This window comes from Notechis scutatus, chromosome 1 (assembly GCF_049901735.1).
Source record: "Notechis scutatus isolate UNSWTSFEM ecotype Mainland chromosome 1, rNotScu1.2, whole genome shotgun sequence".
Taxonomy (NCBI): domain Eukaryota; kingdom Metazoa; phylum Chordata; class Lepidosauria; order Squamata; family Elapidae; genus Notechis; species Notechis scutatus.
This window is the reverse complement of record NC_142009.1, coordinates 332,195,551-332,337,972: the sequence shown is the minus strand read 5'-3', so window position 1 is coordinate 332,337,972 and position 142,422 is coordinate 332,195,551. Positions and strand designations below refer to the sequence as shown.

The 142,422-nt window shown below is 44.8% G+C and overlaps 6 protein-coding genes and 2 long non-coding RNA genes across 9 annotated transcripts in view; 4 read left to right on the top strand and 4 right to left on the bottom strand.

The window, feature by feature from the left end:
- The window catches only part of CIMAP1D (CIMAP1 family member D), a 23,666-nt gene extending 12,655 nt beyond the window's left edge, over positions 1 to 11,011 (bottom strand). Inside the window, exon 1 of the mRNA XM_087952770.1 lies at positions 10,922 to 11,011. The gene's annotated coding sequence lies outside the window, so the exon portion shown is untranslated. The remainder of the gene's footprint in view (positions 1 to 10,921) is intronic.
- Positions 11,012 to 29,111: 18,100 nt separating this feature from the next.
- Positions 29,112 to 36,606, top strand: MADCAM1 (mucosal vascular addressin cell adhesion molecule 1). Its single transcript, XM_087952760.1, has 6 exons — positions 29,112 to 29,393; positions 31,033 to 31,299; positions 32,327 to 32,653; positions 34,278 to 34,553; positions 34,677 to 35,255; positions 36,493 to 36,606. Exons 1-6 carry the CDS (start codon positions 29,342 to 29,344, stop codon positions 36,600 to 36,602), a joined length of 1,611 nt encoding a protein of 536 aa, XP_087808886.1. The 5' UTR covers positions 29,112 to 29,341; the 3' UTR covers positions 36,603 to 36,606.
- Positions 31,249 to 36,116, bottom strand: LOC148133550 (uncharacterized). Its single transcript, XR_015746980.1, has 4 exons — positions 36,056 to 36,116; positions 32,307 to 32,735; positions 31,973 to 32,149; positions 31,249 to 31,339 (listed from the first exon to the last, which is right to left on the bottom strand). It is a non-coding gene; the product is annotated as an uncharacterized LOC148133550 (long non-coding RNA).
- Positions 36,607 to 41,994: 5,388 nt separating the features above from the next.
- Positions 41,995 to 56,666, bottom strand: LOC113425098 (uncharacterized). The gene is made up of 2 exons (XR_015746981.1): positions 56,555 to 56,666; positions 41,995 to 42,613 (listed from the first exon to the last, which is right to left on the bottom strand). It is a non-coding gene; the product is annotated as an uncharacterized LOC113425098 (long non-coding RNA).
- On the bottom strand, positions 45,632 to 46,341 carry LOC148133549 (uncharacterized). Its single transcript, XM_087952764.1, is given in 2 exon segments — positions 45,632 to 45,691; positions 45,693 to 46,341. Coding segments are annotated over 2 exon segments (684 nt in total). The 5' UTR covers positions 46,317 to 46,341.
- Positions 56,667 to 57,191: 525 nt separating the features above from the next.
- TPGS1 (tubulin polyglutamylase complex subunit 1) lies at positions 57,192 to 62,754 on the top strand. Its single transcript, XM_087952762.1, has 2 exons — positions 57,192 to 57,530; positions 61,607 to 62,754. Exons 1-2 carry the CDS (start codon positions 57,193 to 57,195, stop codon positions 62,136 to 62,138), a joined length of 870 nt encoding a protein of 289 aa, XP_087808888.1. The 5' UTR covers position 57,192; the 3' UTR covers positions 62,139 to 62,754.
- A 6,321-nt stretch (positions 62,755 to 69,075) lies between these two features.
- On the top strand, positions 69,076 to 97,259 carry CDC34 (cell division cycle 34, ubiquitin conjugating enzyme). Its single transcript, XM_087952763.1, has 5 exons — positions 69,076 to 69,485; positions 88,392 to 88,478; positions 90,892 to 90,989; positions 93,593 to 93,727; positions 96,726 to 97,259. Exons 1-5 carry the CDS (start codon positions 69,309 to 69,311, stop codon positions 96,934 to 96,936), a joined length of 708 nt encoding a protein of 235 aa, XP_087808889.1. The 5' UTR covers positions 69,076 to 69,308; the 3' UTR covers positions 96,937 to 97,259.
- An 8,878-nt stretch (positions 97,260 to 106,137) lies between these two features.
- On the top strand, positions 106,138 to 141,851 carry BSG (basigin (Ok blood group)). 2 transcript variants are annotated; one of them, XM_087952738.1, is made up of 9 exons: positions 106,466 to 106,638; positions 122,510 to 122,857; positions 125,888 to 126,047; positions 128,965 to 129,053; positions 130,548 to 130,684; positions 133,810 to 134,086; positions 138,577 to 138,604; positions 139,741 to 139,810; positions 141,747 to 141,851. In XM_087952738.1, the coding sequence occupies exons 1-8, from the start codon at positions 106,569 to 106,571 to the stop codon at positions 139,796 to 139,798; spliced, it is 1,167 nt and encodes a 388-aa protein (XP_087808864.1). In that variant the 5' UTR covers positions 106,466 to 106,568; the 3' UTR covers positions 139,799 to 139,810; positions 141,747 to 141,851. The 2 variants fall into 2 exon arrangements, with proteins under 2 accessions (XP_087808865.1, XP_087808864.1); XM_087952739.1 differs by lacking the exon at positions 122,510 to 122,857 and having other exon boundaries at positions 106,138 to 106,638.
- The last annotated feature ends 571 nt before the right edge of the window (positions 141,852 to 142,422 follow it).

Sequence of the window (142,422 nt, the reverse complement as noted above, 5' to 3'; positions counted from 1 at the left end):
GCCGCACTCATTAGGTGAATCACTGCGGGCTGTTAAGATAGTAACATGGTTGTTAGGTAAATCTGGCTTCTCCACTGAATTTGCTGGTCATGAGGTTGATCACGTAACCCTGGGACTCTGCAATTGTCATAAATATGAACCTGTTGTCAGGCATCTGAATTTTGATCACGTAACCTTGGGGAAATGCCACAATGGTCTTAAGTGTGAAAAATGGTCATAAGTCCCTTTTTTCAGTGCCACTTCGAATGGCCATTAAACAAATAGGTATAAGTCAAGGACTACCTCTTCCTTAACCACTACACCAAACTGGCTCTTAACAGTGATTTACAATGTTTAAATGGTTAGTCATGAAAGCAAACTTCTTTGTGGAATTGTTTTCCAAAATTATAATATTCCTTTATTGGTCCCACGTAGTTTGTTCTTCTATTGCATGTCCTCTGTAGCACTTTCTAAACAGAGGAACTCTTGGTGGGTTTTTAAATCTCCAAGACAAGTTGGCAAATACATCTGGAAGAGTCACTGCTTAGCTCTTTGCGCATACAAGAACTAAAGTACCCTGGCAGTGTGTGAAAAGCCCCCAAACCACAGAGGACAGATAGCTTGAACGGATTTCTTTCCACCAAAGTGAACAACTCTTTACTTTTCCAATCATACTGAGCTTGTTATTCGGGGTGGCGTCTGTGATGAATCAAATGCGGTGGATAAATTGAAAGTTATCTCCAGGCTTCCTTTTAAAGCAAAGCTTTCCCCAGGTGATGCACAAAAGACAATTTGCTTTGTGAACAGAGTGGAATAATTTAGCTTGAGATACATCAAGTAATCCATGGGCTGCCGGCTGCCCCCAAAGGATCCTGTGGCTTGAACTGATGAAATTTGGCAGTGCAGCTTTAATTTCCTTTGCTCCTGAGTCAATTAAGAGAGATCCATATAGTGGGCTGTTGACTATTTCTGAATTTTCCCGAGGTCTCGGGAAGGAATAGATCGTCTTCTGTCGGAGGCGTTTATATAAAATCAAGCTGTAATCTTCAGAGCTTCTGCGGTCAAGCACTGTCTCCAGTGGTCAGTCAGGTAAAGCAGTTTACCAAATCTTGGCTGCGTCTGAGATGGTTGCTACGAAAGAACTGACGGTGTTTGCTCTTGAATTGGTGTATGCATATGTTTTATTGAGAGATTCACTGTTTGCTCCTCTGCCACTATTGAGGCCCAAGGAATATCTCCTCCGGACATATTGAATCGCTAACTAGGGCATACAAAACCTTTGCTAGACCAATACTCGAATACAGCTCATCAGTCTGGAATCCACACTGAATATCGGACATGAATACAATTGAGCAAGTCCAGAAGTATTTCACGAGAAGAGTACTCCACTCCTCTGCTCGCAACAGAATGCCCTATATCACCAGGCTTGAAATTTTGGGCTTAGACAACCTTGAACTAGACCACCTATGGTTGGACTTAAGCATAGTACACAAAATTATCTGCTACAATGTCCTACCAGTTAATGACTACTTCAGCTTCAACTGCAACAATACAAGAGCACACAACAGATACAAACTCAATGTAAACCGCTTCAAACTCGATGGCAGAAAGTACGACTTCAGCCACAGAGTGGTCAATGCCTGGAATGCACTACCTGACTCTGTTATTAAATCCTCTAACCCCCCACTCCTTTAATCTTAAAACTATCCACTATGGATCTCACCCCATTCCTAAGAGGTCTGTAAGGGGCGTGCATAAGTGCCCAATCGTGCCTACCGTCCCTGTCCTATTGTCCCCGTTTATTCATACCTATTTCCTGTATTCTTACTCATATACCTATTATCTTGTAAGTGATGGACAACTCAAATAAATAAAATAAATAAATAAAGGCCTTCATTCGTAAGGTTGATGGGTTTGCCCAAAGATGATTTTTCAAGAGCCAACTGGACTTTCTTGGCTTTTCTTTGAAGACATTTCTCTTCAAAGCTGAAGAAGTTTTTTGGATAAGAAGTGAAATGTCTTCAAAGAAAAGCCAAGAAAGTCCAGTTGCCTCTTGAGAAAGCACCTTTGGGACAACCATGACCTGGCTGACTGAGAATCTCCATAGACATGTAGGTGGGTTGGTTTAATCTAGTTTGAGGGGTCCTTGGTACCCTGTTTCTCCAACAATACGGCCTCCCCCAATAGGAAGTCCCAGCATGTTTTATAGGCATGAAATGAAATTAAGCCCCTCCCCCCAAATTAAGGCCTATATTAAAACATGCGAAAGTACTTTAGGAAGTACTTTTGCTGCACACCCAGATATGGTGCTGCCTGCGTTGACCCCGATACAAAGTGCCCCACCAACGCCGAGGTCAACATCCAAGCCATCGCCGCCCGCTCTAAGATGCAAAGGGGGGGAATTAAGTCACCCCTGAAAAGACGGCCTAGCCGTTTTTTCGGGGCTCAAAAAAAAATAAGACCCGGCCTTATTATATGAGAAACACGGTACTTTCTGAACTTGATCGTTTTCTTGCAGACGTTTCATTACCCAACTAGGTTAAGATCATCATCAAACCAATTCAGAGAACACTGACTCACTCCCCTTTCCAACAAATCAAACACAATCCAAAAGGAACAGAAACCTTGTAATGCTTTTGCAAAATAATTAGCTGTGATAAGCACAAGCCTTGCCAAACTGTGCAAGACTTTCCAAAAGATAACAGACTAGAAATCATTTGCAATACCAGAATCTTCAAATACAAACTCAGGATACTAGAATGTCCAAGAGGCTGGAGTTTCAAAATGTCTTTGCCTTCTGCAAAGTACGTTCGTTTCACAGCTGGCTTTTATCTTCTGGAAGGAGGGGCCATGACCTTGCAGCCTTACTCCCGAGTCGCCCATGCTGTTGTAGCTGCTCTTTCCTACGAGCAATCCTGCGTGCACATGCACTTGGCACAGGCTCCTCGGGAACCTCCTCATCACTGCTGCCAGCCCCCACAATCTCTGAAGGGAGCAGTCCACTCCCTGATGGTCCTGGCCCCTCATCTGAGTCCTTACTCTCCTCAGCTGTCCGCACCTGCTGCCAGCTAACCACAACAGGTTCTCATAAAATACTCTCAACTCTTTCAGGAAGAACAGTAGCATAGAAATTACTTTTTGTTATGTTTTTGTTTTTTTACTTTTTGGCTCCTCTGGGAAAGTCCCCTTATTTCTGCTTCAATGCAGCTAGTGATACAGGTAGTCCTCGACTTACAACAGTGACTGAAGTTTTAATGGCACAGAAAAAAATATGATCTTTTTTCACACTTACGACACTTGCAGCATCTCCATGGTCACATGATCAAAATTTAGGCACTTGGCAATTGTCTCATATTTATGACAGTTGTGGTGTCTGGTGTCACGTGATCCCCTTTTGTGACCTTCTGATAAGCAGTCAATGGGGAAGCCAGATTTCACTTAACCATATTAATAACTGAACAACTGCAGTGATTCACTTAACAACCTTTGGTAACCTGTGGCAAGAAAAAAAATCATTTAACAAATGTCTCACTTAGCAACAGAAATGTTGGGCCCAGTCGTGGTCGTAAGTTGAGGATTACCTGTATCATGGAGGACAAGTGAATGAGGAAAAAACTCCAAACCCTGAATTTTAACATTAATGCCAGACCATGCAAGAAATAAATGGAAAACTAAAAGAAACAATAAAAGGATAACAGAAGGAATTTTAAATTAAGATGAATAGATTTTAAAATTTAAAAGTATTAAGAAAGAGAGGGGACACATTGCAAACGTTTTAAGAAATGGGGGAAAAAAGCCTTTAACCCGAACCATTAAATCTCAAAAAAGTAACTTGGTTTCCAGCATTCAAAGAGCTGGCTCATCTATATAGAAAGAGGTTTGAGAGACCAGCTTCCAACTCAATGCAGAAACCACAAAAAAAGTCAAGTAAAAGCTCTCATTTTTGCCATGGAGGGAAATATTCTTTATATGTACTTTTTTATCTATAAATGCAGAAGCCAAAAATATGTGTGTGGGGGGGATGCTTTTAATAACCACTTTAGAAACTGTAAAATATTGTGAAAAGCAACATCCAAGCTGAGAAAATGGACAATTGATTCCACTGATTTTTGAAAATGTTCTTTTTAATTTTACATAACCTCCAGCTGGATTAGTAACAGCAGGAGTTGATTTTGGAAGTGAAAGAGCGGTCACAGCTGGACTGAGCCATTGTGTGACCCTTCCTAGAGTGGCGGTCACAGCTGGACTGAGCCATTGTGTGACCCGTCCTAGAGTGGTCTTATATGTCTGCACTGCCTCAGGAATGGCATTCTGTGCAGCTCAGCCTCCTCTTGTTGCCTGCATATGTATAGGGAATGCTTGACTTGTGACTGTTGGCTTTGTGATGGTTTGAAGTTACCACCTATCTGAAAAAGGGATGCAAAGTTCTAACAGTCGTCTCCTCCATGTGGTTGCATGAACACACTTCAGGTGCTTGGCAACATGGCTCTATTTATGTCCGTTTGCAGCATATATGGCTCTATTTATTTCCATTTGCAGGCACATTTCCAGTTTTTGGCAAAACCACACCCTGGCAATGGATTTGCACTACCCACCCCCCAAGAAAAAACCCCTTATAACATCAGGTTGGTCATATGACTGGCTCGTTTTATGACTGTTATGACCTTAATGGGCAGACCCCAGTACGTCATAACTCAAGGATTACTTGTACAATGGGGGAAGCCGGATTCAATGAATGACTGTGTGATTCAGTTATCAACTGCTGTGGTTAACTCAACAACTGTGGCAAAGAAGGTCTGTGATGACCCGGAGTGTGGCACAAAAGCAACAAAGTCACAAAAATAGGTAGTCCCTTTAATTCCTCCAACATGGCCCCCAATCTCCAGTTATCATCAGCTGGAGAAAAAAACTCTCCCAAGAACAGTTTTTAAAAGGAAGAGATTCAGTCCGAACCCCAAGTACATATAAATTATAAATAAAAACCAACACAAATCACAGATGCAGCAATTAATGAGACAAGGCAGGATAAAGAACTGCAGACTTCAAAAGATAACGAAACACACACGGTTGGGAGGACACCAGAACCCAGATAAGACTTGACAAACAAAGATAATTCACACTTTGCTTCCAGCAAGGTGCTGTGCGCAAACACCCTTTTTAGAAGGGTTTTTTCATTAGCTCCCAGCTACACCTAATGAAGGGAATCAGGGCCCTTTTCTCCCCTGCAACTCAAGTTGCTCCCTTCTCCATTCCTCCCTGCGTGCCCTAGGATGAAGAGGGGGTGGGCCTGGGTCTTCCTCTGAATGCCCAGCCAGACAGTGCCCTTCCACAGCCTCTTCCACAGCCACCTGAGCCACACTCCCACTTCCCATCAGCTGCTCAACCTCCTCCCTTGGAATCAGATTCCAACAGGGGCATGGCAAGGTCTATACAGGTAGTCTTTGATTTACGACCACAACTGAGCCCAAAATTTCCATTGCTAAGCATGGCAGTTGTTAAGTGAGCTGCAACTCATTTTACGACCTTTTTTGCCACTATAAATACATGCAAGTTGCTAGGAGTTCCATCCTAACAGGCTCAAGGTTGACTCAGCCTTCCATCCTTCCGAGGTCAGTAAAATGAGGACCCAGATTGTTGGAGGAAAAAGGCTGACTCTGTAAACCGCTTAGAGAGGGCTGTAAGGCACTGTAAAGTGGTATATAAATCTAAGTGCTATGGCTATTGATAAGGAAGAATTGCAGGTAGTCCTCCACTTACAACCACTTACAGCCTGCCCAACACATTCATAAGTCATTAGCCACAAAAACAAGATGCTCGGTTGGTTCACTCAATTTACTGTGAGAAAAATCACACAGGTAGTCTGACATACCACCACAATCGAGCCCAAAATTTCTGTTGCGAAGCAAGACAGTTGTTAAATGAGCCATGCTCCATTTTATGACCTTTTGCTACAGACGTTAAGCGAATTGCTGTAGTTGTTAAGTGAACCGCATGGTCAGTAAGCAAATCCAACTTCCCTCCCTCCCACCCTTCGACTTTGCTTGTTAGAAGCCAGCTAGAAAGGTCACAAATTTATTACCTTTATTGTCAGAGTACAACACTGTGTACAATGAGATTGGCTGAGCCTCCCTTCATGCACACACACCCAGGAGTGGGATTCTACCAGTTTGCACCTATTCGCTAGAACCAGTTGTTAACATTGTAAACAGTTCAGAGAACCGGTTGTTAGAAGAAATTACTGGCCTAATCCTGTAAGGAAGGCAGGAAGGAAACATTCTGGTGTTGCTTACAGAAACTGCCTCTCCATTAACCCTTATTACATTCTTGGCAGGACTAGACTTCTGGTCTCTGGAACGTCTCTGGAGTTTTTTTCCACTCCTTTGCAGGTACTTTGCTTGTGTGGAGTGACCATTCAAAGTTACAATGGCACTGAAAAAAGTGACTTATGACCCTTTTTCACACTTACGACTGTTGCAGCAACCCCACAGTCATGAGAGGCCAGGCGAGGAGATGCGTGCCTCGATGTGAGTGATATTGAGTTGGCCACACCCAGCCAATAACATGACCACCAAGCCATGTCCACCCAGTCACATGACCACCAAGTCATGCCTACCACCTAAGCCACACCCACAGAACCGGTTGTTAAAAAATTGGAATCCCACCCCTGCACACACCCCAACACAACTCATAATGAAGACAGAAGTCCCTAACCCAGACCCAATCTTATTATCCTATGTGACCTTGTTGTACAACGCACCGGCCCAGCAAGTTTGTCATACTATACTATATGTTGACATGAAGTTATTTTCCATTCAGAAGTCTGACAGCCCAAGGGGAAAAATCTGTTCTTCAGCCTGTTGGTGTGGCTGGCTATGCTTCTACTTCTGATCACTTGACCGTGGGGATGCTGCAGCAGTCATAAGTGTGAGGACTGGTCCTAAGTCACTTTTTTCAGTGGCATCAAACTATCACCAAATTAATATTTGTAAGTCAAGGACTACCTGTATGTGGGAAAATGCATTTAGGATGCTACCTAAGCATTTGAGTATTTGATGGTTTCTGTGCTATCTGCAAGCCAAACGACATGATTCCCCTCCGACTTTTTCTCATCTCTCACCCTCCTATTTTTACATCTGTTTCTTTCCCTGAGGTTCTTCAGAAGCAGTTGTTCTTGTTTTAAATCTCTCCAGACTAGTAACCTTTCCTCTGTTGACTTTTTTCCGCCCTCCCTGTTTTATAATTTGGCATTTTCACTGTTTAAAGGTTCCTACTTCTGGTGTCTGAATCATCCTTCATCTGATTAAGATCTTCCATCAGTACTGGAAGTTGGGAAATATGAATTAAAATCCAGCTCCTAGAAAACTCCAGCCTAAGCAAATCAATTCTAGATTTGTGTTAATCAACAATTTTCTATTTGGGGAATGGAAAATTAAATTAAGGTTAAAAGATTATACTTTAAAAATCCAACGTTATTTAATTAACTTCTGCGGTTTCTGCATTCCAACGATTGCTGATTTCTAAATCTTTATTTATACAGCCTTGATTCCAAGGAAATGTTAATTTTTAGTTTAACATTTTTTATTCATATGGAGGGTTGGATAGGGTGTGCTGAGTTATTAAATATAATTGCATGCTGAACATCATGTTATTACTAACGTAATTTGATTCTTTTGCATATATATATATAAACTCTTGTCTTTAACTGGGCAAAACAGAGCAACAAGGTACTTCAAGTGGGCTTATAGACTGTATCCAAAATCGGGGACCATAACTGTTGGAGGATTGAAATTTGGAAAAATTGCGCTGCTTCAGTGCTACTGGCTACTGTTGGGCTGCTCTTGCTGTGGTCACATAACCCCTATTTTCAACAGTCTGTGATGATTTCCCAGGAATTTCCCTTCCAACCCTATGAATTTTTGAGAAGGCTTGAAAAGTACAACTTAAGTATGAGCCAACAGTGTGCTGTAGCTTCTAGAAAAGCCAGTACAGTCTTGGACTGCATCAACAGAGGGACAGCATCGAGATAATACCGCTTATTACTGTACTGGTGAGACCGCATTCAAAATATTGCATCCCATTTTAGTCATCACAATACAAAAAGGATGGCAAGACCAGGGGTGGGATTCTACTGGTTCAGGTGATCATTTGGCCCCACCCACTGGCCCCTGCCCTAGTTTGTCCTTTATTTCTGTGTTTTGCAGCTCAGCTGATATAGCGCGGCACAATGGATTGCCGCGCCTCAGCTGTTTTACTCACCGGGGCTGAAGTAGAAGGTAAGTGTTACAGCTGAAAATGGGCGGTTTTCAAACGTGCGCGCTCATCACACCATTTGTTACACCAGTTGAATCCCACCCCTGGGAAAGAAGACCCTAGAAAAAGTGCAGAGAAGAGCAACAAAGAAGATCAGGAACCTGGAGGCTACACTGTACAATGAGTGATTGAGGAATTAGGTATGTCTAGCGGCTAGACCCGTGATGGCGAACCTATGGCACATGTGCCACAGGTGGCACGCAGAGCCATTTGTGCCGGCACGCGAGCTGCAGGCAAACTTACCTCACTGTGCATGTGCGCGCCTCACAGCTGGTTTTCTGCCAGTTTGAGGCCTTTTTCGGCCTCCCAAAGGCTTGAGGAAGGCTTTTGCAGGCTTCTACAAGCTTTGTAGGCCGAAATCGTGCCCCGTTTCATCACTTCCAGTATTTTCGGAAAAACAGGAAGTGATGAAACTGGGCTAGATTTCAGCTTACAAAGCTTGTAGCCTTTACACAAGAGGATGGCCCAGCACAGGAGAAGCAATATCACAGGTTACCTTCATTTAAAACAAAACAAAAAACAGCTCCCTTTAAGGACAAAATGTTCACATTTTGGACAGGGAAGATGGATGGTTTGAGAGAAGAATGAAGGAATCCAGTTATGCCAAAGTGGAAAGTCCTTCTCTTGATAGTGGTGTAGAGACCTCAGACTAATCCTGTACCTATTTGTTGTATTGCATCAATCCCATGGAACATCTCAGGTCCACCAGGGAGACCACACTTAATGACCCGGCTAAGGATTTAGGAATATTTACATCCCATCGACTCTCTTGCCTACGAGCCTATCCAGAAATGAAACCTCCCTCAAGGACGTACATGGGGTCCACCCCAACCAACCTGCTCAGACTGAAGCAGCGAAAACTTTTCGAACCAACAAGAAAATAACCATAACTCAACTTCTAGATTCCAATCCAATTATTCTGTGTTCTGCAGAATTGCACTGAGTGGACGATCCGACAAAGATAACCATTTGGAGGAAGACGTGTATTATGTTCGTTTTTTCCTCAGCCGTCACTGCTTCGGCAAACTATCCCAATTAAAATGGGATCGGGCAGCAAGGGATGTCTCCTTTGGCCGTTATGCGCCTCCTCCTGATAATTGCCATGCTTTGGTGTTCACAGACCAGCCAGAAAATCTGTGGTGCTGTATACTTTCTGAGCCTCCTATTGAGGTGAAGGCTTTCCTCCCACATCACCCCTGGCTTGTCCCTTTTTTTAGCTTGGCAATGAAACATGGTACTGGCTTTGCACCTTATGTATGCTGCCCTTTATTGACTGAAGGCTGGGGATCTCTTCACAAGCACGTCCAGGCTGTGGGGGGGGGGGGAACGGGGGAAGCAAAATGATAGTGTGACAACCACTGTCCCTTTCCCCAAATGCTCCACGGCTCTGTGACTCAACTATCTCCCAATTAGTATTTGTGCTAATGGAGGATCTGGAAGAAGCATTCAGTGGTGTTCTTGTCAACCTTTTTCTCTTCCTCCTCCTCCCTCCTCCTCCTCCTCCTAAGCCATTCATTAAAAGTTATAAAATACCTTGCTGGCGTGAAATGTTTTTCCCTGCTCTTCTTGATTTTGGCTTGAGCCTGGAACTGCTGCCAGTTTGGCTAATTGGGAGTCTCAAAGCTTGACAGGCATCTAAGGCTTCCTAGTGGTGTTTTTTTTTTTTTTTTGAAACAGCAGGCCTGATGTAGCACCCTAATGCCGTAACTCACTCCTTGTGCTACCGCTGCAAATTTTGCTTCTCTTCCCCTGTCTAGATAGATAAATAGATCTCCTTCTAAAAAAAAGATGGCGTACATATCACTGATTTTTTAAATCAGATACGAGACCAGATCTGCAAGAGTTTACTCTGCAGTCAAAGATAGTTATCTGTAAAAAGGAATATTGAGTGTCTAAATCATCTGATACATTTCCATCCTCAAAATCTATATACTTTACTATTAAAACTTCTCATTTCTGAAACCTTTAACTGGGCAAAATAATGCACCATAAGGCGATTATTTTTGGACCAAGGTGACTCAAACAGGATAACTTACAGAAGGGCTCCAAAGCCCAGGACCTGTGACTCCCAAGGGAATGAAATTTGGGGAAATTGTAGTTGCTTTGATACTGCCAGGTGCTGCTGTAATCACGGGATGCTCAGTTTCAACATTCCATGACAGTTTCCCAGTCACTCTCACAATTCCTCACTTCATTCTTCATCCAGCAGCAGCCATTTCCTTGCTTACTGGGAAGGGAAGGGAAAGGAGAAATAGGAAAGGAGGAAGGGATGGAGGGACAGGGAGGAGGGAATTCCCACGCACCTTTCTGGGTCCATATTGCCCCACCCGCATTTTCCCTGAACCACAGACCACCTCTTGTACACACATGCCCTTCCCAACCCACACTACTCAGTGCACTTCCCTAATCTGTGTGGCATTTCTTGTACCATCCTCATGCACCATCCCTGGCCTCCATGGCTATTCTCACATATTGCAAGCACCCCATTATACCCTTCCTGAAACATGCTGCCCATCTGTGCATTCCCTCACCCATGTGCCATTGCCATCTCTCATTCACCCTTTCATACCCTTCCCACACTCACCCCCATGGACTCTCTCATTCACTCTCCTAACCAGCAGCAGCCACTTACCTGCCTGCTGACCTTGGATTTCCAAATTCCTGCTGGCTTCCTCACTGACTTTCTCCCAGCAACCTTCCTACAATCAAATGGGAGGGAAGGGAAGGGAAGGGAAGGGAAGGGAAGGCAAGGAAGGAAGGAAGGAAGGAAGGAAGGAAGGAAGGAAGGAAGGAAGGAAGGAAGGAAGGAAGGAAGGAGTGATTCACTTAATAATTGTGGCAAGAAAGATCGTAAAATGGGGCAAAACTCACAACTGTCTCACTTAGCAATGAAATTTTGGTCAATTGTGGTCATAAGTCGAGTACTACCTGTATTTCCTTACCCCTCTTCCAATCAATCAAAGGTGGAATAAACACAGCTTTAAATGACAATAATTGCTATATCTTCACTCCAACACATGTTTGCTGGCTTCTACGCATTTCAGGACCGTACTCCATTATGACTTCACTGTCATCAAAGTTTGGAAATGTAGCGGTTGAACCGTGAGCAAATATTGGGAATTGATTCATTTCTTGGAAGAAAAAAAAACCCCTTCTCCTGAAAAGGGAACGTTTTCTGTTGTAGATGCCAAATAATACGGGAAATCAAATCTCAAATTCACCTTCTTAACCTAATAGATTAGCAATGAGACCGGAATGGTGTAGTTTTTATGTCGGCTAAGACACTTAAGGAACAGGAAAGTTAAAATATCCTAAAGAAAAAAAGAAAAATTCCCTGGAGCCTTCTAAGAATTCAAATTGTTTTGGCCCACCTCTACCCTCCCTGTGAACGGCCCAAGGCCAATTTGTTTACACAGGGCTTCCGTTCCCATTAGGGAAAGATTCCATAGCTGAATGATCCATAAATCAACTTGGCATCCCAAAGGAAAAAAATAAGGCCACTGTTTCCTCCTCAGTGGGAAATTTTATTCTACCCTGTTCCTCTGAAGAGGAAGTGAGGAAACCCGCGTTGTCTTTCGCTTTAGGCAAACGCTTGAATGGGGAAAACATCCTTTTTGCTGCATTCTGATGAAATTGGAGAATAGAGCTTTTTTTTATAGCCCCCACGGAAAGCACCAAAAATAAAGATACGCGCTGAGTAACGGCTTTATCGATGTACAGTGTTTGTCCATTCCTGCAGATGATACATAGCTGGATTTAGAACGTAGAATAACAGGGTTGGAAGAGATCTTCTAGCCCAGGTAAGAGACCCTAAAACCAGGGGTGTCCAAGCTTGGCAACTTTTAAGATCTGCGGACTTCAACTCCCAGAATTCTCCAGCCAGCCATACAGGGAATTGAAGTCCACAGACTTCATAATAATAATCAGAATACAGCTGGACAACAGAATAACAGAGTTGAAGGGGAGACCCTCTACCATTTCAGATAGTCCAGTCTTTTCTTAGAAACCTCCAGTGATGGAGCACCCACAATGTCTGAAGGCAAGTCGTTCCACTGCTTAATTGTCTTCAGTACCAGGAAATGTTTCTTTAAGTCCAGGTTGCTTTTCTCCTTGATTAGTTTCCCACCACTTGCTTCTTGTCCTGCCTTCTGGTGCTTTGGAGAATAAATTGACCCCCTTCTTATTTGTGGCAGCCCCTCAAATACTGCAATACTGTTATCATGACACCCCGAGTCCTTTTTTTCTCTAGACTGGCCAGGCCCAATTCCTGCAACTGACTTCAAGTTCTTAAAGTTGCCAAGGTTGAAATTATAGACCTAGAAAACCTAGAACTACTCCGCCTTCGGTCCGATCTTAGTATATAAAATCATACATTGCAATGTCCTACCAGTCAATGAATACTTCAGCTTCAACCATAACAACACAAGAGCACACAATAGATACAAACTCAAGGTTAGCCGCACCAAACTCGATTGCAGGAAATACGACTTCAGCAACAGAGCGGTCAATGTCTGGAATACTCTACCTGACTCTGTAGTTTCTTCCCCAAACCCCAAAAACTTTAACCTCAGACTGTCTACTATTGACCTCACCCCTTTCCTAAGAGGTCTGTAGGGGGCGTGCATAAGCGCACCAATGTGCCTACCGTCCCTGTCCTATTGTTTCTCTTATTCTTCTTTTATTTTTCTCGTATGTATCCATTTCATATATTCAGAGCTATGTTTATACTTATACCTATTATCTTGTAAGCGATTGACAAATCAAATCAAATCAATAAATAAATAAATACCAGCCCTGTACCATTCCACACAAATGGCTGTCCGGTCTCTTCTTGAAAAACCTCTAATGATGGAGCAGCCACAATTTTGGAGGAAATCTATTCCACTTAGTAGCTAGTCCAGTTGGTGAATCACGCAGAACAGCATCTCCTGAAATATTTCCGTGTTTAGATTACAATTCGGTAAGCTTTTTTTGTCTCTTCTTTCCAAAAGTGGAAAAACACACTTGCCATCTTGGCTGTGGGTTACAGTACACCTTTTATTAGAAACATATTCCTTTTATTAGACATTTTCCAACTTTCTCCTTCAGAGCAATATTTGGAAATGAAACATATATTTCAGTGGGTCTCAAGCAGCATTGCTATATTGGGGAAATGGGCAGTTTATACACTTAAAAAAATTAAATCCATAAAACTTAGCAACTTTAAGATGGCTGGCTCAGGAATTCTGGGAGTTGAAGGCCAGGCATCTTAAAAGTTTCCCAGGTTAATAAAAAACTTATTAAAATGAAATTTAGAAAAACAGTTTCCCAGGTTGAGAAGTCCTTGACTTACAACCATTTGTTTAGTGATTAGTCGAAGTTACAATGGCAATTTGGAACAAATGACTTACTTAACAACTGTCACAGCATCTCCATGGTCACATGATCAGAATTCAGGCACTTGGCAACTGGCATGTGCTGACAACAGTTGTGGCATCCTAGGGTCAATGGGAGAAGTCAGTTTTGCTTTGTTGTTTTGATTGTCCCAAAGGTACTTTTTTTCAGGAGGCAACTGGACTTTCTTGTTTTTTCATTTGAAGACATTTCGCTTCTCATCCTAGAAGCTTCTTCAGCTCTGATAGGATGGTGGGGAATGGAAGGATTTATATTCCTTGCAGACAGCTGGTCATTCGCATCCTCTTAGAGAGTTGTTGAAACACACCCTGAGGACACAGATAAACCTAGGGCAAATGACCAGCTGTCTGCAAGGAATATAAATCTTTCCATTCCCCACCATCCTGTCAGAGCTGAAGAAGCTTCTTGGATGAGAAGCAAAACGTCTTCAAAAGACAAAACAAGAAAGTCCAGTTGCCTCCTGAAAAAGCACCTTTGGGAGAAGCGTGACCTGGATGACTGAGAATCTCTACAGACTTTTGTTTGGATTGTTATAAAACTCCTGTCCATCAACTTCATTGAAAAACCTCTGGCTTATTATTTGGAGGAAGGCAGACGGTCTGTCTATTTTTGATGTCCTGTGTGATTTTAGACAGCTTGATCAGGTGGTTCTACCCTGGATCAAAAGTTGAAAGTTGTTGTGTGAAAACTATTCCTTTTAGTTTTATAATCTCCGATCTTAACATCTGTAAGCTGGGCTGATCAAAGCACCTAAACTTCCAAAGACAAACCTTGTGCATCACGTACAATGAAATCTGTCGTGGGTGCATTGTTACCTAATTCTTCCCCGGTCCCATGTCTGAATACCGCAGTGTGTGTAATAGCTAACAAAGTCTCTTTGAACCTCAAGCCTTGGCCCCTTAGAGAAATATCTGCTTGAACTGATAATGAAGAGCTTGAGTTACCGTATTGGTTGCATCTTGTCTTTCTTTTAAAACATTCAAACCCTTCTGTGTGCTTCTTCGGAGGTTGACACATTCCAACCACAACTAGTGTGAAGAGAGCACCAAAGAATGTTGCACCTGGAGCATTTTCTAAAGAGGAACAGTTCAGGACTATTAAAACACAATAACATAGAACACTGTCAAACTATTTACTAAGCCTGCAATACTATTACTATTAATCTTCTCATCGTTCCTATCACCCATCTCCTCCCACTTATGACTGTAACTTTGTTGTTTGTATACTTACGATTTATATTGATTGTCATCTAATATGATTTGATTGCTTATTTGTACCCTATGACTATTATTAAGTGTTGGACCTTATGATTCTTGACAAATGTATCTTTTCTTTTTATGTACACTGAGAGCAAATGCACCAAAGACAAATTCCTTGTATCATACTTGGCCAATAAACTATTCTATTCTATTCTATTCCATTCCATTCCATTCCATTCCATTCCATTCCATTCCATTCCATTTCCTTTCCTTTCCTTTCTTTTCTTTTCTTTTTTTTTCTTTTCCGTTCCGTTCCATTCCATTCCATTCCATTCCTTTCCTTTCCTTTCCTTTCCTTTCCTTTCTTTTCTTTTATTTTCCGTTCCGTTCCATTCCATTCCATTCCATTCCATTCTATTCTATTCTATTCTATTCTAATTCCTTCTTCTATTCTATTCTATTCTATTCTATTCTATTCTATTCTATTCTATTCTATTCTATTTTTTAAAACAAGTTTTATTGGTTTTTAAAGACAAACAAAAACAAACAAAACATAAAAACATCCAACTTTCTTTGATAAATGTACAAGCAGTGTGTCAGTTGGTTTACCAATTTTTTGTGCATCCATTTCATAGTCTCAATTACAGTTACATTGCATGATAGCTCATATTATCAATCAAAGATTGAATACCCTAGTATCACTATTAAACAATCATTTGACTATAATTTTATTCATTCATACTTTGCGAGATAACTATAATTTACTTAGTTTATTTTATAACAATTCATATAATCTTCCCAAATCTATCCTAAAAACATTTTATGGATATGATAACAAAAAAAGAAATACATCTTTATATATTCATTATTTTCTAAAATTCTAGATATTCTATTATTGTGTTTTGTTATTTAACCATTGATAGAAAAGGTCCCAAATTTTATAAAATTGTTTATCCTCCTGTTCTCTAATTTCAAATGTCAATCTACTCATTTCAGCACATTCCAATATTTTCTTAATGATTTCCTCCTGCGATGGTATTTTCTCATTTTTCCAGTTTTTAACAAATACAATCCTAGCCACTGTTAATACATTTACAATCAGGTATTTCAAATCTTTACTATATGTATCAGGTAAAATTCCCAATAAAAATCTCTGGTTTCAAGTCTATATTCTATTCTATTCTATTCTATTCTATTCTATTCTATTCTATTCTATTCTATTCTACTCTACTCTACTCTCTACTCTATTCCATTCCATTCCATTCCATTCTAATTCCTTATTCTATTCTATTCTATTCTATTCTATTCTATTCTATTCTATTCTATTCTATTCTATTCTATTCCATTCCATTCCATTCTATTCTATTCTATTCCTTTCTTTTTCTATTCCATTCCATTCCATTCCATTCCATTCCATTCTATTCTATTCTATTCTATTCTATTCTATTCTATTCTATTCTAACAGGGCTGGAAAGGACCTTGGAGGTCTTCTAGTCCAACCTCTGCTCAAGCAAGAGACCTTATACCATTCTAGACAAATAGCTACCCAATCTCTTCTTAAAGGCCTCTAGTGATGGAGCACCCAACAACGTCAGAGGCAAGCCATTCCACTGTGTAATTATTCCCTCTGTCAGGAAATTCCTCCTTAGTTCTAGGTTGCTTCTCTCCTTGATTAGTTTCCACCGGTTGCCTCTTGTCCTGCCTTCAGGGGCCTTGGAAAATAGCTTGACCCCTTCCTCCTCTCTGTGGCAGCCCCTCAAATATTGGAAGACTGCTACTCTGTCTCCCCTGGTCCTTCTCTTCTCTAGACCAGCCAGGCCCAGTTCCTGCAACCGTTCTTTGTATGTTTTAGCCTCCAGTCCCCTAATCACCTTTGTTGCTCTTCTCTGCACTCTTTCTAAGAGTCTTCTTAACATTTATTTTTTTTTTTTGTATCATGGTGACCAAAAGATGATGCAGTATTTCAAGTGTGGGATTTACCAGTGTGTGGCTTCTCATGGTCATGATTCTATATCTCTGTTGATGCAGTCTAGAATTGTGTTGGGTTTGGGGCAGCTGCAGCACACAGCTGGCTCACATTTAAATGATCATCCACTAGGACAGGGGTCTCCAACCTTGGGCACTTTAAGCCTGGAGGACTTCAACTCCCAGAATTCCCCAGCCAGCTTTGCTGGCTGGGGAATTCTGGGAGTTGAAGTCCTCCAGGCTTAAAGTGCCCAAGGTTGGAGACCCCTGCATTAGGACACCTAGATCCCTCTTCCAGTTACTGCTCTTGAGCCAGGTACCCCCTATTCTACACCTAGGCACTTGCTTTTTCTTGCCTACATGTCAAACCTGACTTTTCTCACCCCCTGGTACTACATTCTTCCACCGCAGTGGCTCATCTCTTGGCTAAAAAGCCAGCTGTTCCAGGCAATCTCTTCCTCTGACCTATTAAGACCAATCCTCCATCAGCCCTACATAGAAGTTTCCATCGAAGGATGTGACTCATAATTAGTTTTTTTTGTTCTTTGTTTATTTAGCGTGCCCTCGATGGTGGCTCTTTTCTGATTCTGAAGAAGTCGGGGTCACGGTTTTCTTTTCCTTTCCAGGGGACGGCAACCCGCTGGAGCCAAATGCCGGAGATCCTCTTCATGGTGCTGTTTTTGGCATTCTGCAGGCTTCATCTCCGGCCTTGATATAGTTCATCCCTTGCCAGATGGCTATTGTTTGCACAAGTGGGCCCGAGGTCCCTCTTCTTTGGGACAGAGGTTGCCTTTCCCTTCCTGTGGTGTGAAGAGAAGATGCCACATAAGCATTCTCTCAAAAAGGAGCTAAATCCAGACATATAGGCAGCCCTCGACTTAATGACCACAACTGAGCCTAGTTAACCCTAAGCGAGACAGTTGTTAAGTGAGTTTTGCCCCATTTTTACGACCTTGCTTGCCCCAGCTGTTAAGTGAATCAGTGGAGTTGTTAAATTAGTAACATGGTTGTGTTAAGGGACTCTGGCTTCTTCATTGACTTTTGCTTGTCATAAGGTTGTAAAAGATAACCACACAACGCCTGTGTCAGAGCTCCAACAAATCCACCCTCATTCATTCCAAAAGTCTCTAGCTGCATTTCAGAAAAAGTAAATTGGTTTATTAGGAATTGCCATGTTGGCGCGTGGCTGGGTGCAGCCGATACTAAATCACATCGTACATTTTCCCCATGACCCTGCTCTTTCCCCTGGATGTGACTTCTCCAGTGGGACACATCCGTCTCCAAGAGTCATCCATCATGGTCTCCAATAACTTCTTTTTTTAAAAAAATAAATTTTTTATTCATTTCCAAATTTTAAAAAACATAAAACAAAACTTTACACATTGTTATCAACATCAAGACATCTTTTGCATTTCCTCACATTTTTCAGTATCTGTATTTACTTATTCCTTTACCATTACATCTTACTCTTACTATAAATCAATATCTTTTATCCTTACATCTCAATCTTCTCCATGGTATATTTACATATTTACATATTCCCTCATTCTTTTCCTAGTTGCCATTTTATTTTCTTTTAATTTCTAAACCACTCATACCAGGCATCCCAGGCCCTATAATAAATTGAATCTTCTCTCCAATAACTTCTTATGCTCCGAAAACTTTGGGCTGACGTGGTGATTATCTAGGCATTTCAAGAATGCCTTGTTTTCCCCCACTCCCTTTTTCTGGCAGCTAAAAAAAACCAAAGGAGTATCTTTTTAGTTGACAACCAGGACACTGCAGCCGTCATAAATATGAGTCAGTTATCAAGCGTCTGAATTTTGATCGCATGACCATGGAACGGCTGCAGTGGTCATATGTGTGAAAAACAGCCATAAGTCCCCTTTTTCAGTGCATGTAGGGACTCTGCATGCTCACTAAATGAACTGTTGTAAGTCAAGGACTACCTGTATTCTGCTTTTAACTTTTCTAAGTCTTAACTAGTCTTGGACTAGTGATGGTGAACCTATGCCAAGCATGTGACAAGTGACACGCCTTATAGTTTTTGGTGATATGCCTAGAAGGAACACAAGAATGTGGTTCTCAGGTAGTCCTCAACGTAGGACCACAATTGAACCCAACATTTCTGTTGCTAAGCAAGGGCAATTAAGTGAGCTTTGTCTCATTTTACCACCTTTTATTACCACAGTTGCTAAGTGAATCACTACAATTGTTAAGTGAATCACGCAGTCATTAACAGCCGTGCTTTGTTTTCAACTGGGATGCCCAAAACTGGAAACAGCACCCAAATAGGATCCAACCAGAACGGAGCAGAAATGGCACAAGGACTTCCCATGATCTGGATTCTGTGCACCAATTAATGCCTGCCATAAGTTGCTTGTTCAAATAAAACAAAGATGTGGCTTTTTATTTAGATGGGAAAGGGGCACTTCAAGAAGTTCTAATTGCTTCGTTATTAATTTCCTCTCCGCTGCCAGGACGGGAGGTCACACGGCATCCCCTCTCTCTGAATGTCAATTCCATGATCCAGCCATTCTTCCTCTTCCATTTAGGAATTGTTTTCCGAATATTCAACAGGAATCCGTGTTCCTGTAACTTAGCCCTATTCTTCTGCATCCTGAAATCTGGAACAAGTGAAACGGGGTCACCTCTTCTCTAATCATTGAGAAGAGAGCCGTTATCTCCACCCTCGTCCTAACCTTCTCAACTCAAGCTTCCTTCACAGGGTTTAGTTTACAGGACCTTGTACATCCACATTGTTCTTCACTGCACATATTCTGAGGTTTTTTTTCTTTAATGTAATGTGTGATTTCAAGTCTTTTTTTTTTTTTTTAAATTCCTGATGGCTACCTGGAAAAGTCCCCGAAGTTTTCGTGGAAACATTTCAGAAGTCATTTGCCATTTCCTTCTTCCCAGGGCTGAGAAAAAGTGACTGGCAAAAGTCATTCATCTGGCTTCATGCCCATGACATCACTCTCCTGGTGATTGGCCCAAAGTCACTCAGCTGGCTTTCATGCCTAAGGCGGGACTAGAACTCACTGTCTCCTGCTGATTGGCCCAAAGTCACTTAGCTGGCTTTCATGCCTAAGGCGGGACTAGAATTCATTGTCTCCTGGTGATTGGCCCAAAGTCACTCAGCTGGCTTTCATGCCTAAGGCGGGACTAGAACGCACTGTCTCCTGCTGATTGGCCCAAAGTCACTCAGCTGGCTTTCATGCCTAAAGCGGGACTAGAATTCACTGTCTCCTGGTGATTGGCCCAAAGTCACTCAGCTGGCTTTATGCCTAAGGCGGGACTAGAACTCACTGTCTCCTGGTGATTGGCCCAAAGTCACTCAGCTGGCTTTTATGCCTAAGGCGGGACTAGAACTCACTGTCTCCTGGTGATTGGCCCAAAGTCACTCAGCTGGCTTTCATGCCTAAGGCGGGACTAGAACTCACTGTCTCCTGGTGATTGGCCCAAAGTCACTCAGCTGGCTTTCATGCCTAAGGCGGGACTAGAACTCACTGTCTCCTGGTGATTGGCCCAAAGTCACTCAGCTGGCTTTATGCCTAAGGCGGGACTAGAACTCACTGTCTCCTGGTGATTGGCCCAAAGTCACTCAGCTGGCTTTCATGCCTAAGGCGGGACTAGAACTCACTGTCTCCTGGTGATTGGCCCAAAGTCACTCAGCTGGCTTTATGCCTAAGGCGGGACTAGAACTCACTGTCTCCTGGTGATTGGCCCAAAGTCACTCAGCTGGCTTTCATGCCTAAGGCGGGACTAGAACTTCACTGTCTCCTGGTGATTGGCCCAAAGTCACTCAGCTGGCTTTCATGCTTAAGGCGGGACTAGAACGCACTGTCTCCTGCTGATTGGCCCAAAGTCACTCATCTGGCTTTCTTGCGTAAGGCGGGACTAGAACCAGGGGTGGGATTCTACCGGTTCGGACCAATTCTATAGAACGCACTGTCTCCTGCGTGATTGGCGCAAAGTCACTCAGCTGGCTTTCATGCCCTAAGGTGGGACTAGAACTCACTTTCTCCTGGTGATTGGCCCAAAGTCACTCAGCTGGCTTTCGTGCCTAAGGTGGGACTAGAACTCGCTGTCTCCTGCTGATTGGCCCAAAGTCACTCAGCTGGCTTTTTCATGCCTAAGGTGGGACTAGAACTCACTTTCTCCTGGTGATTGGCCCAAAGTCACTCAGCTGGCTTTCGTGCCTAAGGTGGGACTAGAACGCGCTGTCTCCTGCTGATTGGCCCAAAGTCACTCCAGCTGGCTTTCATGCCTAAGGTGGGACTAGAACTCACTCTCCCTGGTGATTGGCCCAAAGTCAGCTGGCTTTCTGCCTAAGGTGGGCTAGAACGCGCTTGTCTCCTGGTGATTAGCCCAAAGTCACTCAGCTGGCTTCGTGCCTAAGGTGGGACTAGAACTCGCTGTCTCCTGGTGATTGGCCTCAGGGAAGTTTCCTGGGAGCAAAACGCCCCCTCCCGGGAGGCTTCCCTGAGGCCCAGGAGGCAAAAATATGGAGTGTGGGGGGCTGCAAAAAGAAGAAGAAGGAGGAGGAGGAGGGAGGAGGAGGAGGAGGAGGAGGAGGAGGAGGAGGAGGAGGAGGAGGAGGAGGAGGAGGAGGAGGAGGAGGAGGAAGAAGAAGAGGAGGAGGAGGAGAAGGAAGGAGGAGGAGGAGGAGGAGGAGGAGGAGGAGGAGGAGGAGGAGGAGGAGGAGGAGGAGGAGAGGAAGAAGAAGAAGAAGAAGAGGAGGAGGAGGAGGAGGAGGAGGAGGAGGAAGAGGAAGAAGAAGAAGAGGAAGAGGGAAGAATGGAGAAGAAGAAGGGGAAGGGGAAGGAGAGGGAGGAGGAGGGAGGGAGGAGGAGGAGGAGGAGGAGGAGGAGGAGGAGGAGGAGGAGGAGAAGAAGAAGAAGAGGAGGAGGGAGGAGGAGGAGGAGGAGGAGGAGGAGAGGAGGGAGGAGGAGGAGGAGGAGGAGGAGGAGGAGGAGGAGAGGAAGAAGAAGAAGAAGAAGAGGAGGAGGAGGAGGAGGAGGAGGAGGAAGAAGAGGAAGAAGAGGAAGAGGAAGAAGGAGAAGGAGAAGGAGAAGGGGAAGGGGAAGGAGAGGAGGAGGAGGAAGGAGGAGGAGGAGAACACTGCCTGGTGATTGGCCCAAAGCAGCTGGCCATGCCCAAGGTGGGACTAGAACCCGAAGAGGCCCAAAGACCAGCAGGCCAAGCCTAAGAAGAACAAGAAGAAGGATGAAGAACAAAAGTCACCAGCAGGCTTAGGAGGAGCAGGACGAGGAGGACTGTCTCAGGATGATTGGACCCAGAAGTCACCCAGCTGGCTTTCATCTAAGCGGTCCAGGCACTGTCTCCTATTGCCCAAAGCCCACTTAGCTTTCATGCCCACCTAAGCTATGTCTCCTGCCCAAGAGCTGGCTTAGCCTAATAAACACTTCCCGTGATTGCCCAATCCCAGCCTTTCTGACTAGGCGAACTCACTGTCTCCTGGTGATTGGCCCAAAGTCACTCAGCTGGCTTTCATGCCTGGTTTTGTCCCTAAGGTGGGACTTGAAACAATCTTTTGGCTTCTCAGTTAGCACCTTAATCATTGCACCAAACCAGCTCTCTTTTCACCTTAAGGGGCCAGAGACAAAAGTGAGAATGACATTTGCAGCAGCAACCAGTGAGGACAGAGTCAAAGAGAGAGGCAAAAGCAGCGGCGGAGCTGGACTTCTGTAAAAGGGCAACATTTTGACACGCTGGCTTTCCCCCTGGCAACACCGTGATTCAAAGTGCACGGCCGAGCGCATTGATTAGCAAATCAACTTGAATATAGGTAATCCTCAATCTACAACCATTCATTTAGCGACCGGGCAAAAGTTACAATGACATTGAAAAAAGTGACTGAATATGCAAGCGTGCAGGCGCTTAGTTCCATTTGCACAAACGGCAGGTACAGAATAGAGTAGAGTAGAGTAGAGTAGAGTAGAGTAGAGTAGAGTAGAGTAGAGTAGAGTAGAGTAGAGTAGAGTAGAATAGAATAGAATAGAATAGAATAGAATACCTTTATTGTCATTACATTCCACAAATACAATGAAATTTGAAAGCTACTCCAGCACAGTGCCCCAAACACCACATCACAATCCCACTACAGACATCCTGCCTTTTTAATTTATCCTAAACTATTTCATTTTTCTAGGAGAGGGGTAGGTTTTAACTTCCAACACCTGTTATACGAAAATAGTATTTGTAACCTGTCATAACCTTCCAGACCGAGCCAATTTAGTGTAACATTCTTGGAACATGTTGCTGCTTGAGGAAATCAATTATCCTAATTGTACTATTATCAAAACATGGATGAAATAGATCCTCCTTATTAGCATAATCTTTTTTTTTTAACTCTTCTAATGTGCTGCCTGCTTTAAATAGCAAACAAATCAATAAAATCCATTTTTAAGCATTCCGACCAGAAGTCAGCATATTGCAATTCCGGCTTCGGATGGCTAAGGAAGGCTAAAGGTCTGGGTGTAAAACCTTTCTGCCAGCAAATCAGGGCTGCCCGCCAAGTTAGGGGATTTTCCCCCTGCACTATTGAAAAATGTATCAATGCTGGAAACCTAGATAATAGCGGGGAATTTTGTGACGTGCCTCTGAAATTCTTCAGAATTTGTGCTAGGCTATTCAATCTCTTCGCTTGAAATGGGGATGGAATCTTTTTGGAATCCAAATGGAGCGTCCGGGAATCTGAAGTAATGAAGACTTTGAAATAATGCTTCTAAGGAAACCCACCCCCCAAAAAAAGGAAATTCAAATATTTAACCTGGGTAATTTTCATAGCCAATATCTGTGAATTGGTGTGTCCTCTGCTGGTGAGCGTTGGTCACTACATTTGAGATTTCAATTTTAGCCAGCGTCTTCTCAGTCATCCAGGACAGGTCATAATTATCTCAAAGGTGTATTTTCAAAAGTCAGCTGGGCTGTGTTTTTCCTTGAAGAAGAAAATAAGTTTTTTTTTTTTTTCCTGAAGGGGAAAAAAAAAAAAACAGTCCAGTTGCTTTTCGAAAAAGCATCTTTGAGAATTTTAAGCCAGTGTTTCCCATCCTTGGCAGCTTGGACATCAGCCAGGATGGGGAATTCTGGGAATGGACGTCCACCCATTTTCAAGCTGAGAAATGGCTGAGTTATTTGTTTTATGCTCCCGTTGTGTTTGCGCAGAGGATTCCGGCCTCTTAAGGAAATTGAAGGTGCTATAAGGCAAGATTCATATTAAAGGTCCATATCCTTGAATAAAACGGATAAAGAGACTTCTAGAATTCCAAAAATGGTTCCATTTTGTGCCTGCCACTTTTGCCAAGGGGCAGAAGGCAATGCAGACTGAAAAAGACATTTCCTTCATCTCCCCTTTCCTCCCCCATCTCATTTTTATCTCCACATCAACCCTGGGAGGGAGCTTGGGGATAGTGATGCGGTCAGATCAAGGAAGAGAAGGAATTGAAATGTCTGCCTAGTCCTCATTTTAGATATTACACCTATTAATGGAAAACCATTTTATTTTCAGCCTGTTATTCCCATCAAGTTAGACCAATTCTCCCGTGTCCCCAAACCAGGCTAAAACGGGGTTGGGTAGCTTGGGATTTAGCATGGCATGGGAATTTGGCTAGGTATTAAGCTGTACACGTAGTCCTCGATTTACGACGGGTCGCATAGCTTAGAAAGCGTGCAGAGAAAGAGCAAACAAAGATGATAAAAAGGTCTGGAGGGCAAAATCGCATCATGAAAGGTTTAAGGAGCGAGGTCAGTGGTGGGATTCAACCGGTTTGCACCACTTCGGCCAAACAGGTTGTTAAATGGCTGGCTGGCCCCTCCCCTCCCCACCCCACCCCTTCCAGGAGTCCCCAAATGCCCCATTTTTGCTCCCAGGGGGGTGCAGGAGGCCAAGTGCTGCCTGTCACACTCCCTGGCCACACCCACCACAGCCACGGCCACCCAGCCAGTCATTAGGGCAGAGAACCGGTTGTGAAATTATTTGAATCCCACCACTAAGCTAGGGACCTCTGGCCTTTCAAAGAAAAAGATTAGGTGTGACACAATGACTGTCTTCCAATACTTGAGGGGCTGTCACAGGGAAGAGGGGATTTGTTCTCCAAAGCAGTGGTCCCCAACCTTTTTTGTACCAAGGACCAGTTTCACGATTATTCATTCTTTGCGGCCCGGTACAAAATGATCCACGGACCACTACCAGCATCAGCACACACGACCAAGGCAAGGCGGGCCGAGCGACCAGCCAGCCAGCCATCCCCCGCTTCTCCCCGCCACCTTCAACTCCTCCTTTGTACCTTCTCGCGGTCGATGGGCTTTTCGGGCTCTTTCTTAATCTCCTCCTGAGTAACGTGAGACTCCACCGCCATCGGGACGGCTCTTAGTTCGAAGCCGCCCCCCCCCTTCGACGAAACTAAGGCGCGAGGATTCCTTCAGCACCCAAACGCCGCTTTCCAACCGACGACCAACAAGCTCACCCAGAAGCACTTTCTCAAGCGCCATCGAAACAAGATGGCGGCACCCAAGTAAAGTAGGCTGTACTTTCATTCTTTGCGGACCGGTACAAAATGATCCACGGACCGGTACCGGTCCAGGGCCCGGTGGTTGGGGACCCCTGCTCCAAAGCACCAAAGGCAGGACTAGAAGGGATGGGTGAAAGCTTGTGAAGGAGAGATCCAATCGAGAACTAAGGAGAAATTTCGTGACAGTGAGAACAATTAATCAATGGAACTGCTCGCCTCTCGGAGTTGTGGGTACTCCGTCACTGGAGGTTTTCAACAGTAGACTGGATAGCCAGTGAAACTTTTGTGAACAAAATAAATGAAATAAATGAGAGAACTTGAATTAGGAAGGAATGGGAACATTTTAACTACTCAATGTTTTATAAAATATAAGTGAAGTGGGGGGGGGGAAGTAACTATGGAAAGTTTATAAGTGTTCCCATAGAAGTATGATATCTATTTGAAAAGTAATGTGTAAAATGTTTAAGATTTAAATGAATATTAATATTAATGATAGAATTGAATTGGTATGGATTGTTGTTTTAATTATATTATATATTCATAATTTTTTCTTTTTTAAAAAAATACAGTGTGTAGTTTTAAAATGTACCAAGCAGAATCCGAACGGAAGTTTTGTATTATATTGTTATATTTTAGGGGAAAGATATAAAGGCGTCATACTCCAATCAGTGATTACAGGAGAAATGTTGTTTAATGAGAAAAGATAATAGACAGCTGAAACAGGACAGACAAAGAATATAAGTATAATGATCTGAATTGAGATGAAATAAATAAAATAAAATTAAGAAAGTTAAAAGAGGGGAGAAGCTATATAGAAAACGTAGAATGGTAATAAGATATGGAATGGTATATAAAAATGAGCATGAAGTTGAATTTGTGTCTGTACGAAGAGATGTAACCCGGGATCAAGCTGCTTTCAAAAAAGATGTTTTATGTTTTTATGTTTTATGTTTTGTTTGTTTATGTTTGTTTTTAAAAATCAAAAATTTTTTCAAAAAAACCCAAACCAATAGACTGGACAGCCATTTGCCCAGGATGGTGTAAGGTCTCCTGTCCTGAGTAAAGAGTTGGACTAAAAGACCTTTGAGCTTGCTATGGTTTTGTTTCTGAAAGCCAAAAGAAAACACCAGTATTTGGCAAACCTAGCATAAACCATGGTTTTGTGTGACCACAGGATGCTGAAAACGGCCACAAATGCAGGATGGTTGCTGAGCTCCTCATATGACCTGGCTGGTTGGTTGGGCTTGGCTGTCAGAACTTTGAGTTCAGGCCAGAGGTGGGTATTCAGCAGGTTCTGACCAGTTCTGGAGAACCAGTAGTGGAAATTTTGAGTAGTCTGGAGAACCGGCAAATCCCACCTCTGACTGGAGATTTTACAATATCCTTCCCCTGCCACGCCCACCAAGGCACGCCCACAGAACCGGTAGCAAAAAAAACCTTGAATCCCACTACTGGTTCAGGCCATAAGTAGCCCCCAGATAGGTAGGTCCATCATAACTTCTAATGATCACTAAGGGACTGGTCCATGGTTGGGCTTCAAAAATTTTAGCAACCAGTTCTCCAGGGGTGGGATTCAATTTTTTTAACAACCAGTTCTGTGGGCGTGGCTTAGTCAGTGGGTGTGGCTTGGTGATCATGTTATTGGCTGGGCATGGTCAACTCAATATCACTCACATTGAGGCACCATCTCCTCGCCGGCCTCTCATGACTGTGGGGATGCTGCAACAGTCATAAGTGTGAAAAATGGTCATAAGTCACTTTTTTCAGTGCTGTTGTAACTTTGAATGGTCACTCCACACAAGCAAAGTACCAGCAAAGGAGGGGGAAAAAACTCCAGAGAAGTTCCAGAGACAGGAAGTCTAGTCCTGTCACGAATGTAATAAGGGTTAACGGAGAGGCAGTTTCTGTAAGCAACACCAGAATGTTTCCTTCCTGCCTTCCTGACAGGATTAGGCCAGTAATTTCTTCTAACAATTGGTTCTCCGAACTGCTTAGAATGTTAACAACCGGTTCTAGCAAATAGGTGCGAACCTGTAGAATCCCACCCCTGCAGTTCTCTGCCCAGTTTCTGTGTGGGTGTGGCCATGGTGGGCATGGCCTAGTCAGCCTCCTGCACCATGACGGAGGGGGACGTTTTCTCCCTCCTCAGGCTCTGGAGGCTTTCCTTGAGTCTTCGGGAGGGCGAAAATAGCCTCCCCAGGCTCCAGAGGCTCTCTGGAGGTCGGAAACGGGCCTGTTTTTGCCCTCCCTGTGTCTCCACGCAGGCCCTGTACTTACCTGGGATCCAAAACAGGCCACGTGGGGATGGAGGGGAGGGGAGGGGTGGGCCAGGGGTGGGATTTGCCAGTTCACCGAACCAGCCATAAAATTAGCTACCAGTTCGGTTCCGGTTCTCCTGAACCGGGGCGAACCAGTATCAGCCCACCCCCGGACTGGTCGCAAGTCGCAGACCACCTGTCGATAGTCTCCCCCCACCCGGAGGAAGTGATACGTTTCTCATTCTCTCTTATTGTCCGGCTCACTTGTCACAATACCTAGCTAAATCTGTGATTAACATTTGCCTGTGGAGGAGCAGCTTTTGGCTGATGGAATGCTTTTTGTGTTGCTTTTTAGTGTGTGTGTGTGTGCGTGCCCGTGCGGGTGTACATGTATGTACTTATTTATTTAGTTATTGGCACTGCCAGCAATCTACAGGGCATGCTATCACTTTGACAGTATGTTTTTACATCAGGTTAATCGACAGAAGAAGAAGTGTCGGATGACAGAATGAGCAACAGAATGTAGCCGCAAAATTAATAATTATAGTAATTAGGAAGAAAAGTAATAAATGGAATAAAATAAAGGGGAAAAACATGGAAAGTGTTGTTAAACAGCTCCAAAAAAATGTGACCGTGTTGCCTATTTATTATATAAAGTATAACAATTACAACTAACAGCCGATCAAACGTTAGTAGAATTGAGATGCGAAGGTCATTTATCAGTTCTGTTTATTATTGTTATCCTTATTTTGTCAAAATAAAGGATAACTCTTCAACGGCTGACAACCAATACATATTGCCGCAGATCAAATGTAGATTTTTTTTTTCCTTCTTCCAGAATTGGATAATAATTAGTTTAACCTGCACTCATTCATTCGCCTTAAGGCTGAATTTGTGTTATTCCCACATTTGAAGCTGAAATGAGCAGCATTAGCAGTGCGATTTTGCAGTCTGTTCCTGCAGGGGAATGATGCATACGTTCTTGGCTACATCCCTCATACAGATAGTCCTTGACTTATAACAGTTCATTTAGTGACCCATTACAACAGCACTGAAAAAAGTGACTTACGACCGTTTTTCACGCTTACGGCCCTTGCAGCATCCTCAGGGTCACATGATCAAAATTCAGACCCTTGGCAACTGGCATGTACTTAGGATGGTTGCAGTGTCACGTGATCCCCTTTTGAGACCTTTTGATGAGCAAATTCTCAAAGGGGAAGCCAGATTCACTTAACGACGACGGAGATTCACTTGAGAACTGTGAGGAGGAAGGTCATCAAATGGGGCAGAATCCACTTAACAAATGTCTCGCTTAGCAATCGAAATTCTGGGCACAAATGTGATCGTAAGTCGAGGACTGACCTGTATCTAGCACAAAGTCATTAGAAATGACTTTTGGGGGCATGGGAGAGGCTTAACTTTAACACACTCTTCAGTTTGAAAATGAAACAAAATACCAAAAAAAAAAAATACTACTGTGTTGTTTAAGTTCTGTTATAAGGGAGGAGAGAAGGAAACCGCATTCCATAAGGTCAGGGTGGGCAGTGACGTCCCTTTTAGATTTAAGCATTGTTGGTGTGAGAGTTTTGGAACAGATGAAGAATTAGCAGCCCAGCTGGAAGGAAGGAAGGAAGAAAGAATTAACTCAGAGCAGGATTGGCTCCTATGCATAGAGATAAGATACCTAGGAGTGAAAGAAATGGCTATGATTTCTTTGGTATTCCTTTTCAGTTTGGTCTGCTACAGCTGCAGTAAGTCCGATTGCGTGTGTGTGTCTGTGTGCGTAGCCATATATAATATTTATAAAACTCTTCCCAAATTTCAATTCATAAAAAGCATCCGTGCATATATGCCTATAAGCTAATCTGAATTTAGTTGTAGGGAGACGCTGGGAGGAGACTCAAAAAAACAGAATTGCACAATTGTGAACTTGGGGAATTGATTGCCGTTGGATATGCAAAGTCGTTTTATCCCAGATTGCATTTTGAAAACTGGACCGAAAAAGCGATGAGGGGTCTACTTGCTGCATTGATTGAGTGCTGCTTTTATTTTGTTCAGCCTTTCTTGCTTCAAGTTCAGAAACGGAATCGGGGAAATTTTAGATTGGCTTTGCCCAATATACTTAACTTGATTATGTCTGTGGAGATTCTCAGCCGTCCAGGTTGTCCCAAAGGTGCTTTTCCAACAGGCAACTGGACTTTCTGGGTTTTTTTTTTCTTTGAAGCAAAACGTCTTCAAAGAAATACAGTCCAGTTGCCTCTTGAAAAAGCACCTTTGGGTCAGCTTGATTATAGAATAAATCCATCTTCTGGTCCAGTTGCCTCTTGAAAAAGCACCTTTGGGTCAGCTTGATTATAGAATAAATCCATCTTCTGGGTCTGCATAATAGTTCATTAAAGCATCAATTAATTCTTCCAAGGACCAATTTCGCTGTGACTTCATCCCCAGGTCTGGCCTTGGGAACAATGGAGAATCAGTCTATACTTTTGGCATAGCAGATAACAGAGTTGGAGGAGATTTTTTGGGGGAGTGGGATCTTCTAGTTTCTTCTTAAAAGCCTCCAGTGATGAAGCAAGCACCCACGACTTATGGAGGCAAGCTGTTCCACTGGTTAATTGTCCTCACTGTTAGTAAGTTTCTCCTTCGTTCTGGGTTGGATGTTTCTTTGATAAGTTTCCATCCGTTGTTTCTAGTCCTGCCTTCAGGTGTTTTGGAGAATAGCTTGACCCCCTCTTCTTTGTGGCTGCCCTTCAAATATTGGAACACTGTTAGTCCTTGTTTTAATTAGACTCAAGTACCCCAATTATTACAACAGTTCTTCATATATCTTGGTGGAACGACCTGCCTCCAGAAGCTGTGAATGCTCCAACACTGGAGTTTTTAAAGAAGAGATTGGGCAGCTGTTTGTCTGAAGTGGTATATAGAGTTTCCTGCCTGAGAACGGGGTTGGACTAGAAGATCTCCCGGGTCCCTTCCAACTCTGTTATTCTGTGCACATACTTCGAGACAGAATAGGCAATAGGAAGGATGAGAAGAAGAATAGTAATACACTTAGTAAATAGTTTGACAGTGTTGTGGGAATGCAGAGTGACAGCATGTGGGGGGAAAACTGTCCTTGTGTCTAGTTGTTCTGGTGTGCAGTGGTCTATAACGTCGTTTTGATGGCAGAAGTTGAAACAATATATGGCCAGGGTGTGAGGGGTCTGTAGATATTTTCACAGCTCTCTTTTTGACTGGTGCAGTACACAGGTTCTCAATGGAAGGCAGCTTGGTAGCAAAAATAAAAATAAAAAAAATTTCTGCAGTTGCGGTCAAGTTGCAGTCCAGCACAGCCAGGGAAAACATCTTGGTGCCGAGCGCTGAGGAAGTTGTTCATTTGCCCCAAAACAGGTGTTCCAATTTCTAAGCCTGCCATCCAGCCTTTGAAGCCACTGGTGGAACGTGGAGGCACCATTCAGCTGATCTGTTCCATGGACTGTCCGGAAGCTGAAGTGCAGTGGGAAGGCTTGGACACTGACTTGGGAAACATCGTTTCAAACCACACAGAGAGCATCCTAACGCTGAACAACGCAACCATTAACATGGAGGGGACAAAGATGTGCTCAGGATGGTGCCAAGAGACGTCCTATCTGGCCACAGTGGAGCTGAATGTATATTGTGAGTTCAAAAAGCATCTGCTTGGTTGGTTCTCTTGAATCTATTTCCAGGGGGAGGAAGGGAGAGAGGAAAGGGAAGGGAAGGGAAGGGAAGGCAGAAAAGAGAGTTAGAAGAATGGAAAGAGAGGTCTGGGAGAATTAATATGTTTGGATAGTTAACAGGAATAATAGATCATATATAATGTAAATATGAATGTTGTATAGAGAGAGAGAGAGAGAGAGAGAGAGAGAGAGAGAGAGAGAGAGATATGAATAATAGAAGATGAAAAAACTGTTGCCACAACATATTGCAAAAATTGTAAACATGATTTCTGTTTTCTTTTTAAACTGTAAAACTTTAATAAAAAAATTTTTTTTTAAAAAAAAGAAGTATGGAAAGAGAGAAAAAGAAAGAGGGGAAGGGGAGAGGAGGAGAGGAAAGGAAAGGGGAAAGAAAGAGGAAAACAGAAGGGAAGGGAAGGGAAGGGAAAAGAAAGGGAAGAGGAAAATGGAAGGGAAGGGAAAAGAAAGGAAAGGAAAGGAAAGGAAAGGAAAGGAAAGGAAAGGAAAGGAAAGGAAAGGAAAGGGAGGAGAAAGAGAAAGAATGGGAGGGGGAGGGGAGGGAGGAAAAGAAGACAGAAAGGAGGAAGGAAAAGAGAAAGAAGGAACAAAGGAAGGAAATCACTTTTGCATACTTGTGTTTGTAGTCACGGGAACTCAACCTTGTCTGAAGGACATCTCTAACGTTTTGGAGGGAGACAATGATCAAGTGAATCTCTTTTGGAGGTTGTTGCTATTGTTCTTCATAACGGGAACTATAATTATATGTCTAATCCAATAATGCCAGTCCTCTGGGTAGATTGCAATATTTCCTGAAACAATAAGAAAAACAAATGGCCCGAGAATATCATTAGTCAACACAACGCAGTGCAATTAATCAGTGGCCCAGAAAAGAGACGCAGCCCCACCCTCTCCAGGGTGAAGCTGGCACTTAACCACCGAAAGCAAAGCCACCCAGCAGGTCTTCACCTCTTCACCCTCTTTCTCAGCTTTTCCAGATACTTTGCAGTTGGACTCCCAGCCCAAGATGCTGACCATTGGGCAGCCAGCTCGCTTGTTGTGTTCCATGAGTCACGTCTACCCCCACGGTGCCCTTAGGCTGAGCTGGTTCCAGGGAGATGAACAAGTGGAGGCTTCCGAGGAGACGGAAGAGGAAGAAATGGAGGACTCAGAAGACCAGCTGTTTGTCTACCGCTCTGAACTGGAGCTCCCGAGGGTGGCAGGAGATGTAACTTACAAATGCAAAGCAACCTTGGAGATAGAAGGGAAGATCTTTGTCCGGGAGAGGGTTGCTGTCGCCATCACCAGCCCAAAACGTAAGTTTCGCAGGCAGTCAACTCTTTTCTCAGACTTTGAAATAGGGCCTGGGCTGTATTCAGGATTACAGGTGAATCTTTTCTTCAATAGTCGTTTTTGCAAATTTGTTGTGGGCCAAGGAATGGATAACACTAAGAAAGACTAGATTGTTGACATTAGAAGGTCATGATTTGTTGTTGGGCTGGCAGGGAACTAAAACGCAGGGCTATTTTAGAAGACATTATATACGGGAGTCTTTGTGGTTAAACTGGGAGAAGATCAAAAGACAATGTTATTTGAAAATTCCAGTTTGGTTATCGACCATTGAAGCATTTTCCTATCCTATAATTTATAAGAAGGAACAAACAGTTAGATATGGGGAAATACTGGATGAAAAGGGTGAACTTAAATCGATGCAAAACTTAGAGGAACAAGGTATAAAGATGAATTGGTTTTCATATGCGCAAATACATTCAAGGTATGATGAAGATTTTAAAACAGAGGGATTTTATGATAAATTGACTGATTTAGATAAGATTTTGACAGGTACTGATGAAAAGGTGATTAAAAAATTATACGGTTATTTACTGGAAATTAAATTAGAGGAAGAACAAGTCAAAGAAACTATGATTGCTTGGGGGAAGAATTTTGGATATGGGATTGATTTAGAGAAATGGCAAAAATTGTGGTCTCAAGATAGTCGTTTTTATTCATTTTCATTTTAAAATAAAAATACAGGGAAAAAAAACTAAGAAAAAGGCAAAGAGGGGAGGAAAAAGTTGATTTTTAAACTTTTTTTCCCCAGTGCAGTAAAATACAAAAAAGCACACACAACCTTAACCTTTGGCTTTAGATTTCCAACAAAACCATCCTAATCATCAAAGTTTCCATTTTTTTCAGTTTCGAGCAAAAAGCTGAAAAACCTTTTCTGAAGAAAGCCAAAACTAAATACTTCTCTGTAATTAAAACATTTTGACTATCTCCATAATTACAGGCAAATCTTGTACTTGGAGAACTTTTAAATATTTTCATTTTCATCCCCAATTTCATTAGTCAGTAACTTTCAAAGTAAAATATTATTCATGTACAATTTTTTCTTTGTTTTTTTTTTTAAAGAGCCTCAAAATTGAACTATATAAATCTAATTCAATTCTAGTTTTTAAGAGCTGGCAATTTCTTCAGCCCTGTTTTTGGGGGCCTTGGCTTGGGGGCGGAAAGTGAAATAGTGACGTTTTGACTTGGTTGTAATGGGTGAGGCCAATCTTTCAGGTCTGTTTTTGTGTCTAGGGCAGAGGTCTCCCAACTTGGCAACTTTAAGATTTGTGGACTTCAGCTCCCAGAATTTCTCAGACAGCCATGCTGGTTGGAGAGTTCTCAGAGCTGAAGTCCACAAGTCTTAAAGTTGCCAAGTTTGGAGACCTCTGTGCTAGGGGATAAGTTGGATTTTCCCAGGTGAGAAAAACAAAACTATCTCAGGTTTTGCTGGTTTGTGGATGCCTTAATTTTAGGGAGATCATTTTACCAATAAAAACTCATTCTGGAGATTTTTGGAGGCTGCCAATTGACCCCCGCCCGTCATCTAACAACGAAGACCTAAAGTCTTGAAAAGATTTCTCTTAAACATTCTAAATATTTGGTTTACAGCTACGCAGGAGCTTCTCGGTGCTACTGAGAGCATCGCCCTTACTCCCACATCTGGAAGGACAAGTCCAACATCTGCTGCAGAGCAATTCACCACAGCTGATTGGAAGTCCTCAGTTGGGACAACCACTAGCCTTCTCCGACTTGTTTCCATGGAGCATACCAGCTCTAGGACCACTGTGGTTACACCAACAGCTGCCCCCAAGCCGGAATCCCTAACTGAAGGTCACAGCTCCATCACAGTGGTCAACGACTCCACTGGATCTTCTTACCTAACAGGTAACCCCGTGGCAGAGCTAGGGACAACCTCTCCAAAATCTGAGACATGGTCCATCACCATCATGCACAATTCCATCTTTTCAGCCACACTCAGGATTGTTTTGCTTGTCCCTTTCTTAACAGACCAAGAATTAACCACCAAGCCTCTTTCCACGACAGAAGGGACCACGGAAAAACCAACTGCCAACCCTCTTTCCACGACAGAAGGGACCACGGAAAAACCAACTACCAACCCTCTTTCCACGACAGAAGGGACCACGGAAAAACCAACTACCAACCCTTTTTCCGTGACAGAAGGGACCACGGAAAAACCAACTACCAAACCTCTTTCTGTGACAGAAGGGACCACGGAAAAACCAACTACCAAGCCTCTTTCCATGACCGACGGTTTCTTGACAGAAGCGACCACAAAAGGAAAACCAAAGCAGGACACTTGCCATGCCACGATTGTACTTGTGCCTGCCGAAGGAATCGTGGGAGGTGCCCTTCGCATCACATGCCAGGCAGAGAACTGCAACAGAGATGTCAAAATCTGGTGGCTAGAAACCCCAGTGGCCGAATCGCGGTACCGTCTGGAGGAAGCCCAGGGCCGGTCGACCCTGACGGTTGAGAGTGTCCGCTTGGAGCACCAGGGGATCTATCGATGTGCTGCATCTGCCCGCTTACTCCAAGTAGCAAGCGTGCGTGTCGTGGTGTCTGCTGGTGAGTGAGATGAAGTCGCACGTTTAAAATAGTTATAGTCCTCAATGTACAACAACAATGTTGTTGAGTGGCTCATGATCGTTTTTCACACTTAGGACCGCCGCGGCATCTCCATGGTCCAGTGATCAAAATTCGGACGCTTGGCAACTGACTCGTATTGATGACAGTTGCGGTGTCCTGGGGGGTCACGTAATCCCCCTTTTGTGACCTTCTGACAAGCAAAGTTAATGGGGAAACCAGATCCAATTAATAACCATGTAACTTACGTAATAACTGCAAGGATTCACTTAACAACAGTGGCAAGAAAGGTCCTAAAACGGAGCAAAACTTGATTAATAGCTGTGTTGCTTAGTAGAAATTTTGGGCTCAATTGCGGTCCTAAGTCAAGGACTCCCTGTATTGGGTTTGGGTCACATTTGAGTCCACCAGGACTAAATCTGGTTGGGTGATTTTGGGCTAATCACCAGGAGATTGTGAGTTCTAGTCCTGCCTTAGGCATGAAAACCGGCTGGGTGACCCTCTCTCAGCCCTATCCACCTCACAGGTGGATTATTGTTGTGGGAAAAATAGGAGGAGGAGGAAGAAGAAATTTGCTGCCTTAAGCTATTTATAAAACTAATAAAGGTGAGATTTTTTAAAAAAACTAAATTAAATAATGTCTTTGAGAAAACGTTTTTTGAAAATGCGTTAAAATGGTTCATCGTAAAGCTTTAATGTTAAAAAAAATATTTACAAACAATACTATTTACATTAAAAAAAAAAGAATGAACGTTATATGGATAAAGACAAGACCAAATTACCATAAATTGCGGAGAAATGTAATATCCAGGCGGTGGTCTTTAATATTTGTAACCGTAATATTTCTACACCTGGGAGGTTGCTCATCTTAGTCTCTTGCTCACCTTACAGACAGAGAAAGGAAGGGTGGAAAATTGTAGCCATAACAATGGCAATAGCACTTAAATTTATATACCGCTTCACGGTGCTTTAAACAGCCCTCTCTCTGTTGCTCCCGACAATCTGGGTCCTCATTTTACTGACCTCGGAAGGACGGAAGGCTTGAGTCAGCCTTGAGCCTGTCGGGATTGAACTCCAGACCCTGGGCAGAATTCGCCTGCAACACTGCACTCTAGCCCCCTGTGCCACCAGGGCTCTGTGAGGTGGGTTGGTAGAAGATGGATGCACCTGTCTGATTACGGCACTAAATGCATGGTTTGCACACTTTTTCCTTTTGCAGATACTGTCAACACAGATGCCCTTTTCACCATCGGAGCCACTGGATCCCTCTTTGGACTGATCATCACTGGCTACATCACCCATCGATGGAGGCAACGGCGGCAATGGTGAACAAGCGAAAGGCCCCCAAAAATGTTTCTGTCCATCTCCTTGGCTACGCCTCCTCTGGTTTCTGGATTTCTGGATAGACCATGAAAACTATTCTCTGGTCTTTAAGGGCTATGAGGCAACCAAGAGGGACTTCACCGACACGTCGCCAGGATTTTCTGGTCCATGTCACAGAGGTGGAAATGAAGAGCCCGTTTCCAAGGCCATTTGCCCCATCGGCGACGGGTCAGTAGGTACTTGCTGCGGAACTGGTGGTTGGGATCCTTCTTCAGTTTTGATGTGAACTGTAGGTTTGACTGCAACTGTTTATGTCAGACGCAGACAACCAGATCCCCTCATGGAAAGTCTGAGGCAATAACTCTATTGACGTCTTATCTATACTACAAGAATCTTCCCCCAAATGGCTTGCCTTCCCCTGAGGACAGCCAGATGAGGCTCCATGAGACTTAAGGGAGGACTCAACTTAATGCATCTTGTGACTGCGAAGACTCAAGGCTGAGTCCCTGCTTGATCTCTCCTCCCTGCCTGGCTGGGAGTTTCCCAACAGTTTAGGATGGACCTGCAAGGATGCCAGCCAGATCAGCTGCTACCATTTTGAGGAAGAGGAAGACCCAGGCCCACCCCCTCTTCATCCTAGGGCACACAGGGAGGAATGGAGAAGGGAGCAACGTAGGTTACGGGGGAGAAAAAGGCTCTGATTCCCTTCATTAGCTGCAGCTGGGAAAACAGGATTTAAATAGAGCGTTTGCGCACAGCACCTTGCTGGAAGCAAAGCGTGAATTATCTTGGTTTGTCATGTCTTATCTGAGTTCTGGTGTCCTCCCAACTGTGTGTGTTTCATTATCTTTTGAGTTCTGCAATTCCTTATCCTGCCCTGTCTCGTTAATTGCTGCAGCTGTGGTTTGTGTTGGCTTTTATTTATAATTTAAATGTACTTTGGGTTCGGACTGAATTTCTTCCCTTTAAAAACTGTTCTTGGGAGAGTTTTTTCTCCAGCCGAGGATAACTGAACATGGGGGGCTAAGTTGGAGGAATTAAAGGGATTTTACCTACTTTTGTGACTTTGTTGCTTTTGTGCCACGCTCCGGGTCATCACACAGCCTCCTGCTTCAATAAATCTCGCTAGGGACCCAGACTTAAAAAAAAATCACACTCTTCTCCATTTAAGGGGATTGCCAAGAAACTTGAGGCACCGTGTGGGATCTTGAACTTCTGACAGAACAACCCATTTCCCCCCTTCAGTGTAACTTTTCCCCATGTAAATAGCAACAGCACTTATATACTGCTTTTCCCAGTGCTTTCCAGCCCTCTCTAAGCGGTTTAGAGAGTCAGCCTATTTCCCCCAACAATCTGGGGTCCTCATTTTACCCACCTCGGAAGGATGGAAGGCTGAGTCAACCTTTGAGCCTGGTGTGGGATTCGATCTGCCAAATTGCAGGCAGCCAGCAGTCAGCAGAAGGAGCCTGCAGTACTGCACTGCGCCACCGAGGGATGCAATAGATCAGGGGTGTCCAACCTTGGCAACTTTAAGACTTGTGGACTTCAACTCCCAGAATTCCTCAGCCAGCTTTGCTGGCTGAGGAATTCTGGGAGTTGAAGTCCACAAGTCTTAAAGTTGCCAAGGTTGGACAACCCTGCAATAGATGATTAATAGGGTGCCATTAAGTTGTTGACTCCCAGGAACCAGATTGATTGATTTTCTCCATCTCTCCCTAACCTGGTTTTTCAGGTCTTCCAGTTTTGTCCCCATGGCCACTGTAACTCCGTCCATCCTCCTGGTTGTTGCTGGTCCTTCTCCTCTTTTCCTTCCACCTTTCCCAGCATCTGAACCTTCTGCGGGGAGTTGTGTCTTCCCATAATGTGTTCAAAGTAAAATAATTTAAGCCTGGTCATTGGTGCCTGGAGTGAGAACTCTGGATTGATTTGTTCTTTGGATCTTGTTCTTTTGATCTTTCAATCCAGTCACATGATGCTTCAACTTATGACTTCAATTCTGGTCGTAAATGGAGGACTACCTGTATTCCTAGCATTCTGTCCTTCCATTTTTTCCTAGAAGAATAATCCTGCGAAGAGAGGGAGAGAAGGGCCCAAAATTGCCCAGGGAATTTTGGTGGCTTGAAACAAAACTTCCTAATTTAACTTTTTAAGCACCAAATTTGGTTCATAAAACTCTTAATTTTTGCAATGATTGCATTACAGCTTAAGAAAACATGCACAATTGTTAACGTAAGAAGAGAAAGAGGCAGTGATTAAAATGTATAACTGGAGTGTGTATAACTGAGACTGAAATGGAAATGATCCGAAATCAGGATTTTTTATTATATTTTTACTGGCTGCGCTAAAAAAAATACCACAGACAGCCAAGAAACCACAGACAGCCAAGCTGTAATGCAATCATTGCAAAAATTAAGAGTTTTATGAACCAAATTTGGTGCTTAAAAAGTTAAATTAGGAAGTTTTGTTTCAAGCCCATCTTAAGCCACCAAAATTCCCTGGGCAATTTTGGGCCCTTCTCTCCCTCTCTTCGCAGGATTATTCTTCTAGGAAAAAAATGGAAGGACAGAATGCTAGGGATACAGGTAGTCCTCCATTTACGACCAGAATTGAAGTCATAAGTTGAAGCATCATGTGACTGGATTGAAAGTTACAATTGGCTTTTTTATAACGGTCATTAAGTGAATGCGCCAGTGTTAAGCGAATGGCAGTTGTTCAGCAAATCCATTTTTTTCAAAGGTTTTCTCTTTTTTTGCTGGAAAACAGGAAATCGCCCTGAGAAACCAGCAAAAAATATCCCAAGTCACAGTCATGTGATTGCAGAAGACTGAAAAAAGCCAAAAAGATGAGTTACTTGCCAAGCACCCAAAATGCAATCACTTGATTGCAGGGTGTGGTGTGTGTGTGTGTGTGTGTGTGTGTGTGTGTGTGCGTGTGTGTACAAGGGTGCTGTCCAATGCAGAAAAATCAGGAGTCCAGGCAGTTGAAATGAAATATATAGGTTTACTATACGCTAAAGCTCTCTACAAGAATCTGAACTACTAACCATCAAAGCAAATTGGTAGTAGAGAAGAGTCAACAGAATTCAAGGTGGGCTGAACTTTGGTCTCTTGTGGGTGCGAAGGGATTCGAGACCTATGACATATTTGACCCCTCCCTCGGGTTCAGCCTGGTCACCTCTACATATGTATGGCCATCGTAACTCCAAAAATGGATCACAAGTAGCTCTGGAAAGGTCTGTCTTTAACTTTGAGCGGTTGTAAATCAAGGACTACCTGTACTACCTTGAACTCCTTTATAGGGAAACGGGGCGTCTCTGGACATCCCTTTAACACATAAAGTTGATCACACACTTTTTGGGGGATACCTGGACCTGCATCTCCAGGTTGTTTTTGGATAGTTTTCCTTGCTTTCTATTGAGCTGCTTGCTTGCAGGCAAATCAAGACATTTTTTGTGTGTGTGCAACATGCGGTTAATATATGGAGTTTGTTATCAGAAGGTGTAGATTTCTGAAGTCACTGAAGGCTGACCTTTCATTCAGTCACGGAATCTGGACTGAATGATGGCCAATTCTGAAGGCCCTTGAAGGCAACGGCTTGGCCCTCAGAACACGCCTGGTTTTCACTCAAGACGTGAGAACATCTTTTGGAGACCAGACAGTAAAGCCTGTCGTATCTTGGCTACCCAAATGCTGATGACCACCAGACGACAGCAAAGACTTCAACGTTAAAAAGTTTCCTCATCCCTTGGGTGTTTCCATTAAATTGCATGTGGACAATTTAGAATTTGCAGGATGGATTCCAAAATAAAAAAAATAAAAAAAAAAACCAACGCCAAAAGATGCCATGACTAAAATTTGCCTGTAAATATTTACAACTACAGGAAGATATGACCCCAGTCAGTCGGGCAAGTCCTAAGTAGCGGGGAAGGTTCATGTTCCTGAACTTGAGTCACAAAGAAGCGAGGAAAAAGCCCTTTCTCTTTTATCCTGGCAATCTTATAGCCCTTTTTTCCCCCACTCCTCCATCCTGGTTCGGGAATAATTAGCAAGGGGAAATCAATGTTTGCCTTTGCCCTCAATGGAAAGGAAGAGAGTAAGCAAGCACACAATGAGGAACCAGACATGGAAAGGAATGCCTTGGCACTAAGCAAGCCACTGGCCTGGCTCTTTAAGATGCAAAAGGAAGCCTTTGAATGAGGCCCTGGGTGCTAATTAACTAATCCAAGTTGCAGAGCTGAGCAAAGAAAAGAAGAAAATTGAGGAAGAGAGACCTTGTCCAATCTCTTCCCGTCTGCAAGGGATAAAATTTTGAGAAAAGGGAAAAGGGTGTTCCTTGCACACAGATCATACATGAAGAGATCAACTGGGCACATTATTTCTCATGTTGATTTCACAGGAATCTTCCCAGTCTGGCAGTTATATATATATATTTAATGGAAGCTACATACATTTCAGTGTAGAGTTCCTTTCTTGTAACAAAATAGGGCTATCTCACTGGTTACCCTTGATGCTTCTTTTTAAAAAAATGCTAAACTAAGTGCATATATATCAAACCCATCTTTCCAAATTTTAATTATTAGCTTCAATACCCAATGCGGACCCAAGTTTCTTCCCCAAATAGGTGGAATTCAACAGTCTCTAAGCCGGAGGGTAGGTTCATTTTACCATGGTTAGGGCAAGCTACAAAAATGCCAGCAAGCTACAAAAATGTCTAGGGAGATTCTCAGAAAAAGCGTATTTGGGACAAGCTACAAAAACTTAGGTTGAGCGAGACCAAGGCTGTATAATTGGGAAGTCTAGCCCAAATCTCCCTCATCTTCATAAAATTCGCTACACCATACTAAGTCCAGTAAGAATGAGAAATTACTACACAATTTCTTCATTGAGCATAAAAAAGAACATTCCTAACATTTCTTTAGCACGGAAACCATAGTTTCTCAACCGTGGTTACTTTTAGTATGCATGGACTTCTACTCCCAGAATTCTCCAGCCAGCATGCTGGGGATTCTGGGAATTGAAGTCCACACGTCTTAAAATGAGAAATGCTGCCCTATTATTTTTGAGACTCTCAAAAAATAAGACCTTGAAAATAAGACTTTCTGAAACCCTCCAGATCCATCTTAATCAAGGGCCTTCAAACTTGGCAAGTTTAAGACTTGTGGACTTCAACTCCCAGAATTCCTGAGCTAACATGACTGGAGGAGGAATTCTGGGAGTTGAAGCCCACAAGTCTTAAAGCTGTCAGGTTTGAATATCCCTGGTCTTAATGAATCAAATTCAGCTTTGTTTTCAAATTGAGCATCCATGTGTCAAAATACTGGCCACTGATGAGAAATTCTGTTTCTGGGATTGATTTGATCAGCTTCTGTTTTAAATACAAAGTGAAACACTGTTTTATAAAAAACTATATTACATATTTGGGGGATAGGGGTAAGTATAAAAGGCACATAGTTACAGACCGAAGGAAGAAGGCATCGTAAAGTATTCAAAAGTTCACTTACAGCTCAAACTTGATGTGACATTTATCGTGGCCAAAATGGGGAGATAGTTCTCGATTTACAAACATTTTAGTGACTGTTCAAAGTTACAACACCCCTGAAAAAAGTGACTTATGGCCGATTTCTCACACTTATGACGATTGCAGCATCCCCACGGTCCTGTGATCAAAATCCAGATACTTGGCAGCTGACTCATATTTATGACGGCTGCAGTGTCCCGGGGTCATGTGATCGCCATGGGTCATTTCCCAGCCAACATCAACGGAGGAAGCCAGATTCGCTTAACAATGGCATGATTCCTTTTAACATCTGCAATGATTCATTAACCAACGGTAGCAAACAAGGTTGCAAAACGGTGCAAAACTCACTCAACCCCCTCGCCTTCTTTAAGCAACAGAAATTTTGTGCTCGATTGTGGCCGTAAAGGCGAGGGCTGCCTTGTAATGCGTTTCACTCAATAGCAAGGCGAGACCAGAATCCAATCTGAATTGGAAAACAATGCAGAGAACTCATCCAGACCCTGAAAGAGGAAAAAAAATAAATCAGGAAGAACAAGTTTTTAACTTCCTGCCTTCGGTTCATGGGTATAAGTGCCACCCTCCAAACTGGTTAGTCGCCAAAGAAAAAAAAAGAACTGAACAGCCATCATCGTACTTCTTTTTGACGGGAACCCAATCTCTTTAATTAGAAGCAGTGACAGAGGCCAGCACTCGAGTCACCGAAATGACCTTTTTTGTGTGTGTTATTGCTGATTGCACAATAGCCTTGCGTGGAATCAAGAAGGAAGGACCCAAATCAGATAATCAAGGCCCACTTCAGAGCGGTTGATTATGTAAACAGTCACGTACTGCAGGGCATCTCATAAAAACAAAATGGCGCCACTCCTCTCAACAAGATATAAAAGGTAAAAAGTTCCCCTCGCACGTGTGTGCTAGTCGTTGTTTCCGGCTCTAGGGGGCGCTGCTCATCTCCGTTACAAAGCCGAAGAGCCAGCGCTGTCCGAAGACATCTCAGTCGGGGGTGGGATTCAATTTTTTTTTACTACCGGTTCTGTGGGCGTGGCTTGGTGGGCGTGGCCATGTGACTGGGTGGGTGTGGCTTTTTTTTGCAGGCACCCCCCGCACCCATTTTTGGGGCCTTCTGGGCCTCAGAGGAGCCTCTAGAGGGGGTGGTTTTGCTCCCCTAAGGCACCTCTGAGGCTCAGGAAGGCAAAAAATGATGTCTCCGGCCAAATTTATTTGGCCGGAAATTTGGCCGTACGAAAGTTGCTTGGCTGTGAAATCGGCCAGATGGCAACCCAGCCGCTCTCCTTCCTCGCGCATGCGCGTCACCATGAGCAAAAGGAAGTCAAGCGCATCCTCTGGCGCTCTCCTTCCCTCGCGCATGCGCGTCACCATGAGCAAAAGGAGGACAAGCGCATCCTCTCAGTTCTCCGACACGCCCGCTTCCTCTCAACTCCCGTCACACACCCTTCGGGACCTTGGCGCCTGGCCACGCCCCTTCCCGCCTGTGACCCGAGCAGGGCGGCTCCTCCTCCATCAACACCACACCCATTCCTATTACGGCTCGTTCCAATGCCACGCCCCTCGGCTTCCCCACCCATCCCGAGCTCTCCTTCCCTCACGCATGCGCGTCACCATGAGCAAAAGGAGGACAAGCGCATCCTCTGGCGCTCTCCTTCCCTCGCACATGCGCGTCACCATGAACAAAAATAATTTGGCCGAATTTGGCCGTATTTTGACTTGAGTTTGGCTGCAGAGCCAAACTGTGATCTGGCAACCCTGTTCCTGGGCCTCAGCAAGGGGAATCCCAGCACAGCTGATCGTCTGTACAGCTGATTGTCGGGAGGGGGAAAAAAATACCGTAGGCGAATGTCAGGTGGGTGGGTTGAGCGAGCATCTGGAGGGAGGGCGAACGGGTCGGGCGCGTGGCCAGCCAGAACTTACTACCGGTTTGGCGACCCACGCCAAATCCTTGCTACCGGTTCGCTCGATCTGGTGCGAACCGGCTGAATTCCACCACTGGTCTCCGTGGTCACGTGGCCACCACAACTAAACACCAAAGGATGCACGGAGTGCTACATTACCTTCCCACCAAAGGGGTCCCTATTTTCCTACTTGCATTTTTACTATGGTTTCGAACTGCTAGGTTGGCAGAAGCTGGGACAAGGAACGGAGCTCACTCCGTGACACGGCGCTAGGGATTCGAACCGCCGAACTGCCGAACCTTTCTGATCGACAAGCTCAGCGTCTTAGCCACTGAGCCACCGCGTCCCTAAACAATAAACAAGATATATTTATACGTTTAAGAAAAAGAGGGGTTGGGGGTGTGGGGGAAAAGCAGGCCTACATTTAGGGCGTGTTAAATTTGTTCCACTTTTCAATTTCCAAACATTGGGGGATGCTCAAAAGTTGTGACATATGCCTTGGGGATTGCAAAGGTATTTTGGTTACTTTAATCTAATCTAGGCGTGCTTGGTAAAAGTCACTGCATAACTTTTGAACACTTTGCTTGTTTTGAACATTTCATGGGTAATAATCTGGGGTCATTCCCTGCCCTTCCTATTTCTCAATAAGGCGGCTGTTGCACATCTGGCAAACTCTTTTGGCACCCTAAGAAAGGGAGGGGAGGGTCATTTATGGATCGTACCCAGTGGTGGGATGCTGCCGGTTCGCACCGGTTCTCCCAAACTGGTAGCACCGGTGAGCAGTTCGCCCCGCCCTTCCCTGTGCTTTATTTCCTTGTTTATGAGCTCAGCTGATACGAGGGGCAGACGGGATTGCTGCACCTCCGCTGTTTTACTCACCACCGCTGAAGAACAAGGTCAATTTTTGAAGCTTAAAATCGGTGGTCGATGAACGCTGCGCACATGAAGCGCGCTCTCATAGAACCGGTAGTATAAAAAGGGTGAATCCCACCACTGATCCTACCCCTTGTTGCGGTTCGCCGGCAGCAGGGGCGGACAGCTGAGGCCTCTGACAGCAAGGACTTGGACGAGGGTCCTGCGTGTGATGCAGGGATGGGGCCAGGACGATCGGAGAGTGGGGTGCTGCCTGCAGAGCTTGGGGACTCTAGCAGCGGTGATGCAGAGGACCCCGGGGAACCTGTGCTCAGTGCGCGTATGCGCAGGGCTGCTTGAAGGAAAGAGCAGCTGAAGCAGCACGGGCAACTCGGGAGTAAGGCTGGAAGGTGATGGCCCCTCCCATAAGGGATAAAAGCCAGCCTTCGGGGTTGGCTTCTTTGCGGGAAGCAAAGAAGTTCTTTCTACTCAAGAAGCCTTGCTTACTCCCGTTTGTTTGTTTTTTTGAAACTTCTGGCTTTGGATATTTATCTGCAATTAGTCTTTTGTTCTCGGCAGCCTTTCACAACCTTGAAAGGAATTGCTCTTATCCGGGACAATTCGTTCGGAATGACTCTTGGCTGTGAACGCACACAATTCACAACGCCGCATCAAAAAGGTTTGCTTTTATACATACTTTGTGTTTGTTTGATCTGAACAAGGCTTGGGTCAGAACACCCCTTTGCCCACCCTCTGGCCCTAAGAGTGCAACCTGCGGACAGGCTTCAGAAGGTTGGACTGGTGATTGAACGACTTGGGGGCAGTGCTTGCAGCTGAAGGCGGGGTACTTTTGATGGGTGCGCTGGTGCTGAAGGAAGGTGGAACGGTGCGTGAAGGTTTTGGGACACTGGTCGCAGCGGTGGGGACGCTCGCCTGTGTGGACCCGCTCGTGTTCTTTGACCGAGGCTTCCCACTTAAAGCGCTGGCTGCAGTGGGAGCAGGAGAAGGGCTTCTCCTGGGTGTGGATCCGCAGGTGTTTCACCAGGCAGGAGGTACGCTTAAAGCGCTTGGGGCACAAGTGGCAGGGGAAGGGGGCCTCGTCCGAATGCACCTTGCCGTGCTTGTCCAGGTCGGCCTGCAGCTTGAAGCATTTCCCGCAGCGGAAGGGCTGCCTGGCCGAGTGCACCAGGCAGTGCTTAATGAGGTCGACGCAATGGGTGAAGGTCTTCTCGCAACGCTGGCACTGGTAGGGCCGCTCGCCCGTGTGGATGTGCTGGTGTTCCCGGAAATTGAACTGGTGTTTGATGTCCTTCCTGCAGATGTCACAGTGGTGGAGCTCCAGGTCGAGGACAACCACTTGAGGACGCTTCTTCTCTGGCTTCCAAATGGCTTTCTTCCTCCTTTTCCGCAACCGGGTTTTGGGAGGGCTCCTCCGGGGGTCCATGAATGGTCCGAAGAAGCGGAACAAAAGGCCACAGCCAGGAGTGGGCTTCAAAAATTTTAGCAAAGGGTTCTCTGCCCGGTTGCTGAGGGGCGTGGCCATGGTGGGCGTGGCCTAGTCGGCCATCTGCATCACAGCTGGGGGGGATGTGTTTGACCCCCGGGCTCCTGAGGCTTTCCTCAAGCCTCCAGGAGGGCAAAACAGCCTCCCAGGCTCCAGAGGCTCTTTGGAAGCCGGAAACGGGCCCATTTCTGGCTTTCCCAAACTTCCACCCACCCCGAGCCTCTGCACACACCCTGCACTTACCTGCATCCAAAACGGACCGCGTGAGGAGTCCTGGGAGGGGAGGGGCAGGGAGGGGGTGGGGTGGGGCCAGCCAGGAGAGGGATTTGGGGAGTCCTCCGAACTGCACAGAATCTTAACTGGGGGCTCTCCTGAACCCCTGGGAACCCCCAGCAGCCCAGCCCTGGTCACAGCGCCTCGTAAGCCTTTTTTTTTTTCATAGATTTCTTACAACCAAAATCTTTTGCGGACTGGATTCACATTATCAGGTACACACTCACCAAAAGCCGTGGGGGTATTCTACCGGTTTGGCCCGGTTCTGCCAAGCCGGTACCAGCGATGAGTAGCAGAGAACAAACCTGTTCTCTCCACCACTCTGCTGTTGGGCCCACCTGCCCGCCCAAGCTCCCATACTCACCTTTATCCGCTGAATTTGAGGCGCAGCTGCTTTGCGCGGCACAGAAGAGTGCCACGCGGCAGCTACTGAAGTGACCGGGATCATGCAGGCTTGCAGGAGGTGAATTAGAACGCCTCTGCGCCTGCGCAAAGTACGCATTTGGCGCACGCATGCACGCAAAGTGTGTGCACGTGTGCAAAGTGCGCCCACCAAGCCACGCCCACCGAACCGGTGGCATAAATATTTGAATCCCATCATTGACCAAAAGTGAGAGTGAGCGAATAGGGCTAATCCTTGACTTACGACCATTCATTTAGTGACTGCCCGAAGTTACAACAGCACTGAAAAAAGTGACTTATGACTGCTTTTTTTTTTTTTTTTTTGGGCAACATCTCCATGATCAAGTAATCGAAATCCGGAGGCTCGGCAACTGGCATGTACTTATGACAGTTGCAGTGTCCCGGGGTCACGTGATCCCCTTCTGCAACCTTCTGGCAAGCAAAGTCAATGGGGGAAGCCAGATTCGCTTCACAACCGTGCGACTAACTCAACAACTGCAGCGATTCACTTAACAGCTGCGGGAAGAAGGATCGTAAACCAGAGCAAAACTCATTCAAGTGTCCTGCTTAGCAATAGAAATTTTGGGCTCAGTTGCGGTTGTAAGTTGAGGACTACCTGTAAAGGTGTAGCTGGAACGGGAAACTCATAGGTGGCAAACAGCTTCCCTTTGTATGACACGATAAACCTAAGATGACAGAATACAATTCAGCTAACATCTGTACATCAGAAAAAATAATTAGAATAGAATAGAATAGAATAGAATAGAATAGAATAGAATAGAATAGAATAGAATAGAATGGAGTAGAGTAGAATAGAATAGGATAGGATAGGATAGGATAGGATAGGATAGGATAGGATAGGATAGAAAATATGGAATGGAATGGAATAGAATAGAGTAGAGTAGAGTAGAGTAGAGTAGATAGAATAGACTAGAGTAGAGTAGATAGAATAGAATAGAATAGAATAGAATAGAATAGAATAGAAAATATGGAATGGAATGGAATAAAGTAGAGTAGAGTAGAGTAGAGTAGAGTAGAGTAGAGTAGAGTAGAGTAGAGTAGAATAGAATAGAATAGAATAGAAAATATGGAATGGAATGGAATGGAGTAGAGTAGAGTAGAGTAGAGTAGAATAGAATAGAATAGAATAGAATAGAATAGAATAGAATAGAATAGAATAGAATAGAATAGAATAGAAAATATGGAATGGAATGGAATAAAATAGAGTAGAGTAGAATAGAATAGGAATAGAATAGAGTTGGAAGGGACCTTGGAGGTCTTCTAGTCCAACCCCCTGTGCCTAGGCAGGAAACCCTACACCACTTCAGACAAATGGTTATCCAACATCTTTTTAAAAACTTTCCAGTGTTGCAGCATTCACAACTTCTGGAGGCAAGTTGTTCCCCTGGTTAATTATTCACATTGTCTCCTTAGTTTTAAGTTGCTTCTCTCCTTGATAGGTTTCCATCCTTATTGCTTCTTGTCCTGCCTTCAGGGGCTTTGGAGAAGAGCTTGACTCCCTCTTCTTTGGGGCAGCCCCTGAGGTATTGGAACACTGCTATCATGTCTCCCCTCATCCTTCTTTTCATTCTGCTACACAAATAATTCCCTCAACACGGTTCAACTCTTTATAAAGTCTGCATTACTATTACTGTTAATCTTCTCATCGCTCCTTATCACCCATCCCCTCCCCACTTGTGACTGTATGACTGTAACTTTGTCGCTTGTATCCTTACGATCTATATTGACTGTTTCCTAGTATGATTTGATTGCTTATTGCATCCTATGACTATCATTAATTGTTGTACTTTATGATTCTCGACTCTTGACGAATGTATCTTTTCTTTTATGGACACTGAGAGCATTTGCACCAAGACAGATTCCTTGTGTGTCCAATCACACTTGGCCAATAAAGAATTCTACTATTACTTCTTAACAACTAATTAACAAATAATTCAGTGTGCCTTTCCGCAGCAGCATCATTCAGATTAAAAGAGTTGGAAGGGACCTTGTAGGTCATCTAGTCCAAACCCCCCCACCACCCAAGCGGGAGACCCTACACCATTTCTGACAGATGGCAGTCCAGTCTCTTCTTGAAAGCCTTCAGGGATGAAGCTCCCACAACTTCCGAAGGCAACTTCTGTTCCATGGGTTGATTATTCTGTCAGAAAATGTCTTCTGATTTCTAGGTTGAATCTCTCCTTGATCAGTTTCCATCCATTATTATACATGCCTGGCCTACAGGCAGTTCTCACAACTATTTGTTTAAACAACCATTCAAAGTTACGATGGCCCTGAATAAAGTTGACTTTATCATTTGACGATCATTTGAGGACTACCTGTACATCGATCCCAAACCTTTTCATCTGCTCAACAGGTGTGGAAAAAAGAAAGTAGAAGAAGCATGGCCAAATTAGATGCCCAAGGTTTTCCTGATTCAGTCTGATTCAGTCAATTATTATTTTTTATTTTTATTTTTTTAAAATATAGTTTATTAATTTTTACAATTAAAACCAGTCACAATACATACACAAATAAGCAAAAGAAAGAAAAAGAAAGAAGAGAGGAGAGGAAGAGAGGGAAAGAATTTTGAGAAAAGAAAGAAAAAGAAAGGGGGAAGAAAGAAAGAAAGAGGTTACAAGGTAAAAAGTATCTTATTTTAACAGTTTGCAAGATCTTCTTTTGTTTTCATAACCTTAACTTGTGTCATATAACCACACCTGTTTTTAACTTATATCGCTACCTCGTTATTATGGGTTGATACTTTTCTTTTATGCCTTATGATATATAATTTATCTTTGGTCAATCCAATTATACCAACAATTCCAGCTATCGTAGTATAGTGAAGTGTCTTTGTTTTTTAGCGCCAAAGTCCATTTATCCATTTCTGCACATTTTGAGATTTTTTCAATAATCATTTCTTCTGATGGAATTTGATGTTGTTTCCAGTGTTGAGCAAAGGCTAATCTGGCCGCTGTTAAAATGTGTATTGTTATGTATTGTTATGTATTACGCCGTCTTCGGTCTGACTTAAGCATGGTATATAAAATCATACATTGCAATGTCCTACCTGTCAGTGAATACTTCAGCTTCAACCATAACAACACAAGAGCACACAATAGATACAAACTCAAAGTAAACCGCACCAAACTTGATTGCAGGAAATACGACTTCAGCAATAGAGTGGTCAATGTCTGGAATACTCTACCCGACTCTGTAGTTTCTTCCCCAAACCCCAAAAACTTTAACCTTAGACTGTCTACTATTGACCTCACCCCTTTCCTAAGAGGCCTGTAGGGGCGTGCATAAGCGCACCAACGTGCCTACCGTCCCTGTCCTATTGTTTCTCTTATTCTTTTATTTTTCTTATATGTACCCATTTCATGTATTCACAACTATGTATACACTTATACTTATTATCTTGTAAACAATTGGCAAATAAATAAATAAATAAATAAATAAGAAAATCAAAACTTGGTTGGAAGAAATCACCAAAGAGCAGATCGAATACAAACCAGAGTCCTTCCTACTAGGGATTTTTGATAAGCAAATTTCCAAAAAAGCCAAATACATAACAATTATTTTTTTTAAGTAGACTATTTGTATCCTGCAGGTTTTTAATCTGATGTTTGCCAAACTGCCTCCTTTCCCTTCTTGTGCTCTTGATACAGTACAGTACTTTCCAAAAAAAAAAACCTCTTGAATATAGGTAGTCCTCAACTTACGGCCACAATTGAGCCCAAAATTTATGTTACTAAGTAAGACATTTGTGAAGTGAGTTTGACCCCATTTTATGATCTTTCTTGCCATGCTTTGTTAAGTGAATCACTGCAGTTGTTAAGTTAGTAACACGGTTGTTAAAGTTAATCCGGCTTCCCCAGATTGTCAGAAGGTTACAAAAGGTAACCCACATCACCCTGGCACACTGCAACCGACATAACTGTGAATCAGTTGCCAAAGCATCTGAATTTTGATCACGTGACCACGGGGAGGCTTGCAAATGGTTGTAAGTGTGAAAAACGGCCATACATCACTTTTTTCAGTGCTGTTGTGACTTTGAATGATCACCAAACTGTTGTAAGTGGAGGACTAAATCTTGGGTAAGCCAAAGGACTCTGGAAACTGCCTGGGAAGGATCTTTCTAAGTCCCCTTTTTCCACCTACACACGCACTAGGTCTATACCCGTGCTTTGCTATGAAACTATGTGGTCGGGCTTAGTTTTTGGGGAGGAAAATAGGGGGGGGGGGAATTCTGCCTACCAGCATCCATTGATACTCATCTGGCTAGCATCCTGTCAGTGTGTGAGTGTGTTGAGGGCTGTTTGGAAACTGAAACATAGTATTTGCTGTGTGAGCAAGGAGACAGCAAGGAGCCTGGGCGTAGCTTAGCTCAACTGCTCTGTACTAAAGCTGCTTGGTGCTGTGAAACTGAAGCTGAAACCGAAACTCCTCTCCTCTGCTTGTGTTTTACATTTGGAACAGATTTCTTTTCAGGTGGGGAGGGGGAGTAGAACTCCTTAGCATCAGAGCATGTTAATAATAATATACGAAATACTAATGCTCTGGATGGTCGTTTCAGAAAATCCTTTCTTAGTGAGCACCTAGAAGCCAAGAGGAACATATGTGCCAAATGTCAAGTTTGTAGGCTTTACGGTTCTGGAGATTTTGTGATGATGTGTGAGTGGTATTTTGCTTTTATATAGAGAGATTTCAGTTTCATAACTACCATTCATGCCCTGTATCAAAATTTACTTCAGAAACTGCTGATCTACACTACTAACTTCCCTGAAAAGGGGCAACTGAGCCCCTCCAGCATTGTCCATCTTACTACAGAAAGAGATGATGGTCAAAATACGATATTCCATCCCACAGTCCCCAAATACTTACCAACTTTCACTTCCAATCCCACTCCTGAGGCCAAATGGTTACGGGAAATATTCCATTACCTAAAAAAATGAAGACACCTACATGGAAAGAGGTTTACTGAAGAAACAACGGCTGTGCATCTGTGCTGCAGAAACAGATGCTAATAATATCCACAATAGTTCAGTGGATAATGCATAATATATTAGTTGTTCTGTTGCAATTGAGTGGGTCGCCATTAACATTATGTGTGCATATCTCACCATGCTGCAGCCGTGTTTCTCAAATCTTGGAATTCTGGGAGTTGAAATCCGCACAACTTTAGGTTGTCAAAGTTGAGAAACATGCACTAAATCAGTGGCCCCCAACCTTTTGGACATTAGGGACTGGTTCTGTGGAGAGGTTTTCCGTGGACCGGGGGAGGCGTGGTTTTGTGTGCTGCCTGCATCTTGTAAATGGGGCTTTGCTTGTTTACATGGCAGGGGTGGGATTCAAATTTTTTTACTACCAGTTGTGGGCCATGGCTTGGTGGGCATGGCATGGCATGGCTTGGTGGGCGTGGCAGGGGAAGAAGACTGCAAAATCTCCATTCCCACCCCACTCCAGGGGAAGGATACTGTAAAATCCTCATTCTCTCCCCACCCCACTAACCTGCTTTCCAGCTCTGTTCTCCTGTGCAGGGCAACCAAAGGAGACCCAGCCGATCAGCTGGGACTCAATGGGAGGCGCAGAAGAGGTGGGGGCGGGGCCAGTCAGAGGTGGGATTTGACGGTTCTCCGAACTACTCAAAATTTCAGCTACCGGTTCTCCAGAACTGGTCAGAACCTACTGAATACCACTTTGGTTGCATGGCCCGGTTTTCGGCATGCCGCAGCCCAGAACTGGTCCACGGACCAGTGATTGGGGGGCCCCTGCACTAAATTATCTACATTGTTGTCTTTTTCCTCATTTCTTCCATTTAATGTCTTTGATTTCATTATTTTTTGTGCTTTCTCTCCAATGCTGCTTACTCCAAAATGGAAGGACACAATATGGTATTCACACATGCTGGGCGGGGGGGTGGAAATATCCATATAGGGGAAATGAGAACTCGAAATCCAATCTCCTCTGAACTCCGCAAAAAGTTGGAGAAAGAGGGACAAAGGGCCAATAAGGTGGATAAAAGGAAGGAGATAAATGATTGGCTGGGGGAGCCAGCTTGGAGAAGATGGGCGGAAACATGAGTGTGAGGAGGTAGCTGATAGGCTTAAAAGGTGAGATAGGCGTGGCCTAGCTTTGAAACAGATTAGAGCAGGGGTCCTCCTTCTAGAGCAGGGGTCTTCAAACTTGACAGCTTTAAGACTTGTGGAGTTCAACTCCCAGAATTCCTCCTCCTCCAGTCATATTAGCTCAGGAATTCTGGGAGTTGAAGTCCACAAATCTTAAACTTGCCAAGTTTGAAGACCCTTGTTATAGAGATAAACAGAAGATCGTTAAAAGACACCTTAGGGATGCACAATAATTGATTCGGCTGTATTTCTATTGATTAAATCAGGGGTTCCCAACCTCCCGGGCCGCGGTCTGTTCCCAATCAGGCTGTGGAAGCAGTGGGCGTGTGTGCACACAATTCCACTTGCGAGCGCAGTGGGCAGCTCCATTCGCGCGAACGGCAGGCTTGCATGTGTTAACATTCATTACATCAAACAGGAAATCGCACGTGTCTGAAGAATCAACATTTATGTCCACCGAAAGTCCCTAATAGTTTGCCTTTCACGTGTGACGCTTAATAATGTCCTTTACTGAAAATATGCACCCTAAATTTGACTTTATTCACAAACAAACAAAGTTTATGTCTTTCAGGGCACCACACGATGAAAGAAGACACTTCGTTCCCTCTTCAGCACTGGAAAGAAAAGAGGTTTCCTTCCCAGGCTTGTAAATACTTCCTTACGGAAATAAACTGTTGCTTCCAACCAAGTAAGATTCATTTTATAAAATTTTCAACTGAAGCTTAAAGTAATCATTGCAGCATGAATTCTCGCAGGAACTTAAAATTCTGCATGCAGAGGTCATTCATTTCATCTAGATATGTTGCAATGTTTCTAGAATTGCTTTGGGTTGTAGCAGAGAAGGATCTTTGTTCTTGGTGGGTTCAGTATCTGCTAATTCACTGATGTACTGAAGTATAGATTGCAAACCCTAAATCAATACTTCCTAGTTCTTTGCAGACATGAGCTGGCTCACCAACATTTAAATCAGTGGTGAGATTCAATTTTTTTTTTACTACCAGTTCTGTGGGCATGGCTTGGTGGGCGTGGTTTGGTAGGTGTGGCAGGGGAAGGTTACTGCAAAATCCCCATTCCCTCCCCACCCCACTAACCTGCTTTCCAGCTCTGTTCTCCTGTGCAGGGCAACCAAAGAAGACCCAGCCGATCAGATGGGACTCAATGGGAGGCGGAGAAGAGATGGGGGTGGGACCAGTCAGAGGTGGGGTTTGCCTGTTCTCTCAACTACTCAAAATTTCAGCTACCGGTTCTCCAGAACTGGTCAGAACTTGCTAAATACCACCTCTGGTGTGACTGATTTAACAACTGTAATGATTTTCTTAACAACGGTGGCAAAAAAAAGGTTTTAAATAGGGTAAAACTCATTTAACAATGGTCACAGCTGCCAGCCTGCTGTGATGACCTGGAGTGTGGAACAAAGGCAACGCAGTCAGAGAATGAGTCCCTTTATTAGCTCCAACTTTGCCCCCAATGAGCCGGTTACTTTCCGGTCTGGAGAAAAACTCCCACGAACCTGCAACAGCCTTCCAGTCCAAACATTGTAAACTGAAAACTTTAAATTATAAATCCAACAAGGCAAACAAGGTAATTAAATCCAGCAGAGTAAGATACGGAGTTCCAGAAATGAAATAACAAGGTTATAATCAAATAATAATCAAATCAATAATCAAACCAGTTGGGAGGATGCCAGGAACTCATAACAGCAGCCAACACAAGATAAAATAAATGTTTGTTCCCAACAATGCTCCTCCTAACTGGTTCTCCTTTAAACTGCCTTCCCAGGTGTGCCTTATGAAAGGAATCAGGGCCCTTTCCTCCCTCGTAAGCCAAGCAACACACATTGCTCCCTTCTCCATTCTTCCCTGCGTGCCCTAGGATGAAGAGGGGATGGGCCTTGGTCTTCCTCTGAATTCCCTCTCCCTTGTTCTACCTCTCTCCTGCTCTGCCCAGCCTGACTTTGCTCTCCCCCAGTTTCCTCCACAGCCAACGGAGCCACTCTCCCGTCCCTGTTCGTCTTCCTCCTCGGATTCAGACTCTTCTGACAGGGGCATGACACCTGCCATGTACTATGGGGGGGGGGAAACCTGGTGGAGGGAAAGGGAAAAGGGAAACTGATAAAGTTGGTGACAAGAGGTCTCCCTTTCAGAGTCTTCAAGGGTTGCAAAAACAATTTACTGAAGTATACCAGTAATCCTCAACTTAGAACAGTTCACTTAGTGGCTGTTCAACGTTAAACGGCACGGAATAAAGTTGACTTATGACCATTTTTCACACTTATGGTGATTGCAGCATTCCCTATGGTCACATGATTTTGTGGGAAGTACACCCCAAAAGGACAGTGCCAGAAACCTCACAGCACCAGAAACCAGAGAAAAGAGTGCCAAGAGACTCAAGCCAGCCCTTCCCCCTTTAAGAAAACCAAGAAGCATCAGCTGAAAGGAAAACTCAAGAGCAGCCCTGCTTACAAAAGTAACAGAGCTGACAACAGAAACACTTAAGTAGAGCCATTAAGATAAGGGCAATCAGGCTAAAAATAACCCACAAAGGCAAGACCAGAGCTCCCTTTTTTCTGCCCCCGACAGAATTAACCCCCCAGAAGGCTGTTCAGTTTTGACATAATGGCCTCTTTGACCCACCGCTGCTATATAAGGCTAGCCTCTTATGGGAACCCAATTTCATATTTATTTATTACTAGCTCGGTACCCGTGCTTCGCTATGAAATTATGTGGTGGGGCTTAGTTTTGGGGGAGGAAAATAAGGCGGGGGGAAATGTGCCTCTGCCTACCAGCATCCATCAGTATTCATCTGGCTAGCGTCCTATCAGTGTGAGAGAATTGAGGGCTGTTTGGAAACTGAAACAGTATTTGCTGTGTGAGCAAGGAGACAGCAAGGAGCCTGGGTGTGGCTTAGCTCAACTGTTCTGTACTAAAGCTGCCTGGTGCTCTGAAACTGAAACTCCTCTCCTCTGCTTGTGTTTTGCATTTGGAAGAGATTTCTTTTCAGGTGGTGAGGGGGAGTAGAACTCCTTAGCATCAGAGCGTGTTAATAATAATATATGAAATACCAATGCTCTGATGATGGTCGTTTTGAAAAATCCTTTCTTAGTGAGCGCCTAGAAGCCAAGAGGAACAGACGTGCCAAATTTCAAGTTTGTAGGATTTACAGTTCTCGAGATTTTGTGATGATGCATGAGGATATTTTGCTTTTATGTATATAAAATAATGATGATGATGATGTTTTTTTTCTCTTGCCGCCCATCTCGTTGCAAGGTGAGATGGGAGGCAAAAGACTCTCCCAAAGGGCTCCCCTGACCATTTCTTCCGGGAGGGAGGAGACCGTTGCAGCGCAATCCGCCACCCCAGCGACCTCATCTACTTTCCGGTATCCAGGAGCACCAGACGCCGCTTTCCCGCGCTTCGAGACGGCCGCGTCGCTTTCTCAACTCTCGCGAGATGTCCTTCGCAAAGGCAAGCCGACACGGGAAGAGGGTTAAACATAGAGACGGCGAAGCTAGATGGGGAAACGTCGCGTTAGATTTTTTCCGATGAAATTTCCGGGATTAGAGACGATAAAAACAGAGCCTAGAGAGGCTTGATTTCGGAAACGTTTGAGCACTTCCGGCGAAGACTGAAACAGGATGCTGTCTCCTTGCCTAAGGGCATGAAGGGCCACTCTACCTCTTATCTCTATGGCTGAAACGCTTGGTACGCTTTCAGAATGAGGTGCGTTCCCGCCTCACTTTTAGGTGAAGAATGGCAGTAAGTTTGGAAGGCGCCCTTCTTTCCTCCCGTTGAAAATTTTGCTGCTTTTGAAGCTATCCACCAGAAAAATCCTTGTCTCGGCGCACATTCATGGCCTCTTACCGGTCTCATGGTTGGCTACCACGAAAAAAACTATAGATGGCGCTCCCGGAGAGGGAGGGAGCGTCGAAAGAGGGAACCCTTACTTAAGATGGCGGTCGAACGGACCTCAGTGGAGATGGCAGCCCGCGAGAAACAGTGCCCTCAATCAAAATGGCGGCCAATGAAAAGAGACGCTCATCCCCCGCGGGTACGGCGGCGGCCGGGACCGGTGAGGGCCGGTCGGCCTTGTCAACGAATGGCGTCGCCGAGGGCGAGGCGGAGTTCCTCCTGCAGTCCGGCGTGACCGACATGGTGCGAGAGGCTCTCCTAAAAGTGCTCGAAGCCCGGCCGGAGAAGCCCGTCGATTTCCTAGCCGGCTATTTCGAGGAGCTGATGCAGAGTAGCCCGGAGGCGGCGACAGAGGCCTTGTCGGACGGCGGAGACCCCCAGCGGCAGCTGCGTCTCGACCGGGCCTTGTGGTATCTGGGCCTGGCTCACCATTCCCACAGGTGGGGGCGAAGAATTCCGCTTGCGAGGGAGAGAACTCCGATCCCCACAATGCAACGGGTCTACCCACGGGCGGTTCTAAGGGAGTCCGCCCGCGAGGCTCATTGGGAAATGTAGTTTTTCTCTAAAGCGGCCCAGTATGGAGGTGTGGGGGACACAGCAAGGAAATGGAAGTAATGGATTGTTCTGGGCCGCATCAAGAACTTTGCGTTTTAATTGACGGTTTGGGCTAACATGGGGGCCCCGAGGGCCCTTCTGGAGCCTGGTAGACAGCAACCCTCGGATGCTGTAGCCAATTTAAATCCTCCATCAGACTAGCCACTCTACTATGAGCTTCATTTTCACAAAAAGCTGGTGCCTTGAATAAAATTTGTTACTCAGAAAAGATGCTACCAGACCCCTCCTGATTATTATTATTTTGCTACCAGCTCTCTCCCTTACTAGGCATAATGATTCACCCATTTCACAATTATAGTGCATTCATTATAAAACATAATTCATACTGATTAAAACTTTAAAATAAAGTACAGTGTAATGCACGATTAATCATAAGAAAGAATTGCAGTATAAATTACTACGTCTTAGTAAATGGGGAAACAGGACGCATAGTCAGTGACTAAGTATTTTACTTCAATATTCCGTATGCTAAATATTTTGAGTATAAAGAGGGGAAATATTACATCTATCACTGAAGACTTAGATGGTTTTCAAGTTGAGACTAAAATTCTTTAAAAAGCGTGATGAAAAGTGGAAAAAGAAGAGAGAACTTGTGTATTAATATAGGAAAATTACAGAGTAAAATATCTTGCTTTTGCATCTTATAGGAAAAGCTAAAGATTAGAGTTGGAAGAAATTCAATAGGTTGTGTTATCCATCATCCAGAAATATTCCCCTTTATCTCACCATTTTTATAAACGCCAGTATCCCTCAATGAAATACAGTATTTCATGAACCACGACCATAGAAGATCTGTGAATAATATTAATTTTCATTGATAGTCCTCTCTCCAGATGAAATAATTACTAATTGCTTTAATTCTCTGTTTTTTACTTGAGTTACTTTTAGCCAAAGCCGAAGTCACAAATATGTCTACTCCAAGCATATTTTTCTTGCCACAAAGCAAATGTGATGTGTTTTCCCAGGGCAGCCTCCCATTTATATGTGTAACAACTAACATAATTCTACCATATGTCAATGTATGAATAAAACATGTATGTTAGCTGTCTCATAAAGTAAGCATAAGCTTTATTGGCAAGTCTCTGGGGTGTGTATACACACGCATGCAGGTAGTCCTCAACTTAACAAGCACAATTGGGACCAGAATTTCCACTGCTAAGTACAGCAGTTGTTAAGGGAGTTGTGTCTGATATTATGACCTTTTTGCAATGGTTGTTAAGTGAATCCAATTGTTAAGAGAATCATACGATAGTTAAGCAAATATGGCTTTTCCCATTAAATTTGCTTGTCGAAAGTCAAATGAGAAGATTGCAAATGGTGCTGTCTCAAGTGCATACTAGTTCCCCAAATTTTGATCACATGATTGTGAGGAAGCTGCAATGGTTGTACATGCGAGGACTGGCTGTAAGTCACTTTTTTCAGTGCTGTGGTAACTTTGAATGATCACTAAATGAACGGTTGCAAGTCAAGGACTACCTATATGACATTTCCTAGGTCGAAATATAGAAATATTTTGCCAATGCTTAATCCTAATAACGGTGGTTGTTTGAAATTGATAAGAATCATTGACACCTAGAAAAGCTCAGCAAGGCTAATGCCATTTTCTAAAATTAAAAGAAAACTAAAATTAAGTTCACAATTTCTTGCTTTCCCAGTTAAAATTAAATTGACCTGCATTAATACAACAATACGGTGGGAGAAAAGCAATAACAATTATACAACTATAAATAATTATACAACTTCAAATGTTTTCATCAACAGTGAGTGCTTTAAAATAGTTTCCAACCATTTCAAACTCAAAAACACCTCAATTTGAATCTGAAATATCTCTTATTAGGTACAGAATGGCTATCTGGAATATTATGGAAATTTTCTTCCAAAACACTGAAAACAGTTATGCATCGGACACACTTTCAGATATCCCAAACCCCTTTTTTACTTTTGAATTAGAAATGGCTGAAACAAAAAAGAGTTAACATACCCCCAAGTAAGTTCTTTAATTCTTTTTTTCTGTTACTTCTCCTAATAAGTTTTTTTTTTACTTCAACGAAGAGCCAATATGGATCAATTCAGTCTGTCATTTCTCAAAGTAATACAATACTTCTTGATCCAGCTTTAACGTGATACAGGCCACGGATGTCAAACTCATGTCATCACATGACTTTTCTTCCACTTTGCTACACTGGACTTGGGCATGGCCCGCAGCCTGCGAGTTTGACAACCCTGATCTAGGCTCTGTTTCAGGGTGGGCATTATGGATCACCAGTTAAAGATGCTGGGCTTATCCCTTGTAAAGCTGACAGCTGAGGTTCAAGACCCAAGTGCCATGCAAAGGAGTGAGCTCCCGTTATTTGCTCCAGCTTCTGCCCACCTAGCAATTCGAAAGCGTGCAAATGTGAGTAGATAAATAGGTACCACTTTGGTGGGAAAGGTAACAGTGTTCCATGCACCTCGGCGTGTACAGGCATGTACTCAACTTGCAACAGTTCATTTAGTGACCGTTCAAAGTTGTTGCACTGAAGAAAGTGACTTATGACTGTTTTTCACACTTACAACCTTCACAGCATCCCCATGGCCACATGATTGAAACTCAGACCCTTAGCAACTGACTCCTATTTATGAGAGTTGCAGTGTCCCAAAATCATGTGATCCCCTTTTGCGACCTTCTGGCAAGGAAAGTCAATGGGGAAGGCAGATTCAAAAACACCTCAAACTGTGTTAACAAATTGTGTTAACAAACAGTTAACAAACTGTGTTACTAATTTTAACAAATGCAACAATTCACTTAACAACTGTGGCATGAAAAGCTGTAAAATAGGACAAACTCACACAACAAAGGGTTCACTTAGCAACCTCAATTTTGGGCTCAATTGTGGTCGTAATTTGAGAACTACCTGTAATGATGTTGGCCACATGACCACGGAAAATGTCTTCAGTCAACACTGGCTCCTTCAGCTAAGAAATGGAGACAAGCACCGTCCCCTAGAGCCAGAAATGACTGGACAGGGGAAAACTTTACCTTTACTAAATACAATTCCTTAATCAGTTTGGTCCAATGGTTAAAACACCAGGTTAGAAAGTGGGAAACTCAGTTCTAGTCCCGCCTTAGCCATGAAAGCTGGCTTGGTGACTTTAGGCCAATCACCAGGAGATGGAGAGTTCTAGTCCCGCCTTAGCCATGAAAGCTGGCTTGGTGACTTCGGGCCAATCACTAGGAGACGGAGAGTTGTAGTCCCGCCTTAGCCATGAAAGTGAGCTGAGTGCCTTCATTCTCAGCCCAACCCATCTCACAAGGTTGTTGTGGGGAAAATAGGAGGGGGAAGATATGCTGGAAATATTCATCACCTTGAGCTATTTGTAAAAGTGCAGTGCAAATAAATAAGTGTGTGGTGTGTGTGAGAGAGATATTTTGGACACGATGGGCTGCTGACAGGAAGGCACTTGGAACTGTGAGATGGCTCCAAACCGGTAGGTAGGTAGGTAGGTAGGTAAGAAAGAAGAGAGAGAGGGAGGGAGGGAGGAAGGAAGGAAGGAAGAGAGAGAGAGAGAGAGAGAGAGAGAGAGAGAGAGAAAGAAAGAAAGAAAGAAAGAAAGAAAGAAGAAAGAAAGAAAGAAAGAAAGAAAGAAAGAAAGAAAGAAAGAAAGAAAGAAAGAAAGAAAGAAAGAAAGAAAGAAAGAAAGAGAAAGATCTCTCTGTCTTTCTGTCTCTATCTTTCATTTTGGAGCCATCTCACAGTTCCAAGTGCCTTCCAAAACCACAGCAGCCCATCGTGTCCAAAACCACACACATAAAAAATCTGAAGAGGATCAGATTGGGCTTTTAGGGCTGTGCTGCTCCCAGGGCTTCGAGACCATCCCTTAATATTGTTAATTTTCCCCCCCTCCCCTCCTCTTCCATTAGGACGGCCTTTAACAACAACGTCCACTCCGCCTACGACGTTCTCAGTGCTGGGGCCAAGGGCAAGAAACCCGGTGTGGACGGGAAGACCTACAGCGAGCTCCTGCGGCTGCTGTGCCAAGAGAGGGCCGCCTCCGACGAGACCCTGCAGCCCCTCCTGCAGAAGGTCTCATGCCGAGACCACGAAGCGGTGCCCTTCGACATCTTCCGCTACGGCCTCCTCACCTGCCTGATCCTCCTGGAGTTCCTGGCCAAGGCTGACAGTCTCTACGATGCTCTCGATGACGGCTCGGATGCCGCCGACAAAAGGGTCTGCACGGCCGTCTTGGGCACCCTGGAAGACGCCCTCCACATAACCGATGCCTCTCCTCCCATCCGGTGCTTGGAAGCCGGATCCAAGCTCAGGCCAGACTGCTTGGCGATGGCGATGGACCGGGCGCTGTTGGAGAGGAAAGCCAGCGCGGCCATGAAGAAGGACAAGTTCCTCAAGAGGGCTGCGTCCATCTTTGTTACAAAAGTGAAGTCCGTTCACTAAACAGGGCAGGGAGCGGGCGTGGTTCTTCTCTCTGGCTTTCCTGAGTGGCAGAAAATCTATGATGCTACAGGGTGCAAATGGACACGGACAAAGGGGGGATCCCCCAGAATCGGTTTGCTTAGAGTTTGCCCCTCTAAGGCAGGGGTGGCGAATTATGGCTCCTTTAGGACCCGTGGACTTCAACTCCCAGAATTCCTCAGCCAGCAAAGCTTTGCGGACTGAGGAATTCTGGGAGTTGAAGTTCACAAGTCTTTAAAGTGGCCAAGATTGGAGACCCCTGGACTAGAAGATCTTCAGGGTCCCTTCCAATTCTGTTATCCTCTTTTAAGTTCTAGCCAAACCAGCGCACAGTCTATTTAACCATCTCCGAGCCATCCACTCTTCCTCCAAACCCCCAGGCAACTCCTCAAGTGGCTCTATCCCATTTTTGAAGCTGGCTTGGTTACCAATGTGTTTCTGACTGCGACTTAAGGGCCTGGTTATAACATCAAAAAGTCCCTAAATAATAATTTGAGGAACTGCCTGTCTAATAATAATTTGAGGAACTGGCCCTTTACAAGCTGACAGGGTCTGCATGTTCCAGGCTCTTTCTATTAAATAATATCATTTTTCAGGACCCCGGAAGTGTTGTCTTTTCTGTCATGGTCCCTTGGATGAGGTTATCCCTGAGATCCATCCGTACGATTTTCCATAAAATGTAATTTTTTTCTTCTCCCACACCATGGGCTAGAAGTGACTGGAGCAGCCCCTGGAGGTTATTGGTATATATTCTTGTATTGTTTTGTCCCTTTTTTTTTCTAGCGTGCGGGGTTTTTGTTTTAGAAATCATTCCTATTTATATATTTTTTTAAATTCTGTTCGTTGTATGGGAGTCACCCAGAATCATTCTGGAATCAGGTAGCATCAAATTGAATAAAATAAATAAATCTGTTATCATACACACCAACACAGAAACCTCAGTTCTACGGTAGTATTTTCACCAACATCCTACCTTATCCAGATTCTTGGGCTGAGAGGGAGGAGCTGGCCCAACGTCAGCGAATGGGGTTTCTGTGGCTGGGGGTGGACTTGAACCCAAGTCTTGCCACTCCTACTCCAACTTTCCTGCTACATCTTTGTTAAGCCTGGATTCCCCAACGGATGTTAAGGAAAACAAACTAAACAGAACGTGCAGCGAAGTCAGATAGGAAGACAGGTAAATGTGTGAGATAAGTTTTCTAGTTAACACGCAGTAAAAATACAGATATGCTTGTGCTATCAAAAATATAGTTTATTCCATTTAAGAATTATAGCATAGTCAAAATAAACGGTCCATTGGTCATATATCATTTCAGTCAAGTCTTGTCGGGATACTCTATTTGCAAAGTCCGTGTTGAATAGCCAATGTCAGTTCACTTACAATAAATCAGTCCAATCTTTATCTTTCTCCGTTGAGAAATCAACACTCCTTTTTCTCTCCCTGTTCCAACAAGAACGCAGTCATCAATCCATCCAGTAATTAGGGATCAGTAAGCCAGAGAGAGCAAGCTGCAATTGCCTCACTTCTTATATAGTGCTTTTATAACCACACCCTTAATTACATTCTTGCAGTTAAAGTTACACACATTTTAAACAACAAACCATGATACCTTATTTATTATTTTTACCCAAACCAGTTAGGGTAAACAATGTTATCCCTAACAATCTTATTGGTTCTTAGGTTTAGAGGGAGGGATTTAGCCCAAAGCCAGCCAGTGAGCTTCTGTGCCTGAGGGGAGACTAGTACTCAGGTCTTTCCATTCCTTGTCTAGCCACTGAATAAAGTGGATTGCTTGAAAATGGCAAATGGCAAGTTGGTTTAAAAAAAATATGGCGGCATTTGATTTGATTTGATTTTAAAAGCCACAGTAGAAATCATTTCCTTTTCACTGGAAAAGTATAGTTTTTTTTTATCCTCTAGACTTTTCTAAAGCTTCAAGGTTTCAGTGCATACAGAAGCAGAATTATTTAATTCTCTTTTATCTTCCCCCACGCCAAATTATATTCCTGCCTGCAGCTTAAAATTCCCCCTGCTTAATCAAGAATTTGGGGGTGACTCATCCTTGGTTCATCCTTTGGCCAGACACATCTTATATATATTCTGACATCTAGATCAAACAAAAGTTTTTATCTAGTCCAAACAGTCATGGACGACATTCAGTGTCTCAGTTCGGTAAAACCCTGTGTTTTTTTTCCTCCAACTTTTTTTCTCAGCATTCCTTACTCCTCTGAAGCCTGTTTAATCTTTTTCTTCAGTTGGAAAAAGTTTGTAGACTAGCTGGCAATGGGTAAAGTGTCCATCACAAAAACTCTAAAACGGAGGTCTCCAAACTTGGCAACTTTAAGACTTGTGGACTTCAACTCCCGGAATTCGTCAGCCAGCTATTTTGGAAGTTGAAGTCCACATGTCTTAAAGTTGCCAAGTTTGGTGACCTCTGTGATGTGAAAAGGAATGAGGCTGAAATGAAAGGAGAAATAAGGAAATTCAGTTTTCAGGGACTTCATCTTTTTCACTCACTGGGTGCCTTTAGATCTGGATTAGTTTAGTTTTAGTTTACTTTATTGTCATTGCACCTCGTACAACGAAATCAAACATCATCTTCAGTGTACATCATGACCATGAAAATAAACACAAACACACATCCTTCACCCTTCATACATTGAACCGGAAACCCCCGACACCATACCAACACTGCACTATACAGCAGAATTGAAAAGAGCTACTGCCCTGGAATAGAAGCTGTTTTTCAGCCTATTTGTCCTTGTTTTTATTATTCTGTACCATCTGACAGGTGGTAATAGTTTTTTTTAAAAAGGGTGCCCAGGATGAGATGGATCTTTGAGAATGGTTTTAACTTTCTTAAGGTAGCGGGAGCTATAAAGCTCTTCCAAAGAGGGGAGAGGGCAACCAATGATCCTCTGGGCAATGTTAACCCTCTGGAGTGCTTTCCTATCTTCCCCTGTGCAACTGGCAAACCATACAGAGGTGCAGTAAGTTAAGATGGTGCAGCGGTAGAAGGTCACCAGCAGTTTTCCATCCAGTTGTTGTTTCCTGAGAAGTCTCAGGTCGTATAATCTCTGCTGGGCCCTTTTGACCAGGGCTGCAATGTGAGCACCTCAGGTCAGGTCCTCTTTTAGGATAACATCCAGAAACTTAAAACTGGCCACTTGCTTCACGGTCTCCATTGATAAGCAAGGGCTTATCATCTGGACGACTGCTGAGCTTAGGGCAGTAATGGCTAACCTTTTTCACGTTGCGTGCCAAAAGTGCGTGCGTGCCTGCACCCATGATGCGATGCGTGCGTGACTCCCCCGCCCATGCATGCGTGCGCAACTCCCTGCGCACGGGACTCTACATGCACACACAACCCCCATGCACACCGCAGCCTCTGCGCATGCACGCGCATCTCCCGCTGTGCATGTGCAGCAGATACCTGACTGTTGTGGCTCCGGACTTGGATTCAGCTCCTGTGGCTGATATGAGCTCAAGTGAGGAGGACATGGCAGAGAAATATGAGCCAGCATGGCTCAGTGATTGGAATGATAATCAGGAAGAGGAGATGGACGTGACAAGAGAGGACAGACCTGATTTAGTAGAATGGTCAGGACCTTCGACCTCCTCTGGTTCAGTATCTGATCATCAGCCGGGAATGGCTGACAGAGAAGTTTTAAGAGAGTCTTCAAGTGGAGACGAGAACTTGGAGAATTGTTGGTTAGATGTCAGGAATAGACGCCGCTTTAAGAGGCAAGGCCAGCTGGAACGCAGGAGACGGGCAAGTCAGTAATTAGGGAAATTAACTGTTGCCCTAATAACTATAAAAGGATCCGCCTGAGTTTGAAAATTTGTCAGGAACAAAGCGTTTAATTTACGTGGAGAAGCAACGGTCAAAGCTCGGAGGCTTGTGGATTTAAGCCAGGATTAATGTGCTGTAGACTGTGAATAATAGCAGCTGTTATCTTCTGAAACTCCTCTTCGTTTGTTTTGCTTTTGAGGACGACTGCTTTCGGCGTTGCTTATTTGATTTTGAAGGTGGGACATAACACCTGACAATCAGCTGGCTGGCGGGGGTTGCGCACACGCATGCGCAGTGGGACTCTTCCAGGCGACCTCTCGCATGCTGGCAGAAGTAGCCCTGCATGCCACTTCCGGCATGCGTGCCATAGGTTCGCCACCACGGGCTTAGGACATTGTGTAACCTTCCCAAGTGGGATGAGACGGTTGTTAAATGAATCCGCCTTTACAGTTCGCTTGCAGAAAGTCACAAAAGCTGATCGCATGACCCCCGGGGTACTGCACTAATCAGAAATGCATGCCAGTTCCCAGGCGTCTGAATTTTGATTGCGTGATGAATCAAATCACGTGGCGTGACGGTCACGTGAAAAAAATCCTTTTTCTCAGTGCTGTTGTAACTTCCCATGGTCACTAAATGAACGGTAAGCCGAGGACTACCTGTATAAAGGCCGTGATTTTAAAGGTGGAAAAGGCTCAGTATCTATGGAGATTCTCAGCCATCCAGGGCATGCTTATCCCAAAAAGTGCTTTTCTCCTAAACTTGACAGCCTTGATTTTTCTTGAAGACGTTTCACTGCTCAAGAAGCGTGTTGGATTGAAAAATGAGAGTTCCCCCAAAAAAATCAAGAACATTTGGGAAAAGCACCTTTGGGAAAAGCTTAGCACAGTGGTTTTCAACCTGTGGTCAGCCAATCCCTGGGGGACTGTTAGACTTGAAGAAATTGCTTTAAATCTTGAATTGTTTTTTTTTGGGGGGGGTGGCAGTGGCTCCGTGGTCATGGTCCACAAAAGGGGATCTGTGGTGAAGAAAATGCTGAGAACCACTGGCTTAGCACACTTTGGAGGCAATCTGAAAGGTGCTTTTATTTCAAGAGGCAGCTGGGCTTTCTTGGTTTTTCCTTGAAGACGTTTCCCTTCTCATTCAAGAAGCTTCCTCAGCTCTGACTGGATGATGGGGAATGGAAGGATTTATACTCCTTGCAATCATTTGGTTATTTGCACTCTTTTAGAGAGCGTGGAGGCCACTTGGAGGTTTGCCTGTGTCTTCAGTCTGAGCTGAAGTTGGACTACAAATACACCATCCAGTCAGAGTTGAAGAAGCTTCTTGGATGAGAAGCAAAACTTCTTCCCAAAAAACAACAATGTACAGTTGCTTCCTGAAAAAGCACCTTTGGGATCCTAACCCTAACCTCCATAGACTTTTAGCTCTGCACTTTTGGGACGAACACTCTTCGAATGGTGGAATATGAACAGATTTCCAGAAAAACTGCAGACTACAGGAACTATTTGCACTTCAGTTTGAGATGCAGACAACACAGGCTCATTCCCAACAGCCTGCATCTGTCTTCAACAGGGAAGGGAAACATCCTGCAACCAAGAAGGCTCCACACCCATTTGCACTACACAGGTGACCCTGAGGACACAGATAAACCTCCAAGTGGCCTCAACTACTCTCTAAAAAGATGCAAATGATCAGCTGTGTCTGCAAGGAGTATAAATCCTTCAGTTCCCCACAGTCCTGTCAGACCTGAAGAAGCTTTTTGGATGAGAAACCAAACGTCTTCAAAAGAAAAATCAGAAAGTCCAATTGCCTCTTGAAAAAAGCACCTTTGAGACAACCACGACCTGGATGGCTGAGAATCTCCACAGACATTTAAGAGAGAAACAAAGTGTTTTGTCTCATATTTCAAAAGAAGAGTTCTCCACTCCTCTCTCTACTCGTTGCAGAATACCTTATGCCACCAGACTTGAAATTCTAGACCTAGAAAACCTAGAACTATGCCACCTTCGGTCCGATCTAAGCATAGTACATAAAATTATATATTGCAATGTCCTACCTGTCAATGAATACTTCAGCTTCAACCATAACAATACAAGAGCACACAATAGATACAAACTCAAGGTTAACTGCACCAAACTTGATTGCGGGAAATACGACTTCAGCAACAGAGTGGTCAATGTCTGGAATACTCTACCTGACTCGGTGGTTTCTTCCCCAAACCCCAAAAACTTTAACCTTAGACTGTCTACTATTGACCTCACCCCTTTCCTAAGAGGTCTGTAGGGGGCGTGCATAAGCGCACCAACGTGCTTACCGTGCCTGTCCTATTGTTTCTCTTTTATTTTTATTTTTTATATTTTTCTTATATGTATCCATTTCATGTATTCATAACTATGTTTATACTTATACCTGTTATCTTATAATCGCTTGACAAAATAAATAAAATAAATAAATAAAAACAAGCATAGACCTAAACTGTGAATAGGCGAGCGGGTTCAGGAAAATGCGGTAAAGTCAGCCGATCTCCGCGTGAAATGCACCAACGCAGAGGCACAAGGTGCGATGACGCACAGCAGCTTCCCAGGGCCGGTGAAAAGAGAGAATTGTTGCATTTTCCCCCCCTTAATGGGTCCTCAGTTGTCACCTTGCTCAGCCTTTTGTGGTGTAAAAAAACCACATACATAAAACAGTTCAGCTGTTCTCAGGCGGGTTGGGCGAGCATCGCCAATAGGTCTCTATAATATGACCCAACGCATCCTTGCGATTACACTTATTGCACGCGCGGGACGACACGTGTTTACCGTCCGGTGCTGCAAAAAAAAAAAAAAAAGTCTCAATAAACAAGTCGGACGGTTAATTCCCCAGGCGAGCCAACTTTCTCACGAGGGCGTCTGCATGCTCCGCCCCTGCCCCACTCGCTGTCGGGAATGGTAGTCCGACACAGCGGCCCTCACGTGGCTACGTGAACGGCACTGTTCTCAAGTTTTGCTGGGAGATGTAGTCCTCTCCACGCCCTCCGGACCGCCCTCTCCAGAAATCCGTCTCTCATTGGTGGAGGAAGGCGGGTCTGGCAGCGGTTTTTCTCTCCCCCTCCCCTCCCCATCAAGAACTACGCATCCCAGAGAGCATCGCGCGCGCGCTCTCTGTTGTCGTGCCGCCGCCTCTCAGTGTGGTGCGGTTGGTTCGTGGCGCTCTTTCGGGTCCGCAGCGCTTCCGTTCTTTCTCCTTTCCTCTGCCCGGCCCGGCGCTGCTTCCCGCCCGCTGCCCCCCTCCCCTTTCGCGGTCGGCGCATTCACGCGAGACCCCGGCTTCGCTCGAGGCCTACGTCCTTTTATCGCCTCCTCCGTCAGCCGGTGACATGGCGCGGCTGTCTGTGCCCAGCTCGCAGAAGGCCCTTCTGCTGGAGCTCAAAGGGCTTCAGGAGGAGCCCGTGGAGGGCTTCCGAGTCAGCCTGGTGGACGAGGGGGATCTCTACAACTGGGAGGTGGCCATCTTCGGGCCTCCCAATACGCATTACGAGGGTGGCTATTTCAAGGTAAGAAAAGGGGCTGCCTGTGTGTGTGTGTGTGTGTGTGTGTGTGGTGAGTGGACTGGGACCCTCCTCTGGTGGTCCCTAAATGGAAGGTTGGACTACAGCTCCCATCATCCCCGGCCAGGTAAGGCAAACCAGGTAAGAGGCCAAGTCCACACACTATTTTGGGATGGTAGAGATTGTGTTGGAGCCAGTGGGCAACTTTCTGTGAAGCAGGGCAAAGAAGAAAGAGGTGAAAAATCCTGGAAGCCCAAAATGGGGGAGCAGGAAACAGCTGCCTTCAAAGCATCTCCAAGTTCAAAAAGGCGAAAACCAGGAAGGTTTTTAAAAAATCCCAAAGAGGGGAGGAAAAAAGCACCAGCTGGGGAAAATAGACTGGAAATTTCAGTGTGGACCCTTCCAGTTTGGGATACCTGCCTTCCTCCTGGGTTCCACCTGAGCGTAGGAGAAAATAGAGGGACTTTCTTCCCAAGTAGACACGTACCAGGCGACAGACGCTATAAATCCCTCGGTCTAGAAGTAAACACCGCAGTCCTGGCTGGGTTCCTGTTGAGGAAGTGCCACCAAACTGGGTAGATCAAACCCTGTTCTGAGAAATCCAGCTTCTCGGAATAAATCTTGCCTCGGGGATCTGATTACTTCTGCTAAACCAACATGTGTATGGTTTTGCTGTGGTTACTGCTCATTTTTAGGTTGGGATTTAAATTGGTCCTAAGAAGCATTTTTTCAGAGGCAGGAGGATTTGTTGTTGTGTTGTATAAGCCTTTGGGGTGTTTGTTTCCAGATTTTTTGCTAGCTATAGCTCATTTTTATGTTGGATTTAATAGGGCATGATCCTGGTCACACCGTTAAGAGCACTTTTCAGATATACAAGGGTTTTTTGGGTGTGTGTATTGGGCAGAATTACTGCACAAGCCTTTTTTGTTTCCCCTTTCTTTTCAGGATTTGTACTTCTGTTTAAAGGAGTCATGGTTATAAAGAATAGCATGAGTGAGCAAGTGTGTGTGTGTTTTCATATCCCCATTTCCTGTTTACCGCTTGCTTTCCAGATGTGTGGGCTATAGTAGTTACAGAAATGAGAATTGATCCAACATTGAGGGAATTGAGGAAGACTGAAAAAGCTGTCCCTTTCTATGTAACAATTTAAATTATTGGAAGAGTCGTTTTGGATTACTGCAGCTTCTCCCCCAAAAACTAGAAATTGAGTAGGATAACCCTTTTCACTTCTTACACTGTCTGAGTTTTATTTCTCCTCTGAGCACAATTCCTTTGAGGAGAAACAAATCTCCAACCATTCTTCAATAACAGAAACAAATCTTGATAATAGATGTTTGGCTACATGTTCTCCCCTTCTAATAAATAAACAATTATTGGGGGGGGGGGAGAACATTGTCATATGTCTTCAAAATAATGAATTGGTGAATTTATTATTGTGAATTGATGGGACTTTTCTTGTACAGCTTTAATATGTATATTTATTGCTTTTAGATCTTGTTTATGGTTTTACTGTTAGCCATCTTGAATGTGGGCTTGCTCTGAAACCTGTTTTCAGGATATTTCCACTCTGTATAAAATTTCAACCCTTTGTTTCCCACAAAGCAATATTAGGTTTTCATACCATTTTATGCATACTTTTGAATTCCTTTAGAGGAACCTGAATGACAGGATCTGATTACTTCAAATTAAATTAAGGGTTTTTAAAAACAATTAGCAACCACATTATGTTAGCTTTTAATCACTGAAAGAATTGTTAATTCTAGACACTTTTTTAAGGGGTGTCATGGTTCCTTCTGCTTGCGGTTTACATTCTTTATACATTAGGGTCAGTTGATTAAAAGAACAGAGGTTTCTGCCTCAGGAGGTATTGAATAGAAATTACAATGAGAGGAAGAACTGATGACTTCATGGACAAGTCTGGGTGATTTTCATGGTACCCCATCTAGGTTTCTAGAGTCTGTCTGGCCCCAAACCTGAGATTTCTATTTCATTCCCCGACTTGCAACAGTGTATTTTGTAACCGTTCAAAGCACTGCAAAATGTGACTTATGACCATTGCAACATCCCCATGGTCACATGATTAAAATTCAGATACTTGGCATCTGGTTCATATTTATGACGGTCCTGGAATCATGTGATCAGCTTTTGGGACCTTCTGCCAAGTCAGTTGGGAAGCCAGATTCAGTTAACAACCATGTTACTAGCTTAAGTACAATGATTCGCTTAGCAACTGTGGCAAGAAAGGTTGTAAAATGGGGCAAATTTCACTTAACAAATGTCTCGCTTGGCAGTATAAATTTGGGGCTCGATTGTGGTCCTAAGTGGTCCTAAGGACTGTATCCAGTCCTTCATCAGCCAAAGGCAATTAGGTGCTTCCAGTGCTGTGGTACTTTAGCTGGTAACAGTAGAAAAAAATCGGTATTTTGGACAGCCTTTCCCAAACCCAAATGGTATTTCTGGACAATTAGTTTCCTTGCATCCCAATTTTTAACTAGAAAGGATTTGTAGAATGGGCGAAAAATAATAGACTGACTGTGGCAAATGGAAACAATGACAGTTCCAGGTGCCCTGGGTGCAATTCCCAAAACAATTTGAGCAGGATTTGAACACTGTCGGCATTGACAAAATCAGTCAATTGCAAAAGGCAATATTCTTTGGAACAACGTACATCCTGTGGCGATACCCTTAGCTCCAATGAAGAAGAGCGTGTGCAGATCCTGGGGAAGGACTTGATAGGTGAAGAGAAATGCCACATACAGTCTAAACATCTGGCTGAGCATTGATTGGATAAACATTTGTCTGAAATGGGATAGGGTTTTCTGCTTGAGGGGGTTGGACTAGAAGACCTCCAAGGACCCTTCCAACTTTGTTATTCTGACTGTATGACAAACATACTTAATAACATAACAGCCTGAAAAACATTGCATCGTATGCTCTAGTACTGAACTACAGTATGTTGAAATAATAGCCCACGTCTCGAAAAGGCATTAGGTTGATGCCAGCAGTGTATGAAGTGATCTTTTTGTTTCAATACTGTACGTGTTTGGTAAGAAGACTGGAATTATGAGTAAGCGAAGATTTGTTTCCTGGATAAACAAATAATAAGTTATAGATAAACCTGGGGGAAGTGAAATACAGACTCTTCCGCTGAATGAAATCTTGACTACGGAGATTTTTCTGGGTTTGTAGGCTGGTGTGGCAATTCCCTGCTTCCTGCCATAGTCTCACTTCCTTGCTCCCAGGCCTAGGTGGGGTTGTGGATGAGTCACCCCAAAGTCAGTTGTCAGCAGCCTTATAAAGGCAGCTGCTGTTTTCCCTCAACTGTCTCAGCTTAAAAGCCTCGGGGCACACAGTCACCTGTGGGGATCCCCATAGGTGTTCTAATGGCTTCTCCCATTCGACTGGGCAAGGACGGTGTATTTTGCACACCAGTGTATTTTTTAGCGTCTCGGTTGTTTCACCTACATTAAAGAACGTTCAGAGAGCCCCTGTGAAGTGGGCCAGGAACATCGCCCTGATGTTAGCAGGGAGGAAGGAAGGCTGAATCTGAGCCGTAAACTTGCCCAAGATCATCTATACGATCCGAATTGTGCTGCCGATCAATGGCTTTATTATAACCAATACAAACAACTCCAAAGATGTAGAAAACTGCGCAGCCATGGCCGTTCCCCAGAAGCCCCTCAGCGGTTAGGGCACCAGGCTAGAAAGCGGGAGACCGTGAGTTCTAGTAGTGTCTTAGCCATGAAAGCTAGCTGGGTGACTTTAGTCTGATCACTAGGAGACTGGGAAATCTAGTTCCATCATAGAAATTAAAGCTAGCTGGGTGACTTTGGGCCAATCACCAGGAGACTGGGAAATCTAGTTTCATCATAGAAATGAAAGCTAGCTGGGTGACTTTGGTCTGATCACTAGGAGACTGGGAAATCTAGTTCCATCATAGAAATGAAAGCTAGCTGGGTGACTTTGGGCCAATCACCAGGAGACTGGGAAATCTAGTTTCATCATAGAAATGAAAGCTAGCTGAGTGACCTTGGGCCAATCACCAGGAGACTGGGAAATCTAGTTTCATCATAGAAATGAAAGCTAGCTGGGTGACCTTGGGCCAATCACCAGGAGACTGGGAAATCTAGTTTCATCATAGAAATGAAAGCTAGCTGGGTGACCTTGGACCAATCACCAGGAGACTGGGAAATCTAGTTTCATCATAGAAATGAAAGCTAGCTGGGTGACCTTGGGCCAGTCACCAGGAGACTGGGAAATCTAGTTTCATCATAGAAATGAAAGCTAGCTGGGTGATTTTGGGCCGATCACCAGGAGACTGGGAAATCTAGTTCCATCATAGAAATTAAAGCTAGCTGGGTGACTTTGGGCCAATCACCAGGAGACTGGGAAATCTAGTTTCATCATAGAAATGAAAGCTAGCTGGGTGACTTTGGTCTGATCACTAGGAGACTGGGAAATCTAGTTCCATCATAGAAATGAAAGCTAGCTGGGTGATTTTGGGCCGATCACCAGGAGACTGGGAAATCTAGTTCCATCATAGAAATGAAAGCTAGCTGGGTGACCTTGGGCCAATCACCAGGAGACAGGGAGTTCTAGTCCTGCCTTAGGCACGAAAGCCTCAGGGTGACCTTGGGCCAGTTATTCTCTTAGCCCAACTCACCTCCTAGGGTTGCCATGGGGAAAATAGGAGGAGGAAGGAAGGTGTGTTGGATAGGCTCGGCCACCTTGAATTATTTCTAAATACAATACAAAGGATGCTATTCATCCGAAGAGCCTCTGTGGGCAAAGTGGTTAGAGTGCAGTACTGCAAGCTACTTCTGCTGCAGCCAGCTGCCTACAATTTGACAGTTCAAATCCCACCAGGCTCAGGGTTGACTCAGCCTTCCATCCTTCCGAGGTGGGTAAAATGCTGACTCTGTAAACCGCTTAGAGAGGGCTGTAAAAAAGCAGTATATAAGTGCTATTGCTATTAAAAGAAACGGGATGGGAAAGAAGCAAGAGCATTCAAACCAAGTCAGATAGTACAATCACAAGGATTCCAGGCTGGTGATGGGCAACTGAATGTGTTGGTCATGGTGTGGTTGGTCAGATGTGGTTAGTGTCAGGAACACCGTAATAATACTTGTGGGGCAAAGAACAGGGTCTGACTCCAGTCTAACGCAGCTGGAGTGAAGGTGGATCAAGATTTCCTCCCTTATCTATTCTAACCTACCACAGTCTGCCAATGTTTTATTTGGGGAAGGAAGTGGGGCAGCTAACTCGGTGCAGATGCATTTATTTCACTCCTCCAGACCAGGCCTCTCCAATAAGATATGAGCTATAACTCAAGGTTAAAACACAGGTAGTCCTCGACTTACAACAGTTTCTTTAGTGACCGAAGTTAACAGCGGCACTGAAAAATGTCACGACCATTTTTCATACTTAGCGGCCGTTAACAGCCTCTCAAGGGTCACATGGTCAAAATTCAGGCGCTTGGCATCCGACACATATTTATAACGGTTGCAGTATCCCGGGCTCATGTACAAGGAGTCCTCGACTTACAGCAGTTCATTTAGTGACCGTTCAAAGTTACCCCGGCACTGAAAATTAGTGACTGACTACCATTTTTCCCACACTTACGACTATTCCAGTATCCCAGTGGTCACATGATGCTTGGCAATTGACTCATATTTATGACGGTCGCAATGTCCCACAGGTCGTGGGGAATCCCCCTCTTGCAGCCTTCTGACAAGCAAAGCCAATGGGGAAGCCAGATTCACTTAACAACCGTGTCACTAAATGAGCAGCCGCAGTGATTCCCTTACAACAACTGTGGCAAGAAAGGCTGCAGAAGGGGACCAAACTCACTTAACTGTCTCGCTTAGCGACAGAAATTTTGGGCCCCGTTGTGGTCGGAAGCCACGCTTCCAGATGATCTTAGGGCACATTCTCATTTATCCATCCATCTTTTGGGCCCAAGAAAGAACCATTTGAGATCCTACGGACCCTTCTCCATATCCCAGGGGAGGAAAATCAGCCCTGAAGGTAGAGGAGGAATTGGAACGACAGAGAGAAAATCCAGTCTGACCTTTGCTCAAGAACTACTGGGAAGCAAGGCAGAAGAATAACTGGGCCTTGGTGTTGTCTTCTCAAAAGGTCTTTAGAAATGGACAAATCATGATGTTTTCCTGCTGGGTGTCTGACAACATTTTGTTTTTACCAACTGCATTTTTTAAAAATTCTATCTGTAGTTCTACTTCCCTTCCTGAGAAGATCCACTCCACAGTTGACATTGATGGCCTGCATAATCAAGCCGTGGTCATAGACTAGAATAGAATAACAGAGGTTAGAAGGGACCTTGGAGGTCTTCTAATCCACCCCCCCTGCCTAGGCAGGAAACCCCACACCACTTCAGACAAATGGTTACCCAACGTCTTTTTAAAAAATTCCAGTGTTGGAGCATTCACAACTTCTGGAGGCAAATTGTTCCACTGATTAATTGTTCTAACCATCAGGAAATTTCTCCTTAGTTAGTTCTAGGTTGCTTCTCTCCTGGATTAGTTTCCACCCGTTGCTTCTTGCCCTGTTCTCAGGGGCTTTGGAGAATAGCTTGACTCCCTCTTCTTTGGGGCAGCCCCTGAGATACTGGAACACTGCTGTCTCCCCTAGTCCTCCTTTTCATTAGACTAGACAAACCCAGTTCCTGCAGCCAGTTCTTCATATGTTTTAGCCTCCAGCCCCCTAATCCTCTTGGTTGCTCTTCTCTGCACTCTTTCTAGAGTCTCAACATCTTTTTTACATCGTGGCGACCAAACCTGGATGCAGGATTCCAAGTGTGGCCTTACCCAGGCCTTATAAAGTGGTATTAACACTTCATGTGATTCTATCCCTCTGTTTATGCAGCCTAGAACTGTGTTGGCTTTTTTGGCAGCTGCTGCACACGGCTGGCTCATATTTAAATGGTTGTCCACTAGGACTCCGAGATCCCTCTCCCAGTTACTACTATTGAGCCAGGTACCACATATCTTCTTGGACTCTTCTGCAGAAAACTGTCCGAAAACATTTTAGAAATAGGGGTAATCCTGGGTTTATGATCACAAGGGAGCCCAACATTTCTGCTCTTAAACGAGACCGTTGTTAAGTGAAATCATAGAAAGTACTTTTCACACTTAACGTCTGTTACAGCCTCCTCGTGGTCATGGGATCAAATGTCAGATGTTTGGCAACTGATTCATATCTATGACGGTTGCAGCGTCCTGGGGTCATGTGATCAAGGAAAGCCAATGGGGAAACTAGATTCATTTAACAACTGTATTACAAACCTATGCAATTGTTAGGTTTTAGCAATTCACTTAACCACTGTGGCAATGGAGCAAAATCTCCCTCCCTCCCTCTCTCTCTCCCTCCCTCTCTCTCTCTCTCCCAAATGTCTCACTTAACCATAGAAACGTTGGGCTCCATTGTGGTCATAAGTTGAGGATGACCTGTATGCTGACATTGTGAACTGCTCAGAGAGTGCCGTACAGCACTATGGAGCGGTGTACAGGTAGTTCTCGACTTATGACCACAATGGAGCCCAACATTTCTATGGTTAAATGAGACATTCGTGAAGTGAGTTTTGATCCATTTTACGACCTTTCTTGCCACAGTGGTTAAGTGAATCACTGCAGTTGATAAATTAGTAACCCGGTCGTTAAGTGAATCTGGCTTCCCCATTGGCTTTGCTTGTCAGAAGGTCGCAAAAGGGGATTCCCCGTGACCCTGGGACACTGCGACCGTTATAAATACGAGTCAGTTGACAAGCATCTGAATTTAGATCACATGACACTGCAATAGTCATGTGTAAGTGTGAAAAATGGTCGTCAGTCCCTATTTTCAGTGCTGTTACAACTTCAAACGGTCACTCAGTGAACTGTTGTAAGTCGAGGACTACCTGTATAGTGCTGTTTCTATGATGTAGATGGCTCTGTAAGAGGTCCTTGCTCTCTGGGCACTGTTGTGCGTGCATGGAAAGAAGAACATTGAAGCACGTCCAAAACCAAAAGCTTGTAGGAACTCGGTGGTTTAATCACGCACATCTGGTTCGTGCACTGTAATGGATTGGGGAAGGAGGGCGCAAATGCGTTAAATTGAATTAATACATCCCTTAAGGCCAAAGCTTACGAAATACACCAGAGTCGGCAGCATACACCCTGGCTCAGAAAGACCCAAGCCGTGATTACAAGCTGCTCTTTTTAAATGGTATATTTAAGATTATTCTGTGCAGGTAACAGCCAATCCATAAGAAAAAAGAAACAATATAATTTCATTTAAAAAGTCGTAAACTCACAAGAGTCATTTTTCTCACTGTGTAACCTGTATACATCCAAATTAGACTGTATTGTTCCTCTGCGTCATATAATATATGTGGGTATATGCATAATTTTGTATGTATTTATTTATTTACTTTATTTATTCATAATGAAAAGGACCTGAGGTGACATGATAGCGGTGTTCCAATATTTGAGGGGCTGCCACAAAGAAGAGGGGGTCAAGCTATTCTCCAAAGCACCTGAGGGCAGGACAGGTAGCAACGGGCCGAAAAGCAAGTTGTTCCACTGGTTAATTGTCCTAACTGTCAGGAAATTTCTCCTTAGTCAGCGCAACAAGTTGTGGGTGCTCCAACACTGGAAGATTTTAAGAAGAGGTTGTACCACCATTGTCTTGAAATGGTATAGGGCTGTGATGGCAAACCTATGCCACACTTGCCAGAAGTTGGCACACACAAAGCCATCTGTCTGGGCACGCCTGCCGTCGCCCGTTGTTCTTCATGTGCGCATGCACACCAGCCAGCTGGTCTTTGCACACGTGGGAGCACCGGAAACGGAAAGAGCAGCTCCCCGGAGTGCATGCACATGCTGGCCAGCTGGTCTTCACGCGTACGTGCGCATTACAAACCGGAAGACCAGGTGGCGGAAGCTAAGCTTCCAGTTTTCAGCACTCCCACATGCGCATGTCAGAGAGCTGGTCTTCCGGTTTCCGGCACACGCACACAGTCCTGTTTTCAGCACTCGGTGCCAAACATGTTAGCCACCATTGGTATAGGGCCGTGATGGCGAATTTCTGCCGTCATGCGAGCCATCGCCTGGAACGGATCCACTGCGCATGCGTGCACGCCTCCTGCCAGCCAGCTGATTGCTTGATTATCTGCACAGGGCATGTGGCACGCAGGGGCAGGGGCGTATAATGCACATTGCATTGCATTATGGGCGCGCATACGCGCACGCACTTTTGGCATGTGGCGACGAAAACATTAGCCACCACTGCTATAGGGTTTTCCTGCCTGAGCAGGGAGTTGGACTAGAAGACCTCCAAGGTCCCTTCCAACTCTTTTATGATTTTATTCTAAATGACAAAAGAATAAATTCTCTATTAAATACAAGTTTGGCGGCTTCAATTATTTGCCACTGTCAATTAGTTGTGTACATGTTGATAAACTTGGGGCAGTGTCTAGTTGGCAGAAGGCAAGAGAACCCTGGGTGGTGCTCGAAACTTAAAAATGCCGAAATAGGTGAGGAGGAAGTCAGAAAGTGTTGTGTGGATGTTTGCTTTTGTGTGACTCACTGTGTTTTTTTGAGTTTCGGATCTCGGTCCTGTGATAAGGTTAAAAACAAGGAGGGCACCTGGCAGGTTATCCACCTTTTGCACTCCCGTGATGTCACAAAATGTTTATAAAATATACCAGCAAATAGTATAGTTTGCTTTTAGAGCAGTATATTACAAGCCCTGACAACAAATGTTGTCTACACAAAATTAGGTGGTGGGTCAAAGGTCTTGAGACCTCTTGGCAATATGAGAGCAAGCACACAATATGTTCAAAAAAAAATATTATCCATTACATAGGTAGTTCTCACCTTATGTTCATTCCTCTCGTTACCATTTGAAGTTACAAGAGCACTGAGAAAAGTGACTTATGACCATTTTTCACACTTAACAACCATTGCACGATCGTGTATGAGTAGTCCTCGACTTACAACCACAGTGGAGCCCAGCATGCCTGTTGTCGAGCGAGACATTTGTGCAATGTTGGTTTCGCCCCCATTTTACATCGTTTCTTGCCACAGTTGTTAAGTGAATCGCTGCAGTTGACAAGTTAGTAACCCGGTCGTTCAGCGAATCTGGCTTCCCCATCGACTTTGCTGATCACGGGGCCTTGGGACACAACAACGGTCATAAATACTGAGCCCAGTGGCCAAGCATCTGAATGTTGATCATGTGATCATGGGGATGCTACTAAGGTCATAATTCTGAAAAATGCTCATGTTACATTTTTCAGTGCCGTTGTAACTTTGAATGGTCACTAAATGAACTGTTGTAAGTCAAGGACTTCCTGTAGTCAAAATTCGGGTGGTTGGTAACTGGCACATATTTATGTCCTGGGCAACTGTCCCGGGGTTGTGTAATCACCTTTTGCAACCTTCCCAGGCAGTTTCCAAAAAGCAAAGTTTGGTGGTAGAGGCCAGCTTCACTTAATGACCATGTGATTCGCTTAACAGCTGCAGTGGTTCGCTTAACAGAAAAAAGGTCATAAAATGAGGCACAATTCATTTAATAACTGCCTTGCTTAGTAATGGAAAATTTGGGCTCAATTGTAGTTTGTAAATTAAGGACTACAGCTGGTCCTAGACTTGCAACAGAATTGAATAGAATAGAATGGAATGGAATGGAATAGAATAGAATAGAATAGAATAGAATAGAATAGAATAGAATAGATAATATGGAATAGAATAGAATAATAGAATAGAATAGAATAGAATAGAATAGAATAGAATAGAATAGAATAGAATAGAACAGAACACCTTTATTGTCATTGCATTTCACGAATACAATGAAATTTGAAAGCTACTCAAACACCACATCACAATCACACTACAAAGTATTTAAAAATTAAAATTAAAATAATAATAATAATAATAATAATAAATCACAAATGCACTGATGATAATCGTCGTGGCGACCGAGAGGCAGCGCCTACACATCTTGTCCGCCACGCCCCTCAGACCGGATGTCACGAGGAGGAGAAGGATACCTTCTGGGAACTGCTCGACATCCAACTCAGGCAGATCCCATATGAAGACGACATCATCATCTCTGGCGACCTGAATGGTCATGTAGGGCGGGACAAAAGCGGACACCAGTGCCACGGTGGGCACGGCACAGGCGATATGAATGAGAATGGCCAGAGGATCCTAGACTTTGCCGACTCCCATAATATGACCATCACGAACACCTGCTTCATTAGGCGAGAACCCCAACTCCTCACCTACCATAGCAGAAATGGGAACCACCACACACAGATCGACTACATCATCGTACGACGAAGAGCCGCTCAAAAGCGTGCTCACGCCAAGGTGTACCCGTACGAATCGAGCAGTCAGCACAGGCCGCTGATGGCGAAGATCAGGATCAGCAAGCCCAAGACCAAGATTGACAAAAAGAATGCAGACCAGCCACGAATCAAGTGGTGGAACCAGAAGAAGATGGCGGGACCCCTCATCAAACGGAGCAGTTCCCGCAGATGGTCGACGGGCCACAGGAAGCGTGGTCCATGCTGAAGAGCACTGTTCACACTGCCGGCTGCCAACAGCTTGGTTGTACCAAGCCAGGACGGAGCGCATCGAGCGAGATACATGGCTCTGGACACCGGAAGTACAAGATGCCGTGCACCTGAAGAAACGGCTCTACAAGGCCTTTCTTCAGGACAAGACCAGCGAGAAGCTCTGCGAGTACAAGGCGGCAAAAGGCAGCCAAGAAAGCAGTAGCGACAGCCAGAAGCTCCCACTACGACGACATCTACGAGAAGCTGAACACGCGAGAAGGCGAGAATGAGATCTACACGCCTAGCCAAAAGCAGACACAGAAAGACCCTGGACATTGACCAGTTTCATGGGATCAACGACGAAAGGAGAAATTTGATCGTCAACCCCAGAGCGCTGCCGAGAGGTGGCGGCAATACTGAGAAGATTTCCACCGAGGGTTCCCACACCCACGAACCCCAGCGAGGTGACCCCGTCGAAGGCCCAGTCTCAGGCATTCACGACAGCGAGGTCACCGACGCCATCAAGGCCATGAAAAACGGTAAGGCAACAGGACCAGACGACAATCCCTGCCGACTTCTGGAAAAAGGCACTACCGGGCTCGGCATTGTGGCTGTGCGAGCTGTTCAACAACATCGTCTCCACGGGAATAGTGCCACACGACTGGTACCGCAGCACCACTGTTCCGATCTGGAAGGGAAAGGGCAGCCCAGCGGACTGCTCCAACTACAGACCGGTCAGGTTACTGTCACACACTATGAAGATCTTGAACGCGTCCTCGATAAGCGCATTCGAGACATCGCCGACATCAGCGTCAACCAGGCCGGATTCATCAGAACTGCGGCACCACCGATGCCATCTTCGGTGTGCGGATGCTGATGGAGGCTCACAGAGAGAAGAAAATCCCGCTCCACACCGCCTTCTTGGACTTGGAAAAGGCCTTCGACCGAGTCCCGCACTATCTCATCTGGTACGCACTGCGAGATCACGGCGTGCCCGAGCTACTCGTACAATGGGTCCAACTCCTATACAGATGTCACAAAAGCCGTGTAAAAGCGGCAGCTGGGATATCAGAGGAGTTCAATATCACCGTCGGCGTACACCAGGGCTCTGCTCTCTCACCACTGCTGTTCATTCTGGTGATGGACACAATTACACACGACCTGCACACGCCCGCCCCATGGACGGCTGCTCTACGCCGATGATGTGTATTAAAATTATTATTATTATTATTATTATTAATAATAATAATAATAATAATAATAATAATAATAATAATAAATCACAAATGCACTGATTGATTCAAGACAATTACTGCCTTGGAGAAGAAACTGTTTCTCAATCTATTAGTCCTTGTTTTAAGACACGTATAACACCTCCCTGATGATAACAGATTGAAATATGAGTGTCCAGGATGAGAACGGTCTGTGGAGATTTTTAGTGTTCTAGAGATGAGTCTGGCCTTCAAAATCTCTTCCAAAGAGGAAAAAGAGCAACGGATGATTTTTTTGTGCTGTGTTTATAACTCTCTGGAGCGTCTCCTTATCCACTGCAGAGTGGATAACAGTGCATTTAATGACCATTCAAAGTTACAACAGCACTGAAAAAGTGACTTATGACTGTTTTACGACCATTGCAGCATTCCCCTTGATCACGTGATCAAGATTCAGACGCTCGGCCACTGGCTCGTATTTATGACCTTTCCTGCGTCCCAAGGTTCGGTAATCCCCCTTTTGTGACCTTCGGACAAGCAAAGTCAACAGGGAGGCCAGATTTACTTAACGACCGGGTTGCTAACTTATCCATTGCAGTGATTCCACATACCAACCCTAGCAAGAAAGACTGTTAAAAAAATGGGGCAAAATTCACTTTTAACAAATCTCTCACTTTAACCACAGAAAATTTGGCTTCCGTCGAGGACCACCTGCACCTGTATTTCAGTTATTCAATAAGAGCCAGATTTTGTCGGTCTTTCAAGGTCAGGAAACAGGAAAATAAAATACTGGGATACACCTCCTGTTTTGATATGGGCTATAATAACAGCATTTTGAAAGCCTGTGTTTTTCCTATCCTCCCTCCCTTGTATGTCAATGGAGACTGTCAGTCATCCAGGTCACGGTTATCCCAAAAGTGCTTTTCCAAAAAAGCCACTGGACTTTCTTTGTTTTTTTCCTTGAAGGCGTTTCGCTTCTCATCCAAGAAGCTTCTTCAGTTCTAAAGAACTTCAGACTAGACTCCATACAACAAGGGTCTTCAAACTTGGCAAGTTTAATAAGAGTTGTGGACTTCAACTCCCAGAATTCCTGAGCTAACATGACTGAAGGAGGAATTCTGGGAGTTGAAGTGCACACGTCTTAAAGCTGCCAAGTTTGAAGGCCCCTGTTCAATTCTAGAATATTAAGGATTGGCTTTGTGACTGTGGCGTTTTGAAAAGGTATATTTTTCTACCCGTCCAAAAATGTACGGTATGTTTCCCTTTCAGCGAGCATTTTCAGTACACCTTTCCTGAGAACCAGTTTGGTGTAGTGGTTAAAGCCAAAAGGCTAGAAACTCTTGAGATTTTTTGGCATTTTAGCTTAGCCTTCCCGTAGGCCCGAAGCCAAGCAGATGCCTTGGGGCCAATCCCTCTCTCGCAGCCCTAGGAAAAAGGCCAGGACAATCCACTTCCAGAAACATTCACTACACACACACACACACACACACACACACACACACACACACACACACAAACCCTACAGGGAGTTTTTCTTTCTTCGGGTTGTCCTCAATTTACGATGACTCGTTTAAGTGACTGTTTTGAAGTGAGAGCGGCACTGGGGAAAAAAGTGACTGGTTGTGGCCAGCCCTGCGGTGATGAAGCTGCTGAGGACTGTTATTATCTTTGTGTAGTTTCATTTGTACTTTCGCTGCTGCGTAACCACAAAGCAAAAGAAGTGCAGAGCTTCGGAACTTAATTGCTACCATAGTTGTCGTTTTGTGTTCTTTTTGGGTAATTGCTCCAATTCTATTCATTCCCTGCTTGGATTTTATTTTTTTTAAATTTTCTTCGCTTCTGTGTCCAATGTGCAAAATGTTTCACTTTGAAGGTGTTTGAGCTGGAAACGTCCATGGGACCAGAGGTCTTCAACCTTGGATACTTTACGCTTGGCGGACTTTTAACTCCCAGAATTGCCCAGCCAGCCCTTGGCTGCATTGGACAAAAGAGGTTAAAATCTAGAAAATTGGAGAAGCCTCCAAGCTTTAGCAAAAATCGAACCAGTTCTAAAATATTTGAAAAGCAGGATGTTCCCCAAAAGCTTGAAATGGTTTAGACCAGGGTGTCCAACCTTGGCAACTTTAAGACTTGTGGACTTCAACTCCCAGAATTCCTCAGCCAGCTTTGCTGGCTGAGGAATTCTGGGAGTTGAAGTCCACAAGTCTTAAAGTTGCCAAGGTTGGACACCCCTGGTTTAGATTGAAATGTTTGTGCACAGACCTGTTTGACACCTCGAGCAGAAACAAGGAACTCTTTTAAGAAGCATTGTATTTACTTATTGTTTTTATCCCTCCCTTATTATTTTTACAAATAACTCAAGGCGGTAAACATATCCAAGACACCTTGCTCCTAGTTTCCCCACAACAACAACAACAACCACAACCCCATGGAGTGGAGGGTTGAGCTGAGAGACAGGGACTAGTCCAAATTCTCCCATCTGGCTTTGATGCCTAAGGCTGCAGGACTTGAACTCCCCATCTCCTGGTGATTGGTCCCAAGTCTCTGAGCCCAGCTTTCATGCCTAAGGCAGGACTAGAACTCACGGTCTCCTGGTGTCTGTGTCAAATTCACCCAGCCCAACTTTTATGGCTAAAGCAGGACTAGAACTCACCATCTCCTGGCGATTAGCCCAAAAATCGCCCAGTTGGCTTTCATGCCTAAGGCAGCAGGACTAGAACTCCCCATCTCCTGGTGATTGGTCCCAAGTCTCTGAGCCCAGCTTTCATGCCTAAGGCAGGACTAGAACTCACGGTCTCCCTGGTGATTGTGTCAAGCTCACCCAGCCCAACTTTTATGGCTAAAGCAGGACTAGAACTCACGGTCTCCTGGTGATTGGCCCCAAGTCACTCAGCTGTCTTTCAGGCCTAAGTAATGCTTTATTGGCACCATGCATCCCAGCCCCCGATTCACTGATTAAAGGATTTGAGACCCGTGACATTCATTCAGATCCGTGACGTTTCTCCAGTGCTATTCTCAAAGGCCTCCTTGTTGAGCAACGAGGCTCTTCTAGGGTGTGACTAGACAAACTGGTAGCTGGGCTGCTCAAACTTTTTTTTTTTTTAAACTTTTCTAACATGCGATGAGTGGCAGGATAAGCAGTTGGGGAGAAATGGGTCCAACCAGCTCGACAGGCCGAGCATGAACAGCAAAACTTGCTTGGCAGATTTCACTGAAGGTTCGGCTTCAGAGTGTGGCTGGTGGGGACGAGCAGTTGTCAGTGACTCATTTGTGGTCTCTGATGTTGGGAGACAAGCAAAATGTGGCTTAAACCTTGCCCTAACTTGGTTAATCTTCCACTTCCAACCAACAGTTGGGATCAGGACTTCCCAATTGCTATCAATCAATGGAATGGAATGGAATGGAATGGAATGGAATAGAAAAAGGAATAAGGATAGGATAGGATAGGATAGAATAGAATAGAATAGAATAGAATAGAATAGAATAGAATAGAATAGAATAGAATAGAAAGGAATAAGAAGAGAACAGAAGTTAATAAGGAATAAGAATAGGATAGAATAGAATAAGGAATAAGAATAGAATAAGGAATAAGAATAGAATAAGGAATAAGAATAGAATAAGGAATAAGAATAGAATAAGGAATAAGAATAGAATAGAATAAGGAATAAAAATAGAATAGAATAAGGAATAAGGATAGAATAGAATACAATAGAATAGAGAAGAATAGAATAGAATAGAATAGAATAGAATAAGAATAGAATAAGGAATAAAAATTAGAATAGAATAGAATAATTTGAATAGAACTCTTTATTGGCCAAGTGTGATTGGACACACAAGGAATTTGTCTTTGGTGCAAAAGCTCTCAGTGTACATAAGAACAAAAATAAAATACATTCATCAAGAATCATAAGATACAACACTTAGTGATAGTCATAGGTTACTAATAAGCAATCAAATCATACTAGGGAACAAAACAATATAAATTGTAAAGATTCAAGCAACATGGTTATAGTCATACGTGGGAAGAGATAGGTACTAGGAAGGATGAGAAGAAGAATAGTAATACAGTCTTACTAAGTAGTTTGACAGTATTGTGGGAATTATTTGTTTAGCAGAGTGATGGCATTCGGGGGAAAAACTGTCCTTGTGTCTAGTTGTTCTGGTGTGCAATGCTCTATAGCAAAGGGAGCTTGAAGGTCTTCTAGTCCAACCTTATACCATTCAGGACAAATGGCTGTCCAATCTCTTCTTAAAAGTCTCCAGGGATGAAGCACCCACAACTTCTGGAGACCAGTATGGCCAGTCTAGAGAAAAGGACTAGGGTGGACATGATATTCCAACTAATCAAGGAGAAAAGCAACCTGGAATTCAGGAGAAACTTCCTAACAGGGAGGACAATTAGCCAGGGGAACAGAAGTTGCCTTCAGACGTTGTGGGTGCTTCATCACTGGAGGTTTTGAAGAAGAGACTGGACAGTCAGTTGTAGGAGAATGGTGCAGGATCTCCTGCTTGAGCAGGGGGATGGACTAGAAGACCTCCAGGGTCCCTTCCAGCTCTATTCTGATTGATTTGACTGAGAAACTAGTCCGAGTTACAGGAAGTTTTTTACTAGCAAGTCTACTGATCAGACACCCACTCAGAATTGTTCTGTGCTGTTTACACTGTGAATAACCTGTGTGTGTGTGTGCATGTGTGTTTACGTTAGCACGTCCGGGTCTAAATCCAGGGGCAAAACAGCATCAAAAAAGGAAACACCCGTTCCTTAATTAGATTGACATATTGCAGTTAACCATAATGGGATATGGTTTGCAATAAACCAGCATGTTACCTGGCTCCAGGCTGGTTGCTTCTAATCTCGGATTAATGGCTTAGCATGGCAATTATCTACATGGCTACTAGGAGGCCTTGACGGAACGTAAAGCTCAATCAGGGTAGGATAATGCAGGCAATTGAATTTATTCAGCACCCTTTGGTGAAAAATGCTTGTTGTGTTGTATGAATCTAGCAACAGCAAGGAGCCACAGCTGCCTCTAAACACAACCTGCTTCAATCTTGGTTCTCCTGACCCACTTAACCTCATTTCTTGCTCCCTTTAAATTAGTGTTTCTCAACCGTACAACTTTTAAGACCACACATTTGAAAGTCGGCACGGTTGAGAAACACTGCCTTAGACGTTCAGGATTCTGAATTTACTACAAATGACCAGAAGTTTTTATGTTGTTCTAGCTCAATACCCATGCTTCGCTACAAAACTACGTGGTCGGGCTTAGTTTTTGGGGAGGAAAATAAAGGGGGAAAAAAATTCTGCCTCTGCCCACCAGCCTCCATCGGTATTCATATGGCTAGCATCCTGTCAGTGTGTGAGAGAGAGTTGAGGGCTGTTTGGAAACTGAAACATGGAAACTGAAGCAAGAAGGAGACAGCAAGGAGCCTGGGCGTGGCTTAGCTCAACTGTTCTGTACTAAAGCTGCTTGGTGCTCTGAAACTGAACCTGAAACTCCTCCTCTGCTTGTCTTTTGCATTTGGAACAGATTTCTTTTCAGGTGGGGAGGGGGAGTAGAACTCCTTAGCATCAGAGCTTGTTAATAATAATACTATACGAAATACTAAATGCTCTGATGGTCATTTCGAAAAATCCTTTCTTAGTGAGCACCTAGAAGCCAAGAGGAACAGACGTGCCAAATTTCAAGTTTGTAGCCTTTAAGGTTCATTTTGTGGTGATGCGTTAGTGGCATTTCGTTTTTATATATATATAGATTTGCCTTCCTCACAATTTGAGGTTGGAGGAAATCTCTCTGCCAGCAATAACAGGTAGTCCTCGTCTTACGATGGTGATGGAGCCCAGAATTTTATGTTGCTAAGAGAGACGTTTTGTTAAGTTTTGCCCCGTTTGACAATCTTTCTTGCCACGTTTGTTAAACGAATCCCTGCAGCTATTAAAAACAGTAACCCGGTCGTTAAATGAATCTGGCCATCCCCAGTGACTTTGCTCATCAAGAAGGTCTCAAAAGGGGTAGAGTTGTCTTTAGCAAGATTTATTGAAGGAAGAGGGAAGCCATTAAGAAAAAAATATTGTTAGGATGCCTGGTGTTGCTACTTGGTTCTTGACACATCTTCTCTCTTCCTTCTTTCTCCACATAGGCTCGGCTCAGATTTCCCATTGATTATCCTTATTCGCCGCCTGCCTTCCGATTCCTGACCAAAATGTGGCATCCCAACATATATGAGGTATGTTCTTGTGCCAGGGCTGGACATGAGGCCGACATCATCCATGATCTTCTCTTGCAAAGTGGATAAAAGCACCTCGGTCTCTTTGGCTCAAGTATCATACTAGAATATTTGTCAGTATTCATTTCAGTCTTATTCAGTCTCTTCGGGGCCCAGAGGATCGATCCCAATGCAGTCCTAGGCTGCATAGATAAAATAGATAGATAGAATTCTTTATTGGTCAAGTGTGATTGGACACACAAGGGATTTGTCTTGGCACAAATGCTCTCAGTGTAGATAAAAAGAAAAAATAAATTCATCAAGAGTCAAGAATCGTCAGGTACAACGCTTAATGATAGTCATAAGGTACAATAAGCAATCAAATCATACTAGGAAACAGTCAATATAAATAGTAAGTATACAAGCGACAAAGTTATAGTCATACAGTCACAAGTGGGGAGGGGAGGGGTGATAAGGAGTGATGAGAAGATTAACAGTAATAGTAGTGCAGACTTTGTAAATAGTTGAACAGTGTTGAGGGAATTATTTGTTTAGCAGAGTGATGGCATTTGGGGGAAAAACTGTTTTTGTGTCTAGTTGTTCTGGTGTGCAGTGTTCTATAGCGTCATTTTGAGGGAAGGAGTTGAAACAGTTTATGTCCGGGATGTGAGGGGTCTGTAAATATTTTCACAGCCCTCTTTTTTTTTTTTTTTTTTGCATGAACAGAGGTTTACTATCCAGATCATGCTAAGTGTTAGCACCTCTTTGTACTGCACTGGTAAGATCACGCGTGGAATATTGCATTCACTTTTGGTCTCCACTATTTTAAAAAAAGATGTTGAGACTCTAGAAAGAGTGCAGAGAAGAGCAACTACGATGACAAGGCTAAAACATACAAAGAATGGTTGCAGGAATTGAGTATATCTAATATGGTGAAATTAAAGACCAGGGTGACATGATAGTAGTCTTCCAATATTTGAGGGGCTGCCACAAAAAGAATGGTGGGGGGGGGGGTGTCAACATATTATCCAAAGCACCTGAAGGCAGGACAAGAAGCAACGGATGGAAACTAATCAAGGAGAGAAGCAATCTAGAACTAAGGAGGAATTTACTGACAGTTAGAACATTTAGCCAGTGGAATGGCTTGCCTTCAGAAGTTGTGTATGGAGTTTGTTAAGAAAAGCCATTTGTCCAGAATGGTATGGGGTTTCGTGCTTGAGCAGTGGATTGGACTAAAATAACAGAGTTGGAAGGGATCTCCAACCCACTGCTCAAGCATTTCAGACAAGTGACTGTCCAGTCTCTTCTTAGAAGCCTCCAGTGATAAAGCACCCACAACTTCTGGAGGCAAGGAGTTCCAACGTTCTCCCTGTCAGGAAATTCCTCCTTAGTTCTAGGTTGCTTCTCTCCTTGATTAGTTTCCATCCATTGGAATCTCCACAGACATTGAGGCAAATTTACACTTTCTAATTTATGAATCAAGCCAACTTGAGGAAAAAGGTGGGTTTTTTTTTTTAGTCCTTGAGTTACAACCAGATACAGGTAGTCCTCAAGTTACAGTCACTAAGTGGCTTGCGATCATTTTTCACAACCCCACGGTCACATGATCAAAATGAGGACCCTGACAACTGGCTTGTACTTAAGACAATTGCACTGTCCCGAGGTCATGTGATCATCTTTTTGCGACCTTCTGACAACAAAGTAAATGGGGAAGCCAGATTAGCTTCATGACTATGTTACCAACTGCAGTGATTCACTTAACAACTGTGGCAAGCAAGGTTGTAAAATGGGACAAAATTCACTTTAACAACTGTTGTGCTTAGCAATTGAAGCTTTGGCCTCACTTGTAGTCATAAGTCGAGGACTACCTATAGCAAGAATGAAAATGCAGTGACCGCGGGACATTGCAAACAGCCCTATAGGAAGCCATTTTGAAAGTACTTGAATTTTGGTCATGTGACCACAGAGGCTTGTCTGCCAGTACTCCAAATCTGGGTCATAGCTCATAGGTCTCCTTTTTTAGGTCGGTCATAACTTCAAATGGTCGCTAAGCAACCAGTCATAAGTCTAGAACTAACTCTATAACTTGGTCTATCCCCTTAAGCCAGGGATGGGGAACTATGGGCCAGCCCTTTTATGACTGGTGGACTTCAACTCCCAGAATTCCTGAGGCAGCTATGCTGAGCCCAGCCACACTAAGCCATGCTGGCTCAGGAATTCTGGGAGTTGAAGTCCACCAGTCATAAAAGGGCCATAGTTCCTCACCTCTGCCTTAAGCCATGGAATAGTACATTTTTTTGACACCTGTGTATGTTTGGTAAACATATCCTTTGTTTACTCATGAAGTAAATCATCTGGATTTTGAACTAACGTTGTGTGAACTCAGCCTGTTTGTGTGACCGTGCATAGCAGACACATGATTTATGCATTCCAGACAGGGGATGTTTGCATTTCAATTCTACATCCTCCAGTGGATGACCCACAGAGCGGAGAGTTGCCGTCGGAAAGGTGGAACCCTACGCAGAATGTAAGGTGAGTTTTCGTTCCTTCCTTAGCCACATTTAAACATATTTTTTTTAAATACAGATCCCTCCGTTTGCTATGCAACAATACTCCAATCTGAAAAAGCGGGGTATTAGTAGCTGGAATGCAACTGCAGAACTGAAAACAGTGCTAACATCTAGACACATTCTTCCCCCTCTCTCCCCCCATTTAATTTCCTTTTAGTTTAATACAGGACCGAGCGGCAAGCACCGGCGAAAGACCCCCAACCCACCAAAAAGTTTGTTTAACCCCCCTTCCCACCCCTTCCACTTTGCCTTTTTTGAGCCTTTTTTGGACCCGTGAGCAGGACGCCTTCCCGCTCCCACCGCGCTGCCGGCGGGGCTGCGGCCTCCCCCAGCCGCCCTCGGAGGAAAGGGAAGAGCCGCCCGCACGCACCCCTGGTGCCTTCTTTCCGGGCAAGACCCCAGCGGACACCCTGACCCCCACCGAACCTCAGCGGAGCTCGGGCCCCTCGCTTCCTTGGGAGCGGGCTGGCTCCCTTCGGCTTCACGGATCTCTTCCACGTCCAGTGCCTCACAGCCGCGGCTTCCCAATTACTATTTGCCAAGGCACCCGCAAGCCCCCAATTGGGGCATCTTTTCAGCAAAACGCCTGCGGTAGTCCTCGATTTACAAAGTTTCATCTAGCGATTGTTCAAGTTACAACAGCACTGGAAAAAGTGACTTAGGACCGTTTTTCACACTCACAACCATTGCAGTAGCCGCTTGGCAACTGACTCCCATTTATAACAGTTGAAGTGTCCCGGGGTCATGTGATCTCCTTTTGCGACCTTCTGACAAAGCAAATCCAGCGGAGAATCAAGATCAGGTGAAGTGTTGATACCACTTTATAAGGCCTTTGGGTAAGGCCACACTTGGAATCCTGCATCCAGTTTTGGTCGCCACGATGTAAAAAAAGATGCTGAGACTCTGGAAAGAGTGCAGAGAAGAGCAACGATGATGATTAGGGGACCGGAGGCTAAAACATACGTAGAACAGTTGGGTATGTCTGTTCTAGTGAAAAGAAGGACTAGGGGAGATATGATAGTAGTGTTCCAATATCTGAGGGGCTGCCACAGAGTGGAAGGGGTCAAGCTATTCTCCAAAGCGCCAGAAAGCAGGACAAGAAGCAATGGATGGAAACTAATCAAGGAGTGATTAGTTGCCACTCGGCTTCCTGCCAGCCCGCATCTTGTCCCCTGGCTGGAATTCTCCGCAGATGCCGCGGCTCACGGCTGCCGGAGGGGTTTGCGGGAGGCGACCAGGAAGCACGAGGCTATGCCACCCACATTGCTGCTCTGCCAGCCACTCCTCCATCACCAGGCCGAGTGTTTTGGCCAAGTGCGGGCTGCCGCTGTGAGAACTTTGCGAGCTCCAGGGACTGGAAAGTAAGGCTAATGGCAGGGAAGGAAGATCCGCTCTGGTGAGGCTTGACTCTCACCATTTTCACAGCGGCCAAAGCACACTCGGCCAAGGCACGTGGGCCGGCGGGAGAGGGAAGGAGCAGCAGGCAAAGGGGCGATGCGAGCGGCATAGCACCGTGCTCCCTAGTCGCCTCACCCCCCCACCATCAGGCAAGGCCCAGCAGCCGTGGAGAATCTAGGCAGGGGGGCGAGATGCCGGCTGGCGGGGAACCGAGCAGCAACGAGTCAGCCCTGGCTCGCCTTCCTCTCTGCCACCAGCAAGCCAAGCAAGCTAGAGGCTGGGGACGGTGGGGGGGGGCAGCTAGCTAGGCCGCGAGTGCTGCGTGAGATGGAGCCATGGCACTGGCGGCGAAACAAGCCAGGCAGCGGTGGTGAGGGAGGCAGCTAGCTAGGCCGCAATCGCTGAGGGCGTCGGCGACCCGGGAGTCGGGACTCGACCGGGGCTTGTAGCGGCGAGGGCAAAAGCGGTGCTATGGCAATTGGTTGCCTAGGACGGCCCGGGACTAGAATCAGGAGTCGACCGGGGCTTGTGGCGGCAATGGCGGTGGCACAGCAGTGGCAGCCCAGGACAGTCCGAGAATCAGGACTCAACTGGGGCTTGTGGCGGCAAGGGTGGCAGCGGTGGTGGAAGCCTCGGCCGGCCCAGGAGTCAGGACTCCACTGGGGCTGGCAGCAGCAGCAGCAGCAGCATATAGGCGACTGGGGCTTGCAGAGCCTCATTCACCTAGGGAGAGTTTAGATCAGGAAGGGCCGCAGCGGAAGGCAGGCAGCAATGGCTGGCAGGCAGACGAAGACAGACTGCAGGCCGTGAGGGCACATGCACGAAATAAGGAGGGGAGGGGCCAGCCAGTGGCATGATTTGCCAATTCTCTGAACTATGGAGAATTGTTACAACCGCTTCTATAGAACCGGTCTGAACCGGTAGAATCACACCCCTGTATAAACCCAGCTCCCAAAATGAGCCCCAGTTAAGATCAGCCAGATGGATGCGTTTAGTGCTGAATTTCCCTGAAAATTAAGACCTAACTGTAAGCCCTAAGTGTCTTTTGGAGCAAAATAATAATAATAATGTAAAACCCGGTCTTATTTTCGGGGAAACACAGGTAGCTATACTTAAATTATGCATTATTTTAATATGCTATTTTTTTTTAATGTTTTCCCGTATCAGAACAATTCTCCTTAGTGTCATCTCACTCCTGAATGAACCAAACACTTTCTCTCCTGCAAATGTGGACGCTTCAGTGATGTACAGAAAGTGGAAAGAGAGCAAAGGGAAGGATCAAGAATACACGGACATCATCAGGTTGGTGGATCACCCAGCTTTGGAGGTGAACTGGTCACTCTGGACGTCTCCCAGTACTGTGTTTACTACAGGTAGTCCTTGACTTATGACCCTATTGCATTTGCCCATTACGGTCATAAATCATGGCTGATCTGGGTATTATTATTATTATTATTATTATTATTACTACTACTACTACTACTACTTTTTTTGCAATGGTCATAAAGCAAATTGCCATGGTCATTAAGTGAATTGTTAAACGAGCCCATTGTTTGGACATTTTTACTGAAATCCAGAAGCAAACCCTGGTTTTCTTCTGGGTTGTAAGGATTAGCCGGTGACATCACCGTTGCCCAGGGAGGGATGCCCTGTGGGGTCTGCTTTCATGTCCCCAGCAGGAGCTGGAGCTCACCCTGTCCCACAGCAGCACTTAGGTCTCGAACGTGGGCTTGCCTCCAACCCAGCATCCTTGCTCCTTGCGGCTGACATGAATCTCTAGAGCAGGGGTGTCAAACTCAAGGCCCAGGGGGCTGGATCCAGCCCATGGGGTGCTTAGATCTGGCCCACGGGGCTGCCCTAGAAACAGCAAAGGACTGACCCACGGTTCCTCTGCCAGAGAAATGTAAGGCCCTCCCAAGCTCTGCTTTCTCTGGCAGAGTTGCCAGAAGCCGTCGCAGCCAAAAATGGAGCTCGGGAGCCCGTATTTTCTGGCAGAGCGCTCGGGCCAACACAGGCGCCCTCAATACGAGTGACGTCAAGCCGGCCACACCCACCCTGGCCCCTCGAGGTCAAGCACAACCCCCGATGCGGTCCTCAATGAGATTGAGTTTGACACCCCTTGTGACGACCCGGGACATGGCACAAAGGCCATACAGGCAGATAGTCCATAAGAGTTCCTTTGATTAGCTCCAACTTTGCCCCCAATGTTTTGGTTACCTTCTGGGCTGGAGGAAAACTCTCCCAGAAACAGTCTTTGGCTGCAGAGAATCAAGTCCAAAACGTGGTCAACAAAAACTGTAACTATAAGTCCAGTCAAGGCAAAATGAGGTAATTAGTTTGACAAGGCAGGAGCAAGAATTCCAGAAGTGAAGGCACGGCAATAACTCAACACGGTTGGGAAGACACCAGGAACACTGATAAGCAAAGTCAACAAGATAAACTCACGTTTGCTCCCAGCAGCTGCCGCACTCAGCATGCATCTCTTTTAAACTCTCTTTCCAGCTGTGGCTAATGAAGGGAATCAGGGCCCTTTCCTCCCCCGCAAGTCACACAACCTACGTTGCTCTCTTCTCCGTTCCTCCCTGCGTGCCCTAGGATGAAGAGGGGTTGGGCCTGGGTCTTCCTCTGAACTTCCTCTCTCTTGTTCTACCTCTTCTCTGCTCTGCCCAGCCAGACTTTTGCCCTTCCCCAATTTCCTCCACAGCCAACGGAGCCACACTTCCACTCCCTGTCAGCTGTTCGTCTTCCTCCTCGGATTCAGACTCCGACAGGGGCATGACACTCCTGCCCTAGAGATAGCAATAGCATAGCACTTAGATTTATATACTGCTTCACAGTGCTTTGCAGCCCCTCTCTAACCGGAAGGATGGAAAGCTGAGTCACCTTGAGTCAGTCAGGATCGAACTAAACAGTAGAAAGGAAGAGTCAGCCTGCCATACAAGTAGTCCTTGACTTACGACTACAATTGAGCCCAGAAATCACGTTGCTTAGTGAGTTTTGCCCCATTTTATGATTTTTCTTGCCACGTTTTGCTAACCGAATTTCCGCAGCTGTTAAAACAGTAACCCAGTCGTTAAGTGAATCTGGCAATCCCCATTGACTTCTCCCATCAGAAGGTCGCAAAAGGGGATCACGTGACCCCAGGACACCGCGACATCTCATAAATATGGAGCCAGTTGATAAGCGTCTGAATTTTGATCACGTGATCATGGGGGTGCTGCAATGGTTGTGTGAAAAAGGGTCCTAAAAAAAGTCACTTTTTTTTCAGTGACATGGTAACTTCCAACAGTCACTAATTCAACTGCCCTGCATTCTAACCGCGATGCCACCAGGGTGTCAGGATTCTCGCAGTGACCCCTATTAAATCATGAGCCTCAAGCAAAACTTCCAAAGGATTAATTGGGAGTTGACATGTCCGGCACTGCCTGGGTGTAGTCGACTCTGAGACACATAATTCATTGTCACCCTTGACCCTGGTTTCCCCCCACCCCTCTGGGTGTATCATAATTCATATCCTCCAATGGGACATGTTGAGGTAATTCCCCGTTAGGAGAATGAGTGCATACAGGGAGACATATTTGAGAGAAGTGTTTGAATAATACACATACAGCACACAGATACACTGTACAGTAAATGTAGGTTTTTACTTCCAGAAAGGTTTAAGCAAAGTCCAAAATAGGCAGTCCAAAAGTCATTCATAGGTAAAATCAGTCAGGTTTTCAATCCAGGGATAATCCAAATATCAAATTCCAGTGTCAAAAACAGTTCAGTGTCAGACTTACATCAAATCCAGTAATATCAGTCAATTAGAAGAAATGGAGCAACGGCAATACTTTCCAACAGAAGGAAACAGAGATACTCACTCAGACACACTCTCTTCTGAGACCAAGACCAAGACTAAGACTAAGACTAAACAACCCAGGTTTCTGGCTCCATCTTATGGCTGTTTGAGAAACCACACCCAATTGCATGCTCTTGCATTCCCTTAAAGATATAGTACTAAAATGTTTATTCTGGTTTATATATTTCTAACCCAAATACCTGTTAGGTGACTTATATTCCTAACAGGACACATCCATAGCCAAGAGTTATCAATCATGTTCTCCAGTTAGAATTTTGCATGGCAGAAACTTCCGTCACCTAGTTACTATCTTTGAAAACATTTATGGAATGCAATTTCGGTTTTGCAAGCTGCCGCACTGCTCCCCCCTCCTCCCTTTCCGTTGGCAACTCTAAAAAGACCGTAGAAATATTTTAGGAGTTGACATAGGGCTCTATAAATGAACGTCTTCCTTTCCAGGAAACAAGTCCTGGGAACCAAGGTGGAGGCCGAAAGGGACGGAGTCAAAGTCCCCACCACGCTAGCGGAGTATTGCGTCAAGACCAAGACGCCAGCCCCGGACGAAGGCTCCGACCTCTTCTACGACGACTATTATGAAGACGACGAGATGGACGACGAGGTGGAAAGCTGCTACGGGGACGAGGACGACTCCGGCAACGAGGAGTCTTGACGAGGGATCCCCCGCCCCGTCCCCCCTTCTTTCGCCACCCCCCTCCCCGTCCCTCCTCCCCCTCTCCTCCTCCCTCCACCGCTGCCTCCTGCTGCTGCACCTGATAGTAGCAATAAATTACCTGACTCATACTTGAACCCAGGATCCAACCCGGCTGAGACCTGGAAACCCCGTTTGGCCCCCGAGACAAAAGGACCCCAAAAAAACTCTACCTCAAAAGGAAGACTCGGCTTCTGCTTGACTGGGGAGTGGGTGGGAGATCTCCCAGGGGCTTCAAGTGCTGTGTGTGTTTTTCGGGGCTTCGGATTTTGGGGTTGTTGTTTTTTTAAAAAAATTTCCTTTTATTCGGGGAGGATTTGGGCGGATGGAAAGCGATTCCTGATTATTCATCCTGAGCCGATGCTTTGGCCATCTGGAGGGGAGTTTCGGGGCCCGGTGCCGAGTCGTTGGACGGTCCCTTCAGGAGGCAGGACCCGAGCGCGAAGTTTGGAACGGCTTTTTGCGACATGGGTGGTGTTTTTTGGTTTTTTCCTCTTTAACAACGACAACTGCAGGCCAAGATATTTGGGGAGAATTTCTAGCGAGGAATTTTTCTAGCTGTGCCAGGCAGGTCGGGGCGACCTATTAACCAGCCTGTGTTTGTATAGCAGAGGCAAATATTGTGAAGTGGGTATTTCTTTTCTGGTTGGCTCTGGAGACAAGGCCAGGAAGCCGCCTGAGGTTTCTTCCAGGGGGGGCGTGAAAGAGGGTTCCTTCCTTCCTTCCTTCCTTCCTTCCTTCCTTCCTTCCTTCCTTCCTTCCTTCCTTCCTTCCTTCCTTCCTTCCTTCCTTCCTTCCTTCCTTCCTTCCAGCACCTGTTCTCCCCAGAGCACAGGTATCTCGGTTCTGGCACTCTGCCAAGCTTCTGTTTGACCAAGATGGCCTCCAGGATGGTTTGTCTACTTTTCTTTCCTCAGCTTGACTTTCTTTCGGGGAGAGCCCCCAACTCCACGGCAAGCAAAGGAGCGGAGAGCAAGGCCACTGCCTTGGGGGGTTTCCTGGAATGTTACAGGGAGTGAATGAGGAGGTGGGCTGTCAGTTGTGCATTGTCCAGCGGTGGGATTCTCCCAGTTTCCCAGTCGGTTCGGTGATCGTGCACTTCGTGCGCGCGCAGCTTTCCGAACTTCAGAAGTGGAGGCTTGAGGCTGTGCCACGTCAATCAGTGAGAGGATCAAGAAGAGAGAAGCGTAGGGTTGGTGGGAAGGCCGCTGCTGCAGCTTTTCTCTTCTTTGTCCGAGTCTCAGCTGATCGTTGGAGCTTTTTGGTTTTTTTTTAGCATTTTTTTGCTATCAGTTCGACTGAACCAGGCCGAACCGGTAGCATTTTCACCACTGCCACGGTCACTTGGGTGTAGAGCTAAAACAACAGCCTAAAACGATGCGCCTCAGTTCCTAGAGAGCTCATTGCTGGATTTGGGGGACAGGCACTGGAGTGGACAGAAGGTAGGATAGACTGGAGAGAAGGCCCTCCACTCCGCCTTCCATACCAGCTTCACCAAGTAGCTCCCTTCCCTTTTTTTCCAGAGATCTTGAGCCAAAGTTGGGTAGCTCCGTAGGAGGCCACAGCTCTGACTGAGCAGGCCCATACCTACAGCCAAGCATGGGGTCCTTCAGCCAGGACAAATTATGGGAGGGAAAGCATGGAAGCTCTTGGTCTTCCCCTCCTCGCCTTCTCCTCCAGAGCTGCCTCTCCTGATTTTCATTATGGAGAGAAAACACAAGGCCGTGTTGAAAAGACAAGTCACTGATGGAAGAAAGAGACTCGGTCCAGCCGGGATGTCTCCCCTTGAACCCAGAGAGAGAAAGTAAAGAGTGGATTAACAAGACCGGCAGCCAATCCTTGAATTCCCTCCCTCCGACATCCAAGATACCTGCCCAGAAAAAGAGACCCCAGTTCTAAAAGACTCAAGACACTCTTTAACACAAGGGTTTCCAAACTGGGCAACTTTTAAGTCTTGTGGATTTCAACTTCCAGAACTCCCCCAGCCAGCCTGGGAGTTGACGTCCACAAGGGTTAAAAGTTGCCAAGTTTGGAAACCCATGCTCTAAGATGGGGGGGGGGGGTCTTTAAACGAGACAGCTTTAAGACTTGTGGACTCCAACTCCCAGAATTGCTCCTCCAGTCATGTTACCTCAGGAATTCTGGGAGTTGAAGTCCACAAGTCTTAAACTTAACCCTGGTTCTAAGTCTAAGAGGCCCACTGGTGCAGAGGTTTTTAATGTGGGACAAAAAAAACCCACTCCACCCACCTAGTTCCAGCTTCCCTTCAACAGAGTCTTTGATGCCGAGTTGGGGATCGCTACTTCCTGCCAATAAACATCATGCTTTAGACCTGGTCCATCTCCCCTCTGATGGCTGGAGATCCTACAGGCCAGAGTGTGTGGCCAAAGCCATAATCACAAAGATCACCGCCCCCCTCCCACCCCACCCCAATAGCTGCTAGTCTGCTCAAATCTCAGCCAGAGGCCTGGTAAATAGCATCACTGCTAACAAACCACGATAGTGGAAAATCTGAAGAAGGTTCTCCTTCAACCTGCTTGAGGAAAAACAAACCGTCCCAGGGTCTTCAGGAATGGGAGGCATACAAGTAAAATAGTAACCAGCATAGGAAAGCAAGGGTAGCAGGAGATTTATGATTGAAATGACTTTCCGTATTAATAGTTCCGATTGGATTGTTGTCGGTTTGAACTCTGAGAATGGTGATTTGGTTGCAAGCATTTCGTCCCCGTTTGAAGAGGCATCTTCAGTGCGCATTCAAGCTCGGAGCTCAAACTTAACAACAGAACAAGGTATGGTTCCATTGTTTTCGATTGCTACTTCACAGACTCCAAATCAGAGGCAACTCTGGGGAAGAACAAAGACCTCCAAAAGAAACCCCATCGAACCCCTCCCAATTGGAAATCTTTTCTCAGTGGGACGTCCTCCCAGGAGAAAGCGGGAGTAAATGATTGTCGCAACCTCTCTGTGGGCGAGAGGACCTGCCCATAAACCCGTACTATCTAAAGACAATCTTAACATGGTTTCCACCATCAAATTGTCCTGCTTCAGCTCTTCAAGTTGCACAAAGTAGCCAACTGCAGGCTAGTCCTGAGGGCCATAAACCACCTTCAGAGCCTCAAACCAGTCCCATGCGGCAAGCAATTCTCCGGTTTCCCCATGCCATGTTCTTCATCAGGGGAAATCCAGCTAAAACAAACACAGTTTAAGTTTTGGATGGAATGAAATCCTTTATAGAGACATCGGGGTGGGGGGAATTGTCCCTGGTTTATAGGAGCCTTCCCCATACATTCTAATCCAGCCATTGCTTGCTTGAGTTCAAGTGCCAAGATGGCTGCCACCAAATCCAGCCCGCCCCTCCACCATTGAAGTCTTGTAATTGCAAATGCGTTTATGGCTGTTGTAGTTCTCGGATTGCAGGGAATACGAGATGGATCTGGTTATCTGGTCATCTTAAAGCACATTTGGCTTATTGCACCTGGAAGGGGCTTTTCCTTTTGCAAACAGACTGACTCAGTGCCGTGTCAGATGAATGATCTCAAGACTCGAGAGTGGTCCGTTCCAAAATAGCCCATGGGAGATTGTAAGGCAGAGGTCTCCAAACAGTGGCAACTTTGAAGACTTGTGGACTTCAACTCCCAGAATTCCCCGGCCAGCATGGGCATTCTGGGAGTTGAATTCCACAAGTCTTAAAGTTGCCACGTTTGGGGGCCCCTGTTGTATGGTTTTCCAGGAATGCAACTACCCCAGCTGTCCTCAGCACCAGGGTCCCCCAGGGAAGATATGTAATGGTTCCACAAGGTTCTCCCATGTCTTCTGAAAATAACTGTTGCACTTTGTTTTTGAAGTCTCTTTCAACAGGAGTTTGGCACAGAAAATAGCATCCAGAAGAGGCAAGACTCCTTTCGACGGCATTTCCCAACCACGGGAGCTTTTAAAACGTGGACTTCAACTCCCAGAATTCTCCAGCCAGCATGGGCATTCTGGGAGTTGAAGTCCGCACGTCTTAAAAGTTCCCGTGGTTGGGGAAACCCTGCCCTAGGAGATAAGATCCCAACCCAAGGGCATCTCTGCTGGGTTCCTCCTTTTCATGGTTCCATTGCAGGACAACGTGACACCATATTTAGCCAAGAAGGTTCTTACAGTGGAAAATAAATAAAGGGATCTGCCAGCACCAGCAAGTTGTATGCAGGGGTGTTCAAACTCAGCAAGTTTAAGACTTGTGGACTTCAACTCCCAGAATTTCTCCTCCAGTCATGTTAGGTCAGGAATTCTGGGAGTTGAAGTCCACAAGTCTTAAACTTGCCCAAGTTTGAAGACCCTTGTTGTATGGAGTCTAGTTTCTCTTTCTCTCCTGCATTCCTGCCTTTTCAAATGTTATTCCTTTGAGCTCGCTCTCTTTTTTTGCTGATTCCCTCCCCAAGGATTTGACGGCCATCTTTTAGAACGGGAAGGGAATTGCCCACTTCAAAATGTCCTCTTCTGTCTGCTGTAGAAAAAGGACTTTGCTAAAACCCAAGCTTTCCTTTTCACAAGCAAACGACGGTGTGTGTGGTGGGGGTTGTCTTTTTATTTATTTTTACCCGGATCCCGTGTCTCGCTGGGCGCACTGAATGGAAATCCACTCTGCTTGCCTTTCGATGTCGCTTTCCTGATTTTGTGAGATGATGCCCCTTTCTCTAGGGTGGGATTTGCTAGGATTTGCACCTGGGGGGGGGCGGGTGAGGGGAGGCTATTAGGAAGCAGGGGGGGGTCTAATGGGTAAAAATCGACTGTTTTGTAGAATTGGGGGTGGGTGGGTTGGCAGGGGATGGGATATATATTTTTTGCTTTTTTCTGTTTTTTGTTTCGTTTTTCTGGATTTGAAGCTATTTAATAAAACGATTTTGAAAGGAAGTGGGGGTTTTTTTTTGTCCTCTTTGGCAGCATTGCAACCTCTGGAGGATGAGAGGAAAAAAAATGTTCTGAAATGATAGTAGATAATCCGTTGTGAGCGACAGGGTTTTGCCAGCTCAAAACTGAAATAGTTATAGTCCCATGTTATTGTCCAGGGGTCTCCAAACTTGGCAACTTTAAGACTTGTGGACTTCAACTCCCAAAATTCCTCAGCCAGCTTCGTTGAACATTTCGACAGTGATTTGCTAATCTGGTCACGTGCTGATCTGGGGAAATGCAGCCTGTGAATGATTACAAAAACCCAGGCTTTTTTGTGGTTTACAGATCCATAGAGGAGAAGGGGAAGATTGGCAAAGAAGAAACAAAAGTGATAAATTCAGTGAAAATGGAAAGCCAGCTGGAGAATGGCCCTGAATGCTTAGCACAAGCACTTTTAAGACTTGTGGACTTCAACTCCCAGAATTCCCCAGCCAGCATGGGGAATTCTGGGAGTTGAAGTCCACAAATCTTAAAAAGTTGTCAAGGATGGACACTCCGCTTAGCATCTGTAACTCTTCACCTGATTCCCGGTGTGACTGGAAGTGATAGTTCACATCTCTGTTAAGAGAGAGTCCTTCTGTTGGTACAGGTAAAATATAAATTAAACCATTAGAACTGTTCATAATTTTAGGTAAGGGGCAAAGCAGTTACTCTCTTGTGGACCCTAAGGATATTCTTATTCCGTATTGGAGTTTCTTCCCACCTCCATTTAATAGACTTAAAGAAAGTGCGTTAAGATGGGGATATAGTATTTGGAACATGGGCAAAACAGGTGTTAACCAAACATATTTGGAGGAGGTTGTTGAGGTAATTCCCCATTAGGAGAATGAGCGCATACAGGGAGACGTATTTGAGAGAAGTGTTTGAATAATACACACAGAGCACACAGATACACTGTACAGTAAATGTAGGTTTTTACTTCCAGAAAGGTTAAGCAAAGTCCAAACAAGCAATCCAAAATCATTCACAGGTAAATCAGTCAGTTTTTCAATCCAGGGATAATCCAAATATCAAAGTCCAGTGTGAAAAAACAGTTCAGTATCAGACTTACATTAAATCCAGTAATATCAGTCAATTAGAAGAAATGGAGGAACGGCAATATTTTCCAACAGAAGGAAACAGATACTCAGACATACTCTCTTCTGAGACTAAGACTAAGACAACCCAGGTTTCTGGCTCCATCTTATGGCCGTTTGAGAAACCACACCCAACTACAGTTTTGCATTTTCTTAAAGATACAGTTTTAAAATGTCTATCCTGGTTTATATATTTCTAACCCAAATACCTGTTAGGTGACTTATATTCCTAACAGAGGTTTTTGAAGAATTTTCCCCTTTTGAAGAATTAAGACACTAAAGCTTCAGATATCCAGGTATACTGCCACCATCAGCTATGATTTTATGTGTCACGAAAGCTACGTTTGCAGAGAGACAGAGCTACTTAAGCCTTGGCAAGGATATGTGCATTTTGCAATGCCTGCCGCACAAAATAACAAGAGTTGGAAGGGACTTTGGAGGTCTTCTAGTCCAACCCCTGCTCAAGCAGGAGACTTAATACTATTCCAGACAAGTGGCTGTCTTAAACGGCTCCAGTGATGAAGCACTCACAATCCATTCTACTAATTGTTCTCACTGTCAGAAAATTTCTCCTTAATTCTAGGTTGCTAGAAGCTTCCCTGATTAGCTTCCGTCTGTTGTTTTTTTGTCTTGCCTTCAGGTGCTTTGGAAAATAGGTTGACCCTCTGATCTTTGTGGCAGCCTCTCAACTATTGCAAGACTGCTGTCATGTCTCCCTCAATTCCTGCAATTGTTCTTCATGTGTTTTAGCCTCCAGCTCCCTAATCATCTTTGTTGCTCTTTTCTCCACTCTTTCCAGAGTCTCTACATCTTTTTTATAATATGGTGACCAAAACTGGAGGTTATGACTGGGACTCATGCATCACACTCAACCATATTGTATACGTGTGAAACTTGTGGTCTGTAATCCACAGATTGGGCTTAGTGGCTGGTAAGCCCAGCTTGTTTTGGGTTGTTGAACAAATCAGGTTTTAAAGATAGCTTAGGCAAGAATATGTGAAGCCAGTTATGTTTGCTGCCTTATAACCCCAAACGGTTTGTGCTAATAAGAACTTTCCCTAAAGCACTGCTAACACTGGGAAATAGATGTTTTTTTCTCCTGTTATGAAAGAGTTGTGCAAATAAATAGCAATAAAATAAAAATGGTCTTGATGTACAGGTAGTCCTCAACTTACAACATTTCACTTAGTGACCGTTCAAAGTTACGGCACTGAAAAAAGTGAGTTATGACCATTTTTCACACTTATGACCATTGCAGCATCCCCATGGTCAAGATTTACATTCAGACGCTTGGCAACTGCCTCATATTTGATTGTTGCAATGTCCTGGGGTCATGGGATCCCCTTTTGCGACCTTCTGACAAGCAAAGTCAATGGGGAAGCCAGATTAATTTAACAACTGTGTGACTAGCTTAACACCTGCATTGATTCACTTACCAACGGTGGCATGAAAAGTCATCATCAAAAGTCACTTAACAAATGCTTCACTTAGCAACACAAATTTGGGGCTCAATTGTGGACCTAAGTCGTGGATCCCCTGTACAAACAGGGCTTCATTTTGTGCAGAAATATATAACCTGACATAAATTGGCTTAATCTCTAACTTTAGCAGGAGGCAAAGAGGGATAGAACCTCTTGCGTGCTTTTCTTGTAAACAAGATTTGGATTCCCTCTTGAGCTGGTCAGTGTCTGGAAGCAGTGTCTGAGAGCAGGTGGGTAGGGGTAGACTGCTCCTAAACACAGCAGCTCTCTGAAATGTCAGTCATTTGAAAGTGTTTCTCCTTCTTGGATGCATCTTATCATTTGATTTTTTACACTTTTCTAAGACTGAGCTGCCCCAATGGTGCTTTTTTCATGAGGCAACTGGAATTTCTTGTTTTTTTTTCTTTTGAAGAAATTTTGCTTCTCATCCAAGAAGCTTCTTCAGCTGACTGGATGGTGGGGAATGGAAGGATTCATACCCCTTGCAGGCAGCTAGTCATTTGCATCCTTTTAGAGAGTTGTTGAGGCTACTTGGAGGTGTCCTCAGACCCACCTGAGTAATGCAAATGGTTCTTGGAGTCTGCCATTTTTCCTCTGGAAACCCATTCCTACTCCCACCCCATTCAAAGCGTGTCCATCCCAAATTGCATAGTTCAAAGTCTGTAGAGCAGTGGTTTTCAACCTGTGGGTCGCAACCCCTTTGGGGGTCGGATGACCCTTTCACAGAATTGGAAAACAAATACTTTTGATGGTCTTAGGCAGGGGTCTCCAACCTTGACAACTTGAAGACTTGTGGACTTCAATTCCCAGAACTCTGGGAGTTGAAGTCCACAAGTCAAGTTGCCAAGGTTGGAGACCCCTGGTCTTAGGAACCAAGCCATACTTTTATGGTTGGGAGTCACCACAACATGAGGAACTGTATTAAAAGGGTCCCAGCATTAGGAAGGTTGAGAACCACTGCTGTAGAGGTTCTCAGTCATCCAGGTATCGGTTGTCCCCAAAGTGCTTTTTCAGGAGGCAACTGGAGTTTCCTGTTTCTTCTACATACTTTTAAGACTGAGCTGGTTGATGAAACCATAATTCCTTTTACACCGATTGAAGCCTTTATGGTTAGCGAACATTGGGCTTTTTCTATGCATCTAAAACCTGTTTCTTTGCTATTCACTGGCATAAGCTGCTTTTATTAACTGAATGGAAGTGTGATTTCACGATTAATTGCACCATAATTTCCATGCAAGCAGGACAAGGATTATTACGCAACACACACACACATGCGCGCGCGCGCCCTTATGCTTAATAACCTCCAGTGAGGTCAACGCGGCGCCTTTAACAATCGCGTGTCCTTCCGCACGACCCAAAGTAAACGGAAGAGATGGAGAGTGGGCGGAGCCGCTAGTTCTTCGCCTAGTGGTTGGCCGTCAACGTCCATTGATAGGCGGGAGTACTCTGCATGGGCATACATACGTTTTTACAGGACATTGATTGGCTTGGGCTGCTATCAGTCTACAGTCGCCGTGCACTGATTGGGCAGCGCTGGAGAATGGTCAGGAACCTGATTGGCGGTTGCTATTGCGACCGCCTATTGGCGTATGTGATAGCGTAGAGGTCACTAGTTTGTCTCGCCAAATCATGAACGTTATAAAGGTTTAAGGCCGGGCTCTTTTCCGAGGGCTTTTTCTTCTCAATCTCACTTTTTCTGATCGCTTCCTTTGGCGCCGCTGTTCCTGGGTTGCCCCATATACCACACAATCGCTTCATCTCCGCCAGTGTCCAATCATCAGCCGGGCCGACCGCCGTCGTCACCCGTGATTGGCTGCGACTCATGACTATAATTTTAAAACCGTCTCATACGCTTCCCACTTTATCCCCGCCCTTTGGAATCTTGCGCGCTCCCGAATTCTGAGTGGACCAGCTTTCGCGTCACTCCGAGGGGTTTGAGCCAATAGTGAGATCGGAGGCTCCTCTCGCTCGTCCGCTATTGGCTGGGCGCCTTGCGGGCTCGCCCCTTTTCGTCCCCTTGAAAGGGCTATAAGCGCCTCGGACGGACGAAGTGAGACCGGCTCGGACGTGTGAAATCGTGCCAGGCATCGGCGGAGGGTCGGTCATGGCGGCCGGGCTCGTGCTCCTGACGCTGGGCTCCTTGCTCTGCGCCCTCAGAGGCGCCTCGGCAGCAGGTAGGGCAGAAGAAAGGCTGATCTGAGTGGGGGCCCCAAGGGCCACTTCCATGTCCGAAGGGCTCCTGAAAGCGGGGAGCGTTATTTGGCCTCCTTCCGGAGGAAGAACGTGGGTTGGTGGGGGAGAGAAATCTTTCCTAAAGCGGGTAGGGCGAGGAAGCCTTTTTCGCTCGTTGAACTCCGCGTCCCTGGAGGAGGGAAGAGGTCTTGCCTCCCTCGAGTTAAGGAAGGGAGGGTTTGTCCCCTCGTTCGTTATGGGGGAGGAGAGGGATGCCCCCTCAAGACAAAGAGGGGAGGGGGCCTTCCACGTTATTGGGAAGGGACCGTCTCCCCTTCAAGAGAATGAGGGGAGGGGGCTCCCCATACGGTACTTTCTTCGGAGGAGGGAAAATGTTCCCCTCGAGTTAATGAAGGAGGGTGGGGGCTCCTCTTGTACATTTTTGGGGAGGGAACATCTCCCCTTCAAGGGACTGAGGGGAGGGGGCTCCTCATACTTTATGGGGGGGAAATGTCTCCCCCTCAGGATAATGAGGGAGGGGCTCCTCATACTTTATTGTGGGAGAAGGGAAATGGCCCCCTCAGGATAATGAGGGAGGGGGCTCCTCATACTTTATGGGTGGGAGGGAAATGTCTCCCTTCAGGATAATGAGGGGAGGGGCTCCTCATACTTTATGGGGGAGGAAATGCCTCCCCTCAGGATAATGAGGGAGGGGCTCCTCATACTTTATTGTGGGTGGAGGAAATGTCTCCCCTCAGGATAATGAGGGAGGGGGCTCCTCATACTTTATGGGTGGGAGGAAATGTCTCCCCTCAGGATAATGAGGGAGGGGCTCATACTTTATGGGGGAAGGAAAGTCTCCCTCAAGATAATGAGGAGGGGCTCATACTTTATGGGTGGGAGGAAATGTCTCCCCTCAGGATAATGAGGGGAGGGGGCTCATACTTTATGGGGGAAGGAAAGTCTCCCTCAAGATAATGAGGGGGGGGCTCATACTTTATGGGTGGGAGGGAAATGTCTCCCCTCAGGATAATGAGGGAGGGGCTCCTCATACTTTATGGGGGGGGGAAATGTCTCCCCTCAGGATAATGAGGGAGGGCTCCTCATACTTTATGGGGGAAGGAAATGTCTCCCCTCAAGATAATGAGGAGGGGCTCATACTTTATGGGTGGGAGGGAAATGGCCCCCTCAGGATAATGAGGGAGGGGCTCCTCATACTTTATGGGTGGGAGGAAATGTCCCCCTCAGGATAATGAGGGGGGGCTCCTCATACTTTATGGGGGGGAAATGTCTCCCCTCAGGATAATGAGGGGAGGGGCTCCTCATACTTTATGGGTGGGAGGGAAATGTCTCCCCTCAGGATAATGAGGGAGGGGCTCCTCATACTTTATGGGGGAGGAAATGTCCCCCTCAGGATAATGAGGGAGGGGCTCCTCATACTTAATTGTGGGTGGAGGGAAATGGCCCCCTCAGGATAATGAGGAGGGGGCTCCTCATACTTTATGTGGGGAGGGAAATGTCCCCCTCAGGATAATAATGAGGGGAGGGGGCTCCTCATACTTTATGGGGGGAGGGAAATGTCCCCCTCAGGATAATAATGAGGGAGGGGCTCCTCATACTTTATGGGGGGGAAATGTCCCCCTCAGGATAATAATGAGGGAGGGGCTCCTCATACTTTATGTGGGGAGGGAAATGTCCCCCTCAGGATAATAATGAGGGGAGGGGGCTCCTCATACTTAATTGTGGGAGAAGGGAAATGGCCCCCCTCAGGATAATGAGGGGAGGGGGCTCCTCATACTTTATGGGTGGGAGGGAAATGTCTCCCCTCAGGATAATGAGGGGAGGGGCTCCTCATACTTTATGGGGGAGGGAAATGTCCCCCTCAGGATAATAATGAGGGAGGGGGCTCCTCATACTTTATGGGGGAGGGAAATGTCCCCCTCAGGATAATAATGAGGAGGGGGCTCCTCATACTTTATGGGGGAGGGAAATGTCCCCCTCAGGATAATAATGAGGAGGGGCTCCTCATACTTTATGGGGGAGGGAAATGTCCCCCTCAGGATAATAATGAGGAGGGGCTCCTCATACTTTATGGGGGAGGAAATGTCCCCCTCAGGATAATAATGAGGGAGGGCTCCTCATACTTTATGGGGGAGGAAATGTCCCCCTCAGGATAATAATGAGGGAGGGGGCTCCTCATACTTTATGGGGAGGGAAATGTCCCCTCAGGATAATAATGAGGGGAGGGGCTCCTCATACTTTATGGGGGAGGGAAATGTCCCCCTCAGGATAATAATGAGGAGGGGGCTCCTCATACTTTATGGGGGGAGGAAATGTCCCCCTCAGGATAATAATGAGGGAGGGGGCTCCTCATACTTTATGGGGGAGGGAAATGTCCCCCTCAGGATAATAATGAGGGAGGGGCTCCTCATACTTTATGGGGGAGGGAAATGTCCCCCCTCAGGATAATAATGAGGGAGGGGGCTCCTCATACTTTATGGGGAGGGAAATGTCCCCCTCAGGATAATAATGAGGGAGGGGCTCCTCATACTTTATGGGTGGGAGGGAAATGTCTCCCCTCAGGATAATGAGGGAGGGGCTCCTCATACTTTATGGGTGGAGGGAAATGTCTCCCCTCAGGATAATGAGGGGAGGGGCTCCTCATACTTTATGGGGGAGGAAATGTCCCCCTCAGGATAATAATGAGGGAGGGGCTCCTCATACTTTATGGGGAGGGAAATGTCCCCCTCAGGATAATAATGAGGAGGGGCTCCTCATACTTTATGGGGGAGGGAAATGTCCCCCTCAGGATAATAATGAGGGAGGGGGCTCCTCATACTTTATGGGGGGAGGGAAATGTCCCCCTCAGGATAATAATGAGAGGAGGGGCTCCTCATACTTTATGGGGAGGGAAATGTCCCCCTCAGGATAATGAGGGAGGGGCTCCTCATACTTAATTGTGGGTGGAGGGAAATGGCCCCCTCAGGATAATGAGGGGGGGGCTCCTCATACTTTATGTGGGGAGGGAAATGTCCCCCTCAGGATAATAATGAGGGGAGGGGCTCCTCATACTTTATGGGGGAGGGAAATGTCCCCCTCAGGATAATAATGAGGGAGGGGGCTCCTCATACTTTATGGGGAGGGAAATGTCCCCCTCAGGATAATAATGAGGGGAGGGGCTCCTCATACTTTATGTGGGGAGGGAAATGTCCCCCTCAGGATAATAATGAGGGAGGGGCTCCTCATACTTTATTGTGGGAGAAGGGAAATGGCCCCCTCAGGATAATGAGGGGAGGGGCTCCTCATACTTTATGGGTGGGAGGGAAATGTCTCCCCTCAGGATAATGAGGGAGGGGGCTCCTCATACTTTATGGGGGAGGGAAATGTCCCCTCAGGATAATAATGAGGGAGGGGCTCCTCATACTTTATGGGGAGAGGAAATGTCCCCCTCAGGATAATAATGAGGGAGGGGGCTCCTCATACTTTATGGGGAGGGAAATGTCCCCCTCAGGATAATAATGAGGGGAGGGGCTCCTCATACTTTATGGGGGAGGGAAATGTCTCCCCTCAGGATAATGAGGGGAGGGGGCTCCTCATACTTAATTGTGGGTGGAGGGAAATGGCCCCCTCAGGATAATGAGGGAGGGGCTCCTCATACTTTATGTGGGGGAGGGAAATGTCCCCCTCAGGATAATAATGAGGGGAGGGGGCTCCTCATACTTTATGGGGGAGGGAAATGTCCCCCTCAGGATAATAATGAGGGGAGGGGCTCCTCATACTTTATGGGGAGGGAAATGTCTCCCTCAGGATAATGAGGGGAGGGGCTCCTCATACTTAATTGTGGGTGGAGGGAAATGGCCCCCTCAGGATAATGAGGGGAGGGGCTCCTCATACTTTATGTGGGGAGGGAAATGTCCCCCTCAGGATAATAATGAGGGGAGGGGGCTCCTCATACTTTATGGGGGGGGAAATGACTCCCTCAGGATAATGAGGGAGGGGGCTCCTCATACTTTATGGGGAGGGAAATGTCCCCCTCAGGATAATAATGAGGGAGGGGGCTCCTCATACTTTATGGGGAGGGAAATGTCCCCCTCAGGATAATAATGAGGGAGGGGGCTCCTCATACTTTATGGGGGAGGGAAATGTCTCCCCTCAGGATAATGAGGGAGGGGGCTCCTCATACTTAATTGTGGGTGGAGGGAAATGGCCTCCCTCAGGATAATGAGGGAGGGGCTCCTCATACTTTATTGTGGGTGAAATGGCCCCCTCAGGATAATGAGGGAGGGGGCTCCTCATACTTTATTGTGGGTGGAGGTAAATGGCCCCCTCAGGATAATGAGGGGAGGGGGCTCTTCATACTTTAGGGGGAAGGAAATGGTCCCTCAAGATAATGGGCAGGGAAACTGCCTCCCTGCCTGTTAATGAGGGGAAGGGGCTCCTCATTGGGGGGAAGAAAATGTCCCACTCAAGACAAGGGGAGCTGGGACCCTTCCATATTACTGGGGAGGGGAAAATCTCCCCTTCGAGATGAAGGGGAAGGGGGGTCTTACACACTGAGGGGAGGGAAAAATGTCTCCTTCAAGATAGTGAGGGGAGGGGGCTCCTACAATAGTGGGGAAATCTCCCCTCAAGTTAATGAAGGGGGAGCTCCTCTTGTACATTTTTGGGAGGAGGGAAAATGAGGGTGAGGGAAAGCACCTGCACATGTGTTAATGAAGGGATTCCATTATTGTTGGGAGGAAAGTCTCCCCCTGAGGATAATGCGGGGAGGGGGCCTTCCCATATATTATTGGGGAAGGGAAATGTGTCCTTCAAGTTAATGAGGGGAGCTGGCCTCACTGTACATTATTGGATGGGAAGGAAAAGCTCCCCTTCAAGATGAGGGGAGGGGGGGTCATTTTGGGGAGAGAGAATGTTCCTTGGGTTAATGAGGGGAGGGGGAGCCTCCCTCATACATTCATGGGGGCGGGGGCTGAGTTGGAGAAGCTCTCTGAAGGGTTGGAGTGGATACTACTTATACAGTGATTGGGCAAGAGGGTCCCTGGTGTAGTTGGTGAGGAAAGTCATACCCTCCATTAATGAGGAAGGGACCAAATCCCCCTCCTCTATTACAGTAATGGGGGAGCTGAGAAGTATGAGTCTAGCCCAAGCTGATATATTGTGTATTTATTGTGTTTTTAGGCAGCACACCAAGTTGAATTAGAATATACATTCATATACGAGATGGGAGAGACTTGAAAATACAAATGCTGTTGCTTATATTAGACTACTAAGAACATTTTCTTGCTCGTTTATTATAGCTTTCTTGCTTTGCTATTTGATACTTTTCTGATTGGCTTAAATATTAAGGTATTTGTATTTTTAAAAAGTTATGAAATGAAGGGAGGGTTTTTAACAAAATTTGTATTTTATATTTGAATATAATTATTTTCCAGACTATTTTCAGTATTTAAAGAGATTTTTCCCAACAGCCTCCCACTCATAAAATGCATGCTAGAATTACCCTTGGAGAAAAACCAAATACACTGTAGTGGACTATATGTCAGGACTTCATGAATAATTACAAGTAGCAATAACGTGTCTTAATGAATTGAAACATTGAAATGAATATTTTAAAAAATGCCAAGTATAAAATATAGTACACAAGGAAACTTATGTCTTCTCTCTGACATGTAGATTTCTGTGTGTAAAGATTTTTTTTATTCTGGACTGTTCAGAGGATATACAAGACTAATATTGTTTCCATCAAGACTTTTCATCTACTTTCTCCATGCAAGGAAGACTGTGAGGAGAGATTCCTCAAGTCAAATTTAAATTGAAATCACAGTGGCAGCATTGGCACAACACACACTTTTCCAAATACTTTACTGTATGCTTAATTGAAAAAGATGTAAACCAAAGAAAAATTGTATGTTTTTGGCTCATTGACAGGTGTGAACCTCCAATATTGGGCTAATACTGCAAATCATGAGTAATTGACTTATGCAGATAAAGGTATGAGATACTGAGAGAAATGTGTTTGAGGGGAATAGAACAGGACTACAATACTAGTAATGATGCAGTGGTTAGAATGCAGTACTACAGGCTACTTCTGGTGACTGCCGGCTGCCTTCAGTTTGACAGATCAAATCTCACCAGGCTCAAGATTGACTCAGCCTTCCATCCTTCTGAGGTGGGTAAAATGAGGACCCAGATTGTTGGGGGCAAGAAGGCTGACACTGTAAACTGCTTAGAAGGGCTGTAAAGCGGTATATAAGTCTAAGTGCTATTGCTATTGGTCTTTTCCACAGGTTGTTAGCTATGCTTCAACTCACCATACCTCCCCTGGAAGTCTGAACTTAGATAATAATCTAATAAAACTCTCTAAAATTTCAGAATGTGTAAAAATGTAGCTTGGTTTTTAATATTTTACTTAAATAGTATGGCTTCTAGAAGATTATAGAGCCCGTTTGATGCTGAAAAACCTAGCATGTTATTTCTAAGGGTGTGTAAAATTTGTTGAGGTTGAAACACTTCCAGTGAGGTTAGAATTAACTCCTTTCAAGTTTGAAACAGCTGATTGGCCTCAAAAATAGTTTACATACCTCTAAAGGTTTCATAGGGTTTCTCAAACTCTCTAGCTGACATTTCTGCTCTTGTTCTTAGACATGTGTAACACTGTAAAGTACATCTAAAACTTAAAATGATGATTGTGCTTTTATTGACTCAAGGTAACTTACAACATTAATTATATTGCACAATAACTTTTTAACATTGACGGTCAAAGTGGATTGAGAAATGGGAGTAGTCCTGTGCAATGAAACAGCAGCATCCATTTGTATCTGTTCATTTTATAGCAGTATCACATGTTTCTTTGTAATTTTGCCCACGCAATATTTAATTTGTCACATTTGCCATATATCTTTTGTGAGATGGCCAATGGTTCACTTACCCAAGCCTTAGCTCTTTCTTTTTGTATTAAAGAGTTCTGGATCATACAGTGAAACCCGTGGGGGATAGATTTGCAGAATTCATACTTAGTGTCAACTCTGAAGCTGGCCTGACTGAGGCCACCTTGGAGGCTTAAGTGTTGCCACAATGGTGCAGAGGGATAGGGTGGAGGGAATAGAGATGGCTGGGGTTTTGTAGCCAAAACAAAATAGTTTCCCTTGGAACCAAGGACATTCAGACAAGTGGCTGAAAAAAAGGAGTGAAGTTTCCAAGCAATTGGACCGCACCTTGATTGGATCATATGACTGATTGGGAAAGGGGGGAAACTTTTAATTAGGTGAAAACTGGGAACTTTTAGAGTCAGTTTTCACCAGTCTGTGCCAATATGATATATCCAATAAACTTGTTCTTTGAGGAACCTGCTGGCCTTGGAGTTCTGTTTGCCATGGGTGTATTACTTGGAACCCAGTCACTTAGGGTTGAAAGATTTATTGTTAGAAAATTCTGTGCTGGCCTATCCAGATAACCTTTACAAACTATGGTTGAAACATCTGCCAGTGCTTAAGATTCCTGGTTTTATATCTGAGGTGTTAGAAATTTGCAATAAGAGATCTTCATGTCACAGCATAAGTAATTTTGTAATATTGGAAGACATTTACAGCACTAGCAGGTTACAAAGCACTGATGTTTATGCCCACAAACAGTTTGAAGTAGAATCTGCATCTGAGATCTCTTACATTTTAGTTAGAAAGGTCAGAATGAGGAATTGATTAGCCAAAAGAAGTTGAAATCTGTGGTTTAGAACTAGTCCTCCAGATGACCATAACGGAGCCTATCCAGTCATAACTCAGACTGGTCATACAATAGCACTTAGACTTATATACTGCTGCACAGTGCTTTACAGCCCCTCTCCAAGCAGTTTACAGCGTTAGCATATTTGCCCCCAACAATCTAGGTCCTCATTTTACTGACCTCAGAAAGATGGAAGCCTGAGTCAGCCTTGAGCTTTGGTGAGGATCGAACAACTAGCTGTGGGCAGAATTAGCCTGCAATACTGCATTTTAACCACTGCACCACCATGGCTCCTGACCAACTTGATTTTGCAGCCTCTTTTGAGGCAGTTGTTAAGTGAGCCAGATTTACTATTAGCACAGGTTTGCGAAAAGTGAAAGTAAATGTTTTTTTGACAAAACTGTGGTAAAATGCCATCTCACAACTCTGGGATTCTGCAAACTGGTGTAAACATGACCCAGTTATTGAGTGCCCACAGTGCGGTCATGTGAGTGTGGAGGGGTTGACCATCAGACCTTTGAATCCAGGCGATAAATATCCTCTACTTAGGTCTGTCAGACGTTTGATCACTAAGCAACCAGTTGCAAATTGAGGACAATCTATATGATTTGAGTCAACAGTAAAGAATCACAAGTGATGCTATTGACAAACCATAGGTGATAGCACTTAATGCAACTGAATCAACGATGTAACAGTTTAGAAAATTTAGAAACAACTTTATTAATCTGTGATCTAATGATTTCTTAACATACCTGAGATGATTTTCTTTGCTTCCTTCAGAGTCATTTTTCTGTTTGTTCACGTTCTCCCTGTCCCCTCCCCTCCACAGTTCAAATGCTGCTGAAAAATTGATTGACAGAAGGCCTCTCTTTGAGATTTCTAGGGCTGTTTCATATATGCTTTCTGTTTACTTGGAAGAAGACAAAGAGTGGCTTGGCACATATTTGAGGACCATATATTTTCACATATCCCCTCAGGCAGAAAAGATATAACACCTGTTAGCTTCTTGAACCATATGCCTCTTTTTCTGGCATTGTGCTGCACTGTAGATTGTCAGTTCCCCTTTAATTCCAAAGCAAAAAACAGATCAAAATAGAAAAAACAATTACACAACAAAGAAAAAGGGGGAGGAAGCAGTGCTTCTTAAAAATAAAAGCTTTAATAACCATTTTAATAAAGGTTGGCCATATTTCCTTTCAATTGTTTATACATAATCTAGTTTATAAACAGCTACTGCTTCAATAGGTATCAGTTAACACACAACCTTCAATCCACTAAGTAATTAGAGCCGGAAATTTGTCTTTCTAAAACAGAGAGAGAGTAGTTTCTTAGCTGAGTAGCGTAGATGCTGACCTCTGTCTGTAACCCCGCAGATTAATGTTTGATTAGACTAATCTTTGAATCGATCGTTAGCTCAGCAGCCCTGGGAATGTGCATGTGACACATCTTTAGAGCTGCCGTCCGGTTTGTACTGGACACGCTAGCTCTGCAAAATGGAAGGAAAGGGCAGCAGTCTTGTGAAACGTCAAATACTTCCCATGTTTCTCTTTATCTTTGCAATGTAGGTTACAATTGGCTTGTGGAAGTAGCTTACGTGTTTCAAAACTGCCATATTATCCCTTATCACTTCTTGGGAAAGCCAAGGGTCTGTCCTGTTTGTACTGGACACAGAACAGATGTAGCTGCTTTATTTATTAGGTTTTAAAGTTAATCCAGGCCAACCCAGTGAAATGCAGCTGGCAGTGTATTTTAATTTTTTTGTTTTAATAGCAGATGTATTTGCTGCATTGAAGAGAGAGTTCATTGGTAGGAGGTATTCTCAGATGCCCCTCATGAGAAGCAGATACTTTCCAGCCCCTCTCACCCCCTTAGTCTGTTTCTTATCTGGCTAGTGTTGCAAATGTTCTGGTGAAACGTGTTTGGGACAGCGTCTGCTTTGTGAGGGAGTGTTTAAAAATAAGGGAGGAAGAGAAGGTATGTCCAGCAAGCTGATGTGTTGATAACACCTAGCTTTGAAGTGCTCTTAACTGAACCATCTCAAATCCCTTTGAGAGTTTTCTCTTTAACAATATTGCAGGAATCTTTTTTTCCCCCCCATTTCACAAGAAAGTAATCTTCATCCTTGAACTTGCTTGTTCTGCTATCTAGCTTGGAAGCATCTTACAATTTTTATAGATGTTTATAATAGCATGGTCAGCTTTACAAAGTTATTACTGTTTTATATTGGGCCAATTCTGTCCTTGGCAGTTTATGGCATTTTCTATTGCAAAATAAAGATACACCTGCTTGGGAAAATGAAGCACATGCTTGAGTGGATCTGTTGTAAAGAGATTAAAATGTTATCTCCCTGATCACTTTAACTGGCATCTGTTTTAAAATGTTACCCTAGCTCTGCAGTGCTGGAACAAAATTATTTGGCCATGTTTAGACAATAGTGTCTAAAATACTGAGATTTTAATCCAAAGCATAGAAGACTTGTGTTATTAAAACTTAAGATGCATGACTTCTGGTGGCCATGTGCTTTATTTTTGGTTGTGAGGTGGAGGCATTGTTTGGGGAACTTTTTAAAAAGAATATCTTTTTGCTTTAATAGAACATCGCTCTTGGCAAAACCAGTAGTCTAAAGAGGTTAGCTAGTTGTGTGTGCCAGTTACTTTATACAGCCTTGCAGTTTCACCCTCTGATGAGAGAAGGTTTGCTTTTAGTTGAAGGTGACTTTAAAGCAAAAATCACATGATTTTCCTTTGGGCAAAATTCTAAGTAAAAACAGCAGAAAAGCCAGTGGTTTGTATCTGCTTAGTGGCCTGCTGTTTTATTGCAGCTCTTTTTCTCCACTCTATTTAAGGGACCTAATTAATTAAGAGGCTTAAGCAGGCTTTTAACATAATCGTTTTATTTCACCGCCATCTTACATTCAGAAGACTGCTATTTCTTCTCTGTTTTTAATTGGAAATATAAATATGGCAAATGTGATTAAAGTTAATATGTGATGACTAAGCATAGAACAGTGATCAGGACTTAATGGATCTTTGTTTCCTTGTTAGCTTTTGCTGCTGCTTCCCTCCTGTCTGTTGGGGCATCCTTGGAAGTATTCCTGATGGCTTGGCCCTTGTTTTCAATTCATCTTGTACTTTATATAGAAGAGCTATTTTAAATGGTCTCCCGTGTGGATTCTAACATTTTATTGGGAATGTGAACCGGCAACTAAGCTGTCTAGGCAGCTTGACCTATAAAGGAGTCGAACATTTTAATGTCCTCCTTCGATTTCCCCTAAGTGCTGCAGAAATGAATAAAAGCAAAACCAGTTATCACTGCAATTTAAAATGTAGTCATTTCACACAAAGAGACAATCTTCAGAAGTGCCGTTACAGAATGGACATTGCAGATTTTTCAGTTCTTACCGACTTTTAGGTATATTCTTTCTCCTAGACTAGGAGATATTTGCACAGATCCGGGAGGAGATGGGCAGTTTTAAAAACCAGAGAAATAACCATTAAAAAGCATTTCAATGTAAACCTGTTTTTAAAAGTCCAAGTTTTCATTCAGGGGGAATCCATCATGGCTCCCAACTAGGCTCTGTGCTTATTAGTCAGATCTGGGATAATTATGGATCTGAAAGGGCAAGATACTGTAATTTTTTCTTCTTGTGGCTTCTTTGAAGGAAGTTTTAAAGACAGATTTGGGTAAGGTTACCATGAATTACTGTGATGAGTACAAACTATAATTATGTATTTATTTATATTTCATATGTCTCAAAGAGATGTTTAATAGAGTAAAAATGTAAGTGAGAAATAAAATGCAAAAATTATGGCAATTTGTAATGGGAAACTTTTTCTGGATTTTGGTTGCGGAGTGAGTTTATGAGTATAACCTTCTGAATTTTCCTCTCGCCCTAGTCGATCAGGTTTTTTTTTTAAATAGTTCAGCTGTTCTGTGATAACAGTCTCATTTCAAGTTCTCCCATTTAAAAATAGTTATTTCTGAGATTGATTATAGTTTTGTCCCACTGTTTTTTAACATTACAGAAACTTATGCCCATGCGTGCACGCATATACAGAGTAACAATAGATAACCTTTTGTGTGTAGAAGACTTACTTGGAGTCAATTATAATTATATAAGTATAATAATTGTCTCGCAAAATGGCTGCTGTTGGAGAGTGTGATGATTGTTCATAAATATCTGGAAAGGTACAACACAAAATAAATATTTTTGTAGATTTTCACAAGCCACGCATCCTATAAAACAGTATCTTGATTTTATGACGTGCGTCCCTGTATATCTTCCTTTTAGTTCTGAAATGCAACAGCTTCCTTATTATTTATTCATGCATACTCCTTATCAAAATGCCTGTAACCAGTTGGTGTCTATTTTAAAAAAAGGTGTTTCCATGCTTGATTAGAATCCTATAGGACAGTGATGGCTAACCTATGGCACGCGTGTCACTCGTGACACGCCGAGGCACTTTGACTGACACGCCTGTTGGTGTGGGGAAAACCTGCACATTTAGAGGCTGCCTGTGCTCTGCTCCAATCCCTGCTCCCTGCTTGTTGCGTGGAGGCGTGGTGTCACCAATGCTGCCGCAAGATCTTTGCAGCAGAGAACCAGTTTTAACCGCCATAAACTGAGGTTTGTCAGTTTCATTACCTCAGGAACGCTACAGGAGGAAAGGAGATCCATGAGGTTCACAGCCCTGTAAGGTGGCCTTCCGATCCCCACGTCCTGCACCTGCAGCCCTGAGACCAGGGAGACGAGTTTCACAGCCCTGTGTGATCACCCCAGCCCAGTCTGTCGTAAACCAAATTATTGATATTTCTTGAAGTGACACACGACCCGAGGAAGGCTACACTTTTTCCCGAGTTTCGACACACCAAGCTGAAAAGGTTAGCCATCACTGCTATAGGAGGTTAATTCAGCGTGGCAGGCTGCTCTAGACCAAGGCACTGCATATTTGTAGTTGATTAAAGTGTGCAGGTTTTTGTTTATATTAAGCTGGTATTTTTTCCCCCTTTAGGCTTGCATTTTATAAACTGTAGAAACAGCCCTTTGGACGTCTGGCAAGTTCACAGGAGCTCTCAGGGAGCGGCCAAGGCTGTCATTAGCCCGCCTGGGTTGTCCTCCAAAATAGGCATGAATGAACAGAATACAATGTACCTGAAGCCATTTGAGTTTCTCTTGGAAGGTGGAGGAAAAACATGACTCTGTTTTACTAAATTTCATTAAGCAGATCATGATGTTCCTGGGAAAGAGTCATAAAAAGGGAGATGATGGCAACATTTATGAGGAAATCCCCACATTAAGAAAATCAAATTCTGTGTTTGAAATCACACAAAGCATAGGAGACGCAGAGGTAGTCCTCGACTTACAACCGTCCGTTTAGCGACCTTTCAGCACTGAAAAAAACGGACATGACCAGTCCTCACACTTACAACTATGGCAGCATCCTTACCGTCATGTGATCAAAATTCAAGCACTTGTCAACCGGCATGTATTTGGGTGATACGATCATCATTTGTGACTTCCTCAGCTGGTTTCCAACAAGCAAAGTCAATGGGAGAAGCTGGATTTGCTTAATGACCCAAGTGATTCACTTAGCAATCACAGTGACTTGATTAATGACTGTAGCAGAAAGGTCGTAAAATCGGGGACTATCCACCTTGCTCAACAATTGTCGTAAGTCGAGGACAATACTCTGTAAAGTAATTAGGATTAAGCAACAGGGCTCACTGTGAACTGAAGATGATAAAAAACAGTGGTGTCCCAAAGGTACTTTTTTCAGGAGGCAACTGGCCTTTCTTGTTTTTTCTTTGAAGATGTTTCGCTTTTCATCCAAGAAGCTTCTTCAGCTCTGACAGGATAGTGGGGAATGGAAGGATTTATACTCCTTGCAGACAGCTGGTCATGGAATATATCCTGTCGGAGCTGAAGAAGCTTCTTGGATGAGAAGCGAAACGTTTTCAAAGAAAAAACAAGAAAGGCCAGTTGCCTCCTGAAAAAAAGCACTTTTGGCACAACCATGACCTGGATGACTGAGAATCTCTACGGAATAAAACTGGTGGTGGTTTTTCCCTTCCCTTCTCTTCAGGTGTTCCTCAATCAAATATTCTGAATTTTAAGAATCTTTTTGTTGCCATTTGGAATAAAGCAAGTCTTGGGTCTAACTTTGAAAACAAAAAACAGCCCCAGCCCTTGAAACAAATGTTTTGTTGTTTTGTTAATGTGCCACATCATTCCAGAATCTGAATGGCTAGTTTAGAAATGTTCCTTCCACTTCAGCACAAACAAGAGATGTCCCCCCACAGGTTTCCTGTCTCTTTCTAATCTTCTTAAAGGACCTCAGCTGATCCTTCCACAAAATCTCAGTCACTGCTTCCCTTTTTTTCCTTCTGCAAAGCCTTGTTTTTACAGAACTGCCATTTATGGGGAAATTGTGTGCCATGTTTTGATTTTCAATACTAATTGCTTTAGGAAAGGCATGCATTATGTTTTGCAAGTCATGTGTTTTGCAAGTCAGCTGTATGGCCGAGTGAGTGACAGTCTTAAAGGCCCAGAAAGCACAGAAAGAGGAGGCCTAATCCATGTGCTTTAAAGCAGGGTCTCAACCTTGGCAACTTTAAGACTTGTGGACTTCAACTCCCAGAATTCTCCAGCCAGCTCTGCTGGCTGGAGAATTCTGGGAGTTGAAGTCCACAAGTCTTAAAGTTGCCAAGGTTGGGGACCCCTGCTTTAAAGGAAACAATGTGCAATGCTACTCAGTCGCTACAGCCAGGAATTAGCTAGTTTGGGTCAGCTGATCATGTATTTTTAAATTGAGGGTGAGCAAAGAAACAATGATTTGGTGCAGTACACATGAGGACATGTCCCTTTCTGACTCTCTTTATGAAAGGCCTCATATTTGTACTTTTGCACGCCTGATTGGATTTGCTGAGAGCAAATTGTGTGCACCAATCCCTTGATAGGAGGAGAGTGATTGGTGCAAACAATGCTGTGAATGTGCTGATCATTCACTTTTCCCTCAATTGCCTCCATTATTGTCTTTTCCTCTTTCTTGGAGAAGAGGAACAGAGTCTGAACTCTTATTGAAGCAGGGGTGTAAACAGGTAATGTCACAATAACGATATATTTGCACATCATCAGTACTCACAATAACTATATCTGAAATTTAAAATTGAGACGCTGTTTTGTGTAGGTGTTACATTGGGGCAAAATACTCAGTCCCGGGTCTTTCTCATGAATCTATTCCTGTATGAAAAGATAATGCTCTGAAAGAACTCGTGAAGACTAGTAAACCATCTTTTTGGATCGTGGTTTAATGACCTTACAAACACATGCATAGGAGAGGTTGGATCGTGCCTTTTCCATGTGTACAAGGTTCTTTTGAGAGCTCTGTAACGGCCTGTGAATTTTTTTCCGGGTCCTGATTTGCAAATTGCTTTAGGACACAATGATGCAACAGATCATTGAACTGTTACTTGGTAAATATTCAATACTGCTTTTAGTAAAATGCACTAGTGTTGCAGCCTCCATAGTGTGAAAGTTAAATAACAATGGGTTCTGTTTCACCTTTTAGTTGGGATACCTTTTTTATTTTTTGGTTTAAGAAAGATGTTAGTCTTAGTAAAGGCAAAGAACATGGAGGCAACATATTAATATCGCTAGTGATAAGAGCCGCGGTGGCGCAGTGGTTAGAGTTCAGTACTGCAGGCTATTTCCGCTGCCTGCCGGCTCCCTGCAATTTGGCAGTTCGAATCTCACCAGGCTCAAGATTGACTCAGCCTCCCATCCTTCCGAGGTTGGTAAAATGAGGACCCAGATTGTTGGGGGCCAGAGGCTGACTCTGTAAACTGCTTAGAGAGGGCTGTGTAAAAGCACTGTGAATCGGTATATTAGTCTTAAGTGCTATCGCTAGTGGTACTTTTTGTTAGAAAGCTCTCCATCCTCATTCACCAAGGGAAGATAAGCTTTCCAGGCTCTGCTGCTTCATTACTTTCTGGGTCTTGTAACATATAAGCAACCAATTAAGGAATCGGTATACTGTGAGTTACTGTTATCCCTTTTTAAAAATCAGAAATAACTTCTTTTTGAATGCACTATTTTTTTTATTTATTTTTTTCCCACTAACCCTTTGTTGCTAATACCTCTCCAACTCATAGCTGGCTTTATAAAGTCACCTCTCTCTCAAAAGAAACTGACAGAGGAAAGTGTGGAACTGCACTGTGAGGCTATTGGCAACCCCATCCCCGAAATCCAGTGGTGGTTTGAAGGAGCTGACCCCAATGGTACCGCCATACAGCTGTGGGATGGCGCCTGGCAGAACCGGGTCCAAATCAGCGCAACCTACCAGCGGCACTCCTCAAGCACTATCGCCATCACTAATCTCACGATCAAAGACTCTGGCACGTACGAATGCTGGGCCAGCAACGACCCTGATCGTAACCACTTGTCGAAGAGCCCCAAAGTCAAATGGATCCGTTCCCAGGCGAATGTCATTGTCACTAAGCGTGAGTGGCAGACTCCTACGTGTCGGCGTTCCCACGGACACCGAAATGTCTCCAACATTACCATCCCCATGCCCCCCCCCCGCCTCTCCTTCCACCCGTGTCCTGTGGCTTTCCAAGACCCTCTTATGCACCTCGGCTTCCCGACCCTCGTGAACCCCGCAGGGATCCACCTGCAGCCTTGGGGTTGTGACCTCTCCGTTGAAATGATCCTGCCCTTTGGGGGATCCGTTGGAATGCTGCCTCTCTTCCCCCAACGTTCCCATTAGAAACAGACCAGGTTGCCTCTGCGCTGCTTCCACCAGTCATTTCCAAACCTAGTTCCACCCCACTTCCCACCCCGCGCTCTGATGTTTCTTCTTCCATCTGTGCGGTTGTGCTTTTATTTTATTTTTTTTGCTTCCCCACTTTACAAGGAGCACAATTTTGCAGGGGTGAGTCCAAACTTGTATTTGTGCTTGTTGTAACTGGCAACCGTTTTCTGACAAGGCCAAATTTTCTCTCTGCCACCTAGGTCATAGGCTTAGTTCTTCTTGGCTGTAGGATGACCAGTCGGCTATCCTTCCATTTGCAGAGCTGCAAAAGTCAAATTTCTAACAAAGAGGGGGGGGGGAATAAAATGATACGGCCGTTGGCTGAAATGCTGAACTTGCATTGATGGGCAAGAGCGTTTCCAATCTTGGTTTTCAAATTCTTCTCCAGCCCCTTGAAAGCTTGATCAAGGATTCCTTAATGGCGTCAGGAATGGCTTTCTTGTTCCCGAGGCTGAGATACACATATCCTTGGTTCATATGAGGTGATGGTGCAGCCCAGCCAATGCAACATATGAACTAGATCCAGGCTTCAATACCTCTGCAAGTAGACCAGCTCCCCTTGTAGATGTTCAAGGAGTGTCTGTGTGAGAAACTTTTCCTTAACTGAAGGAAGTTTGCAAATGGCTTGTTCCAACAATGGCTCATTTAAAACAAAATGGTAAATGGAAAAACTTATTTTTAGGAGGCAAGTGTCAGGTGTGTCTTTTACCTTTATACCCTGTCTTGTGGGAAATGGCCGACTTGGATGAGTTGGCTTGACTATGGGCAGGGAAAATATTCGTAGCAGTATATTTCTCTTGAAAACGGTGATTAAATATGACGGTTAGCTTGAATAAACTTCTTTCAGTGCTTAAAATCTTTGTTTAGATATTGAATTTACCTTTAGGAGGGGGAAAGGGGGAGTTGCACACCCACTAAATTTCATACTGTTTGCTTACAGTTCAAGGAATGGTCATTATAATTTATTGAATTCCAAAAGAAACAAAGCATGAAAATAGCCACATACTCCTTTTGGGTACTCTGTGCATACGAACTAGGGTGCAGTTGTTTCTCTCTAAAAGAAATGCCAAGAAAATAGCTCTGCTATTTGTGACTTTGTCTTATTTATACCTCATCAGGTGAGAAATCCTCCTTCGTGGCAGGCGAAGGCTAATACAGGTAGTCTTGGACTTACAGCAGTTCATTTAGTGGCCATTCAAAGTTGCAATGGCACTGTAAAAAAAGTGACTTATAAGGCCGTTGCCGCATCCCCATGACCACGTGATCAAAATTAAGGCGCTTGGTTCACCTTTATGACGGTTGCAGTGTCCCAGGGTCACTTGATCCCCTTTTGATACGTTCTGACAAGCAAACTGGGTTACTTAACTGCAGTGATTGACATAAGTGTCATTTAGGTTGACTCTGCAAGAAAGGTTGCAAAATAGGGGAGAGCTCACTTAACAAGGGTCTCACTTAGCAACGGAAATTTTGGGCTCCATTGTGCTCGTAGGTTGCGTCCTACCTGTACACTGTCTCCTGCCACGATTAAACCTTATATAGCCCTCATGTAAGCACAGGCCTTTCCTAGGTAGGCAAAGAGGCCTGATGGGGAATGTGCAGCTTCCGCAGTCTCTCTGGTTGAGCTGGGCTTAGATTGGGGTCGATGATCACCCAGAGGCTGTGGATTGCTGCCTGTATTTCTCTTCTTGCACCGGCTTAAGACCCTTGATGCAATTTCTGCTCCTGGCCTAAGATTGAACTACCGGTACCCCTCGGCTTACGACGATTCATTTAGTGACCATGTGAAGTTACGATGACAGTGAAAAAAAAGTGACGTGACATTTGTCACACGACCATTGCTGCGTCCCCCATGGTCACGTGATCAAAATTTGGGTGCTTGGCAACTGGCAAGTATTTATGACTCTCAGTGTTCTGGGGCCATGTGATCATCTTTTGCAACCTTCCGGCGAGCGGAGTCAATGATTCATTTAACAACCGTGTTACTAATTCAATAACTGCAGTGATCAATTTAATAACTGGCAAAAAAAGGTTATCAAATTGGGCAAAACTCACTTAACTGTCTTGCTTAGCAATGGAAATTTGAGGTTCTACTGTGGTCGTAAGTCGAGGTCTACCTGTATACAGCCATTTTTCATAAAATATATTCCTTTAGTTTACTGCAAAGAGACAGAATGAAACTAGATGTTTCATTGTGGTGACTGTTCAGAAAGGAGAAGAATTTGTACGTGTGTTTAAGCAGAAGAAACAATAAAGCAAAGACATTTACTCCAAAATCACAAATAAAGCACCCAGAATGTTTTGAACCATTCAATGGGTCTGTATGCATAGATACACTATTTTATTTATCCCAGTAGTTGTATTTGTTATTAGTTAACCTTAGAATAATGATGTGCTTAGAAGGTGATGTGCTGCTTAGAAATGATCGTTACCTCTGCTTCCTAATCTCTTTCCCTTCAAATCCCTCAGATGGATGTTAATTTCCTGGTGTTTCATGATTTATACAACTGACCACATTGTTTCAAACCTCAGAGCCTTGATTTTAATGATAGGAGTTAAATGCAATTACTGTGCTGCAACCAAGCTGCTTTTTCCTAGGCATGCAGGTGACCGAACCCTATGTCAAAACCCAGGGCTCTTTCCTTCTTTTAAGAGGTGCTTAAAACATGCTGACACACCCATGATATCCTAACCTAACTTTCGTTTTCTTCTTAACAACCAGGGGCCAAAATCTCAACCTCTCCTGAAGTAACTTCTGGATCAAATGTGATTATTTCATGTAACATAAGTGAAACACCAACACCTATCAAAGGCAATTACTGGATGAAGGGAGAGACAAAGCTTGAGTCCAATGAGACCGCTCTGGATTTTACCTCCTACATGTAGGTGACTTTAAAGTGAAGCGTACATGAGTTAATTGTCAGAATCAGTTTGGTGTAATGGTTCGGGTGTAGTCCTGCCTTAGGCGTGGTGACTTTGGGCCAATCACCAGGAGAACTGGGAGTTCTAGTCCGCCTTAGGCATGAAAAACTTGGCAGAGTGACTTTGGGCCAGTCACATTTTCTCATCCCACCTCACAGGGTTGTTCTGGAGAAAGGAGGTGGAAGAAATAGTTGCATGTTGATTGCATTGAGTTGTATATGAAAGAAAAGGGATAAAAAACCTTTTTAAAAAATTATCAACTTCTCCAAATGGAATATTTCCTCCAAATGCAAAATGGGGAAACTTCACAGCTTGTTTGGCCCACTTAACAATGTTCAGTGGAATCATTTTTCACAGTAAGACGTACCCAAGGTCAACATTTTTTTTTATTTCAAATTTTAACGGAGATTATTTCCTAGGAATTATGCAGGAGATTATACTGCATACTTATAAAAGAAGTTAACAACCATTTCTTCCTCCTCCTCACCAGAATTTTGCTAGTAAGGTGGGGGAAGGGAGTAATGAATTGTATGCATTAGCTCAGGGGTCCCCAAACTCGCCATCTTTAAGACTTGTGGACTTCAACTGCTAGAATTCTCCAGCCAGCATAGCTTGAAAATTCTGGCAGTTGACGTCCACAAGTCTTAAAGTTGCCAAGTTTGGAGACCTCTGCATTAGCTTAACAACGAGCCTGAAATGCTTTGCCTGCAGAAAGCATAATTCTTAACTGACTGTCACTGCACAGAAATCTCTGGTGCTTGAATGTTGGGCAGTAGTACTAGCTTCATTCTAAATGAGAAAGGAGGTGGGAATAGCTGGGTGTTCTTCACCTGAGAACAACATGGCACTCAGTGGCAGGTGTAACACAAAAATGGGGAAATGCAGTGTGCAAAATAATTGCTTTTCTTTTTTTTCATCTGGTTTTAATCCCACTGCTAACCACTGCAAGAGCTCACAGTATTTAAAGGTACACAGGTAGTTTTCGACTTGTCACAGTTCGTTTAGTGACCATTTGAAGTTACAATGGCATTGAAACAAGTGACTTAAGAGTCCTTTTTTTTTTTTTTTTTACACTTACAACCGGTTGCAGCACCCCCAGGGTCTCGTGACCAAAATTCGGATGCTAGGGCAACTGGTTCATATTTACGACAGTTGCAGTGTCCTGGGGTCATGTGATTCCCTTTTGTGGCCTTCTGACCTGCAAAGTCAATAGGAAAGCCAGATTCACTTAACGACCGTGTTACTAACTGAACAACTGTAGTGATGCACTCAACAACCAAAGAAAAGTCATAAAGTGGGTCAAAATACACTTCACTGTTTTACTTAGTAACATAAATTTTGGGCTCTGTTGTCATAAGTCAAGGACTACCTGTACTGTACATCTCCTGAAAAGGGGGAAGTACACTTCCTCCAGCAAATTAACAACCAGAAGAGTAGCTATATAATACATATAGTCTTCAACTTACAGCCATAAATGAGACCAGAATTTCTGTTGTTAAGCAATGCAGCTGTTCAATGAGCCAGCCCCCAGTTTTAAGACCTTTTTTGCTATGGTTAAAGTTGTTGAGCAAATCATGCGTTCTTTAAGCGAAGGGAAGGTTGCAAATGGCGTGCATGTCTCCTCCTCCCCCCCAAGGATGCTGCAAACGTAAATACAGGCGGTCCACAATTGAGCCCAAAATTTATGCTGCTAAGTGAGAAATCTGCTAAGTTGAGTTTTGCCTCATTTTACAACTTTTCTTGCCACGTTTGTCAAGTGAATTCCTGCAGTTGTTAGTAACAGATTCCCTTAACAACCAGGTTACTTACTTATCAACTATCCTAGAAATGTTGTTTTGCATGTCTCAATTTATTACATAGCACTGTTGTTAAGTGAATCTGGCTTCCCCATTGATGTTGCTTGTCAGAAGATCGCAAAAGGGGATCACGTGACCCTGGGACACTGCGGCCGTCATAAATATGGACCACTTGCCAAGCATCCGGATGTAAATCATGTTGCCCTGGGGATGCTACAACGGTCGTAAGCCTGAAAAACGGTCATAAGTCATTTTTTTCAGCACCATTGTGACTTCAAATGGTTGTAAGTCAAGGACTACCTATACAAGCCAGGTGCCAAGCAACCAAATTTTGATGATGTGGCTTGCATTGGTTGTAAGTGCAAGGATTTGGTTGCACATTTCTCAGGACTGTTGTAGCTTTGAGCAAATGAATGACTGTAAGTTCAGGGCTACCTATGTTAATTTCTGATCGGACTTCACTAAAACAAAGATAAATCCTTCAGAAAAAGCGTTATTATTCCACCAGAGAGGCAATCAGTAGAAACTTTGCCAATCTGACTACCTGGTGCCAGAGCCTTGGGCATTAATTGATTAATTAATTAATTAATGGAGTCGCCATGGGCAAATAGGCAATATAAATCAAATAAATAAAAATAAATAAAATTAAAACAAGATATGCCATCCTGCAAGGAGCGATTGGTTGGTTATTTGAACTCTTCAGCTACATCTATAGATGGAAGATTCTTGGACAGTCAGGATTATTCTATCCACTCTATTGTTTTATTGTGATGGCTTCCTGGAACTTTTCCTCTCAAGATTCCAGCCCTGTCCCAGAAAGTTTTAATTAGGTGTGCTCAGCGGAGTTTTAGGTGTGTGTCCTACCCTTTGATAGGAAATCTAATCCAGCCTTTCCTAGTGGTTTTTTTTTTCCCCTCCTGGATGATGCTGGAATGTAGTTCCTTTTACTCCGTGACCATTGCCTTTTCTGAGTGACATTATAATTGGCAATACCCATTCCCAGTTCTCCTCCTGCGATGCTTTTGTGTGTTCTACTTGTCACCTGCTGGTATGTGTTTGTGTGTGTGTTTTTGAATCCTAGGATCCCCAAAGTGGATTACGAAACCTCGGGAGAGTACCACTGCGTCTTTGACACCATGCCCCTCTCAAAAGCAACGGTGTACGTGAAAGGTAACTGTTGTGGGGGCTTCAGTCCTCTGCTTTTTTCCCCTCTTTCCATGGGTGAAGCTTGTACACAGAGGAGAAGGACTTGGTGTTGTCCAATGCATGAGGAACGAGCCACTGCTCATGAGTTCCTCTAGCTGCCACTCTAGTCTGAGAAAAAAAGGAGCTATGAAGGCACAGTGGTTAGAATGCAGTATTGCAGGCTAATTCGCTGCTCACTGCCAGCAGTTTGATCCTGATCAGCTCAAGGTTGATTCAGCCTTCCATCCTTCCGAGATTGGTAAAATGAGGTTCCAGATTGTTGGGGGCTAGAGGCTGACTCTGTAAACCACTTAGAGAGGGTTGTAAAGCACTGTGAAGCGGTATATAAATGCTAAGTGGGAGGAGAGGGAGGGAGGGAGGGAGGGAGGGAGGGAGGGAAGGAAGGAAGGAAGGAAGGAAGGAAGGAAGGAAGGAAGGAAGGAAGGAAGGAAGGAAGGAAGGAAGGAAGGAAGGAAGGAAGGAAGGAAGGAAGGAAGGAAGGAAGGAAGGACGGTGGTGGCACAGTGATGAGAATGCAGTATTGCAGGCTGACTCTGCCCACTGCCAGGAATTTGATCCTGCCCAACCCAAGGTTGACTCAGCCTTCCATCATTCCAAGGTTGGTAACATGAAGACCCAGATTGTTGGGGGCCATATGCTGACTTCATAGACCACTTCGAGAGGGCTGTAAAGAACTATGAAGTAGTATATAAGTCTTAAGTACTAGTGCCACCCATTTTTCATCACCTAGAGGGGACCATAACAATACCCAAATATTTGTCTCCAGGAAATCCGAGTGGAAGTCTGTTTCAGACGATGTAGACCAGTCTGGTATCCTCTAGGTCAGGGTTTCCCAATCTTGGCAACTTTAAGATGCATGGACTTCAACTCCCCGAATTCCCCAGCCAGCCCTGAGGACTGAAACTTGAAGTCCACGCATCTTAAGGTTGTCATAGTTGGAAACCCTGCTCTAGTTAAATCGGATTGCAATTTCCATACTGGAATTATGGGATTCATAACCGAATACCTCCCAAGGATGATAAATTGAGGGAGGTTATGATATGATAACGAGCTAGTTAGAATGCAGCATTGCAGGTTAACTCTGCCGACTGCCAGCAGTTCGATCTTGACCGGCTCAAAGTTGACCCAGCCTTCCATCTTTCCCGAGGTCGGTAAAATGAGGACCCAGATTGTTGGGGGCAATAGGCTGACTCTAAACCGCTTAAAGAGGGCTAGAAAACACCATGAAGCGGTATATAAGTCTTATAAGTGCTATTGCAGTTGCTAGATGAAATTCCTGTGTTTTCCCAGCCTTTTGCACCTCTGTCGCCAAATAACTAATTCCCAGACCTTGCAAAGAAATCTGCTGTTCACGATGGACGAGAGTTTATAGGCCAGGAGGGTTTCTTGATCAACCTCTCCTCCGACCCCTCTTTGAACTGATGGTGACCTACTGGCTTTTCTGATATCCTGTTGCAGTTGCTCCCCACGTGGTGCCCTACAAGAAGACGGAGCACGGAAACGAAGGAGACGCCATAACGCTGACTTGCAAATGCAATTCTTACCCTCCTGCTACCCAGTGGACTTGGTACAAGATGGTAGACCAGGTGCCTCAGGTGAGCGCCTTTCCTGCCACGAACCCAGGATTCTCCTGCTTTTCCTCCACACTTAAGTGTCCTGGCTGCTTATGGAGAAACCATGTTAAGAGTCCCACCTGCGGCCTTTCCAGTTAGGGGTCTTTCTTCAGAGACGGTGAATTGAAGAGGGAGATTAACATACATACCTGTAAAAAAGAAAAGCCCTCGATTTACAACCAGTGGTGGGATTTAACCGGTTCTCTGCCCTAATGACTGCTGGGTAGGCGTTGCTGGGTGGTCATGTGACTGGGTGGGGGTGGCCAACTCGATGTCACTCGCATTGAGGGGCGCCCCTCCCAGCCCCTCCTTGCCTCGTCTTGCATGTCACGGTAAGAGAGGAAGCTTTTTCAAAGTCATCTTCCCCTTGATTCTAGCCAATAAGATGCGATTTTGCTATCAGAAGACCTGATGTACATTTCCAAGTATTGTTTATCACCGTTCTCTCGGTTATAAAGAATAACAGAGTTGGAAGGAACCTTGGAGGTTTTCTTGTCCAACCCCTGCTCAAGCATGAGACCAGTGATGGGATTAAAAAATTTTTTTACTACTGGTTCTGTGAGCGTGGCTTGGTGGGCGTGGCAAGGGAAGGATACTGTAAAATCCCCATTCCCTCCCCACCCCACTAACCTGCTTTCCAGCTCCGTTCTCCTGTGCAGGGCAACCAAAGGAGACCCAGCCGATCAGCTGAAACTCAGGAGGCAGATAAGAGATGGGGGCAGGACCAGTCAGAGGTGGTATTTGCCAGTTCTCCAAACTACTCAAAATTTCTGCTACCGGTTTTCCAGAACCGGTCAGAACCTGCTGAATACCACCTCTTCATGAGACCCTATACATCCATCCATTTAGTGACATTTTGAAGCTATAGTGGCACTGAAAAAAAGTGACCTGTGATCGGTTTTCACACTCACCACCTCCCCTTGATCATGTGGTTAAAATTTGGGTGTGTATTTATGACAGTCACCCTGTCCATGGTCACATAAATCAGGGGTCCCCAACCACCGGTCCACGGACTGGTACCGGTCCGTGGAACAAGTCCTACCGGGCCGCTGGTTTGCTGGGCGCCGCCATCTTTTTGATGAAAAAGTGCTTCCGGTGAGCTTTTCCGGTAGAAAGCCATTTCTACCGGAAAGCTCATCGAGAAGAGCGCCGCCTATCTTTTTGATGAAAAAGTGCTCCGGTGAGGTCACCGGAAGCACTTTTCATCAAAAAGATGGCGGCGCCAGCTGATGCCGTACCGGTCGCATCGCAAAAAAGTTGGGGATCACTGACATAAATCATTTAGAATCTTGCCAGATGCACTGAACTGCCTTGTGATTTGTTTTAACAACTGTGGCAAAGAAGGTCATAAAATGGGACAAATTTCACTTAACAACTGCCTTGCCTTGCAAAGGAAATTCTGGAGTCCATGGTGGTCTTAAGTCAAGGACCCTCTGTACAACGTTTGCTGACTCATGCTCTTGACTAGAAACCCAGTGCCAGTTTTTAAATAGCATTATATACTCAGTTTAAGGGCGGGTGAGTACGTCGATATAAAAAGCCAAAATGCTTTCTTTTTATTTGAAAGGGTCTGATTAGCCACTAACAAAGTCTTGACCCAGTAGATTGTTTTTTTCTGATTATACAACTGATAAGGGCTCTTCCCCCCAAAAAAAAAATAATGTGGAGCACATGAGAGGAAAAAGGTTAAATGTTTTTTAATATTTTACTTGTACCTCACCCAGAGTCCCACCCAGAGATTTAGAAATCCTAAAGGTGCTTTTTTTCAAGAGGGAGATGCATGGGGGGGGGGGATGGGTGGTCTCTAAATTCAATAAATAAAATAAAACAGGACCCCAGGTTTAATTTTTATCATGCTCCCGCAAGGGCTAGGGGGGGGAACCCTCTAAATTTATATATGGCCCACCTCATCCGAGTGACTGTGTGATTTACAGATAAAAGCCATTCAGCCACGTACAACGAGATGTAGTTAAAAAGTAAAATAAAACAAAAACAGAATTAAACCAAAGGTTAAAAAAAAAAGGGTGGAGGGCTACACACCACCCCCATGATTTACATGCCACAAACCTCAATATAAGCCACATAGTTTGCATGCCATAAGCCACAGACTACCCTCGTAATTGTCTGTGGAGATTCTCAGCCATGCAGGTCACGGTGTCCCAAAGGTGCTTTTTTCAAGAGGCAAGTGGACTTTCTGGTTTTTCTTTTGAAGACGTTTCACTTCTCATCCAGAAAGCTTCTTCAGCTCTGACTTGGGATAGTGGGGAATGGAGGGATTTATATTCCTTGCAGTCATCTGGTCATTTGCATTATTTTAGAGAGTCGTTGAGGCAACTTGGAGGTTTATCTGTGTTCTCAGCGTCATCTGAATAGAATAAACCTCCAAGTGGCCTCAATGTCCCTCAGAAATCCTAAAAGTGCTTTTTTTCAAGAGGCAACTGGACTTTCTGGTTTTTCTTTGAAGACGTTTCACTTCTCATCCAAGAAGCTTCTTCAGCTCTGACTGGATGGTGGGGAAGGGAAGGATTTATACTTCTTGCAGACACAGCTGGTCATTTGCATTCTTTTTAGAGAGTCATTGAGGCCACTTGGAGGTTTACCTGAGTGGTGCAAATGGGCGTGGAGCCTTCTTGGAACGGGGTGGGTGGGATTACGACATCGTTTATCTCCAAGCTACAATGCAGTCCTTTCAACGGTTCCAAGACCTGTTTGCACCACTCAGGTATTGCTGAAAAATGTGACTGTTTTTCACACTTAACCATTGCAGCACCCCAGCGGTTATGTGATCAAAATTCAGGCAACTGGTTCATACTTACGATGGCTGCCGTGTCCCAGGATCATGTGATCCCCTTTTGCGACCTCCTGACAAGCAGAGTCAGTGGGAAAGCCAGATTCACTTAATGACTGTGTTACTAACTTTAACAATTGCCGCGATTCGCTTAAACGATGGTGGCCAGAAAGGTCATAAAACGGGGGCAAAGCTCACTTAACAACTGCCTTGCTTAACAGAAACTTTGGGCTCAACTGTGGTCGTTAGCAGAGGACTTGTCTGTAGCTCTTTCTAAGGGTCTGCCTCTGTCGCTAGTGACACCCCTCTTCTCCCCCAGCCTGTTGCCAACGGCACTGAAGAAAGATTCTACATCCAATCCAATGGCACCAAGACAGATCTTCGGGTCATTTCTTTGGACCTGGAGAAGGACCCCGGGATTTACGTCTGCAATGCCACCAATGAAATGGGCGAAGGGAGTGCTGAGGTGACCCTGAAGGTGCGGAGCCGGCTGGCTGCTCTGTGGCCATTCCTGGGGATTGTAGTGGAGGTGCTGGTGCTGGTCACAATAATCTTCATCTACGAGAAGAGGAGAAAGCCCAATGAGGTTCCCGAGGGTAAGGTGCTGGAATGGGCCAGGGGGAGATTAATCATAATACTATTGCAATCATATAATATTATAATGTGGTACTAAGGAGCCACAGGGGTTAGAATGTAGTACCATAGGCGACTTCTGCTGACTGCTGTCTACCAGCAATTTGCCAGTTCGATCCTGACCGGCTCAAGGTCGACTGAGCCTTCCATCCTTCCGAGGTGGGTAAAATGAGGACCCAGATTTGTTGAGGGCAACATGCTGACTCTGTAAACCGCTTAGAGAGGGCTATGAAGCAGTATATAAATCTAAGTGCAATTACTTGTTAGTTCTGGGGAGGCATGACAAATACGAAAAACAATAAGTACCAAACAGACCACCTGACTTTCCAGATACCCCTTTGTTTTGGCCGGGAAGGACTTCCTGTCTGTCCCTTTTCCTATGTTGGTGACTTCCTGTCTGCCCTCTGCGGCCGTCCCCCACTTCCTTTTGTAGTAACCTTCCCAACATGGCTGACTCCCTGTCTGTTTTCCATGTCTGTCCCTGCTTCCTACCACACCGCATTGGGTACGAAACAAACGATGAGTACTAGGACAACATTTTCACATCAAAATGCATCAAGTGCCAAATTCAGCCGGTTTTCAAACAGTTGAGTACAGGGGTACCACTGTGCATTAGTCAAGGAAGGGCTGGCATCCTCCCAAGTAATATTTTGAGCAAAATCTTAAATTACTGAAGACTCTTAATAGCCTTTGGTGCCCATAAAGAGGTTTTCCTCATTTAACCATGGTAATTGGGACCAGTATTTCTGTCGTTAAATGAAGTGTCTTCGCTTAGCGACAGCAATCCCAGCAGTCCCTGCTGCCACCGCTAAGCAAAAATCAGCCAGAACCTCGAGGACTGGTCTTAAGTACCACTTGTTCAGCACTGTCACAACTTTGAACAACTGCTAAACAAGTGGAGCGGAGGCCGTAGTGCTTCCGCGCGAAGCTCCCCTCACGTGAGCAAAGGGCACTTGCGCGCAAAGCTCCATTTGCACAAATGCAGCTCCATGCGCAAGCACCCTCTGCTCACATGAGTGGAGCTTCGTGTGCGCATGCTTGCCCAGCTGTGGCCTGGTGGGCTGTGGCTGCATGGCTGGGGACCCCTGAAATAAGAGATAATTCTCTCCAAACCCGAGTGGGAAGTTGGTGAGATCCTTGTGTTCTTTCACTTAATATGGATCCCTCCTTCCAGGAATATCCAACACTGTTAATTTATTCTTCGTCTCTGTGACAGCTCTCCACCTACTCCACCTCCAGAAGCAGTTTTCTTCTGATGCGTTATCATGTCAAAGCAACAAACGTCTAACGATATACCATATTTTTTGCACTATAAGACACTCCAGACTATAAGATGCACCTAGATTTTGGGGAGGAAAACGGGGGGGAGGGGAAGGGGGGTGATCTGCCTCTGCCTCCTTGCAGCAAACAGCCCGGTCAGCTTCAGCACAGCACGATTTAGCACGAGCAGCTGATTGGCGATTGGATTGGCCTCCCAGAATACCGCCGATCAGCTGTTCCAGGCTGCGGGGATCGCTGCCGCCTCCACGCACCCCATTTTTGCCCTGTTCCAGACCGCTGATCCCCGCTGGCTGGAATGAGCCAAAAATAGGACGCATGGATACGGTGGTGTGCGGTGGCGATCCCCACAGCCTGGAACAGCTGAGCGGCGGTATTCCAGCAGGCCACTTGTGCTAATCATGCTGTGTTGAAGCTGACCGGGCTGTTTGCTGCAAGGAGGCAAAAATGCTGGGAGGCCGAGGTCGAAGGTCGGGGGCTGGCGGGTGGGCGGGGCTTCGGCAGCATTCGCTCTATATAGGAGCCTCTGTGACGCAGTGGTTAGAGTGCAGTACTGCAAACTACTTCTACTGCAGCCAGCTGCCTGCAATTTGGCAGTTCAAATCCCACCAGGCTCAAGGTTGACTCATCCTTCCAAGATCAGTAAAATGAGGGCCCAAATTGTTGGGGGCAAGACGCTGACTCTGTAAATCACTTATAGAGGGGTGTAAAAGCGCTATAAAGTGGTATATAAGTCTTAAGTGCTATTGCTATAAGATGCACCGACATTTCCACCCACTTTTTTGGTGGGGAGGGGGAGTGCGTCTTATAGTGCGAAAAATATGGTAAAAGACCTAAACCTGGCCCTATTTTTGACTGGGGCATTTAATTAACATTTATGAAGTGAGTAAATCAACCCTTGGGTTTATCACGTCCTACATGATCAATGTTGGCTAAGTATCCCCTGGACGGATTTGGCTGAAGTCCGCTTCGTGCAGCTGAGTCTCCGCAAACAGCTGGTGCCAAGATGCTCTTGTGTGCATCTGTACCAGGATTTTCCCGACATTGGGAAATTACAAGGAGGTCATGTATTAACAGAGGCTGAGAATGGAAAGCCTTTAAAAATTTGCTGTCAATACTTTTCCCTGGCTTTTCTGAGTGAAATCATTCTGTGTTGTCACTTATAATTTGGAGAGTCTGTCCCTTAAAATGACAGCTAACTCTGCCCTGGGTTGAAGGCCTGTAAGGGGTCAGATTCTCTAGGGTTGAGATGCCTTAAGACAACGCCCCCCAACCTTTTGGGTCACGGACTGGACCGGGCGTGGTTTCGTGTGCTGCCTGCATCCCACGGATGGCGCTTTGCTTGTTTGTGCAGCCTGGTTTGTGGCATGCCACGGCCCAGTGCCAGTCCACAAACTGGGGGTGGGTGGGTTAGGGGACCCCTGCCTTAAGAGGCTCCTGCATGTTCGCCCATTAGGTTGCCTAATTATACTAAGCTTGGCTTGGATTCCACACCTGGAAAGGAAATTAATCTCACTCCGATGGCAACTTCGGTGGTCTTGGGCACTGTGGAAACATTGCTGAGTGAGACTTTATCTGCTCCCCTTGTTCCTTGTCTCCTGTGGGGGGCCAAAACAAACAACTCTGCTGCCTCAATCAATGGGCAGGAATGTTTTTAAATCCCTGGAGAAATCTCTTCGCCAATGTCAGCCTTATTTCACTGCTGTCAGCAGTGAATTTCTTCTCTCAGGAAGTATTCTTGTCAGTGTTTTTCCCTCCACATGTTTGCATTTTTAAAAAATATTTTTCCTTTAAATACCTGAGATGTTTCAGTCTAAATCAGAAATTCAGCATCTCCCCCTGTGCCACCCCCTTCTCTTCTTTCCTTTTAAAACAATGTTTTCCTTGCTGTGGATATTTAAATCATTGTTCTTTATATTTTTCTTGGTAAGCCGGAAAATATTCTTGACTTTCTTCATCCTTATAAACTTAAAGTCCTGCTTCATATATACGTTGTCTTTGCAGCAATTCTTTGACTGGAGTAAAGGGAAAGGGAAAATCTTAGAGCAGGCGTGGGGAACTATCGTCCTGTTACGATTTGTGGACTTCAATCCCCAGTATTCTTGAGCCAGCAGGAATGGCGGGCCTCAGGAATTCTGGGAGTTGAAGTCCTCCAATCATAAAGAGGCCATAGTTCCCTACTTCTGTCTTGGATGCCCAGGCTGCAGCCCACTACTGGGTCACGACCCATTCAGAACCGGGCCACACAAGTGGTGGGAGAGCTCACACACACACACACCACTCACACAAAACCATCCCCTCTTCCCATCCCCCATGCTGGGCTGGACCACCAAGCTGCAACGGTTGGGGACCGCTGTCTTAAGAGGATAGGAAGGTTTCTTGATTGGCTTAAAACAGTGTTTCTCAGCCTTAGGTACTTACAGCTGTCTGGACTTCACCTCCCAGAATTCCCCAACCAGCATGCTGGCTGGGGAATTCTGGGAGTTGAAGTCCAGACAGCTTAAAAGTGCCTGTCTGGTTTAAAAGCTTATAAATTTGGCATACTTGCTGGCATTCACTTTGAATTAAATTCTTTCTTGCTGCTGCCTGTTAACCCTTTGTGGTAAATGGAAGAAGTCCAAACTAAATCCACCTCTTGCTCTTGCCCTGGTTGTCTTGTCATCCATGTATGATCGTAGTACCCCTGTGCTAGTTTATCTAGCGGTGAAGACACCTGGCTAGAAACTTGGGGGGGACCAGGAGTTCTACTCCCACCACAAGCACAAAAATCAGCTGGGTGACTTTGGGCCACTGTGAATTCTGGTCTCGCGTTAGGTAGGAAAGTCACCTGGGTGACTCTGGGCCAGTCCCTCTCTCTCAGCCCAAGCCACCTCACAGGGTTGTTGTGGGGAAAACAGAATGTATAAAAATAATGAAGGTGGGATGTAAATAAATGAATGTGTTAAAAGCTAGGGATTTTTTTTGACAAATAATAGATGGGATGATAGATAGATACAGTAGAATGAATTGGGGGTGAAGGAGGTTAATTGCCCAGCCTCTCTGAGGAAACTGGGCGGTTTATAAATAGGAAATATAAATGTATACATAAATAAATGTGACAAAGTGTGATTTGCTTATTCGCCAAAATCCTCTTGCTGACTTCAGTCTTTCTCCTCCTCTCTTTCTTTGCTCAAAGATGATGATGATGGAGGCTCTGCACCCCTGTAAGTATAAGGAATCGTTTCCTCCCCCTCCCCTTTCCTGGTAAATCACCTCCTGAGGCCACTTGTGGGTGGGAAATCAGACAACCAGCTGGATGTGCCCAACTGCAATTAACCTGAGCAGGCATAAAGGCCCTTCGGGAGGCTGCCTCCTGCCTGACAGAACCAGGGTTAAGCCAGAGGCTGCTTACTGAAGACTGGCAGGTTGTGAAAGAGGAGGAGCAGCAGGAAACAGAGGGGGGAGGAAAGAGCAACCCACAGGGCCCAAAGCGGGGGAGGGGGGGAGAAGGAGAAGGATTAATGGGCCCTTTAAAGTGAGGGGTGTGTGTGTGTGTCAAACTGGATTTCTTTGAGGGCCGGATCAGTGTTAACAGTTGTCCTCCACAGGCCGGCCAGGAGAGGAACGTGGGATGGACGGCTCCTGCAACACCCTGCCAGCCAAACCAGGGCACCGGGGGGCAGGGGAACAACACCCCCCCACACACCCCATTTTCAGCCTGGATGGCCTCCTGCAGCACTTTGCCGGGTTGTGGGGAGCCCAGACCCCCCCCCCAGTGCTCCATTCTGGTTGCCAGAGGCCCCCAAAAGGCACTTTGCTATTTCCAGGCCAGCCCCGTGAGCCAGATTTAAGCACCCCCATGGGCCAGATCCGGCGGGTGAGCCTGGCGTTCGACACCCCTGCTTTAAAGTCTAGAAACACAAGGGGCTCGGTTGGCTATGCCAGAGCAGATTTTTCTCAATCATGGCAACTTGAAGATGTGTGGACTTCCAACGCCCAGAATCCTAGGAATTGAACTCCACGCTTCTTCAAGCTGCCAAGGCTGAGAAACTGCTTAAAATGGTCTTGTCTTGAAATCTCAGCGTAGCTCACGGCTGGCTGGGAAATTCTGGGAGCTGAAGTCAACACATCTTCCAAGTTGTCGAGGTTGAGAGACACTCGCTTTTAACTTTGGGGAATATGGGCTGCCTGCTGTCTCTGACCAGATGGGTAGGTGAAAGGGAGAGCTTTCTAATTGTGTGTGTGTGTGTGAAGTCTCAGCATAGGTCCTAGACTCCGCCTACTTGCTAATCTAGTTTAGACTTTGACACAGATCGTCCTTAAGGTCTAGAACTGACCGACTTTCCCTCTTGCCTCCCAGAAAAGGCAACACTGCAAACAACATGGACAAGAATGTGCGTCAGAGGAATGCAAATTAAGCTCACGGCAAGGTAGGATTCCTGGGAGGGCTGAGCAACGGCAGGTGGGAGTCCCCCAATATGGCCACGTTGCACCCACCCTCCAGAGACGAAAAGAAAACCCCATTCTTGAAAATTCTGGGTTTGCTTTAGAAAAATAACAGCAACGGAAAAGGAAGTCCGCCTCTTCTCGGCCAGGAAATGTCGTCGTCCTGGCTGATTATGACGGAGGAATTAGTCAGTGGAATAGCTTTCCCCCAGAAGTTGTGGGTGCTCCCATTACCACTCAAGAAGTGATTGGGCAATCATTGGTCCTGAATGGTATAAGGTCTCCCTCGTAAGCAGGGAGTTGGACTAGAGGACCTCTGAAGTCCCTTTCAACCCTGTTGTTCTGTGTTCTACCCTGTTTTCCCAAAAAATACCACCTACCCAGAGAGTAAGTCCTAGCTTGAATTTTTTTACATGTGCGCCCAATATAAGCCCTACCCCCGAAATAAGCCCTAATTAAGATCCCACCCACTCCAGAGTGGACAGGTAAAAGTTAAGCTAGGGTAAGGATCAAGGGTGGGTGCAGCCGCCTTACTACTTACCTTTGGACAGTTGTAGCCAGGCCTTCCACACCCCGATACCTGCCCATTTCTTCTGCAGCTGGCAAAGCTTTCCTGAAGGCCTCTGGAGCTGATAACAAAGCGCTGGATCGATCCAGAGCTCTCTTATTGGCTGCAGAGGCCTTCAAGAAAGCCTTCCTGGCCTCAGAAGAAGTAGCTCCTGAAGGCCTCTGACAGCAAAAAGGAGGCTGAGGGCGATCCGCACAAGTGAGGTCAGTCAGTGGATGGCATCCCCCCAAAATAAGACCTGGTGCCTTTTTTTGGTGACAAAAAAAATATATAAGACAGGGTCTTATTTTTGGGGAAACACAGTAATACCCTCTAAAAGTGCTTGGACTGCAACTCGCATTATTTACACAAGAGGGACAAAAGTTGCAATCCAACACATTTTCAGGATACCAAGTTGGGAAAGGATGGAGCATGTAACCCCAATTTGAACCTCCCTTTGCACCTGGTATCTACTCAGCCAGGTGAAGGTCATTCGGCATTATTGCCCTATCCCACTCACCTAACAGGAATACCGGGAAGATGTCATGTATTACCGATAGAAGAGAATAATTGTAGCTCAGGGTTAACTGTGGAGGCCTTGGTGCTTTCTGAGCTTGGTTGTTTCCTTCCAGATATTTCATTACCCAACTAGGTAACATCATCGGTGCTGAAAGAGAGTGGGGTTTGCTCCGTTTGTATATGAGGGCGATGAATCGATCCCATAATCGGTGGCCGCCCAGAACCTGTCCATATAAGAGAGTTGTCACAATTCAATATTTTTAAAACTCTTTCCCCCCCCAAACTCATATCCTTTAGTGCACATGAGTCTCACATACTTCCCAGCTGGCATTCTTGTCATGCTATGTGTCAGCATTGCAACTAACCAACTCCAAGGCAATAAACTCCTCAAAGTTCCATTGTATTGGAGTTGTCATATTGGCACATCTGGGAAAAGCCACATCTGAGAGTTCAAAAGAGAAATTCAAAGATCCCTCCCCTGCACCCATCAGTCCATCACATGGCCCAATCAAAATTTTCGCCCCAACTGGAGACATCCCTCCAGTCACCCCCCTCCAGGGGCAGGGCAGCATGTCCTTGACTGTCTGAGAAAAGAATGTTGTTGTGTCCAATCTTCCTCCTCCTCTATGAAATCCCCCCTCCCAAATTCCCTCGGGTACTGAATGTGGCAGCCTCAAAGCTTCCAAGTAAAAAATGGCTTCCAAGGCTGACACTGTGTTTTGAAGTCATCCTTGGCTGGGATTGGGATATTTGGATTTGCTCTTACTCGTGTGTGTGTGTGTGTGTGTGTAAACACCCACGATACAATGCATTTGTTGAGCCTAATTATATATTCTGTCTCCTCTCTCTCTCAGGTGACACATGAAACCTAAGCAGACAACTTAGATGTTTCTTCTGACACTTTCCTGCTGTAAAACCAATAATATTTCTAGAACATCCTTGCATCCTTTTTTTTTTTTTTTTTTTAAAAAAAGGAAAACAAAAAAGCAGTGAGAGATCTTTTAGCCTTTACGTTTTAACCACACATAAAGTTTTTTTTCCTCTTTGTCCTCACTGCTGAATCTTGAGAGTTGGGGAAAGGAAAATGGAAGGCCTGGGGGAAATGACATTTCAAGAAAACGTTGCCAGTTAGTTTTAAGAACCATCATCCCTCACTCAAGAATGTGCTGCTCTCTCTCTCTCTCTCTCTCTCTCTCTCTCTCTCCCCCCTTTTTTTAGTAGCAGACCATAGGGGGAGTTATTAAATTAGTCCCAATTTAATGATGCAGTAGCATGAAGCACTCTAGATCAGGGTGTCCACCTTGGCAACTTTAAGACTTGTGGACTTCAACTCCCAGATTCCTCAGCCAGCTTTGCTGGCTGAGGAATTCTGGGAGTTGAAGTCCACAAGTCTTAAAGTTGCCAAGGTTGGACACCCCTGATCTAGAGTTTTAACTCACCCTCAACTTTAGGAAGGGCAGTGCTTCAACCCTGAATAGGTTTGGCCAGTAGAAGAGTCGGCCTCCCCTTCTCTTCCTTACTTGGTCTCCC

Bases quoted from the DNA above. Each gene is read 5' to 3' on its own strand.
- MADCAM1 (XM_087952760.1), top strand. From the start codon at position 29,342: ATGGCTATGATTTCTTTGGTATTCCTTTTCAGTTTGGTCTGCTACAGC. The intron at 29,394-31,032 runs GTAAGTCCGATT...GCCCCAAAACAG, and splicing joins TTTGGTCTGCTACAGCTGCA to GTGTTCCAATTTCTAAGCCT. The intron at 31,300-32,326 runs GTGAGTTCAAAA...CCTCTTTCTCAG, and splicing joins AGTGGAGCTGAATGTATATT to CTTTTCCAGATACTTTGCAG.
- TPGS1 (XM_087952762.1), top strand. From the start codon at position 57,193: ATGGCGGCCAATGAAAAGAGACGCTCATCCCCCGCGGGTACGGCGGCG. The intron at 57,531-61,606 runs GTGGGGGCGAAG...CTCTTCCATTAG, and splicing joins CTGGCTCACCATTCCCACAG to GACGGCCTTTAACAACAACG.
- CDC34 (XM_087952763.1), top strand. From the start codon at position 69,309: ATGGCGCGGCTGTCTGTGCCCAGCTCGCAGAAGGCCCTTCTGCTGGAG. The intron at 69,486-88,391 runs GTAAGAAAAGGG...TTCTCCACATAG, and splicing joins ACGAGGGTGGCTATTTCAAG to GCTCGGCTCAGATTTCCCAT. The intron at 90,990-93,592 runs GTGAGTTTTCGT...TTCCCGTATCAG, and splicing joins AACCCTACGCAGAATGTAAG to AACAATTCTCCTTAGTGTCA.
- BSG (XM_087952738.1), top strand. From the start codon at position 106,569: ATGGCGGCCGGGCTCGTGCTCCTGACGCTGGGCTCCTTGCTCTGCGCC. The intron at 106,639-122,509 runs GTAGGGCAGAAG...TCCAACTCATAG, and splicing joins CAGAGGCGCCTCGGCAGCAG to CTGGCTTTATAAAGTCACCT. The intron at 122,858-125,887 runs GTGAGTGGCAGA...CTTAACAACCAG, and splicing joins GAATGTCATTGTCACTAAGC to GGGCCAAAATCTCAACCTCT.